Raw genomic sequence first — 141,230 nt, 5'->3', positions numbered from 1 at the left:
ATTTTTTTTGACTTGCTAAGTCATATCGCTTTATCTCTCTTGGACTTTGTGGTAACACTACAGGAAAGGTTCATTTAACTATACTGTATCTGCAAATAAGCATTACTAATACATACAGATAATTTTTTGAGCTCCAGCAGAATTAATATTTCTGCCCTCTACGTGAATCCTGGTTTTATTCTTTTGAAAGATTTTAATGATGATGTTTTTCCAAAGAATGAACAGGAAAAGAACAAAAAAGCATTGAGAAACTACATATTGATAAGAACGACCAGAAGCTTAATGCTTCAAGCCAAGGATCTTTAGCTACTAATGGGTCTTGCCCTTCTGGGTATTTTAATATTATTTATGCACCTTCTTGAGTGCACTCCACAGACTGCTTCTTAGTATCATGAGAGAGAATTATGGTAAAGACTATTGCCAAGATCTCCTACAAGAACAAGAAGAACATTATCAAACCCAAAGGCATTTAGCCTGAATCATCAGATGGCCCAACTCAAACAAGAATTACAAGAGATGAGTGAGAAAAGAAGATTATTGCTTGAAAAAAATTATACAAGTGCAAATTATATGGATTATCAGGACACCAAAGAACAAATATCTAGTGATCTTTTGGAATTTCTTCATTCTTAAACTGACAACACTGAGGTAGACATAAAAATCAAACTATCTCATGAATATAGTGCCCTCTCTCATAAAGTTTTACCTTAATGAAAGTCTTCTGATTGATACCCAGAGGAAAAGTCTTTTAGAAAAGACAAGAGAGAGAAGTTGATGAAAGTGTTTGAGGCTGACCTGGAGGTTATTAATAATCCTAATGAAGAAGATGAAGATGGACTGGTTGGGGAAAAACAACTATTTATTAAAAATGATTTTGTAGATCATGTGATGATCAACTCTGATAAATTTGGCTTTTTGCAACAATGAGGTGATTCAAGCCGATTCCAATAGATTGTGATGGAAAGAGCCATCTGTATCCAGAAAGAAAATTGTGGAGACTGAATGTAGATCACAACATAGTATTTTACCTTTTTTGTTATTGTTTGCTTTTTTTCTTTCTTGTTTTTATCCCTTTTTGATCTAATTTTTCTTATGCAGCATGATAAATGTGGAAATGCGTATAAAAGAATTGCACATGTTTAACATATATTGGATTACTTGCTGTCTAGAGGAGGGAGTGGGTGGAAGGGAGAGAAAAATATGGAACATAAGGTTTTCCAAGTGTGAATGTTGAAAACTATCTTTGCATATATTTTGAAAATAAAAAGCTATTGTTTAAAAAGAGAAAATGATTTTGTAGAAGACGAAAAAACAGAGGTTCAGAGAAGTTAAATGACTTGCCCATGATCGCCCAGATAGTAATTATCAGTGGAATTTGAATCCAGATTTTCTCCTCACATCAGCCCTATGAGATTATTATCATACTGAGAGAGAAGGGACACACAATGAACTCTTTGTTAAGAAGGCAGATCTCAGTGGATAGAGCACGGGTCCTGAAGTCAGGAGGGCCTGAGTTCAAATTCAGCCTCAGACACTTAATACTTCCTACCTGTGTGACCCTGGGCAAATCATTTAACCCCGATTGCCTCAGCAAAAAAACAAACAAACAAAGCAGATCTTCAATTCTGATAGATGTGGCTTCTTTCAACAATGAAATGATTGAGGCTTATTCCAATGATCTTGTGGCAAAGAAAGCCCTCTACACCCAGAGAGAGGACTGTGGGAACTGAGTGAGGATCACAAATAGCATTTTCACTTTTTTTGTTGTTCTTGTTTGCTTGCATTTTACTTTCTTTCTCATTTGTTCCTTTTTGATCTGATTTTTCTACTACAACACAATAATTGTAGAAATATGTATAGAAGAATTGCACGTTTAAACATATATTGGATTACTTGCCATTTAGGGGAGGGGGTAGGGGAAGAGGAAAAATGTGGAACACAAGGTTTTGCAAGGGTCAATGTTGAAAAATTATCCATACATATGTTTTGAAAATAAAAAGCTTTAATAAAAAAAGGCCGATCTTATAGAATATAGACATTTCACTTTGTTCCAACTCTTTGAACCTTGTATGAAAGAGTGAAACCACTGAAATCATCACATAAGTTATTACCCAGTGGTATTCAGTCTTTATAATCCTACTATTATTTTTGTCAATCAAGACATGCCATCAACAGTTGATCAGCAATTAGTTGATTAGTGATGAGCTGACAATACAGAATGTGCATCCAGCAAAAAGCCATAAACAAGCCTTCTCACTCACACCTTGGAATGCTTGTCTTCTGGGAAAAAATAGACTTGTCCCATAAACAAGCATATGGGATAAATAGTGAACCTGTTGGATAAATTACATCATCATTTTAATGCATTATAATATGAACAACAACCAACTCTTCCCTTAAACAGTTTACAAAAATGTCATGTCTCTCTCAAAGAAGAACTCTTCTATCTTCCAGATTTTTCTGTGCTCAACACAATTCACTCATCTGAAAATGAGAAGAAAAAAAAAAAACACTTGTTTAATCAAAATCATCAATTTTATGAGAATATAGAAACAAAGAACAACTGCCCAATTTGTTCAATGAAAATCTAATATTTTCCTCCCAAAGTTGCTATGCTTTCTATTTTAGTTGTAGTATTGTGCTTTTTAGACATGATTTGATTATGTGTTTGCATTTGATCAGTTTAATTTATCCTGCTGATAATATTAGTATCAAATTTATATTTAGAAGAAAATATGTTGTTTTCTGCTAAATAGTAATGAGAGGACATGCTTTTTGTCTGAATAACATCTGTGGTCATTTGGGTACTTGATTGGTCTTCATAAGCGAATAAATGGGAAGCCATAGTAGTTAGCAGAGGTTAATTGGTTCACCCATGGTAACTCTGCCACGTAAAACAGTAGTAGAGATTGGAACTTAATACCTTTGAATTGATGTATTGTTTTGCCCCTGAGTCTCTGAGAAAATGTGCAGCAATAGGAAAGCTACTGAAAAACTTGATTTTAGGCGAGAGATTTTAGGTGGATTAGATACGTAACATGAATGTTCCATTACATTCTTAGTCATCACATTACAAGATTAGTAATCATATAGGAAAAAAAGTTACACTATATTAATATTTGAAGAATAAACTATATCAAAAAATTTTGAATAATAATGATATGGCATAGATTCTAGGGAAATATAGTGGTGGTTTGGGGAGGGGGGTCTCCTGACCTTGGAGGGCTTCTGTTCTGGTAATCTATCTGATTCCAAAATACTCTGGATTTGCCCCCTCCCATACACCCAGCCTAGGAATGCTATTGTTTTGACAATCTGTCTGATTCTGAATAGACCACTCCTCAATTCAGTGCTGACTGATAATCTTGTCAGGGAGAAACAAATTCCAGAGACTATTCCTCAGTTCATTGCCGACTGTCAGATGGAAACTCTGTTGGTCAGTGATGACCAAATTTCGGAGACCACTCCTGGGCCACAGAATTAGCATGTCAATGATAGAAAGCTGGATAAATGTCTCCCCTTGCTTCTGTTTCTCTGCTAATTTCTTTTGGAAATTCAGCCTGCTTTGTAATGGCAGCATAATTACAATAAACTTTGCCTCTTGAATAGGAAATGGGTTCAAACCTGCACATTATTTGAGATACCTCGTAACGTCCATCTATGATCCCAAACTTTTGGGGTCCTCTTCCCAACCTCAATAATAACATTATGGAACATTTGTTGAAGGGGTTATAGAAATCATGTAGTTCAATATCCTTGTTATACAAATGAGGAAACAAGTAATTTACTTGAGGACAAACAACTAGATAAATGGGAGACAAAACCAGGAATTAACCTCTCTGCATCCTCAGTCTGGTGCTTTTACCCCCCCACATGCTGCCTCCACAGAAGACCCTTTCACTATATTGATAAGAAATTATGTATGTATGTATGAAGTGGCAGTTAGTATATACACAAATAACATTTTCTTATGTAAGCTAAGCAAATAGTTCTGTTGGATAAATTTCAGAATGTTATAAAGACTGAATAGGCTTTTTAAAAAAAATATTTGCATTGTTATACATACAAGGGAAAAGAACATTTAATAATGTCCGTTTTCTGACATATTGTTAAAAAGTACTCTTTCTTTGGGGGAAAAAAAAAACTTACTTATAGTCTTTTTGGGTTGATAGGTAAAACTTCACAGGAAGTGACTCAGTTTACATGCAATAAGACTACATTGATTTGGAATAATAAAAAATGAACAATATAACATGTTGAAGTGTCTTAAATAAATATTTAAAAGAATCCATTTTATTAAAATGTAAACTATATATGGAGACATACATATTACTAAGTATTACTAATGAGATGTAATCATTTTAAAATTGCATTTATGGTAAACTTGTGATGTCCCACAAACAAATAATTACTATAACAAACATAATGGGATTGTTTTATTTGGAAGATGGAATTATGTCAAAGAAATGCTTAATTTTAAAAACTTCTTGTTTGAAAAAGGTGCTGCTTTTAGATTTGATTCCTCATATTTTCACTAAGACTGAAAATTTAAAGGAAGAAATATTTTGAACATTTTATCAAATAAGAATCACACTATGTTTGAACTGTTTCAAATTAGTGGAGTCTGTTAGAGTTTACTGTAGTCTTGATAAATGTTTAATTCATCTCTACTTGAATAAAGTTGGATTTAAGCATTTAAGGTAAGAAAAATACACTGTTAAAAATTATTCTGTACATCCTCGTAAATAATTGCCTGTTATTTATTGTGAAGACCAATGTATTATGGTATTTAAAATGACAGAATCATTTACAAAGCTAAGCTTCAATTGTTTCTTTTTGTATGTCAAAATTAGCTGTATTTTCTGCATTTTTATTTTTATTTAAATATGAAAATTAGGAAATGGAAACATTACCATGTTTTCACCATTATATGGTACTAGTAACATATTTTTATTACCAAAAATAATAAAAAGGGGTAATTATTTTTTTTAAATCTAGTACTAGCTAAGAAATAAAGTAGTTGATCAGTGGTACATGTTACATACAGTAAATGAACATAGTAATGTAGTATACAATGAACTCCAAAATGCAAACTTTTGGAATAAAAATTCATTATTTGACAAAAGCTAATGGAAAAAAAATTGGAAAAAAGCATGGCAGAAATTAGGTATAATCCAACATCTCACACTATTCCAAGATTAGATCAAAGTGGGTATATCTTTTGGACATAGAGATAGCATAAGGAAATTAGTAAATGGAATAATTTATTTGTCAGATCTGTGGATAAAGAAAAAATTTGGGATTAAAGAAAATATAGAAAGTATTACAAAATGTAAAAGATAATCTTAATTATATAAAATTAAAAAGATTTTGCAGAAATAAAACCAATACAACCAAAACTAAAAGGAAATAGAAAACTGGGGGAATTTTTTACAACAAATGTCTCTGATAAAGATCTCATTTCTCAATTAGAAAATTAACTCAAATTTATAATAATACAAGTCATTCTCCAATTGATAAATCATCAAAGGAAATGAACAGGTAGCTTTCAGATAAAAAAAAAAAAACAAAGTTATTATAGTCATATGATAAAATACTCTATAACTATTGATTTAAAAAAATAAAAATTAAAACAACTCTGAGGTACCACCTCATATCTATCAGATTGGTTACTATGACAAAAAAGGAAAATGATAAATATTGGTGGGGATGTGGAAAAACAGGGACACTATTGCATTGTTAGTGATGCTATGGATTGAGCCAACCATTCTGGAGATCAATTTGAAACTATTCCCAAAAGACTATAAAATTGCATACCCCTTGATTCAGCAATACCATTATTAGGTTTATATCTCAAAGATATTCAAAAAAAGGGGGGAGAAATACCTATTTGTACAAAAATATTTATAGCAGTATTTTTTATGGTGACTAAGAATTGGAAATCAAGAGAATGCCCATCATTTGGGAAATGACTAACCAAACTATGGCTTGTCTTGTGATGACATATTATGAAATGACAAGTCTGATGACTTCAGAAAAAAATTTTTACATGACTTGATGCAAAGTGAAACAAGCAGAACATTGTACACAATAACAGTAATGTTGTATGATGAAGAATGTGAATGATTTAACTAATCTCACCAAAACAATGATCCAAGATAATCCCAGATTAATGATGAAGCACACTATCTACTTCCAGAGAAAGAACTGATACTGTCTGGATACAGAATGAAGTATGCTATTTTCTTTCTTTCTTTCTGTTTCTTTTTTCTTTTCTTTCTTTTCCTTTCCTTTTTTCTTTTTTCATTTCTTTGTCTTTTTCTTTCTGAGTCTTCTTGTACAAAATGATTAATATGGAAATGTTTAACATGATGGTACATATATAAATTATATCAGATTGCTTGCTGTCTTACTGACAGGAGGCAAGGGAGGAAGGGAAGAATCAAATGTGGAACTCAAAACTTTTTTTTTAAAATGTTCAAAAATTGTTTTAACATATAATTGGAGGGGATAAATTGTAAAATAAAAAAAAGAAAGAAAATACGGGTTGATTTTTTCCCCTTGCATAGAAATTAGTTTGTTTCACAAATTATACTCTCTCACATGGACATTTGACTCCTTCAGTTAGTGATATAGACAATGTAGACACTAGATGATGATAAGTACCAAAAGTTGGGGCTCGATCACGTGAAGAATTCAAAATGGTCCATTCTTTTTATTTTTATTTTTATTTCTTTTTAGCAAAAGGCAGGTTTATTTAGGGAAGAGGTTACAACCAAAATGAAGGGACATAATAGACACCAGGAATGTAAATATGAAATAGAGTGGGAGAACATGTGAAAGACAAGTTTCTCAGTGGAATTTATGATTACCCAGGAGAAAGGGGACCCCCCATGAGATTGGGGCACGCCCTTAGCTGGCAGGCTAAATCCTGAAAGGGGCTTAGCACCCTAAAGGTGTAAATTAAGCTAGAAGGAGAAGCAGGATTAAGAGGCATAGTGGATGGAGTTAGAAGAGATTCTAAGGGGCATGTGGGAAGGGTAGGAGAAAGACGCCTCGGGCAGTGTTGGGAAGGATTGAGCCAAAGGAAAATCAGCAACTATGGTAGATTTTGTAGGGGATAATTTAACTTCGGGGACATGATTAGGATTTCTGACAGGACATGGCAAGGTGAGACTGCTTGAGACTGCGAGGGTAGATGTCGAGTTTGACATCACTTGTATTTCTGACTGGATGACCTCCCCAGAGCATCATGGAGCTAAACGATCTCTATCTGTGCCTTCTCCCTAATTGTCTCAGGGGTCGAGCCTTGAGTCTCTCGGCCCCATACATCATTCAGGACCTCATAGTGATTATGGCGAGGTAAGCTAGGAAATCCAGAGGTAGGACCCCCCTGCGCCTGATGTCCAAGCTCAAGACCCCATGCACCGGCCGGGCTACTTCTTGGCTTTCTCACAGCGGGATTGCGCTTTTGCACTCTGTCACACAGAAATCTTGGGTCCTACGAGAGGAAGCCCACTTGCCAAAGGCTACACGACCAATCAGCTTGTAGGAGTGAAGATGCGGAGAAAGAGAGCTTTCCTCCTAATCCCTGGGTGAAGAGGGGTACGCAAGGGGGCGCCAGGGGTTCTTTTGTTGTTCGTTTTCATCCCACACGGGAAAAGGAGTGTTTCTCGGGAGTCGTAGGAGAGCCGATTGTCCCTGCAGAGCTTCAAACGAGAAAGTAACCCGCTTTTCCTCGTCCCCTCCTCCCCTAAATCAGCGCCTGGGGACCGCGCGGCCGGGCGGGCGCCTCCTTCCGAGCCGCCCCCGGGGCAAGTTTCCAATGACCGCGCCATTGACCCAGCTCTCGGAGGGGTGATCTCGCCCCCGCCCCGCAGACCCGTAGCAGGGAGAGATGGGCTCCTGAACCCGCCAAAGAAAAAGCGCTTTCCGCTGCCCCAAGCTCCTGGCTCTCCTGCTGGCGCCTGAGCCTGGGGGAGCTTTTGGAAGTGTGGGGAACATTCGAATCCAGCCTTTCTCAACCAAGCCTGAAGTTCCTAGCTCAGCGTTCCCAGAAGAGAGCCCACGGGCTCCACACTGAACGTTCCAAATCAACCGCGAAGCGGCGCAAACGCTGCTGGTTTTTCAGTTTGCCGGAAAGGGATTCAACGTGGGCGCCCGCCCAGGGTCAGGCTTCAGATTCAAATCTCAGGCACTCCCGGGCTTCTTCTAGAGACAGAAGAGAGAAAATTCTCCAGCTGGAGTGGGGGTGGGGGTGGGGAGAGGGGTTCCCACGGCCCTGCCCCCTTAATCCAAATTGGATCTGGAGGAAATGTTTTTCTTCTTCACCAGACCATGTTCCCAGTTCTAGGGTCAGGAGTTAGGCTTGTTTGGTTAATGCAGCCCCTATGTCTATTATTTTTATTATTATGCCAATTCCTTCTGAGAGTAATTTTTTTAGTTGAATTGAAGGAAATACTCGGTTTCGAATAGAGACTGGTAAAAATAAAACTGTAATTCTTTTCCCAAAGAAGTTCAGAGATCCACTGAAATCTATCCCCAGATTAAGAAGCCCCGCCCTCTGCTCTGACTACCTTCTCCACACTACAAAGCCCAACTTTCTCCATCCAGTTCCACTGCCCAAGTCTTCTAGCACGGATGCTATGAACGTTGAGCAAACTCATTCTCTATCTATTCAATCGTCTGCCAAATCTTGTCAATTCTACTCTCTATTTCTCTCATCCACCCACTCACACGGCCGCTGCTATAATCTCCTAGGATTGAAGGTCTTCTCTTTCTAATCCATCTCCACAAATAGACACCAAATGGGTATTCTTCCAGCACACTTCAGACCTTGTCAGTTCCTCACAGCGGCACCCTACCCCCTAGGATCAAAGAGAAATTCCTCTCGATGTTGGTGGCTTTTAAAATATGTTTCCGAAGTATGGGAAATGAGTGTGAACCACAACATAGCATTTCTTCTCCTATTTTTGTCCGCTTGCATTTTTGATTTCCTTCTCAGGTTATTTTTTACCTTATTTCTAAGTCCGATTTTTCTTGTGCAGCAAAATAACCGTATACATATATTGTGTTCAACATATACTTTAATATACAGGTCTACCTGCCATCGGGGGAGGGGGTGGGAGGAAGGAGGGGAAAAATTGGAACAAAGGGTTTTCCAATTGTCAATGCTGAAAAATTACCCATGCATATATCTTGTAAATAAAAAGGTATAATAAAAAATTTGAAAAAATAAAACATATATTTCCCGGCATTTTCCTATCTGAATTCACATCCCCCTCTCTCATGGAATTAGAGGATATTGGTCTGGAATCAAGAATTGAATTCATATCTGGTCTTAGGAACTTACTGACTGTGCGACTCTGGGCAAGTCATTTAACCTCTACCTCAGTTTACTCAACTGTAAAATAAAAATTGTACTACACCTACTTCCCAGAATTCTTGTGGTAATCAAATGAGATATCTCTAAAGCATTTAGCACAAAGCCTGAAACAGTAGATATCAAATAAGTGCTTCCTCTCTCCCTCTCCCTTCCCCCAGTCCATGTTCCATCCAAACTGGTCTTCTTACTGTTCTCCTTAATATTGCCTTTCTACCCTTTGCCTAAAATGCTTTCCTTCTTCTTCCTCGCTGGTATTCCTAGTTCTTAGGGATAAATTAATGAACTGTTTCCTATATAGGGCCTTTTCTGTTCCCTACAATTGTTAGTGCTCTTTCTTTTCCCCACTGGTGCTGAAATTACTTGGTATTTAGTTTGCCTATGGTGCAACTGTCTCATCTCTTTCAAAAGTAGGGGTATGGTTAGGGCAGAAATACCAGTAGGAGCAAGGATTCTTACTGTAGGGTCCATGAATTTGGATAGGGGAAAAATGTTTTTCTTTTCATCAACTTCTAACTAAAATTTTAGCACTTCCTTCCATTATGAATATAAACAATAATATGTCGGGGTCAATAGGCTTTATCATACTACCAAAACAGTCCATAACACACAAAAATAGGTTAAGAATTCCTGCAATGGGGGAAATAAGATTGTTTGAAACATTGAGAGGTACTCAGATTGGCTAGATGACAGAAAAAGATAGTGACGAACGTTGAAGGAGATGTGGGAAAAGTGGGACACTGATACATTGTTAGTGGAATTGTGAATGGATCCAGCCATTCTGGAGAACAGTTTGGAACTATGCTCAAAAAGTTAAACAGGATATTAGCTAAAGCTAAACAAACTGTCATCAATTTCTCAGACTTACGGATTCCTCAGGCTAGAGAAACTTCCTATTGTTTATTTTTCAGGATATTAGAGGTAAAGGGATTTGTGGCAGGAAAGCCATAGGAGACCAGATTTGAAAAGAGATCCTAAGTGCCTAAGTGGTGTTTCTATTGGGCCTATATACCAAAGGAGGGAAAGGGACCCATATGTGCAAAAATGTTTGTGGCAGCCCTTTTTGTAGTGGCTAGAAAATGGAAACTGAGTGGATACCCCTGAATTGGAGAATGTATATTAATGTTATAGAATATTGTTCTGTAAGAAATGATCAGCAGGATGATTTTAGGGGGCTCTGGAGAAACTTATATGAATTGATGCTGAGTGAAGTGAGCAGAACCAGGAGGAGGTCATTGTACATGGCAACATCAATATTTTATGATAATCAATTCTGATGAACCTGGCTCTTTCCAAAAATGAGATAACTGATGCCAGTTTCAATGATCTCTTGATGAAGAGAGTTATCTACACCCAGAGAAAGGACTGTGGGACCTGAATATGGAAAACAACATAACATTCTTTTTGTTGTTGTTCATTTGCATTTTGTTTTCTATTAATTTTCTTTCCTTTTTGATCTCATCTTGTGCAGCAAGATAATTGTTCAAATATGTTTACATATATTGGATTTGACATATATTTTAACAGTATAATACATATTGGATTACTTGCTATCTAGAGGAGGGAGTGGGAGGAAGGAGGGGAAAATTTGGAACACAAGGCTATGCAAGAGTCAATGTTGAAAAATTATCTGTGCATATGTTTTGAAAATAAAAAGCTATAATAATTAAAAAAAACATCGAGAGGTAGCAAGGCTGATGAGTGCACACAAATTTCTGGAGGTCCCCTATTTCTCTTTCACTGCCTTTGAGAAGGACTTCCTGCCAACTGTGCCAAGGATAGAGTATAGTTCACCCACTGCTATGGGTGAACTAGGTTTTTCTACCCTCCATGGAGCTAAACAAACTGTCATCAACTTCTCAGACTTACTGATTCCTCAGGCTAGAGAAACATCCTATTGTTTATTTTTCAGGATATTAGAGGTAAAGGGATTTGTGGCAGGAAAGCCATGGGAGACCAGATTTGAAAAGAGATCCTAAGTGCCAGAGACTGTCAGCTATTGCAGAACCTGAAGTAATTGGGAGCCAGGTAACATTCCCTCTCCACAATATCCTTCCTCTTAAATTACCAGGTCTAGAGAAGAAAATATTGGACATATGTCTACACTTTCCTCCCTTATCCATACAATATGAATAAATGGAACTTTCCTTAAAATGGTATCCAATATCAAATTAAAACCATCAGCAAGCATTATCTGTAATGGGGATAAACTAGAAATATTCGCAATAAGATCAGGGATGAATCAAGGATGCCTATTATCACTTCTATTATTCACTATTATACTAAAAATGCTTGCTATAACAATAATAGAAGAAATTGATGGAATTCAAATAGGTAGTGAGAAAACAAAACTATCACTCTATGTAGATGATATAGTGATATACTTAGAAAATCCTATAGAATCCACTAAAAAAAAACTATTTGAAATAATAACAACTTTAGCAAATTTGCAGGATACAAAATAAACCCAGATACATCATCAGCATCTATATATGTATTTTAGCAAGGTAATTGAGGTTAAATAGTAACTTGCCTAGAGTCATATTATTTTCTTTGTCTTCTATTTGAAACTAGGTATAGAACATCTTACATAGTATACACAGATCAAAATGGGTACACGATTTAGACATAAATTATGATACCATAAACAAATTAGTAGAACACAGAATAATTTATTTGTCAGATCTATGAGAAAGGAATATTTTTTGACCAAAAAAGATAGGAAGCATTATGAAAGTAAACTGGATAATTTTGATTATATTAAATTAAAAAGGGTTTGCACAAAGAAAACCAATACAACCAAGATTAGAAGAAAAACAAAAAGCTAGGAAATAATTTTTACATCGTAAGTCTACAATAAAGATCTAATTTCTTAAATAAATAAAGAACTGAGCCAAATTTATAAGAATACAAGTCAATTGATAAATGGTCAAAAAATATGGACAAACAGTTTTCAAATGAAAAAAATCAAAGTTATATATAGTCATATGAAAAAATGCTCTCTTCATAGGGCAAAAAAAAAAAAATGGAAACTGAGGGATGCCCATTAACTGGGGAAAGGCTGAATAAATTGTAGTATGGGATAATAATGGAGTATTATTGTTCTATGGGAAATAATGAGCAAAATGCTCTCAGGAAAACCTGGAAAGTTCTCCATGAACTCAAGCAAAGTAAAGTGTACTGTATACAAAGTAATAACAATGATCTGGAATGATCAGCTGGGAATGACTTTGCTATTCTCAGCAATACAATGATCCATGACTATTCTGAAGGACATGATAAAAAATCCTATCCATACCTAGAGATAGAACTGATTATGTTTGAATATAGATTGAAGTATACTCTTTCTCTTTTTTTTCTTGAGTTTTTTTTTAATGGGGAGAAATCTGTTTGTTTGTTTGTTTGTTTGTTTTTAACAGAATAGCTTTTATGGAAATGTTTTACATCACTTCACATGTGCTTTCTTTATGGGGACTGGGAATAGGGATACGACAGAGAATCTGGAACTCAAAAGTTTTAAAAAGATGTAAAAATTGTTTTAAATGTAACTGGGGGAAGAAAATACAAAAAGAAAAAAGAAAAATGCTCCAAATCACTATTGATTAGAGAAATGAAAATTAAAACAATTCTGAGGTGCCTCTTCACACCTATCAGATTGACTACAATGACAGAAAAGGAAAATGATAAATGTAAAAGTGGAAAAATCAGGATGCTAATATACTATTTGTGGAGTTGTGAACTGATTCAATCATTCTGGAGAACGATTTGGAACAATATCCAATGGGCAACCAAATTGTGCATACCCTTTGATCTAGCAATACCACTACTAGGTCTTTATATCAAAGAGATCAAAGGAAAAGGAAATTCATACAAAAATGTTTATAGCAGCTCTTTTGGTAGTAGCAAGGTTTTGGAAATTGAGGGGATGGCCATTAAATTAGGAAATGGCTGAACAACATGAATGTAAAGACCCTAATATTAGGAAAGACTGAAGGCAAAAGCAGACGAGGATGATAGAGGATAAGATGGATAGATGGTGTCATGGAAGCAACAAAAATGAGCTTGGAAAGGCTTTGGCAGGTGCTGGAGGATATAAAGGTCTGTGGTATGTTTATGGTCCATAGAATCATAGAGAGTTGAACAACTGAACAACTTTTGTGGTTTTGAATTCTTCCTCTATCATCCTCATTTCCTCACTCTCTCATTTTCCCATCCCTGGAAAACTCAAAACTCTCCCTTCATATCTCTATCTCCTGTCTTCCTTCAAGGCTTAGCTAAAATCCCACCTTTTGCAAGTCTTTCCCAATCTTCCTTAACCTATCTGCCTTCCCTTGTTCAGTTGCTTTTTTTTCAGTTGAGTCAACTCTTTTGTGACCCCACTTGGGGTTTTCTTGGCAAAAATACTGGAGTGGTTACCATTTCCTTCTCCAGATCATTTTGTAGATGAAGAAACTAAGGCAAACATTATTTTAAAGTTAAGAGTCTGAAACAAGATCTGAATTCAGGACAAAGAGTCTTTCTGACTCCAGACCTGGCATTCTAACTACTGTAGCATACCTAAGATAAGTACTTATCCTTAATTTATATGCCTTGTTTGTACATAGTTGCTTACATTTTGTTTCTACCATCAGACTGTGAGTTCCTTGGGGAAAAGGACTTTAAAAAAAAAAAAACAACTTTGTGCATGGAAATAGGAATTTTTGTTGTTTAGTTGTTTTTCAGTTGCATCTGACTGTGACACTAGGGTTTTCTTGGCAAAAATACTTCAAGTGTTTTGCCATTTCCTTTTCCAGTTTATTTTACAAATGAGAAAATTGAGGAAAACAGGGTTGAGTGACTTGCTCAGCATCACATGGCTACCTAATTCTGAGACCATATTTGAACTGAGGAAGATGACTCTTTCTGAATTCAGGTCTGATATTCTATCCATTGCACCATATCTTAGACAATTAAGCTGAGAAACCCTGGGCAAGTCACCATCTATAAATGTGGAAATAATAATGGCACACATTCTCATAGAGTTGCTGTAAGAATCAAATGGGAAGACATATATGCATAGTGCTTTGCAAACTTAACTACTATACAAATACTAGTTATTATTATTAGATACTGGACGTAAAAAGACAAAAATATGATATTCTCTTACCACAAAGAACTAATATTACTATTGTTCTATAAAAAATAATGAGCAAGTTTATTTTTTGAAAAGTCTGGAAAGACTTAAATGAATTGATGTTGAGTAAAGTGAATAGAATCAGGAGAATATTGTATACAGTAACAGCAAGATTATGCAATGACCAACTGATAGAGTTGGCTCTTCTCAGCAATGTGGTGATTCAAGACAATTCTAATAGACTTAGGATGGAAAATACCATCCACATCTAGAGAGAGAACCATGGAAACAGAATATAGATTTAAGCATAATATTTTCACCCTAGTTTGTTTGCTTTTTTGTTTCATGTTTTTTTTCTTTTTGTCTAATTTTTCTTGCACAACATGACAAATATGAAAATTTTAAAAAGGATTGTACATGTATCAGATTGTTTGCTGTCTTGGGGAAGGGGGAAGGTAAGGAAGGGATGCAGAAAAAATTGGAACACAAAGTCTTACAAAAATTAATGTTGAAACATATATTTACATGTAATTTGGAAAATTAAGTAATATTGAGAATACCCTCTAACTGTTTCACATATAGCAGAGACTTAATAAATGCTTGTTGATTGGCCCATTGAATGACAGTGGGAGCTTTTGATGTGAGAAGCTGGGAACAAGAACCTGGAACAGTGGTTTGGGAAGTTGTCTGGAATTATATCAGTCCTAGACCAGGAATTGGTAGATAATCTACCAAAAAAGAGATCCATTTCCAAAAGAAACAGAGACAAATAAATAAACAAACAAATAAATAGATAGACAAACAAATAAATAAATGGATGAATAAATGAAGCAGAAAGGAGAAACAAAAAAAGATAGAGAAGCAGACACACAAAGAGAATCAGAGAGACAGAGAGAGAGAAGAGATAAAGAGACAGAGACAGACAGAGACAGAGACAGAGACAGACAGAGAGAGAGAGAGAAAGGGAAGGAGGGAGGGAAGAAAAGACGAGGGAGGGAGGAAAAAAGGAGGGGAAAAGATAAGGAAAGGAGGAGAGAGGGAGGAAGGAAGGGAAGGAAGGAAGAAGGGAGTGAGAGGAAGAGAGGGAAGGAGGAAGGGAAGGAGAGAGAGAGAGAGAGAGAGAGAGAGAGAGAGAGAGAGAGAGAGAGAGAGAGAGCGAGCACTTTGGCTAGTTACTACTAGTACAAGAAAACTATGGGACTAAGGAGCTCATGATCAACCAATCTAAGGCTGAAAAGAGTCTCATCTTGCCTTTCCACAAAGAGATAATCATGAGACTTGACTCTAATACAACCCTTAAGCTCTTTCCCTAAGGTCTAATATTCCTTCACTTTGCCTTTTCCCTCTGCTTTGCAAACTCCCAACCTCTGGTGTCCACCATTGGCCCTTCCTGGCAGTTATAACTACTACTTGAGCACCCAGACTAATACCTATGCAGGTACCACGGGGAAACTTTCCTCCTGCTCCCAAAGCAAATCCACCCTCTGCTCACTAAATCACCTACTGACAACAGTAGGTGACCCTCAGAAGGTAGTCTTTGAGCTCTTGGAAGTCATGAGTCCAGTGTCCTTTTTTCCACTTTGGGTGGAACAAGTATGGATAGGTTGTATCTTATCATATTATTTTTCCTTCTAAAGCCATTCCTCTTCCAGACTTACCTACCACTGATGAAGAAGACACCCCCATTTTGACAACTGCACAAGTTCACAGTTTCATCGTTACTTGGTAGTCTTCACTTTCCCTCACCCCACATATCCAATCAGTTGCCAAATCTCTCATTCCTACGTCCACATCTCCATGTCTGTCCCCTTCTCTTCTCACACAGTAAAACTCAGGGCCTCACACAGGAGCCTAACCCAGGTCCTCATAGTCCACTCAGCTGGGTTATTACCATAATTGGTCTCCCTGCTTCAAGCCTCTCCCTCTCCAATCTATTTTCCACACAGCTGCCAAAGGGTTTTTCCTGGAGTACAAATAGAAGCATGTTTTTTTCTTACTCAATAAACTCTATTCACTCCCTACTGGAATCAAATATAATTTCATCTTTATCTCATCACTGGGGTGTTCGCCCTGGAGCTTTCTTGCCTCCTCCCTTTACCTGGTAAGAAATTCAAAGCATTCCATGAGATGACTGGGATGGAAGGAGAGAGCAGTCACACTCAGATAAGAGAAGGACCTTGCTCTGTGATGTTTAATATTAAAAATGACTTAAGGAGTTGTACTTGTGCCAGCTGAGCCTGAATGTGATGCCAAGGGATGTTGGCTTGAGGAGATTCAGAAGCTGGACAGGATTCAGGATTGAAGCACATATGTGGGGACAATTCCCAGATAAGGAAGGTCCAGAGCATTTTGGAGAAATGTAAATTATTTATTCTTTTTTTTTTTGGAGAGGTAGGAGGAGAGAGGAAGACTGAAAATCTCAGCTTAAATCAATAAACAAAACAAGGGGAAAATGCGTGTGTATAATATATAAAATAATAAATTCCAAGCCACTTTATTTTCTAAAGGAGGAGACTCATATATTAATATGCAACATAGGGATATGTCTGTTGATGCAAAATAATATAATCTCACTTACTATGTCTCCTGACCTCTTTTCTGTTTGTAATGACCAGTTTATATGACTTCTCAGTTTTTTACATATTTAAATCTAATTATTTTGGCTGTGGGGAAGCCAAGTAGAGCAGTAAATAAAGCACCCAGCCTAAAGTAAGGAAGATCTGAGTTCAATGCAACTTCAGGCACTAGCTGTGTGACAAGTCACTTAATTCCTATTTGCCTCAGTTCCTCAACCATAAAATGAGTAAACACTGGAGAAGGAAATGGCAAACCACTCCAGTATCTTTGTTAAAAAAAAAACCCCATGGACTTGTCACAAAAAGTTGGATACACCAGAACGATACCAACAGATTATGGATTCAATCATCCAGTGCTCAATAAATAAAATTTTTCTCCTTTATCAATTGAGATATAATTATTTCATTTCTAGTTTTTTTTTCCATTTTTTCTTCAGATTCACTGATGGTTCATTGATCCATTTGAAATGTTACAATATCCTGTTTTAGTGCCTCAAAGTCAAATTGATCTGGTTAAGCTTTGGTTTCAAATCAGATTGGAGCAATCAGTCTAGCAACATTTATTAAGTACCTACCATAAGTCCTACCTACCACTGTGTTAAGTGCTAGGGATACAAATACAAATAAAAACAAAGATAATCCCCATCATCAAGATCCTTACAATCTGTTACCCATTGCCCCAGAAGGGTGATGTGGTTGAGATGATCAGAGGTTTCACTAGTCTGCCATTTTCAACTTTCAGAACCTACTGACAGTATTCTTGTTGCTTATATGTACTTGTCTATATATCCGATCCTTGGCTCCTAGCCTTTTGGACAAAACTGGCCTGTGGATATTTTTTAAAAGGGTACCAGAATCAGTGAATAAAAGATTCTATGTAGCAGTATGATGTGTAGTACTGGTTTTCAGCATCTTGTTCATCCAGTAGTTGGAAAATGTCAGAATTTAATTGGTGTCAGATTTCTATAAATAAAGGATTTGCCTACAAGAAACAATATGAAACTTGATTATTGACCCTTGCAGCTATGTACCTTGATAGAAAGACTCTGGCTGCTGTTCTCAATTACATGTATTAATGGACCAAGCTTGTTCTCTATAAATAAGATGCAATTGTTAATATCAAATACATTGATATCTACATAATGATTTACCTTATTTATAGTTCTGTCACTACAATGGCGTTCTGTAAATGTCATTCTGTTATGTCACCTTTTGATCTACAGAAGGTTTTTCTATTGCATACAGTAGAAAGCAAATTTAGTAAATGATTATTCAAGTTCCTTTCTATATAATTTGAGAATGGATAGGATAGGGAAATATAACCTTATATAAAAACATTTCTATAATGAACATTTTTGTTATTTAAGAAAAATGTTTGGATATTATATGTGTTCATAAAAATTGTACTTGTATCTAATAATGTTTTAAACCTGTTTTCCCTGACCAATTCGATTTGTACTGAGTTTTATCTGTAGCTTACAATTTTTTCCAACTTTATAATGTCAGTCTATGTAGTACATATACAGAAAAATGGCTAAGATTAAATGTAAGAGTGTTACACAAAAAAAGTATTGTTTTCTCGATCAGCAGGCTGATTTTAAACTTACATGTACTGATGCTAAATGAAATGAGTAGAACCAAGAGAACATTGTACACAGCAACAAGATTATGTGATGACTCTGATGGACTTGATTCTTATGTGATGAATCAGACCAATTCCAATAGACTTGTGATGGAGAGAGCCATTTGTATCCAGAGAGAACTATGGGGACTGGATGTGGATCATAACATAGTATTTTCATCTTTTTTTGTTGTTGTTGTTTGTGTACTTGTTTTTTTTTTCTTTCTCATTTTTTCCCCTTTTGATCTGATTTTTCTTGTGCAGCATGATAAATGTGGAAATATGTTTGGAAGAATTGCACATGTTTAACCTGTATTGGTTTATTTATTGTCTAGGAGAGGGACTAAAAGGGGAGGGAGAAAATTTGGAACACAAGGTTTTGCAAGGATGAATATTGAAAACTATTTTACATGTATTTTGAAAAATAAAAATTATTAGTATAAAAAATAAGAAAAGTATTGTTTTCATATACCATTATGAAAAATTATCCTATGCAGCAAGATAATGGTATAAATATGAATTCAATTTAATTCAGTTAAAGCAAAGAATTAATAGGAAAGTTTACTAGATTATTTCCCCTTGAAATCTTAACCTACATATGTCTTAAGCTTTTATTCAAATATTCAATATTCAATATATTCAAATATTCAAATATGTTCAAATAACATTTGAAAAATGAAGTGAACTAATCAGAACAATTGTGAAATGATGGTTCTTATGTTTCATTGATTTGGATCTCAAATCTTTAGTAATGAAAAAACTATTGTTATTGCCAGAAATTCAAAATGTTAAAAAAAAAAAAATTCCCTGAAAATAGATCAGTTGGTCCATACTAATGATTTCTTTTTGACAGCTTGATCTAGTATTTTTTTAAGATGTCTCAAGGTATATAACTGGTATATGTAGACATTGAGCTATATTAAATCCACTAATTTAGTATTCTCTATTCTGAAAAATATTTGAAACATGTTTAATTTATATTGGATTGCTTGCTGTTTGGGGGAGACTGAGGGAGAAAATTTTAGAACACATAGTTTTTGATAGATGAATGTTGAAAACTATCTTTGCATGTATCTGGAAAAATAGAAAACTATTATTTAAAAATATTTGATACAAATTGCTCTCAGATTAAACAAAAGAATAACATCAGTAACTTTTAAAACAACAAATTATACAAGTGCAATTTATGTACTCTGTAATATAGAGTTCAGTTATTTTTATGAATCTTCAAAAACAAAAAGGGAAATTTTCATGATCAAATACAGTTAAAATTTCTGTTTCAATTGAAATTCATACAGTTTCAAAGTAGAGTTAAAACTTGCAAAACATTTAATTATATTAAGTGGGTTTCTTGTGTTAGCAGGTTGTAGACCAATTTAATAAAACTCTTGCTCAAATATTAGTGTGAACATAAAAATAACTAGATTTCTTAGTCACTAATTTAGCTTACACTGAGATTTTTGTTGCCTAGTTATTTAGTCTAGATCTGTACTGTACTGTGTACTTTTGAAAGAAATAATAAATTTCAATTCCTTTCTTGTTCATGATTTTAAAATTGTTGAGAATTGTATATAATATTTGTACTAAATTTAAAATTATTCTCTATAGAATTTCAATCACTCTTTTCAGCTATACTACTCAACAAAAAGTGACAAACTATGTGTGGATTTCCTCATCAAAGAGTTCCCTATATCAGTGAAATCATAGGTCTAGTCTCTATTCCTATATAGTATATAGACTAGCCCTACCCCTACTCAGTACCTATACTATAAAGTATGAATTTCTCATCTCCTTAGAGTAACAGGTGACAGATTCAGAATGTAGAATGAGACATCCATTTTTGGACATGGTCAATGTTTGAAATTATTTTACTTTGAACCAGGAGATCAATGTACACAGCAACAAGATTATACAATAATCAATTCTGATAGACGAGGGTGACTTCAACAATGAGATGATTCAGACCAATTCCAATGATATTGTGATAAAGAGAGCCATTTACACCCAGAGAGAGGAGTGTAGAAATTGAGTGTGGTTCACAACATAGCATTTTCACTCTTTTTGCTGTTGTTTGCTTGCATTTTTTCCCTTTGATTTGATTTTTCTTGTGCAGCAAAATAATTATATAAATATGTAGGCATATATTGGATTGAGCATATATTTCTACCATGTTTAACATATACTGGATTATTTGCCATCTGGAGTGGGGGAAAAGGGAGGGAGAATTGGAACAAAGATTTTGTAAGGGTTAATGTTGAAAAGTTATCCATGCATATGTTTTGAAAATAAAAAGTTTTAATAAGAAACAATTTTGCATTAACTTTGTTATTTGTTATTGTTATTTATGCTATTATTTTTATATAATCATATATAATAATTATTATATTATTTATATAATTAAATATTATTATTTGTTATAAGATTTTGATTTTTCTTTCTTTTCATCGGGGAATGAAAAACAAACAAATGCTTTTTAATTTTAAAAAAGTTTGGTTCTAATAACTTCTTTATCAGTTATTCAATTTTCACAAGTTTTTTTAAATTGACTATTTCCTTGGAGTATTGAAATCTTGCATTTTTTTCCAAATATAAATTCACTATATAGCTTTGCTTTTAATTCTGTTTTATCTTTTTTGAATTTTTTAATCCCATGCAACATAGCTTTGATAATTACTACTTTGTAGCAAACATATTTTGAGTTCTGATATGGCTACGTCAAGGATGATTGATGACTGATAAGGAAAGATATCCACTGAGTAGTGTAAAAGAAATGTTGAATAGTTCCAACTATCTCTCTTTTGAGCATATGCCCTGGGACTCTGCCAACTCTCCCTGTTCTTCCAGTAAGGGGTTATATAAATGAAAAGGTCCCTCCCCAGGAATCTGGGTGCATTGTGTGTGCAGGCACATACACACCACCCCATTCCTTTTTCACTTTTCTGTTTCCCTTTTTTTCTTTCCAGCTCTTTGCTTTAACAACTAGGGGTGTAGTTCAAGTGTAACAACCAGGAATTAAGCTGCCAGAACAAAGTCTCTGCAGTGAGGACAATGAGGGCTTTAAACCTATCTAGGAACTTCACACCTTTTTCTAGGAAACTAGAGGGAGGAGAAACTCCCAGGCAGGACTGAGCATGCCCTTTAAGCATCCAACTGTTGGAAAACGGCTGAATAAAACAGGGTGTATCAATAGGATTACATCACTAAAAACAATATGAAAAACAGAAACATGGAAATACCCACCATAAATAATGCAAAGCAAAGAAATTCTACTAAAGAAAAGGCTACTAATTATCTATCATATAAAAAGCTTTATATGTTTGTGTGTGTATATACAGCAAAAGACAAGCAGAAATTAAAGGGGGGGGGGGAGGGTGACTACATCTTTATTGTTGTCAAAGTGTTTGTTCCGGGATTATTGCTAGAACAGGAAAACGAGTAAAAGGCAGCTGGAGGACAATGAATGCTCACCAGAATAATTATGGGTCTTGCCTGTTTTAGAACTCTCAGAATGGAATCTGGAAGCAGTAAACAGATATAGCGGGAAGTACACTAAGGAGTTTCCAAGGAAACGAAAATTCCTTATAGAGCCTTTAAAGTGAAAGAAGCACGGATTTAGAGACAGGAGTCTCGGTTGGTAGCTGAGCTCTGCAGCCTCACTGCGTATTAACACTCTTTCCCTCTCTAGCTTGGGTTTCCCAAGGTGGAAAAAGTATCCTTTGAAGTCTAGACTCCATCTCTCTTACCATACTGGATCCCTTCTTTTGTTCTCATGAAAGATAGTGTTTCTAAGTGACCTAAGGTCCTAAGGGACCTTTGGGACTTTGAGAAGTGATGTCCACTAGGAATCACTTCCCTGATGAGGGAGAAAGCTAAGGCTCAGTAGGATTAAATGACCTGCTCAGAATCCCACAGGTAATGGCGCAGGATTTGAAACTGAGTTCTCTGTCTCCAGATGTGACATGATCCACTGGATCCCTTCAGTCATCATTCTTTGCTTATTTTGTTCAGGATCAGGCATTCCTCATACCTTTCCTAGTGTGGGAGCCAAGTTGATCCTTCCTCTTCTGTACTGAAAAGGTACCTCTAGAATTATTCTCATTTCAGCTTCTCTTCTTGGATAAGATTTGAGGCATTTTTCCTTCTGAAATCTCCATGTACCGGTGGGAGCAGGAAGGGAGTTGGAGAAGGGACAGAGGAAAAAGTCGTTTTAGGAGCTGGGTGGTCATTATGGAAAGGATGTCCTAGATCTCACAGTTACTACTTCATCCCCATTCTTGGAATCTCCCTCTCTCTACTGGGATAATCCTGCCCTAGTCCCAATCTCTTCATCCAACTGAACTCTCAAGGAGTGTTTTCTTCCCACATTCAGGGGGTGAATGTTTCATTCATTTTTCTTGAGTACCACTTACAACTGTTTCCCAAAGAATATGAATATAAAAATGTGAAGTAGCCAGGGAGCATATCTGAAGATGTCCACGTTGAGAAAGATTAGGTGGCAAAAATTTTTAAAAAGGTAGAATTTGAACCCTTTCAAAAGAGAAATATCTGGAATTGCTCATACAGGCTGTGTCCCATGGGGTCAGGTTTTTGCTTCCGATAAGGTCAGACTAGACCTGTCTACATTGTCCAGGATGTGCCCTAAAGGGACTGAAGCCCCCACGTGATAGGGTACCTGGTAGATCTTGCCCTTCCTCATTCCTGTTTTGTGAGTGTTTCCTTCTCCACTACATCTCAATAAAAGGAGCTAGGAAAGAATAAAGAAAAACAACTATCCTGCAGATGTTTTGTATGTATCTAATTGTTTCCCCTAAGAGAAGGCAAGTTCCTCGACTTCAGGAACTGTATTTGCTTTAATAGGAATCTTTAGCACTTAGCAGTTTGTGGCACATAAGAGGAATTTAAGAAATGCATGGTGACTTGACTTCACTTGTCCTATTCTACAGTGAAGGAGGAATATCGGAAAACCCATTTAGAATTATTTGTGGATGAAGATGGCTTGATTTAAGGTGCTTATACAAAGGGCTTGCAGATCATAGTCAATTTATCAGTCACCATCACAGATTGGTGCTCGTGTGGGAAGAGTTCTAAGCTGGGCATCCAGAGAGACTGAAGGTGAGGAGCCAGTCTTGCCTCAAGGAGCCCCCAGCTTCAGTATGGAACAGGAATGGTAAAGGCAGAAGAGAGAGCTGATTCATAAGCTTATGGATTTAGAACTAAAAGGGACATTTACTGGTGGTGATGATTGTTGTTAGTTGTTGCTATTGTTTAGTTGTGATCTCAGTTGTGATCAGCAAAGATACTGAAGTGGTTTGCCATTTCCTCCTTCAGCTCATTTTACAGATGAGGAAACTGAGGTAAGCTAGGTTACAGGACTTGCCTAGGGTCACACAGCTAGGAGGTATCTGAGGCCAGATTTATATACAGGAAGAGACGGCTTTCTGATTCTGGGACTGGCATTTATCCACTATATCAGAAAGAGGAACTGATAGTCCAAGAATTTTGGGACTGGGATAAGTGGAAATCTTATCAGTCAGATTGTAATCTCCCAAATGATTCCCTGCACTTCCTTACTGTAGTCAACAAAACTGACATCAGTTTGTAAAGCTATCTCACAAGGGAGAACCAAATGAGATAGTATATGTGAAGAATTTGTAAATCTTAAGGCACTCTATGTCACCTACTTATTCTATCCTAAACCTAAAAGAATCAAATTAATCAGTGAGGAAGTGAGATCTCCTTTAAGAAAAATCAAGATGCAAAATTCCAGAATTTATCAACTAGATACTTATTGGAATGGGAAAAGAGGAGAGAGCTCTTCCAAACCTGGAGATTCCTAATGAAGTTTCAATGATCAGTTTATGTGGAGATAGAGAGGTGCAGAAAAATATTACTAAACAAGGGTCATTATTTTAATGTTGGGATTGTAATAACCAATTTTGATCCCTAGAAGAGATGAAGACACAATTGGTTTTGATCAACTGGATTGTTGTTATAAGGGAAGACTCACAAGAGGAGGGGAAGGATTTGGAAATGACTAAATTAAACCAAAAAAGGAATAGATAAAACAATCTTAAAAAAAAAAAAGAATCACTCTGCTGTCTTTTAGGGTCACACAATTAACTGTTTCACATAGAACTCTTTAGGAACTGAAACACTGTGTGTGGAAGAAGTTCAGTTTTGGATTATTTTATCCTTGGTTTTATTTGGTTTGGTTATTCATTTATCTGTCCCTTCACCTATAAAAGAGGTGCCTGCAGTTCCAATGATCTTGTGATGGTCAGAGCCACCTACACCCAGAGAGAGGACTATGGGAACCGAGTGTGGATCACAATATAGCATTCTCATTTCTTTCATTATTGTTTGCTTGAATTTTATTTTCTTTCTCATTTTTTTCCTCGTTGCTATGATTTTTCTCATGCAGCAAGATAATTGTATAATTGTGTATGCCTACATTGGATTTACAGATATTTTTTTTACCGTGTTTAACATATATTGGGATTACTTACCATCTAGAGGAGGGGATGGGGGAAAGGGAGGGAAATTGGAACACAAGGTTTTGCAAGGGTCAATGTTGAAAAAAATCATCCTTGTATATGTTTTGAAAATAAAAAGCTTCAATTAAAAAAAAAAAAAAGAGGTGCCTGAATCTGGATAATTAAAAAACTAATGAACATCTGGGATTCTGACCATCAAATGATGAGACTGACCCTCCTTTCTCCTTTCACCTGATACCAGTAACCAACAGAATGCTAAATACACAGTGGTTTGTCAGTATAAGTTTCTTTTTATTTTAAAATGGAAACAGTGGAGTAAAGCGGTTTGTGGCTAAAACAACCTTCACTGGAAAGAAAACTGGAGCCCACATAAATCAAAAGAACAAACTCCAAAAGTCTGAACCAGCTGCCCCGCCTCCCCAGAGGACAGAGTAAAGGACAGGGTTAAAGCAGAGGGTATAGGGAGGGTACAATCAGAAAGAAAGGTCATTTACAGTCAAGTACAACTTCCCAAGGCAATACAATCACATAGAAAGAGGGTAGCACTTAAGTTGAGACACATTCAAAACTACAAGCCCCACTCCACCCCCAACCCCTTTCTTAAAAATTCTTTTCTCCAATGAGGAGGGAGCAATGACATGGAGCATTCATGAGGGTAGGGGTGGGAAGGGATGGTTCATGGCCTGTGATATTCTGCCAAGGCCAGGATGTTATCAGTGGTGGTTGTAGGAATTGTGTATTTTTTTTTTAATAAATGAAGTGGAAGAATCCAGTGGGGATTCAGGTATTTCTTTTAGGTATTACCTGCCAGAGTTAGTTTACATTGCTATACATGAAGTTGCGAAGAAAAGTTTTACTACACAAAAAATATTACATTAAAAAAAGTTCCTCCCCCCTTACAGGCGCAATGGTGGGTAAGGCGTGGAGCCCTCCAAAGCAATGGCTTTTGTGGGGTGACCTGATTCTCAGGTGTGTTGGGGAGAGAGAAGTGAAAAGGGCCCAAGCGAGGCCCGCCAACAGGATAGGGGTGGGATCCACTGTAGATAGTTGGGGAATGCTGTACCCAGAAATCGAATATCTTCAGAGTGGGGGCTGGGAGGGGAAAGTTGCAGAAGATTGCAATGTATTTAAGGGAGGGAAAAAATTACTGGGGGAATGTAGACAGTCTATTGAATATTGGAAAATGTCTTTTTTTTTTTTTTTTTTTTTTGGTTTTTATATTTTTGGAAAGTATTTTTAAGGTAATATTTTTTTTTCTCTTTGGAAAAAAGAAATCTTTCCCCCATCCCTCCCCCCACCCCAACCTACAGTCTGTGGAATTGCCACTATCTAATTTTTCTATTGTTTTGCTAAGAGGTAGATTTTTTTTAAATCAAAATGGGTTTTCTAGGAGGGCCACTGGAGGGTGTGGGGGGAGGGGGATTTGTCCAAAGGGAGTTCCCTCAGGACGAGGAGAGCCTGATAGGGGGAGGGGTTCCCTTCAGCTCCCAGGTGGGGGTTCCTGCACCACCTCCTCTCCCCACAGAGCAAAATGATCCCTTAAGAAAGGGGTTATTTGAGGGCAGGGGGATCGAGGGAATTTCAAAGAAATCTCTCTTCCCCTCTTTCCACCTTTTGGGCCGAGTGAATGGTAGGTGAGAGGTCAAGCCCCAATCTCAGCCCCACCAAAGCTTCTCCTCCCTCTGCCGATCCCTCTTTTAAAGCAAGACGGGAGACAGGTTGAAGAACTGGAGGTGAGAGTAAGGTGGGGCTCCAGAGCAAGGAAGGTGGTGGTAGTGGTGGTAGTGATGGTGGTGCCCTTGGTCCAGCCTCCAGATCTCCTGGGGGTGAGGAGGGGCTCCTGTGGCCCTGCCAATCCCACTCCCACCCTACCAAGTTATCACGTGGAGCTGGGGCCTCATCTGGTGTTCTCTAGGCAGCTGGGAGGGTGGATCCGTTCACCCGTTCATCCGTAGTCCCTGCTCTTCCTTCCAATCTTATTGTAAGGATTGAGGTAGTTAGTCCATTTTTACTCCTAGTCTCACCTGTGGTTACGTGCTCATAAGGAGCTTCCTGCTTATTCCTTAAGAAAAACATTCTGTCTTGTTTCTTTTCTTTGTCTCATCCTTCTGGGAACAATACTCTCATGGCAGCCCTACAGGACGGCACTGCCAATAAATCCTGCCCCAGGGATGGTGCTAAATAAAAGCCAGCGGAGAGGTGGGGAGGAATGGGATAAGGATCTGGTTTCTTGCCATCATCCCTTCCAAAACTCCCCTCACTCTTCCAAATCCATCTTCAGTCTTGAGGCGTCCTTCCTGTTCCTGGGCACCCAAATGAGAAGCCTTATGTATCTGAAGGAAAGAAACTGAAGTCTTCAACTGGTGTCATTCCTAGTCTGTGTTCAGGATAATTATTCTGCATCTAAAGGATGGATGTATCTGGGAGGAAAATGGCTTGTGTCTATCCCCTACGAACAGAGGGATGGTTCTTCTACCTTTTTGTTATTTACTAGTGCCTTGCTGGGTAAAAAGGCTTCCTGTCCCCTGAGTTCATACTTAGAAATACACTAAATTGTTATCCATTTGAATATTTACCCCAGAGTGAACTGAGCAAGAGGGAAAGGGAATCAGAAAGCTCAGAAAAACACTGGAGATGGAGGGGGAGAAAGTGAGGGCTCCTCCTGCTTCCACCTGAGTAGAAAGTCAGGTAGAAGTCTGAGAAGCTGTTGCTAATCCCCAGAGACATCAGGGGAGAGCTCTGGGCTCTTCTCTCACATCCTCCCCACCAACTCTTCCATCAGGCTCGGTGAGGTAGTTAAGTAGCATTTCTGTTCCCCCATTTGGCAGAGGGCTATGTTGGCTGGGAAGGAGGGGGGATGAGGAGAAAGAAGTTGATGGGAGAGTAGGGAATGGTGCTCAAGCTTTTTTTTTTTTAATCTCCCCTACAAACCTCAGCTTCTTCCCTTAACCAACACTGCCTCCACTTTGCTTTCCAGTGAAGCAAGAAGCAAAGTGGTTGGGCAGGAATGCTCAGATCTTCAGAGCCCTCAACTCCCTGTCATTCCCAAAAGTGCAACCAGGAGCCAAATGACCATAAGGAGGGGGGCAGCCATTAAGGTAGGCCCCCTTTTGAACTCTCTATCTGTGGCAAAAGCTCCTCCAGCATGTCCCCCACAGAACTTTTGCCTCATCTTTCAGCAATCTACAATCCCAGACCCGACTTCTTCCAGAGCCCTTCTCCAACAGGCACACCAAGGGATCTGAGAATAGGTCTGGAGAATAGTTATTGCCTTCTTCCAGAAATGGTCACTCTCTCTGTCAGTCTTTGGCACAGAGGAAAATGGCCACACAGAACCAGTTCTGCTTGGTAGTGGAGCAAAGGAAAAGCTCCTGTTTCCCTGATATGTGGAGAGTTCAGGGAAGGGGAAATAATAAGATTAATTTTTCTTTCTTTCTTTTTTTTTTTTTTTTTGATGGGGTAAGGAAGTTGTGAGGTGGTAGGATGAGCATCTCACAGGGGTTGAATACACAAGCCAAAAAAGGACCCAGCCTTAGACCTTTGGGTTGAACCCTTGGAAATCGGTCTATGGGTGGGATTTGTGAGAGATGGGAAAGGATGGGATTGGCAGATGCAGCTTCAAAGTAAGTCAGTGGATCAAACCATTCTGTTTTTCAATGGGATTCAAAGAATTAAAAACAATATCCTAAGAGAAGAGATGGTCCTTTCTTAAAAATATATAGAATACATATGTATCTATCTCAGCACAGAAGTGGCTTTTTAAAAAGTCGCCTTTATCAAGTCATTTCATCCAAGTCTCCCAAGTGCTTTTAGCCAGTTTGTTTTCTCTTCTTCACCAACAGGGAAGTGAAGGCACCATGGGGAGCGGGCGAAAGAAGAGCCCTAATTACAATTAGCCAATGGGAATAAGAAGACCCCACCAAAGCAGAGCCTCTGATCCCTTTGCAAACCTTCTGCTATAACCAAAAGTCCATATTCCCCGGGAGTTTCACCCGCCCCCCATTTCCCTGCTAGGCAAACTAAGGCTACCTATGAATGTATGTCTCACTCAGTTCAAGTGAGTCGTGTATTACAGTCAAAGTCCCCACTCTGCTCTCCCCAAGTCACCAAGATTGGCAAAAAAGGGAGAAGGGGGTGAGGAGGTGAGGGGAATAGGATCCCAAGGAAAATGAACGCTGCAACAATAAGATGTCAGATATACTGTGGGGTATTTTTTTCTCTGATAAAACAGTCTGAACCAGGTATCAAAACATGCTTGCTGCTGGAAATTGGCTTTAAATTATCAACTGCCGATGTCTGAATAAACTGTTTTCTGCTTCAATTAGGAGGAAGTATGTAGAGCCAGAGGTTGAAAGAAATTGGGAGACCCTTTTTGCTATTGGGATAGGCAAGGAGCTAAATTACACTGGCCTTATCTGTCTCAAAAGGCTGTTTGCGTCATCTCTTAGGAAGAGATGGATGTGGAAGCTTGGGAAGAGGCCGGAGAAGGTGGGGCAAATCTGTGACAGCCAATGGAAAAACTGTCCTGCAGTAAGGGCTCCGTCTCAAAAATTGCCACTTGAGCCCCACGATCACCAACCTAAAGACCAAAAATGCTCCAAGCCAGGTTCCATGTTTAAAATCTGACCATTCCAATGAAAAGGAGGCGAGGGACTCTGGGAACAGGCAATGGTTTCTGTTTGTCCCTACAGGTCGAAAGTGAGAGGAGCAGCAAAGATGGAATTGGGTCAAAAAGAACAAAGACAATGCAACTATAGTGAAAAACCAGGTAGGCCTCTCTTTGGGGCAGATGGGTCAACCCTATGTTTTGTTTTTCTTCTGTGCATAAAGTCTTGGCTCCCAAATTTTAGACACAGATAGACTGGGGGAATTTTTAGAGGGTTGGTTTGTTCCGCTTTTGATTTTTTTTTTTTCTCCTCGATAAAACAGAGGCAATATTTGCAAAATATTTCAACAGTGCCACAAGTGGGGGAAAACCAGCTGGAAGGGTCTTTGACCAAGGAAAATGAAGAGTGGGGGGAGGGGGGCAAAAGGGGTGGGCTACTAGACGTGCTGCTCTTGATGAGGGTCATTGTGAGACCTTCCATAGCACATTGCATTTTATTTCCCAGAATTTGGGCAAAGAGCCAGATAGGCAAAGTTTCTTTAGCTGGGGCAAACAGTTTTTGGACTCTGAAAGTCAAAATAGAGGTGGAGCAGTTTAATCCCACACCACTTTCAGTATTTTCCCTAGCTCTGCCCCAGGAAAATTCCAGCAGTTTTTCTCCCACTAGGCCTGTTCTCCATTCAGAGTTCCTATCTGGTGACTGGCTCATGTATAAGAAATTTATGAAACGTAACTTTCTTCTTTTTTTTTTCATTAAAAAAATAAAATATTCAAGACTATCAGCTTCTTTTGCTTTTTTGTTTTTCTCTCTTATATAAAATATCAGCAAGCCAAAATAAGAAAAAAAAAAAAAAGGGAAAAAGGGAACAAAAAGAAAAAAAGAAAAAAAAAAGGGTGGGGGGGGATTGGGGACAATTGCTGAGGTAATTTCATACCTTGAGGTAGTTTTACTATCACACACAGCATCACCTGACTCCACCCACATCTTGGGTTTTGTTGCAAGGTGGGAAGGAAGGTAACTTCATGCATGTGGCTTTCCCACAGGTGCACAGACCTTCCTCTCTTCCCAACACACGCGACAGCATTTTCCAGGGTGTCATAAAGTTCATCACCCAGCTTGGTGTCCAGCAACAATCAGCTAATTAGGTGGTACCCAAGTTGGTCATTTCCTCCACCACATAATGATGGGTCTAAATGAAACTGATAGCTGCTGCCTTCCTTTGGCCTTGTCAGTGTTTCCAAACCCATGTCTGTTAAACCTGGGAAGGTGAATTTATTTCTGATTCACCCTTTCGTTCCCAAGGTATTAGACTATTATTAATTTTTTTTTAGCACCTTTTCTTTGGGCCAACAGCAGCCAGGGAGGGCATAAGCTTACAGTCACACAAATAATCCATCAGGAGAAAGTAGGAACAGCAGCTTCCCTTTCTGATGGGCTGATTGTTGAGGAACACTTGCCAGTTAATGGACTTAACATTTCTATGGAGCTCAGGGTAAATAGAAGTCAAAGTCCCATCCTCAGAGAGGGAAGAAGAGGGACTATTCATCTCCTCATTTTCCATGAGCTTTCCCAAGACCAGTCAGTGCTCCCCAAAGCTTTGTCTGCTCCCCTGATACCAGAGGAGAGACTTGATATCATCTCATCCCAACCACAAGGGCTAGGAGTGGGAAGCACCACAGGATTACCCAGGTCCTCAATGGAGCTGAGGCTTTGCCAAGGGGAACTATCATTTCCCCTTCTTGATTCTCACATCCAATTATTAAAACAGACTTTTAAAAATATAAAATCAGCCTAAGAGTGATGGGAATCAGGGATGGCAGCTTGACCCCTATCATGGACCCAGCACAACATACGTGGATCCATGTAGTAAAGAAGGAGTTTCATGAGGGAAAACCCTAATAAGGGTTGGAAAAAATTTCTCCCCAGAATTACGTGCTTAAGATCAAGCCCAAATGACTCTCTTAAATGTGGATCATTGTAATTCAAAGTGTTTTTTTTTTTTTTTTCCATTCTATTGAGTTTAAAGGGTAAGAATGATTATATTCTACTCCCTGGGATAATGGACTCTCCCTTTAGAGCAATATTGAGATACCTAGGGCTATGGACAACATATATCAACAGTTCCCTTTTTTCCATTATAAGGAAGATGAAACCAACATGACTAAATATAGTCCACTGAGGAATGAGGGTCAGAATACTTTTATCAAATGAGAGGTAAGATTTGGGGGTATTGTTTTCAAAAGCAAATGACGTTTCCAAGAGGTTCCCCCTCCTCAATATGGGGCATTCATATTTGGGATGCTCACACAGGATATTCAATAAGGGATATTTCTATTTCTTTCATGATGTAGGAGAACAAGAGCTTGAATATAACAATCCACATTTAAAAGCAATTGTCACTGAGCTATAAATTTGGAAGAGGAATGCCCAGGGGAAGGGCAAACAATAAGTTTGAGCCAATTGGTTTGATCTTTTAGAATAATCAGCCTTCCTTATTGAAACATGTTTTAAAGGGTGGAAAATTCTGATTCAATCCTTGATGGTACCTCCCTGATTCCCACTCATTCTTAAGCTTGCTGCTCTCTTTTGATTTCTACTTTTTCTGTCCTGGGCCAATAGGGTAGGAGGCAGATCATTTCCTCCTTGGCTGGGTCTGGTTGTTCTGTCCCTTCTGGTGCTGTTGCTTCACCTGAGCAAGGATGTCTCGGATCTTGCGCTGGGCCATCTGTCCAGGGGAGAAAATGAATAAAAATGAGACAATGTTCGAGGGGTGTCGGGAGCTCAGACTCAGACACACAGGGTTCTGAAGACAACCACAATTGATGGGGCAGTGGATCAAGCACCAGCTTTAGGGTCAGGAGGACTTGAATTAAAATCTGGCCTTATAACACTCAACACTTACTAGCTGTGGGACCCTCAAGAAGTCATTTAACCCTAATTGCCTGGGGGAGTGGAGAAGGGGGAAACAAAGAAAATCACAGCTGGAAGAAGGCAATAGACACCGGGTACCATCCCCAGTCTCCAAGTCTGTCAGCTCATTCACTAGCATTTCAAGCCTCTTAATTCAAGAGGAGGTACAAACTCATCTTACAGAACCAAATACTTAAGGAACTTATAGGCAGAGATGACATTATATATTGTTAGATGGTGCCATCAGTTTATTTACTGACACTCAAATCACCCTCTTCTCTCTAGGATCCATCAATACTCCCCCCTTCTGGTTCTCCTCCTACTGGTCCTACTTATCTTGTTCAGTCCTTTGCTGGATACCTTCCTCCCTGTCAGGCCCTAAAAGCAGGTGATTCCAAGGGCTCTGACCTGGGCCTTCTTCTCCCACTTGGTGATCTCCTTAGCAATCAACGATTCAGTCAATTATCTCTATGATGATTATTCTCAGATCAGTTTATCTCACATCTATCTCCTATCCTCTAGATTTTCATCTCTAATTTCACAATAGACACTTCAAACTGGATGTCTCATAGACATTTTAAACTCAACAAATCCCAAACTGAACTCACTATCTTTCCATACCTACCTCTCCCCTTTCTCACTTCTGAATTTCTCCATTATTGCCCAGAATGCCATTAGCCTCCAAATCATCCAGGATTACAAGCAAGGGCTCTCCTTCACACATAGCCTCCATACAATGTCACCAAGGTATTTTACCTTTGTCACCATATCTCGTATACTAGAGCCCCTTCTCTCCAAAAGCTGCTACCACTTGTGCCAGCCCTTCCCTCTCCACACTTAGGGTATTTCTTTTTTGGAGGATTGAGGGAGGTAATTAGGGTTAAGTGACTTGTCCAAGGTCATGCAGCTAGCTCACACAATTAGTAAAAGTCTGAACTAGTAAATAACAAATGTACATTTTCCTCAAAAACTATTTTTCAGAGAACTCATGCAGACGGCAGAAAAAGCAATACAAGGACACTCTCAAGGCCTCTCTGAAGAACTCTGGAATTGAATGGGAGACATGGGAGACATTGGCACAGAACTACCCAGCATGGCGTGCCCACATCAAAGGTGGCACCTTGATTTAAGAGCAAAGCTGAATTCGAGCAGCTCAAAGGCATCTGAGGCCAGATTTGAAAGCAGGTCTTCCTGGCTCAAGAACCAATACATGTCCCCTGTGCTGCCCACCGAGCTGCCCTCATACCCAGACTACTCAGTAATTATTTGACTGGCTTCTCAATCTTAAGTTTCCCCCACTTCACTGTCGAATTAACCTGACATCTTAACTGACATGTTTTAACTTGATCAAAACTCTCCATCTCCAAAGCCCACTGTTTTCCTCGACTTCCCCATGCCTAGAATATTTCGCCTTTATTTCCTGCCTTCCTTCAAGTGCTAGCTAAACTCTCATCCTCTACAAGTCTTTCTGATCCTCCTAAATGCTAGTGGTGGGCAGGTAGGTAGCCCAGTGAGCCCAGTGATAGAACACTGAATGCCCCTGGAATCAGGAAGATGAGTTCAAATTCAGCCTCAGACTTTTTTTTGTTTTTTAACCAATAACACTCAGGGTCACTATGGGATTCAAATGAACAAACATATGAAACATTTTTCAAACTTGAAAGGGTTATTAAATCCAAGGCAATGCCAATAAACTTTGGATAGAAAATGCCATCTGTATCCAGGAAAAGAACTATGGAGATTGAATGTAAATCAACACATGCTATGTTCATTTTTCTGTTTTTTAATTTCTCTTCCATGGTTTTTCCCTTTTTTCTGATTTTTCTTTCCCAACATGATTCATAAAGAAATGCGTATTTAAAAAGTTAATATACATGTACAACCAGAAAAAAAATAAAACAATAAAAGGGAAAAAAAAAGAAAATGAAAAAGAAAGGATTATTAAAATTAAATTTGTTGTTTCTGTTGTTGAAACATTTCAATTGTGCTCAACTCTTCACAATCCCCTTTTGAGGATTTTCTTAGAAAAGATGCAGGAGGGATTTGCCATTTCCTTCTCCAACTCATTTTACAGATAAGGAAACTGAGGCTCAGGGTCACACAACTAGTAAGTGTTTGAGGCCATATTTGAACTCATATATTCCTGACTCCAGGCCTAGCATTCTATCCACTGTACTATCTATAGGACCTTAGGCATTTACTCCTGGTCTTGGACAAGTTACTTGGACAACTGTTTGCCTCAGTTTTCTCACCTGTCAAATGGGAATAATAACAGCAACAATTTCATAGGCTTATTGTCAAGATCAAAGCAGTGAGTATGGATGAATGCATATGGGTGCTTGTAGTAAGGTGAGAAGATTTGGGTTCTTGCTTAGGGCCTGAAAAGCTTTGGATAGATCAGTATACCTGTCTCTAGACCTTATTTTCTGATTTGTTAAATGAAAACCAGATGACCTCCGAGGTTCCTTCTATTTTTACATCTATGATCTATTACTCTTAAGAAGACATGAATAGGAAAAATTACTAGAAAAACTATATCATCTTATAAACTGGTATTGACTCAAATTTTGATTGGTGAATTTTGGAAAAATCAGTAGCACATTTGTGATTTATAGAATCATAGGGAATTCTTTCCAACTTCTAGGATGCTATGATTTAACAGATATTGCTTGGGCATAGAGACTGGTTGAGTTTCTCAGGAGGATTTGAACTTGTCTTCCCAATTACAACCAGGATTTTAGTCTATCCATTCTACCACCCTGACATCAAAGAATTTTATTTGAGAGATTAAAGATGAGGGGAAGAGACAGTAAGAATAGAATCCAAGAATTCCCAATAGCATAGACACAATTGATGAAAGGGGCTCAAGTTGTGTCTTTCCTCAAAAGTTTTCATTAATCAGCAGACACTTTCTTTGGGCCAAAAAAAAAGATGCAATCCAACCAAGAGGCCCAGGAATGGACTTAATCAGATTCCTGAGTCTTTGATGATTCTTACGAACCAAGAAGAGCTTCTCTTCTTGGGAAATCCTAGGACTCCCTCCCAAACTTCTTACCTGGCTAGCATAGAAGTGTCCAATGATCTTGACAATGACTTGCTCATTTTCATCAGGAGTCTGATCTCTGGGCACCACAACTTCAGCTGCTGTCAAGTTCTGCAGCTCATTGACCTAGATTTAAAAAAAGGGGGATGGGGTGGGGAGGCAAGGGCAGATTATTTAGTGGAATAAGAGTGCTACAAGTTAGAGGCAAGGATGAAGCCCTATCAGGATTAAAGAATAAAGAGAGAGCAGAGTCAAAAGGTAAGAAGCAGAAGGAGAGGGGAGATCAAATGGGGCCGAGACATATATTCATCGAAGAGTCAGATGGCTGAGCAATGAAGTCAAAATTGCAAAATAAGGAGAACCATGATGTTTGTTCAGTGAAACTTAGGATCTGAATTGTGGAGTGTGAGAAACAGAGATTAAGTCCATATAGTTATCACTTAGTTCTCTCCACTCCCCATTTTATAGGTAAAGAAACTGAGAGACAGTTAAGTGGCTCATAGTAGTCTATATTTTAATTCAAGTACTCTGACTCCAAGTCCAGTCCCCTGTTCTTCCCGCAATTGGGTGATGAGGTTAAAAACTTCCCATAACCCCTGACTCCCCCCCACCTCCACTTTCTATGACTCACAGTTTTGCCACCTTTGCCAATGACTCTGCCAGCTGCTGATGCAGGCACCCTGATGTGGGTTTCCAGTTTTACCTCTTCCTTAGGACCAAAAAAGTTCTCCTCCTTGAGCTTTCCATAGATTCTTCCTTGAGCCTAGGAAAACAAGTAAAGGTTCAAGCTAAAGTCTTCCTTGGGCAAAAACGATGGCTCTAAAGTGCTGAATTTCTTATCCCCAAAGAAAAAAGTGGGAGAGGGAACAACTAAATGGACAAGTTAGCTGTAGCTGTCTCTATACCTCTCTAGCCTCTTCCTAGACCAGGGTAACCACCTACCCAACTATAATGGGTTTGGTAGAAATGATTTAGGTTGAGTGAGACAGAGTGAGGAAGGTGAACTGGGAAATCTGTTCCTCTTTATTCTCACTCTGTTGGCTAGAGAGCTTGGTAGGATGCCCTACAATTTTCCCATGATCTATACTACCACAGAAGAACAGGAAGGAAGATAGGATAATTGAAGAATGAGTTCTATTACTTTTGGGAATGAATCAAGTATATAAACTGTAACCCCCTTAAACCAAATAACAAGCAATTTGATGAAGACTTGATTCAGGAGGACCTGGAAAGCTGCTCAATTCTCAATTCAGACTGTTCTGCTCTAATGCTTAAGGGTTGGCTAATTCCTACTTTCCCTGGAAGCCAAAGAGAGAAGTGAGAGGTGGGGCTTTTCTCTGAGAACAAAACCCAATGATAAGGAGGAAGAGATTCCTATTCTGGTTGTAAGTGATTAGAGAAAGGGAGATTGGAATATAATGATTTTGAAGATGACAATAAAAAATAAAGCAGCAAACCCTGTTACCCTATGGCCTAGTAAATAAAGCTTGACAATTTGGCAAGTATTTGACAGATAAATTAAGAACTAAAAACAATACATACTCCCTTCCTGAACAACCCCAAACTCATTTCTCCCTCAAAAACTGAAGTGAAAATACCTTAAATTGAGCCTCCGGGGGTCCAGTGATGATGACCATCCGAACTTTGGAATCCGGGGTTTCTGGGGGAGCAATCTGAAAACCCAAACAGACAAGTCAAAGAAACAACTAAAAATACCTTTATCCTCCTTAAAGGGAAAGGGCAAACTTAAAAGACTAACTTTATCCATCACCAAATTATTATTTCCATTGACAAATCTATAGTACAAAGAGCCAAACTAGGCTTCCTGGTATAACTACTGAAAAGCTTGTATCAATGTGATTTCAAATCTTGATAGGAGATTACTCCAATAGAGAAGCTATCCATTCTCACCCTAAAGCTTCCAAGAGCTAATCAGATAGGATTTTAGCTACAAGCAAAAGTATGAATGCGGTAAACACTGATTTCTCTTCCTCCATTAAGCAATGAGAAGTCTTCAACAGAGATGGGCTGTATCATAGTGATTCCTATTAGGATACTAATTGGGACTTGATGACCCTAAGTCCTTTCAAACTACTTTGATTCTTCTATAATGTATTAAATGTTTCTGACCATATTGTTTCTCCTTTTAAAAGGAATCCATTTCTCCAATATGGCCTTCAAAACACAGATGAAAACTTTTTCAAGGCAGGTCTTTGAGTACAAGCAAAAGTCACTATTTGCCTCAAGAAGGAACTGAGTATAAATGAACAGAAATTCCCCAAATTGGAAGTACCTAAAGGAGGGTTAAAGTGAAATGGGATGAACTCCTGCCCCCAAAATAGAAAAAAATGAGCAAATCACCTTGATGGAGGCGCTGGCAAACCTTGAGAGCTGTTTGATGTGCTGCCCCTTCTTGCCAATGATGGCACCCACTGCCTGGGCAGGGATGAATACCTGTACCATCTCCTGCTCTGGGGCCTGCTGTCAAGACAAGAGACATAACCTAGAGGACCTGCTAATGCTCTAAAGTCATTCCCTCACCAAACCAGGCTGGGAAATGATATATATAACCCCCCACCCTACCCCCGCCTCCGCCCCAACTCCTCTTCTTCCTCCAGCATCCCCATTCCTAGTAACTAACTGGACTGGCCAGGAGGCAAGAGTTTCTTTATGTTTTCAACATGGCCAGTGATGATAGGCAATTCCAGACATTAGACTGACATTAGAAAGGTATAGATAAAGATTATGGAGAATGCTGCCATATAAAAGGGTTCCCGCTACAGCAGAGTGCTGGCCCACTCCCCCCAAACACTACTTGGAAGAATTCCCAGGCTAAAGATTTAGCCCTTTAAGAGAAAGAAGCAATAATGAACATCTCAGAAAGTCCCTTGAAAATAATTCTTCTACCTACCATGAAAGAGCTATAAGGGGCAGCCCCTGAGACACTGCTTGGAGGTGGAGGAACAGCACTGGATGAGGCTGGGAAGAGGCCCACAGCAGCCAAGTTGAGGCCGGGGATCAAATGAGATTGTAGCTGAAGAAGAAATGTTGTATGTCAGATAGCAGTTTAGCTGGTCCTTCTCACCCTCATACCCCCATAAACCTGGCCATTTCCTGGCAGATTTCCAAAAGGGACCTTAGTTAGATTACTAAAGGATGTCCACACTTTCATAAATTTGCCTAGATATTTTTTCTTACACATATGAAATTACAAAAACATTCATCCTTTTTATAAATACCCACAGTCTAATTAGACCACATGGACAAATATAAACACACAGCCACTGAGTCAGGAGTGAATTTGAATCTCAGTTCTGCTGCTTACATCTTTTGCAACTTCCCTAGGTTTCTATTTCCTCTCTGTAAAATGAGGTTCCTTTGACCTCCACTACCCATTTATAGCACTCTGTAAAATACTTAAAGACACTGAAAAAATTTTCTCCTAATAAAATATAAATGCAACATAATTCCAACAATGACTATGGGCAATACAAGGCCAGGAACATTCACTTACTCCTTTGTAACTAACTGCTGCCTGTCTGGGAGATGGCTCTGACTAGGCAATAGAATTTTCCCATTTCTGAGACCAACTGACCCTTAGGACAATTACATATGTTTTCATAGGTGCTGCACTTTGACCATAAGCAAACTCATCAGAAAGAACATAAATGAGAAAGGAAAAGTGGGGACCGGGTTATTTCATTAACATCTAAAACTTCCAGCAGAGGAACGGATCAGGAGATCCTGCAAATCATAACTAGTCTGTGCTAGAGGGTATTTTTTGCCCAGGTCTACTTGATTTCAAGGTCAGTATTCCCCACTATATCATACTACCTCTTTAAACCTCATATAATTAACTCTCCAAGCACTTCAAATTCAGAATCCAAGGTTCTAAGGAATATGTTATATACTTGCATATATACATACATACACATATGTAGATTTGTGTCTGTAAATATATACACGTGTTCACACATGTGTATATGTATAGTGTCTGATTTTGTTGCCCTTTTTTTTTTCTTCTTTTGTAGAGAGAAAGGTTTCCCTTTGAAGACTTCTAAGGATCACCCATGGAACATACCCTGGATCTTCTGATTCTAAGACTAACCCTTTACCCACTATAGTATAGTGCCTTTCAAGGAGGTTCATTACCAGAATTTACAGGATACCTCTCTCCTAAGCTCCAAAACTTCATTTAACCCATCACACAACATGCAAGCTCATTCCCCAGCTTCCAATGACTTAAAAAGTTGGAAAAGATTGTTTTTTACCAGAGAACTGATTTCTCTCTATCCCTCCCACAAGAGTTATAGATGGGCAGAAAACTGAAAGGGGAATAGGGAAGGAGGTGGATTTACAACATATTCATTTTATTCCTCTAAATACTCACACTCATGGCTGCAACATCATTCTCATAGGCCTCCCGAACTTTCTTCATAATCTCCTGCTCAGCTTTACAGCAGTTCTCAATAGAGCCCTTAACTGTAATGGTCCTTTCAGGATTGTAAAGGGTCAAGTCCTGCAACCTGAGGAGAGAAGTCAAGAAAAGAAGACTTTAACAACTACTTCTCACAGATAAGCTCCAAAAAAAAAAATTTTTTTTAAGTAGTACTATACATTATAACTCCTAAGGCAAACAGCTTGTCCTATTTCTCAGGGTCAGCTTCCTTTTACTAAAATAATGGGAGAATAACCAGCCCAGACTCCCTGCAGCTCCAAGCTGCAAGTCAGAAGGACAAGAGCTTAACCAAAACCAAGTATTAAAATACTTGAGAGGGGTTTCTTGAAACCTAAGGGACTGCGAAAGGTCATCAACCCCCCTTACCCCCCAAGATTAGTATTAATCCTAACTGAAGTTAAGTTGCACTGGAATAGAAGTAAAAACAGATTATGGGTGGATAGTTTCACCCAAATAATCTACTGGGCTCCAGGCCTCTTTGGAAAAACAGGAAAAGCAAACTACTTTACCTATAGTTAAGGGTCTAGTGGTAGAAGAGACAAAGGAGAAAAGAGAGCATGATACTTTCAAAGAGAAAAATTAAGGTCCAATGCTCTCCCCTGAAAACCCCTCTCATCTTAGCAGAGTATATATTAGGAGACTTTATTATAATGCATGGTAGCAGAATACAAACAAGAATCCTTTATTCCTGCATCCTAAGTCTGGAGTTTTCCTAAGTCAAATGGTAGGGGATACAAAGGCCAATGCTGTGAAAGAAGACTCAATAAAGATAGAAGTTAGAGGGCATTAGAAAAATAGTTTACTCTCCTTCTATAAATGTTTTTCCTTGACAATAGAACATTCACAAATTTCAGCATTAGTAGGGGCCTCTGAGGCCTTCTGACCCAAATAATATCAGACAAAAATTCCCTCCTACAACATCAAAAAAAAAAAAAAAAATATTCAATCTCTAGTTGAAAAAATCCATTGATGTGGTCTCCTTACTACCTTCTGAAGCATTTCATTACATTTCTGGAAATCTCTATTAGGAACCTTTTTCTAAAATTAAACTTAAATCAAAATGTCTGACATTTCCACACATTGTCTTAATTTAACTTCCTGGGACCAAGGGGAACAAACAATCCTTCTTCCACATGAAACTTCACATGGAATTAGCCTGAAATGAGCCCTACAATCAAAGGAATGTATTGCATGGGGCAGGGGAGTAGGGGTGGGGGGAAGCTCGTTGGTCTGAATCCTAAGTCTACCACTATTAACATCATTTAACTTTAGAGCCTATTTCTCCATTTCTATAGACTGGTCTAGAAAATCACAATTTCCATTCAGGCTTCCCTTTCTGCTCTCTTTTAAAACATCTAAATATCCCTTGTTCTTTTAACTTTTTTTTTTTTTAATAAAAAAACCTGAATAAGTAAAAAAGAAAAACAGAAAAGGAATACAAAACAAAAATGAAACAGAAGAAAACATTGTCATGTGCGGAACATCAGGGAAGATTCGAAATATTTAACAATAAATTACCAGATCAAGAAAGCATATGTATTAAAAGAAGAAATTATATTCATGAGCATTTTTCTTTTCCTTTACTTCCTTGCAAATTGTTCTTTTGTTTTCTGCTGCTCAACTTTTTTACTTTATTCTTTTTTTCCTCTTCCCCCCCCCCCCCCCCGCCCAAGCATATTCAAATTGTTTTTTTCTTGCTTCTTGCAAAATATTCTCTTTGATCTAAGGGTTTTGAAATTTGGCAATAATGTTCCTATGTGTTTTCTACAAAGGATCTCTTTGACGTAGTGATAGATGGATTTTTTCTATTTCTAGCTTTCCTATCTTATTCTATCACTTCAGGACAATTTTCTTAGATTACTTATTGCATTACTGTGTCAGGGTACTTTTTTTGCTCATGACTTTCAGGTAGACCAAGTATTTTTATATTTTCTTTTCTTGATTTGTTCTCCAGATCTGTCATTCTTCTTATGTTTCACATCTCTTCTAATTTTTCATTCTTTATAATCTGTTTTGTTATTTCTTAGTGTCTCATAGCTTCACTGGCTTCCCCTTGCCCAATTCTAATTTTGAAAGTGTTATTTTCATCTTTAAGACTCTATTTTCTTTTCTAATTGGTGAGCTTTTTTTTCATAATTTTGTTTTTCTTGGATTAAAAAAAAATTTTCCCTCAATGTCTCTCATTTGATTTTTTACATTCTTTGAGTTCTTCTATAAATTCTGTCTGGACAAGGAGCCATTTCACATTATTCTTTCAGGTAGGAACTTTTTTTTTATTTTAGTGTCCTCTGCTGAAGATGCACCCCTATCTTTCCTATTCTTATAATATATTTCTATGGAGGGGAGAGGAGGATGTGTCTTTCTTCTTTGTCAGTTCATTTTTTAAATAAGAGTAAGCATCATTAATCCTAGGTTTGGAGAGATGGTGCCTCTGGCTTCACACCTCAGCTCTCCCCTCTGACCAGAAACCCCAAACTAAGAGCTTCCTCCATCAAGTGCCATCAGCTAGCAGCATCCCTGCCACTCTACTTCTACACTCAGGGATATGATGGTTCCTTCTTCCTCAGGGCCATGTCCCTGCAGCACAGCTAAACTGGGCATTCCTAATTAGCCCATGTTCACTCAGTCTTCCTGGACTCAGACTCTGACTCCACAAACAATCCAGGAGATGAAAGTTTCTGTGGATCTTGGAGGCTCCAGCCACACCCAGCTAGTTGTATCTGGAGGACCCCACTTCTGCCCCTAGTATTCTTGATTTTTTACCAGTCTATGTTTTCCCTGAGGAGCAAATTTATTCTATTTATGGGGGAAATCTATAGAGCTTGAAATTTACCAATCTACTTCCCCCCTTTTAACTAAAACTGCTTAGTTTTTCATTTCTTCAATATCCTGATAGTCTTTTACATCCCAGCTTCTTAAATTATAGTTCAAAACCTCACATGGGATCTCCTAATTGAATATGGGGGTTGTGAAATTATGACTTATTATCAACAAATGTTTGATTTGAATACATGTTTTATACACCTTATATGCATCTGGTCATATAAAAATTTCTCAGGTAAAAAGGGGTGGCAAATGGAAAAAGTTTAAGAAGCCTTGCTTTAGGTCTGCTGGACAAATGACAATGTTCTGTTTTGTTTTGTTTGATTTTTATTTTTCTTTTCTTTCTTTTTTCTATTCTTTTTTTTCTTATTTCATATTTAGTGCAATAAACTTTTAAAAAAAGAAGCTCTGCTTTAAAGAATGTGTTCCTAAGTCCCACCACTAACCCTTAACACAGTAGTTACATTGGAAAAAACTTCAGCTATTTTGTACACAAATACAAGCTCTTCCCCTAAAATGAACAAATACTATCTATTAATCAGAAAACCGTGTACAAAGAACTGAGAGAGATACATCCTCAAGGATGACACAACTCTTTTATTTCTCTATTTATGTTAAGAGCAATGAAAAAATCTTACGAAGAAATGGTGATTTTGGTCTCTGTATCCTGTTCCACTTTTTTCAGGTTTCGTCCTTCTTTGCCAATTAGACGTCCCACAAAATTATTGTGGGCCAGGATCTTCAGGGGAACCTCATCAGCTCTTGAGAGAAAAAAAGAATGAATAATAAATGAAAAGGCATTAACATTTACTATACGCTGTTAGGTGGTATAGTAGATGGAGTGTCCACCTTGGAGTAAATAAAGACATATTCCTGAGTTCAAATCTGGCCTCAGACACTGATTGTGTGACCCCAAATGACCCAAGGCACTTAACCCCAATTTCCTTATCTATCTATCTATATATGTACATATATATGTAAATGAATAAAAATTGGAAGAAAGGCGCGAAGGAAGAAGTAAATGGCAAACCATTGTAGCATCTTTACCAAGAAAACCCCAAATATTTTTCCATTTACTTTACAATTTACTAAAATAGGGTTATGGAGAATCAGACAAAATCAAAATGACTAAACAACAAAATGTGCAAAATTCTGGAGATACAAATTGAAAAATAAAGCAATACTTGCTCATATTCTAATAGGGGATGAAGGAACAGCACATAGGTGATTTTAACTACTAGTTCAATGATAAAAGAGTCCCTCATAATCCAACAGTGAGACTAGGTCATGATCTCCAAACTATTTATTTGCTCGCATCTTCAAGGCTCAATTCACAAACCACCTTCCCCATAGACTCTCTCCTAATGATGAGATTAGTAGCAGTCAGAGAGTTGTTAAAATCACCTTATGGTTGGCTCAAATGTTCTTCATGAAAGAATTCATGAAACCTCTGGATTATTAATTGGCAAAATGAAAGCTTATTGTTGGACAGGAAGCCAGTTTTGCTAAGAGAATGACTTCTATAGCAGCAAAGTCCTATTAGGGAAATGGAATCTGGCACTAAGAAGAGAATGTCTTCTCAGTGGGCAGAGTTCTAGCAGCTGAGCAAGCTGCTTGGGCATTCTGCAAAAACCGAGTTTAAAAACTATCCTTTAAAAGGAGTCTCGAGGTTTCAGGAAGCCAAGGTTCCAGGCCTAGATGCTTATCAGTATCCGGCCCAGATCTCCTATTGGAATTAACAACATTTCAAAAGGATGCTTTTTGACCAGGATTTCTAATTAAATCAAAGTGTCTGGCATCCCCAAAAGATAATTTATCGGGGGGGAGGGGGGGAGGGAGAGGAGGAGACTCCAAAAGGGATCACAGATCAAAAGGGAACACAGTTTCAGAGTAATAATCTTAAAGGGAATCATTTCCCTCCCCCTTCACTAATATCTTCCAAGTGAAAGTATTTTTTTCCTCCTCAAATCTTTCTAGAGCTCTATGTTTCAATCTCTTTTTATCTTCAATTAGAATATTAACAACTCACATTTATATTATAATTGACCATTGGCAAAATGCTTTATATATGTTACATCATTTGATTCAGCAAACTTGTTATCTAGCTGCTTACAACTCTCATTTTATAAAAGAAGAAAATGAGGCTCAGAAAAGTTACATGACTTTTCCAGAGTCACACATTTAGCAAGAGTATATTTCTTGAGTTCAATACTGTTTCATTTATGACTTGGTATGCACAGCATTTTGCATAAAGGATACACTTACATACATCTTAAACACAATTCCAAAGCTGAACTCATCCTTTCCCCCCCACAAATTCTCTCCCTTTCCAAATTTCACTATTAGCTCAAAGACAAATATAAAATCCTGTTTGGCATGTTCAAAGTCCTTTATGACCTGGCCACTCCTACATTTCCAATCTTCTTACACTTTATTCCTTTACATATATTCTGTAATTATACTAGACTTATGTTCTTTGCACAAGGCTAAATCTCTTTGCTCTATACTTTTCCACTAACTTTCCACCATGCCTGGCTTCCTCCTGGTCTCAACTAAAATCCCACTTTCCTCAAGAAGTCTTTCCTACTCCTTTTTGATGCTGATGTTTTTGTTCTCCTGATTATCTCCAACTTACCCTATATTTGTCTTTCTTTGTATATAATTGCGTTCATGCTGTGTGCACTATTAGATTATATATTCCTTTTTCTTTGTATCTTCAGGGATTAGAAAAGTGCCTGACAGCTTCATAATATTTGCTGACCAACTGACTCGAGCTATGGAATTACCCAAGAAAAGTGATTCTGTTGAACATCCCCTCAGACCCAGTGATTCAATTGGTCAACAACAGAAACAAAGGTCCAACATATACTAAAATAGTCATAGCATTTGCATTACTCTTCATAACACAGAAACAAAGGGAGTATCTTTCAATTAACTGCATGTTGACAATTGGGTGGGGGGCGGAGGGGGAAAGGAAAGCCTATGGTACCTGAAAAAGAGAATATTAAACAACTAGAAATGACATCCTAGAGGTACACATCGATGATAAGCATCATAGATCAGGATTAATGGACAATGATTTGGGAAATGAAAAGCAAGAGTAAGACTTACGTCTTGGTATCTTTTGCTTCTTTCTGCATGATTTCCAGAATCATCTTGCAAGCAGAAGAGCACCCTTCTGGAGTAGAATGAATGCTGATAGCCTTCTCGGCTGCTCCAGCATTCTCCTTTCGGTGAACATCAATTCTGAGGTAAAGTAAGAAATTATTATATTCTCCCAGGTGAGAGCTAGTTCTTATACTTGATCCAGAAAATGAAGTCCCTAAATGGGTACAAAGCCAAATTTAAAGCTGACCAGCACAGGGAGAAAGGCAAAGCATCAAGAACTTCATGATACTATGGAGACTCAAGTTAGAGTCATAGTATGCAAATTAAATTGGAAGACTGCTTATCAATAAAAATATGATCCAGCCTCTCTTCCCGTGAAGGAATGCCCAACCACTCTTATGTAATATGGGTCTTGGTTAGTGATGTCTTAGGAGATGGTGCCATACTTGATATTATTTACAATCATATAACTGCACATCTTCACCCAGTCATTGCCTGTCACCAGCCCCAACAAATTCCTTCCTCTTCATCTGATATTTATATAATGAGAGGAATAGGATTGGAAAACCCTAGCCCTCCAAAGAGGAAGACACAATATATCAGTGTAACTGAACTCACTTCTTGGAAATGAGGAATCAGATCTGTAATACCCATCCCTTTTACTTTCTTCCCTAAACCCAATATATGTATACCCTTATCCAAATGTCCAATCATATATATACTCACTTAGACTGGGTCTGTTTAGTAATGTTACGGATGGTGGCTCCTTCCTTGCCAATGATGGCACCCACATACTGAGTGGGTACTAGGAGCCTCAGGGGAATGTCAACTGGCTGTTGTTTGGAGGGAGCACCTGCCACCACAGGTGAGCCCTGGCGGGGCTGACCCCTGGAATTAAAGCCACCCCGGCGACCATTCTCAGGACCCTGAGCCATCTGCTCATCTGGGATGTAGGAGACCTTTAGTGAGTGGTTCTCCAGCTGGTGACCATTCAACTTCATGATGGCTCTGTGGGTATAGGAAAAAGACAGTTACCCATGTACCCGTCTACCTCAAAATAAAATTGAGAGTGTGTGCTCAATCTGTTTACTGTACTTGGTACTAATGAAATGCCATAATTGGAGAGCTCCTAGTCCAAAATTAATAATAAAGAAATATGATTCAGAATCTTAGGAGTTACCTAGTCTAAGTAGAGACCTGAAGAGAGTTCTAATTTCCCTTAAAGAAACAATATTTATCTTGATGCAGGGGGAAACACGACAGACATGTTAGTAACAAAGAAGGCATATTTAATTTTGAGAATTATATATGTAATGTTATGATTTGGCAGGGGAAAGAAAGCAAAGAGAATTAAATTAAAAAAAAAACTTCAGTACCAACAGTAATCACTAATCTGTCTAGAGTTCAGCTATGCTCAGAGAACACCAATAGAGAATTTTATACTTGAAAAAGATTGAGGAGATCATCTCCAATCATTCACTCAAACAACAAAAAATTGTTAAATTATTACAATGTGCAGCAAAAGCTGAGATAACTAGGGCTCAGAGTTCTAATTAATAGCATATTAATTACTGGAAAGTAAACACAAGCCACAAGTAAACACAATTCCCACATCCCTCCCTAGCAAAGTCCAAAAAGAGACAAGATACTAAAAATAGGGAACATAAAAGAGAAAGGCCATTTGGTAAACCTGAGATGGACCACTAATTAAGCAATCTTAACAATCAGTATAAACTAACAGTTTGGCATTATTTTGGACTAAGTATTACATATACTGAAGGGGGACAGGGAGCAAAGGGGTGATCAGTCAAAATTTTCCAAGGAAGATTTCTTAGGAACCACGAGTTCTGAAGGGCAGAGTCAACCAGGAGAAAGGACTCTCAAGACAAGTAGAATGAAAATATTTAAGAATAGCTTGTAACATTTGGTAGATCTGTAGGATAAGGCAAAGATACTATAGACTGGCTTAGCTATGTTAGTTACATGGTAGGGAGACTTTTGTACAATGTATCTCTTAGCAAGAACATGAAGAGAGAGGGAAAAGAATACCTTTGTCTTGCTCTTGTGTGAGCAAGAAAGCCATCAAGACATAAAAAGGAAATGGTAAAGAGAGAGCAAAACTTTGGAAGATGAGGAATTGAACTGAGCCACTGCTAGAGATTCTAAATGTCAGAGATTTAAAGTTTTTTAAAAGACAAACCTCTCCCTCTCCCTCCATCCCCCTAAATTTAAGAACTGGAAGAGACACCTTTAGTGAAAGCAATGATTCTACTACAGAGATATGATAATGTTGTGCTTCCTAAAAGAAAAGATATTGTTTTATAAAGAAAAGTCAACCCTACTTATGTAAAATGCTTATGACCTCTGGGAATGCCAGCTTTTCCCAAGGAGAGGAAATAAGTCCTCCTTTCAACCAACAGATGGAGCCATTGACCCAGCAAAGAACCCTTGGGGTGGACTATTTAGCAGCCAGGCTGAACTCCAGAGACCAGTTCGTTTTCTCTCAGTAGGCACCAATGCATCCTTGGAAACACCATCACTCTGGTCTTTAAAGCAGATTCCTATCAATAACCATGAGAGGTTTCAATTCCTTGCTTTACCTCTACTTCAGCTGGAAAACTGAAATCAATCTCCCACCCATCAGACTGGCTAATGACAAAAAAAAGAAAAAGGATAAATATTAGAGAGGATGTGGGAAAACTGGGGCACTAATGCATTGTTGACGTAGTTGTGAACTGATCCAACCATTCTGGAGAGTAATTTGAAACTATGTTAAAAGGCATAAGCTGTGTATGTAACCCTTTGATTCAGCTGTAACTCTACTAGGTCTATATCCCAAAGAGATTTAAAGGAGGGAGGGGAAAAGGGTTGAAGTAGAGAAAAAGCTATTTGTATGAAATATTTATAGTAGCTCTTATTATGGTAGGTAGGAATTGGAAATTGTGGTATATGATTAAAATAATATATTATTATGCTAAAAGAAATAACAAGCAGGATGATTTCAGAAAAAAAAAAACTGCAGAGATTTACATGAACTGATGCAGAGTGAAATGAGAAGAACCAAGAAAAATCTGTACACAGTAACAATATTGTATGAAGAACTGTGAATGACTTAGCTATTCTCAATAATACAATGATTCAAGACAATTCCAATGGATTCATGATGAAAAATCCTATCTGCCTCCCCAGAAAGAACTGATGATTTCTGCAAATGGACTAGTGCATCCTATTTTTCACTCTGAGTTTTCTTGCACAAAATTACTAATAAGTCTTACATGATTGCACATGTATAATCTATATCAGATTATTTAAGCTCAGGGAAAGGGCAGGGGAGGGAAGAACAGATAGAATTTGGAACTCAATGTTAAAAAATGTTTTTACATATAATTGAGGGAAAATATTACTTAAAACTAAAAAAAGGAAAGAAAACTGGGGTCACTCTCAAGAGAGGTTAGTGATTTATATATTACCATTATTACACATATTTTTGTACAATCCTTTTAAGATTTTCAAACTGTATGAACTCTCCTCACACCAATCCAGAGACACAAAATACACAAGTTAATATGGTTCTCTTTAATGTACCCCCAACCTCCAAGCCTCCCTCAGTACTGTGCATCTCCCAGCTAACTCACTGCCTGGTCTGCTCCCGGTTGGAATAGGTAACATTCACCACTGCAGTCTCGCTCTCGGTGTTCACTAGAGGAGAAAATATAAGCCAGATTCAGAGCTAGGGAGTCACCTTTTCCCCACCTCCACTCCCTTCCCAAGGCTTAAAAAATCCCATAATTCTTTTTAAGAGAGACAGAACTATATCACAAAAGCTTCCCAAAGTGAAAGCTAACTGGCCAAAGTCACAATTGTTAATGCCACCAAACCCATCTTTTCCAAGAGATATGTGTACAAATTTACACTCTGCCCAGTTTTTTTTTTTTTCAGTTTTCTTTCTAATTTCATCATTGTAGGCAAATTAAGTGATATATCCGTCAGGTATGGAAATATTAAGGAAAAATCTAATCCTCTCGAACCAAATCTTCAAAACTTATTCTATCTCATATCCTGAAATACTGAATGACCCCACCTATGTAGATAGAAACATGAAACTCATTTGATTAAAAAAAGAGACCTGAGTTCCTGGGAGGCATCCAAATAGAGGGCGGGCAAACTATAGCCCTTGGCCAGCCTACTCCCTGTTTTTGTACAGCCCAGAATGCTAAAAATGTTTTTTTAACTTAAAACCCTTTTATTCTATTTTTAAATGTAAATAATCCATTTTTACCTACAAAAACAGGCGGACCAACTCCAGTGCCAACTACAGCTAGAAATCTCCAACTCTCCTAGTGAAACTCATTGCAGGCTCTTCAAGTCACCTGCTTAACCCTGCTTGTCTAGTCAAGCCCAAAGTGATTTGTTAGTACAGGCTGTGAACAATGTTGGGCAGCATGATTATTCTATGATGTGAGTTTCATCCTGGTATTTATGATAAAGGCTTAGTTGCAGGAAGAGAGTTCCAGACAGCATCTGGTCCACCCCCCTGCTTTCAAGCAAGTGGAATGTATGACCTATGCTGGGCAGGTCTCTTAGGTCTAATAGGACTGCCTATTCTCTTCAATTAGATCTCTGAGGAACTTACTTATAAAGAAGGTATCCATTCTAGTGTCTTCTTTCTTTGACAATATCTAACTTAGGGTCACAGAATTGAAAAAAAAATTTCAGACATCCCAAGACCAATCTTTTCTGATAAAGAGGAGAAAACTGAAGTTCTAAAACCTTGCAAGTTCCTCTTTGCAGAATCTTTGGGCAGAGGCTAGAAAACCATCTGTCAGGCACATTATAGAGGAGAGACTTTTCACATGTAGGTGGAACTAGATGACCACCAAGATAATTTCCAACTTTCAAATTCTGTGATTCTATGACACCCCTCCCCACATAAATACACAATTCCATAAAGATTAATGGGTTTGGGTGGATATAAGTAAATAAGATACCTTCCTTGTTCTCAAGGAGTTTACAATCTGGTAATCTCTCACATATGTGAAGATGTTTTAATATAATAAACTAGCTCATATTTTAATTAAATCACCTGATGGCAGTTCCAACTTTCAGGCAGTTTCCAGTTATAAATTATGCCAGGGACACTGAAATAGGATGCATATTCCAGAAACATATATGTTGTTCTTTTCTCCCATCAACTTTCATTACATTTATTTCTGATATTTAGGTCATCAGTCTCTGGTAAGCTCCCCAGGTTTTGTATTCCCTCTTTGTTTGTTTGTTTGTTTTTTAATGGAAGTATAGTGACCCAAACTGGCCACAGCCTATGGCTGCATGTTTAACATCAAAGAGCAAATGAACACCCCATACTTCTTTGCTTTACATGTCTGAAATTCACATAATATTAATTAGAACACTTCATAAGAATTGCACATGTTTAACATATATTGGACTACTTGCTTTTAGGAGAGGGAAGAGGAGGAAGGTGAAAGGGAGGGGAAAAATTGGAACAAGATTTTGCAAGGATGAATATTGAAAATTACCTTTGCATAGGTTTTGAAAATAAAAATCTCTTTAATAAAAAAAACTTTGAAAAATAAATCATTTTTGACTCTTATAAATACTCAAATTAACTACAAAGTACTTATGAAGGAAGAAGCTATTTTATCTGAAGAAAGTACTGATAAATAAAAGCATGTATACTATGATTTTGCATATATGTACATATATATCTGTATATAAACATATGCATATATACACATATATGTCTAATGGTAGCCATCTCTAGAGTGGACAAGGGAAAAAGGAAAAAGAAATTTCCATGATAATTGTTTATGTTTTATTTCATGAATTAAAAATAAAATAAAGGAAAAAAAAGAACACTCTTCATAGAAACCAAAGAGAGGAAAATAATTTCAAAGATCATCCAATCTAGGGTTAACTTTATCTGGGCTTGGTGGATTTGTTAAAAAATATTTCGTTCTACTTCAGAATAATTGGTTGCCTTTGCAATTCTATTCATATTTTATTTTATGCGTTTAAAAGCCTTACTCTGTGAGAAGACTCATAAACCAGATTGCCAAAGGAGTTCTGTTCTAATCTAATTCTCTCATTTTATACTAGAAAATGAAGATCAGAAAGAAATGACTTTCCCAAGGTCTCCTAGTAAGTTTCATGGCAGGACCAAAACTTGTTTCCAAGTCACCTCTCAACCTGAGTCTCTTGTTCCTATTTTCATCAACTTTCAAAATGATCTTTTTAGTGAAATGTATAAATATTCTTGTGGGTACTGAAGAGCCAGTTGATTTCTCAGCCCCTCTAAGGCCCACAGTAATTTTTTTGGTCTCAGTCTCTTACCTTGTTCGCAACTCTCCACTGTGCCATACTGAGCCAGCAGGCTGTCCAACACCTGTAAAAGCACAGAAAAGCTCCATGGTTCTTACCGTCCCAGTCTTCTACATGCTTCATTTCAATTAACTGAACAAATATTTGAGACCCTACTTTGTGCTAAGCACTGTGCCAGGCACTGGTAAGAGATTCAAAAACAAAAACTAAACAGTCATTATCCTCACGATGCTTGCATTCTCCATGGGGCTCTACATTTCTGAAAGTTCCTGCTCTTACTTAAGAGTAGGACCTCTCCCAGAGGGCACTGAAAAATATTCAGAGAGTCTTGAAGAACTACACTGGGCATGGGAGGAGGATTTGGAATAATAATAATGATGATGATGATGATAATTTTATATAGTGGCTACTATGTGTCAGACACTATTTTAGCACTTTGCAATTATTATCTTATTGCTCTTCACAACAACTCTGCTGCAAGGTGCTGTTTTTATGCTTATTTTACATAGGAGGATACTGAGTCAGAAGTAAATAACTCACTCAGGATCACAAAACTAATAAGTGTTTGAGGCTAAATTTGATTTCCTATTCCAGTGCTCTACCCACAGCTGCCTTAGAGTCTATAACCTTTTGACAGTGAGGGCAAAAAGAAGCAGGAAGGGAGGGAAAAAAAAAAAGAACATCTGGATATTATAGTCTACCCACTGGCCTAGGTGACAGGCCTAACCAGTTGGAGAGAAGTCATCCCATTCTTGTTTTAGTCCCTAGAGAGCAAAGCTGTGATGAAAACTGGTGGTTTTCCGACCTGTATCGCCTCCAAAAATGTGGAGACACATGATTTGACAAAGCTTGCTGGCCATATTTGTATGTATGACTCATCCCAGCTGGAAATACTTTTGCAAAAAAGCAACACATATATCTCTGGTATATGAATCCTATTTCATGGTTGCTGGCAAAATCTACAACTGGAAACTGCGTGAAGGTAGGAAAAGGCATCTTTCTTTCATCTGAATTTGCACCACAAGCTAGTACAGGACTCTCTTTCCCAATAACAATGGAGATTCAGATTACAGGAATACACTCATTAGGTACTGGTTGAACCAGATGACTTTTAAAGTCACTTTCAATTCTAAATCTATGATTTAATGCCAAGAAGGAGCTTCAGGGCATATGAGGAAGAAATGAGCAAACCTACTTGTGTACACTGCCACAGAGAAAGCTACTGACTTTACAATCAAGGGAACACAGAGTGATGGTTATGAAAAGATAAGTTCTGGTGGTGGTGATCAGGTCTGGAGAGTTTACTCCCTAGGCCAATTTTCTGCCACTTTCAATGCTCCCAGGTGTGATGTTCACTTCATAAGCTCACTAGGTCATTTGCAACCCTCTCACCACTAGGAGAGTCAGAAGACGATTAATGAGGAGTTAGGTGGTACAATGGATAGAGTGCTGAGCCTAGAGTCAGGAAAAGCTGAGATTTAATCGAGCCTCAGGCACTTAGTAGTTTGTATAACCTGTTTTTGCCTTAATTTCCTAATTGTAAAGTAGATCCCTACTTTACAACAACAGTGCCTATTTCCCAAGGTTGTTGTGAAGATAAAGTGTATATAGTACTTAGCACAGTACCTGGCACATAGTAAGTACTATTTAAATGCCAGTAACCAAGATGATGACATTGATGATGAAAACTGAACCCTATTGTGGGAAAGAGGCTCAGAATCTGCTTCAGGTTCTATAATGAAAAACCTTTCCCCCCCCCCCCAACCCCCTTAACTATCATTCTTTTCCCTACCTATGAAGTAGCAGCTGGGAATACCGCCCGTATTCAAATCTACAGCCTTTGAATGGCATGTGCTTTCTTTCTATATATTTCCCAGAAATCTGTCTTCTCAATAAAGCAGCTGCTCTTCCTCCTCCTCATTTTGAGGATCCCCTGAAGGGCACTTACCTCCCATCGAAGCTGGGGTGGGATATTTCGGATCTGAATTTTACGGCTCCTGAAATGGAAAGAAAAAGTGGTCATTCATTCATGCCAGACCATTATCTAGATGCCAGGATAACCAATGGCATTGCCATTAAAATTCTTCTTGACTTCAACATCAACTTCATTTTTAAAATATCTCCTCCTTTTCTCCTTACTTAGTAGGGAATCACTGAGCCAAATTATAAAAAGCACACAAAAAATAAAAGTGAATCAAACCAACTAATATCAAAAATATCCAACAGTGTATTTAATATTGTTCATCCCCTAGTTTCCCACCTCTGGAAGTCAGAGACGGGTGTTGCCTTTTTCCAACTTTTTTTTTTTTTTTGTGGGCCAGCCAAGCTTGGTCTTGATAATTATATCTTTCAGTTCCATCTTTTTGTTCTTTCCAATTACTGCTATGGCATTGCCATTTCTAATAACCACAATAACCACAGACATACACATGGATACCTTAATCCCCATCTCTCAAGCCTAACCTACTCACAGTTACTTCTCAAAGGCTAACAAAGTCACTACCCCAAACTTTTTATAGTGACAACACAGTGTGGTGGTAGAAAGTACCCAGTTGGGAATCTGAAAGTCTTGAGTTCAAATCCAGAATCATTACTGTACAACTCTAGCCAAATCACAAACTCTATCTGTAAATTGTTGTGGTTGGATTAAATCCAAAAGGTCCCTTTCAATTCTAAATTGATCAGATCTCAGTGCTGAGATTAAAAGGTTTGAGTAATTGAGGAAAAGAAAGGGGTCCCGTGTAGAATCTCTCTACTTTTCTATGACCAGATTATCAATAGTAGTTTTACAGATTTAGGGAATCAAACAAAACATAAGAATGGAGCTTATGTTCCCCACCCACCCAGCCACCCACTTACCCTTCTGCTGCTTGGAAATTTACTACTTTCCACCATTCCCACCCTACTCTTTTCTCTATCAACATTCAAAATGTCAAGAGAATGCAAACTTTTGTTTTGTTTTTCACCACACTTCTTCTCCCCATTGAGCTCATAGTATGTGCTTAATATGATATAATGTCTTCATTTTAGAAACAAGGAAACGGAGTCCCAGAGAGCTTAACTTTCTTGATGACATGAGTAGGTAAAGTCGACACTAATCAGTGCAATGAATGCATAGGTTGCCAGCCTTATATATTGGATAAATTACTTCAGCTGATCAAATGTTTGCATAACTAACTTTTTAGATTCTTTATGTCCTTTCATTTTGAACGCCTTAAACTCAGGAACCATGCTTGTTCCTACAATATCTAAAGGCTCAAGAACCAAAAGATCCCCGCCTTGTTGAAGTCATTTACCATCTCTCTCAATTTCCAAACATGGCAATCTTCTCTAGCTTCTGTTAGAAGTGAAAGTAAAGGTCAGAATCACTTTGGACTGGGGCAGTTAGGTGGTGCAGTGCGCAGTAAATAGAGCATCAGCCCTGAAGTCAGGAGGACCTGAGTTCAAACCTGGCCTCAGACACTTAACACTTCCTGGCTGTGTGACCCTGGGCAAGTCACTTAACCCCAACTGCCTCAAGGGGAAAAAAAAAGAATCAATTTGGCCTTTCATCAAAGGAAGTTAGTAATGAAGCCCACTTTGAGAGGGAACAACAGAACTCAGTGATTTGGGGAAGAGAAGCAGAAGATAGCAATGCTTGTCTTGTGGCTAGATCTTGTTAATTTTGTTAATGTACAAAGAGGCCAAGATCACAGACTTTGAATATCTAGCAGAAAATGTGCTGAATTTATAGTTAAAAAAATTTGGAGCCACTATTACCTTATTATGCCTCAGTTTTCTCATGTGTAAAATGGAGAAGCTATTCTAGAATGGCCTCTTAAATCCCTCCAAGCTCTAATATATGATGCCATAAGCTTGAAGAAACCTCTCAACATCACAGAGAAAGTCCTTTCAGAGCTATAGAGTGCACTCAGTGAACTCAGCTCCTGCCCAAGTCCCATGCCTTTGGTATTAAAAAGAAGAGAAAGGGAAAAGATTCTGAAAGACTCACTGCTGAAAAATGATGGAGAAATTACATTATTATCATAGGGGGAAGAAAGCAAAAGAAATCATTTGGTCATCAAATCAACCCCACATTCCCTGACTAGAAAGTGTCCATCAGTTTGCCCTATGAAGTCCAAAGCATTCTTCTCTGTGTGTTGTCTTTCCTCAGAAAATGTAACTTGTGGAGGGTAAGGAGGACCTAGCTGGCTTACAAGTATACCTCCAGGACTCAGCAACAGAACCCACCACAACTAGAATGCTGGCCCCAAGGCAATTTGCTTTTTATGTCCAGAAGAGCCCCAAAGCCTGGGAAATTCACAGCAGCTAAGAGAAAATGGGGCCGTAACCACCACCCAAATCTTCTGGAGTTTCCTTATCTGGAAAAAGACAATCTTTCATCCAGCTTTAACATGGCTAGGTCAATACTCCATATAATCAAAGATCAGAGAAATAGGAGAAAGACTCTTATGCACAAATATATTCATAACAGTTCTTTCTATAGTGGCAAAGACCTAGAAAGGGAAAATACTCAATAAAGTACGATATATAAATGTAATCAAATATTATTGTGAAAGGATTACTTCTGAGAATCCTGGGTAAGAATCATGTGAAATGATGCATAATATAGTAAACAGAATCAAGAGAACAAATGGTAGCATTATATGGTAACAAAACAAAACATTGAAAGACTCAAATCTAACCAATGGAATAAATCACAATTCCAGAGGACCTTACCCCATTTCTTGATAGATAGATTCAAGAAGAAAAAATTATATATACAAGGGGAAAATGAAAACTTTACTAAATATAAGAGCCAAAATACCTGAGGTCTTTTCCATCATTTAATTTATGATCCTGTAACTCAAACACAGTATTCTGCACAAAACAGTACTTAAATATTAAGTAAATGGAACCGAGTTGTTCCTGAGGTAAATTGTGCCTGCAGTGGAAGGTGCCTTTGATTACATACATCCAATCACTTCATTTTGCAAGACTGAGGGCCAGAGAAAGAAAGCCACTCATCCAATAATCACATGAAAGAGTTAGAGATAGGGTCAAGACTGGAACCTAGAAATTGTGATTCTCCAAGCATTCCTGTAAGTCTACCCTAGCTTACCTAGGTGCCTAAATAGCAATGACTCTCTCCAAATTCTTTAAATTGTTTCTCCCAGGACCCGGCCCCATTACGAGGTCTCACTTGGGTCTCAGAAATATCCCCAGCCAGGACCCAGAGTTCTTCACCTTCCCTAGAAATTTAAATAGGGACAAAATCACACAAACTGTTATCCTTTGTCTAAACATGTCAAAGGTCACACAGGGATCCATTTGTTCCCTCCTCACTCCCTCTAGGGATTTTCTCTTGTGGTAGGTTAGTAAAGAGGGTGGGGGAGGGGGAAACAGGGTGGGTAGAGACATGGAAAGGTGTGGATACGAGGAGGTAAGGCTGTGGTGAAATCAAATCTCTTCTTGGGATGTTAATTCACATCCTGAAAGCAATGGCATAGAGATTGTCTGGAATGTCAGGAATGTCCCAGTTCCCTGGAAGGGGGGGGGTGGGAGAACAGAACAACCCAACCAATGAAAGAACCCAAACCCTCCCCTCACCCATTCTGATAGGCAGGGCCCCTCCCACCCCTCCTGGATACACACGGAGCCCTGATAACACATTCTCAGTATCTCCACTATGAATTTTCAGTTCTCCCCTCCAACATCAGCAAACAGGAAAGTCCAGACCCAAACCCTTTCCCTCCAAAATAAAAACCTTAAATCACAAAAAGTGGAAAGGGAAGGCCAGCAAACCTCACAGGCCCACAGGGCTTGTGGGAGTCAGTAAATTAGTGAAGGTTAGGTAAGAGACAACCTCCATCTCTAAAGAGTGAAGGTTACAAAAGCAATAAAACACTGTAGTAATATTATGAGGGAAAAGCAAGTCAACATTACAACCCTAAGCTCTCTCAGCTTTCTCTTATTTCAATTACAATATATTAGGGATGCTCTAAGAACCAATCAGTGTGAATTGACAAACATTCAGGGGCTAGGGTCAGATTTTGATTTTTTTCAGGTTCTTCCCAAGCTGGATACCTCAGGCTATGAGCAAGTAAATCAGTGCCTGGAATTTGGCAGTCAAGAGAATCCAGGAGGAAGCTTCAAGATGGACTCCAGGTGTGGGTAATGAGAGAGGTAAAGAGCTCTGGAGTGGGAGGAATCAAGCAGGAGAGCTGGGTTCCACTTTATGGAGCTACCATCACTACCCTTTTAATTCTTTTGCTCTGTTTCATCACTTATAAGAATGAGTGGGTTGGAGAGTCAATATGCTAGAAGAGTCCTTCTAGCATGACAATGAATTCTATAAGTGTGTGCTACTTTTGGTGTTTTTTTTTTTTTTGGCTACAATCAATGAACAAATAAACCAAAAGAAACAACAAAATGTGAAAAACCAAAATGCATATTTGAAGGAGCTTGTAGAATTCTACAATTCTACACCTCAGAGGTTTTTTGTTTTGTTTTGTTTTGTTTTTTTGGCTTTTACTCATGTCTAATTGCTAGAAGAGGACACCACTGGGGTAATCTAATTCAACCTCAAGATTTAGATATATCCCCTATCACACTGTCTGGTAGATAGTGGATGCTTAATAAATGGATTTTCATTTCCCCTTCCTCTCCTTTATTTTGTTTGGTGTTTTGTTGCTGTTGTCTACTTTGTTTGTTTGCTGCTGTTGTTGGGGAGGGAAGGGAGTCAGGATTAAATTACTGGTCCAGTGTCACATAATTAGTGAGTGTCTAAGGCTGAATTTGAATTTAGGTCCTCCTGACTCCAGGGCTGGGTCTATTCATTGCACCACCTCACTGCCCCTTCCTCCCCTTTACTTTAGAAAAGAGAGGCTCAGATATTTTAAATGATTGGGAGCCCCCGAACACAGTGATAGTCAGTAATGGGGCAGATTCTTTTGAGTCCAGATTCTGCTGCCTTTCTCTGTGTATAGCGGTCACATATACGGCTCTGGAATGTTCCCCAGAGTGGAAGGGGACTGAACTACATCCATTCTACATATTCATTGTGCCCCTCCAATCGCAGGCTGAGAGAAGTTAGGGTGAGAGATGCATGATGACAGTTCTTTGGGGGAAAATATGGTGGGGAGGAGTAGGTAGAGAAGCTTCCCTTTTCCTTTGGAAGGTAAGAACTAGGAAACCCAAGCACAGCTTTTAACCAGTGAAACAGATTTTTCTAAAGCAGGATGGCTTAAAAGACATGAGGCTTACAGAATTGAGAACAGAGAAGGAGAAAGTCTCAAGAGCTGGCAACCAGGGGAAAGTGCACCAGGTAACACTGACTTCATTTTTTTGCTCCTTGCACATTTCTAGCACAGTGACAAATCATCAATTTGGAAAGAAAGGTTATTCTGAAATTGTGTAAAGCCTGAGATGCAATTGTGTTCCTTTCAAGTATGGAAGAGCCCTGTGTTAGATTACGTGAGGTTTAATCTATTAAGTAATGTGACTCTCCAAGGAAGGAAGGTGACTTCTAGCTCTGATATTCTATGTGCTCTTATCCTGAATAAATATAGTGACTCAAACTAGACTAATGAACTAGACTCAGTGTTGCCATGGGAGAGGTCCTCATTCCCTGTATAAAATAAGTAACTCCCATGTAAAACAATGTATAACTCCCATGTACAACAAATGAGTATGGCTCAAAGTGCTTAAAAATGTTGCTTTCCTATAGGTTAAACATTCCCCCAAAATCTCCTTTACATTAACTTGCTTTGCAAGCTACACATTTTTCCACAGTTCGTTCAAAGGTATCTCTCAAGGTTGGAATGATCACATACTCGACTTAGTGGGTCTTAAGCAATTGGCCTTTACTGAAATAATCTTGTTTTATCATCAAAGGCTCTGGTTGCAGTTGGCTGGTAAGAAAATGGGGGGCGGGGGTGAGGAGGGGAAGAGTAGAATGGTGTTTAGAATGCATGGAGGGGGAGGGGCAGCTGCTCAGGACACCTGTCCTTTCTTACTAGGCTGGGGCCTCCTGAAAGGGCAGAGTGCACACCTGACAGCTAGCTAGTATTTCTGGAGAAGTTAGAAACTCCCTCCCCCTCCATGCTTAAAAAAGAATGTCACTTTTCTAAGCTCCTCTTGCTCGTACTTTTCACTCATCCCCTAAAAGGGGTCATTGTAAATTAAGAATCACTCCATCCTTCTCCTTAGGGAAAAATGAAGTCCCCAATCAGGTCAGGACCAATCAAATACCAAGAATCAGACCATCAAATCTCAGTTTTTTCCAAACACAGAATCATCAAAGTATATGCTCGTCCAGTTGAGCAGTACTAGTTCAGCCACTTATGGTGTGACCTTGGATAAAGCATGATGTTACCACTCAATTTCAGTTTCTTCAACTGTAAAATAATGCTCCTGATCTATAAGACTTCATCATATTTTAGGCAGAAACTCTAATGATCTGGGTACAAATCCAGGTTACTCCAAAATAGCACCCAACTGATCCTTCCCATGGTGCTTAGGACACTTTGGGATCTTTTGACATTCCCCCATCTTCTGTCTCTCCTTCCTTACTGACTAAGCATTCCTTATCTGTCATCTAATAACTTCCAGATCTTCATAGTCCTCTTTATTTCTTCCTTTCAAGCATCAATCATCTAAGCCACACATCCACCAGGTAATTTACACCATAGCATTTCAATGTCAGTACAAGCAGTTGTCTAAGAAAAATGGACTATTCCACAGATTTTTCCATAAAGTGATTTTTACATAACACAAATGTGTCCCACTCATTTCACTTAGCTAATATAACAAAAGTATAGGCAAAATACTTTTTTGTTCAAATTCTAAAATGTACTAAAATACAGACATATTCAATATTGTACATGATAATAAGCAGAATTAGGAAATCAAAGGTAAATTTTATGATAAAGTATGCACTGTACTGTAAAGTTAATTTAAGTGTGCACTATGTTGCCCCTTCCCCACCCCCTGCACCTAGTTTTATCACTAAGTAGTTGACTGCACAACGTTTTTGTATGAAGCTATCTAGAGATGTTTGGATAGTGGCTCTCTTTTGTTCCTCATATCTGATAGCAAGCAATATTATCTTCAACTAGTCTTTGAACTTTTAAAATTTTTAATGCATTTGGACCCATCTTTTCAATGCTAGAAAAAAAGCATTTTCACTCAAATGGTATAAAATGCTTCTGCCAAATGTTTCACTGTTTCAAACCTTTTTACTTCAAGCCTTTCTAGTTCAACCTCGAGTTCAGAAGCTGCTCTTTCTTCTGCAATCTTTGCAGCTAGCAGCTCAATCAGATCCTCCTTAGCTAATTCTTCTCCAAGAAACTCAATCAACTCCTCCATTTCTAGCTCCAATTCTTGTGCTAATTTTACAATCTTGTAACTCACTTTCACCTTTGTCAAATCCACAACGGCTATTACATCTTCCCAATATTCTGGATTGCATGGGAATTATTGTAGGACTTCCAGAAATCTCTCAATTTCAAATCCTTATATGCATTCAAAGCTGAAATTGCCAGGGCAAATATAGTGCATAAATAATAGTGACTCCGCAATCCATAGGTTGTAATAATGAAGTAGTATTAGTTGGAAGTAAACTACTTTTACATTTTCATTAAAATCATTCAAATGGGAAACCAGGGGCATTATCCAAAATAAATAAAATTTTAAAAGGAATTAATTATCATTACAAAATTTCTAATATAGGGAAAGAAACAATGCATAAATCATTATTCGAAGCTGATGATGATTATCCAAGTTTGTTGTTTTGTTTTATTTTGGTGGTGTTTAGTCATTTTTTCATTAAAATTTCATGACCCCTTTGGCACGGTTTTCTTGCCAAAGATATTGGAGTGGTTTACCATTTTCTACTCCAGCTCATTTTACAGATGAGGAAACTGAGGCAAATAGCATCCCACAGGCAAAAAGTGAATGAAGCCAGATTTGAATTCAAGTCCTCCTAACTCCAGTCCTAGCACCCAATTCACTGTGCTGCCAGCTGTCCCATCCATTTCTTAGGATTCTCAAAATAATACACAAGTACCACGGCTTTGATGATTCCTTTCAATGCTCTGCGATTTTCTGATTGGTGTATAAGAACAGATTTCAATTTGCAAGTCCCAAATGCACTCCCTCCAAACAGAAGCTTTTTGAAGCTTTTCCCCTGTTTTTAGATTCAAGATGGCATTCTTAGATAAAATAGACCAGTTTCATCTACATTAAAAATTTACTCTGGCAAGTAGGGGAACTTCATCTAATTTTTTTTTTTTTCCAGGAACCCTGGTTACTACTTCTTTGCTGCTTCAGTAATTTCACTGGCAACCTCTGACATTTGCACATTATGAAATCCTGCATGATTTTTAAATCATGCAAACCAACTATTGCTTACTGTAAATACCCTTGTTCCTTCAGGGCACTTTTCCTTCAAATCTTCAAAGAGGCTTCAGGCCTTGGCTTGAATTGTCATCAAACTTGAAGAAATATTCTTCTGAGTCTGGTCTCCTATCCACATAATTAATTATTTCTCCATCTCAAGAATGGCACCTTCTCTTTGCTTCAATAGATAAGTTGACTTCATGCAAATTCTATGTTTTACATGCTTCTTTGTCCAGGAAGCATTCTTTATTATGGTGTTCACAGTCAACTCTACAAGTCTAAGTTCATGTGCTCTAAATGATGATTTTTCTCTTTCTTCATATTTTCTAATTATTTTCATTTTCATTTCCAAATCTAGTGGCTTATGCTTATGTTTCGCTTTCCACCTCAAGAGCATGTGTGCCATCACCCTTGAATCACTACTGAACACGGAGAGGTACAGCACCATTCGCTGTTGGTAGACATATGGGAACTGACCTACAACTGCTTCTCAACTTTCCATTACCATTTTCACAAGTCATACAGTGTCTTATCATACAATATCTACTTTGCATAAGGAATTTTCATAATTTTTTTTGGAATGCAAACTTCTTTTAGAATTTTTTATTGAAACTTTTTTATTTTCAAAACATATGCAAGGATAATTTTTCACCACTGACCCTTGCAAAACCTTGTGTTCCAATTTTTCCCAGTTCCTCCCACTCCCTCTCTCCTAGATGGCAAGTAATCCAATACATGTTAAACATGGTAAAAAGTATATGTAAATCCAATATAGGCATACATATTTACACAATTATCTTGCTGCACAAGCTAAATCAGAAAAAGGGGAAAAATGAGAAAGAAAATAAAATTCAAGCAAACAACAACAAAAGAAGTGAAAATGCTATGTTGTGATCCACAATCAGTTCCCATAGTCATCTCTCTAGGTGCAGATGATTCTCATGATCACAAAATTATTGAATTGGCCTGAATTGTCTCATTTTCGAGATATCAGAATTGATCATCATATAATCTTGCCATTGTCATGTACAATGAAATCCTGGTTCTGCTCATTTCACTTAGCATCAGTTCATGTAACTCTCTCCAGCCTCTCAGAAATCATCCTGCTGATCGTTTCTTAAAGAACAATAATACAGAATTTTTTAAGTTAAATTTGTGCAATGTGAATTTATGTAAAGTAAGAACTGTTTATATGTCCAAAATTCAAATCTTCCACACCTTCTTCAGGTTTCCTATTTGTTCTAAGGACACCACTTCCCAATTTACTTAATCATCTAAGGCTTGCCTGCTCAGGGTCATTCCCCTCTTCCTCAGCACCTTCCATTCAACCAATTACCAAATCTTAGTCAGTTGACCTCCCCACTTCAAGCATAACCCTCCTCCCTTTGTCTTCACTCTTACTCAGCCAAAGCCTACATGATCAGGTCCTCCTTGGCTCAGAAATGTTTAGAGGCTCCCCTTTGGCTCTAAGACAATAATAGCCAGCTCAGTTCCAACTTGCTTTTCCAGACTCAATTTATATTTCATTCCCCCTTACATACTATGCTACAAAATGGACTAGTAATTATTCCAGTTGGTATTTTAGCTCTTCCAAATAACTAATCTGCATATCTGTGGCAGTGCTCAAGAGGACTATAAGCATCTCAAGCTTATAAGAACTACTATGGAATATACAGACAATTCTCACTTTACACAAATTCACATTACACATATCTGACTTTAAATTTTAAAAGACATTTGTATTCTAAAAATAAAAGATGAAAATTTCTTGTGCAATATAGATATTATAACATACTGTACAACATGCATAAATGGTGGTAAGAAATTGAGAAACTACTGAAATTCAGTTCCTACATGTCTGTCAACAGTCAGTGATACTATGCTTCTCCACATTCAATAGCATCCTTATATTTTCACCATGGATGGTCAGAAACTCTTGCGGGGGGGAGGGGGAGATTCTTTTTTATTTTTTGGTTTTTGCATCTCTAGGATCAGAAGCCAATGCAATACCTAAAAGGCATTCAATAAATGACTATTGGATTTGTTTCCCTGATTTAATTAATCCAACCATACAAATTAATATTAGCTCAAGAACAGAAAGAAATTGGAGTATTCCTACCTGGTGCCCACATATTATGGGAAAGTCTTTCAGAGGGAGTCACCATCAGGATATGAGTAAAAAGGAGTCTTAATATTTCACCCACACAAACTATAGAAACAAACTCTCCAAACCTCCTACCTACTGTAATCTATTAAAAGAGATAGAAAGTGTGTAAGTATAATTTTGTTGTTCTGGATCCTCCAGGAAAACTCCTAAAAGCATAGATTTAAACTTGGAAAGATTATCTACTACAACCTCCTTGTTAGTTACAGATGGGGCCAATAAAAAGGTGACACAGAAAGTACTCAGCAGAGTTGGGATCCAAACCCAGATTGTCTGCCTTCAAATCCAGTATTCTGTAATACAGCTGAACACCAGATGACTGGTTCAAAATTTGAAACTGAGGTGGCCATCTGAAGAATTTACCCACTGGGTTATGTCTTATAATCCTCTGGAAAGTTCTACTAACTCCTCCACCTTTAGGAATATCATCCAACCTATTCTGTTATATAAACAATGAAATAGACATTTTTAGAGGCAGCAAGGAATTTTAGAATCATGGGTTTCAGGTAAGGAAACAGAAAAAGTGACTTTCCCTAAGTCACAAGAGAACTAATTAGTAAACAGACTATAGAAAGGAACTCAAGTGTCCCTGCAAGCTAGTGCTCTTTCCACTAAAACTCATTCTCTCTCTTATCAAGCAGTGATAAAGAAAAGGAGCAAATGATTTCCAATCTTAGTTTCTTTTCTTTTTTGGGGGGGGGAGGGGGCAATTGTGTCATTGTTTTATTTTGCTTTTCCCCTTTATGGTACAAAAGTATAGGGGGGAATCTCTGGACCTTGGCCCAGGGCAGAGAGTGATAGCCAGAGTCAGATCATCTGGGAAAACCCTCTCTGAAGGGGGTGGAACTGGCACACTCCGGGGATGGCAGCAACTCAGACAGGGGGTGGGGCCTGGTGGAAGGAGGGGAGAAAAGGAAAAGGGAGGTGGAGCTGGCTTGATGCCCAGGGCTCCCTGCCCAAATTGTATCAAGAAGCAGAAAGGCAGGGCATGCAAGCTCAGGGACTGAAGATACTACAGGAGGCTGGATGCCAGGCAGCAGGGAAGGGGCATAGATAGGGCAGAGAAGAAGCTGCCCTATGGAGGATGCTGCAAGTTGGGAAAGAAGATTAGGAAGTATCTGAGGGACAGCTTGTACACATAGTTATAAGCATCTACATGCAAAGTCATTATGTGTATAACGATACCCGTTACAGAGATGGGGAGCCAAGAGTTGCCTGCAGAACTATAAGCTACCTGGGACTCTGGACCTTTTTTATGTAATTCCTAAACTCTTCTTGTTCCAGATCTCCTAAGTATATATTCCCTTGGGCCAAACTCCTCATGTCTCTGGACTGTGATTTCTTTATTTGTAAATTCCAAGGACTAGACTAAGTGACTTCTAATGTTCCCTTCAGCAAAAGCAATGATCCTGAGTCAATGGTCCATTCAAAGCTAGAGTTGACAAGGGACCAGACAAGAAGGAGAATAGAAAAGAAACAGACATAGATAGCACTTTAATACTTGCACAGTGTTTTCTATATACACAAGTCTCATTCAAACAGCCATGGAAGGTTACTAATTTGATCATATGCTAAGCAAGGCTAAGCGACTTGCCTGTGGTCAGTCTTAGAGACAGTACTGGAACCTGGGTCTAGCATTCTATTGACAATACATACCACTCTGTTCCTCAGTCTTAATGGTCACTCATAACTCTAAAATTCCTTGATTAGGTCTGCTACATAGATTAGCTTAGAAGAAGCATGGCAACATGGAAAGAACACTTAACTGTGAGTCAAAAAAATTATCAAACCTGGGTTCAGGTTTGGTGCCACTTAGACTTTTAAGATCATGGCCACATAACTTTGCCTCTCAGACTGGTTCCTCATCCCTCCCACGGAAGACTTAGACTAATGGTAAAATCACTTCTAGTTCCAAGATTATGATCCTACCAGCACTTATACACATACCACTTGATACCACACCTCTATTAATCTTTCATCCATCTTTCATCCAACAGGTTTCAGTTGGAAATCGATTTGTTTAAATTAAGGAACACGTGACCAGCAGGATGATTTCAGAAAGGCCTGGAGAGACTTATATGAACTGATGCTGAGTGAAATGAGCCGGACCAGAAGATCATTATATACTTCAACAACAATACTATATTATGATCAATTCTGATGCACAATTCTTCAACAATGAGATGAACTAAAATCAGTTCCATTTGTTCAATAATGAAGAGAACTAGCTACACCCAGCGAAAGAACTCTGGGAGATGAATGTGAACCACTACATAGCATTTCCAATCCCTCTGTTTTTGTCCACTTGCGTTTTTTCTGAACTTCAGTTTTCTCCTGTACTAGAGGACTTATTTTGAAAATGATGTCTAAGACCTCTTGTATGTCCCTAGGTTCTGGGAAGAAGAATGAAAACTTCCATTCCAATTAAGGCACTTTCCAGAATGCCTGGTAAATAACCAAATGGCATCTCATCTTCCCTCAGGTTATTTCTACCTTATTTTTAAGTCTGATTTTTCTTGTGCAGCAAAATAACTGTACGGATATGTAAATATACATTGTATTAAACATATACTTTAACATATTTAACAGGTATTGGTCTACCTGCCACTTAGGGAGGAGATGGGGGGAAGGAGGGGAAAAGTTGAAACAGAAGGTTTTGCAAGGGTCAATGCTGAAAAATTACTCATGCATATGTTTTGTAAATAAAAAGCTATAATAAAAAATAATTAAATTAAGGGACATGAATATATGTCAAAAGTATATATTTATTTCCAGTAGCACTTTTTTTTATAATAGCAGAAGTGGAAACAAAATCAAGACCCCCCTATCTATTACTAAATGACTATCCATTGCGATTAGCATATTAGCCTAGCAATTAGACATGTGATAGACTATAAAGTAACAATTGAATATTACATGTTTTAAGAAATAATGACTATGATGAATACAGAGACTTATATGAACTTGCAAAGTCAAGAAATCCTAAGCAGAAAAAATGATAGTATGATCAATATAAAAGAAGAGATATGACTTCCCACTCACCACTCCTCATTCTTTGCAGAGAGAGGGAAGAATTTAAGTGTGATACACTGTATATCATGTCAGGCTTTTTCAACAGGTCGTTTAGTTTTACACGGCTACATTTCCCCTTTTTTATTCTTTGTCATAAGGGACAGCTCTAGATAGCTCTCTGGGAGGAGGAGAGAGGAATATATTGGGAAAGTGTATGTGATATAAAAAAAAAGATATCAATAAAAAAATTTTAAAATAAATTAAGGCATAAATAGTGCCCAAGAGTAGGGAAGATGAGATGCCATTTGGTTATTTACCAGGCATTCTGGAAAGTGCCTTAATTGGAATGGAAGTTTTCATTCTTCTTCCCAGAACCTAGGGACGTACAAGAGGTCTTAGACATCATTTTCAAAATAAGTCCTCTGGTACAGGAGAAGACTGAAATTTAGAAAGCAACCTATTCAAAGCCATACAGTTAGAAACAGAAGCCAGGCTAATTCCCAGACCAAGTATTCTCTCTACTAAAATATCTTCCTTTTGAAAAGCAAAATAAATGAACACAGGAAATCTCTTAGAATACAATAATGTCAGATGAGACTAATCTCCCTGATTTACAGATTAATCATAGGATTTAGAACTATAAGAGAGATCATCTATTCCATCCCATTCCGCCTCATTGTACAGATTTGGAAATGGGAGCTCAGAAAAATTAATACATTTGTCCCAAATCACACAGTAGGACCATTCAATGCCAACAAGTCCTTTGACTCTAGTAAAGTACCTGGCTTTCGTTATATATATTTTAGAAGGCAAAAGATAATGTATTACCAATATTTTAACATTACCTCAAGACTTTCTCCCTTTCCCATTCATCTTTCACATAGTCACTAAAGTGATTTTCCTAAGCATAGGCCTAATCATGATAATAGGACTTGGAGCTAGGAAGACTCAGATTCAAATTCTGTCTCCAAAAATTATTACTAGTTATAGAACCCTGCTTAAGTCACTTAAATTGCTGGGCCTTGGGTTCAATATCAAAATCATTCAATATCCATAATAATAGCACTTACTTCCCAAGGTTATTTTGAGGATAAAATGTGCTAATTTTGTAAACTGCTTTGCAAACTATAAAGTATCACTAGCTATGTCGATGATGATGACGATTATGCTATTACTGGAATGCTAGCCTCCTTGCTGCTTCCCACATAAGCCATTCCATCTATTTCCATAAATTTGCATTAAATACTCAGCTCAAACACTACCTTTTACATGAAGCCTTTCCTGATCATGCTAGCCTTTCCTCTCTGAAATACCTTATATTCACTTTGTCCATATCACATAAATATGTACATAAATATATATATATATATGTGTGTCTCTCCAATTAAAACATAAGCTCCTGCAAGGCAGCAATTGTTTGGTTTTTGTGCCCGTTTCCCCAGGGCTTACTACAAGGTCTAGGATATAGCAGGCACTAAATAAATGCTTGTTGACCATGGAGATGAGGGTGTACGGTCCAGGTTGAAGCTTTTTCAAAGGCATCAATTTTTGAAAGACTTTTCTAAATTAGGGAAGAAACCAAAGAGTTAATGATGTGAAACTGAGAACTCTTGGAAGTAGCAAGGTGCTAAGTGGTCATATACAGAGTAACAAAACTTTTGTGGTAAATTGAAAACAGTCAAGGCTTTGTTCCCCAAGCCATTCATCTGAAAAAGAAACAGACTGACAGATGGGCTCCCAAGAAATTACACTTCTTGGCTAACTGATAACAAAAGATTTGAAGGATAGATAATCTGGTATCTCCTAAGGAGTCCTTGAGAAGCCCAGGGTCTCCACTGATTCCAGTCCTGTCCCCTTGCCCAGTGCGCCATCACATCCCTTTCCCTTCTGCTCTGAATTAAAGCAGCAGCAAAGCAGTGCTTCCTAACCACAGCTGTCTCTTCAAAATATAGGGCAAATTTAGACCTAGAAAGAACTTCAAGAACATTTAGTCCAACCCTTTCATTTTACAGAAGAGGAAACTGAAGCTCAAAGAGGTTGTAATTTGCCGAGTGGCAAAGATAGGATTCAAACTTAGGTCTTCTTGGCTACAAATCCATCTCTTTCCACTAAGCCATACTGCATCAAAGACAATCCAACTTAAAAAAGAGCCAGAAGAGTATCAGATACATGTGTTGACTGGTCAAGGGAGAGCATCATTAAGAAGTGATAACTATGCCAAAATAAATACATAAATAAAAATTTTAAACGCTCAGTTCAACTTGATGTTTTTTTTTTTTTTAAAGAAATGGAAAATGGGAAGGGAAAGGAAATGGAGGAAGAGAGGTATTAAAGAAAAACAATCGGAACAAACTTGGTCAGGGTTACGGAAGATGATATTTGAGCAGTGCAGCCCATCTGAGATAACTCACATATGGGTCGTTGGGGATGCATCTTCCAGGGTATTCTGGAAAACACTGAGCAGGGTACTCTTACCTGAGGAGGCAATAAAACCTTAAATAAAGTAATGCTGCTCTCTATTTTATTAAAAAAAAATCTAATCTTTCCAATAAGGCAATTAACAAGTAGAAACAGAAATTTGGAAGAAAGAGAAATATTAAAGCAAAGTATGATGTACAAATGGATGAATAGAGGGGCCAGGTTTATCCTCTACAGGTGAATGTATACTCAGAGTGAGGACTTTGTGATCCTCATCTTGAAGCATGTAGGAGAAACTGATATCAAAAGAAATTTCTTTGATAACTCAATACCACAGAGAAAATTCTTTGAGTCATGAAACAATTCTTATCCTGATGGGGGGGAAGGGGAGAAGAAGGGAGCCACATCATTGCTATCGTCAAAAATAACTTACTATTGGTCTAAAAAATATTCCCTACAAATCTGACACCCAAAAAGATGCTCTTAAGTTTCCTTCAAAAATCACTAGTCCCAAAAGACTTAAAACAAAAAGTAATTACAAATGAGGGAATTAAGGCAGAGAGAGTTTAAGTGATCTGCACAGACTATATAGATTATATAACTATTCAGTTATCTCAGTTAGGCATTGAACCTGAGTTCTAGTCTATCCACTAGGTTATACTTCACCTGAAGACACTGGGATATGACACTAGTGTTTCTCTTTAGGTGGAAATTGTAAGTTAGGAAACAGGAGAAATGATTCTAATCTATCTAAAATTAGTCGGATGGGATCAAGCCTGGAGCCAAGGAAATGGGTGAAATGACCCCCTCAAGTCCTGGATTCTGTTGGGGTGTATAGAAGGGTGGGGAATAAATAACAGCTGGTCTGATTGTCTCCTCACTCCACCCTTTACAGGAAAGGAAGGCTGTAGCAGGTGTGTGCATGAAGAGGGGAAGCATGGATAAAAAGCTTTCCAAGCAGGGGCACAGAGCAGTGGGGTCCCAGAAACTTGTGGGGGCAGAAGGTGCCAAGCAGACTGACTAGGAGGGGCTATGATAGCAGCTGAAGAGGGAAGGGCACAGCAGCTGAGGGGGAGAAGGAGGAGAGGGGTCACACCCTCGGGGGGAATTGAGAAGGTCTGAGCAGCTGGGATAGATTGGGGGTTGGGGGAGGCAGGCGTCAGCCCGTCTTATACTCTCCATGCTCAACAACGCCTCCCCCCACCCCAACACACACAGGTCTAGCCTTTCTCACTTAGTCCAGGAAGATATGAGTATGTCATCTCTTGATGTCCCGTTCACTACATCTCCCTTTTATTGTGAAGCATGAGCTCAGGAGAGGGAAGGGGGAAAAAAAAGAAGGGACTCTGAGATACCAGGAAAAGAAGGATGCTGAGTAAGATGCTCCCCCTCCTCATTACTGTTGGGGCATTTGTTCAGCCTTTCTCTGATAAGCTAGCCCCAGAGCAAAAAGCCATGCTCCTAAATGGGAAGGAGGAGGAAGGGGGAAGGGAGGGGAGTCAAGACCCTGTTCTTTGTCTCTCTCTTGAACCACCCACCGGAAACCTGACCCCAGCCCCACTGGGTTCCATCCCCCTTGGAGGTCTTCAGTGAAGCCAGATCCAATCCAGTCCGCTCTTCTGCTGCTTTCAGGGCCATTGCTGAGACAAGTCCTGGGGTGGGGGTTGGCTTCTTCCATTGCAAACACTGAAATAGGGATGAAGGGGGGGAGGGGAAATACACAGGACAGAGAAAATGGCAGCCCGGAGACAGGCAGCATTCCTCTGTGACAACAGCAGCTCTGCCTCTGCTGAAGAGCTGAGAGTTTGGGCCTAGGTCTATGCCCAGACCTGAGAAGAACAAGCAACTAAAAGGTCTTCATTTCCCTAAAAGATGTCTTGATATATTCAACTTCCTCCCCTCCTTCCCCCTCCCACACTTTTCTTTCTATCCCTTCCTTCCCTGATAAAGTGGAAGTCTGTCAACAGAGAGGTAGCGCTGCCAGTTATTAGCCTGACCCCCCCTGTCACCCACCTCCCAGACTGAGAGGGTCTAAGGGAATCCCAGCCCTATTCGTCCTTAGGCTGGAAGAGTAGGGGTGGGAGTCTGAGCCATGAGGTCGTACTCCAGGATATCATCCTTGCTTCTGCCCAGCTGACACAGTCACCTCACCTCCTCTCCTGATCTGAGCCAGATTGCTCCCGGATAAACAAAATACATAAAACGGCCTCAGAGCTGTCTCAAACAAGGCTAACTCCACTCAGAGGTGAGCACCATGAGTGTAGTACGTCGAGATGTAGGCGTGGGATGGTCAGAAGAAATCTAATTTCAAATCCTACCCATGTGTACTAGTTATTTGTCATTTACTCTCCTTTTCAGACCCTCACATTTTCTTTAAAAATAGGGAGAACACGTGTTGTGCCTCAAGAGTTCGTTGCAAACACAATTTATTCTGCCCATTTCACAGATACATCAACATTCTTAATTCTTACAACTCAATGAGGTTGTGACCACTTCCAGACATAGGCATCCCAAGAACTCAAGAATAATAAAAACAAATAATAATTATAGCTTGCACCCATATAGAGCTTTAAGGTATGCAAGTATTCCTTTTATCCTCACAGCATCCTAGGAAAGTAGGTGCTATTATTATTCCATTTTATAGATGAAGAAACTGAGGCAGACAGTGACTAAGTGATTTGCCCAGCAGACCTAGTGAAGCTGGATTTAAATGTAAGTCTTCTTGACTTCAAGTCCAGAGTTTTGTCCACTTCACAGCCTAGCAGGGCAGGTCCACAACTCCAGGTTCACTCTTGCTTTCCAACCATCTTGAGATTTCCTTACATTTTCAGGAGGTGGGAGGGAAGAAATGCACAACAAGCATATGTGTGTTGTTTTCCATCTCTAAGCACTGGTATTATTTTATGTATATATGTCACACGTGTCACAACACTCTGAGATCCAGAAAGTTGCATCTAAACTTATCTAAATACCAGACCCAGGAGTTTTCTCTATACTGCCCTAAATTTCCCAGCTTTAAGTTTGGCTGCCACTGAAGTTCGTGGAATTCAATTAGGAGTTGGGTACAAAGAGGTATAAAGTGAGAATACTTTCTAAATAATCTCTTAAAGCAGGGGTGGGGAACCTTTTTTTCTGCCAAAGGCTATTCCATCATTCTTGAGCCGTACAAAATGATCAACTAATAGAATTCAACCAATGGGAGGTTGCTGTACTTAACTTTCAGCTCATCATTACTTGCTATTGTTTTAATAAATTATTTCAGAGGCCTTATATGGCCCATCATGGGCTGGACTTTCTATACCCAGTTGTAAAGCTTCAACCTCCTTGTCTGTAAAGTGGAAATAATATCTACAGTTTTTATTTCAGAGAGCTGGTGTGAGGATCAAGAGATTTTTACACACATAATGAATATATGCACATATACATACATATATAATATATATACAAATATATCCACATATATAGTATTTTGCATATCTCAAAAGAACTATACACAAATCAGCAGCTACTATTATCCTAAGTAATACCACCATTCATTGAGATGGTAAGCTAATTATATATCAAAATCTCAAATACACTCAGATTATAGAATTAATTATTCTTTGTCTTAAATGGACTTTCCCTAATAAACCTTCAGATAGTCTTATCTAAACTTTGTATCTCTCCCATAACTTAGCATACCATCTGTAGATACATAATGAATGTGTGTGATAAGAATAAAAATAAACAGGGACAGCTAGATAAGCACAGCAGATAGAGCACTGGCTCTGCCATCAGGAGGACCTGAGTTCAAATCTGTCCTCAGACTCTTAATAATTTTCTCGCTGGATGATCTGGGCAAGCCATTTAATCCCAACTACTTCACCAAAAGAAGAAGAAAAAGAAAAAGAGATGGCAAGCAAAAATCAGGAAAGCAAAAAAAATTATCAGAAATTGCCTCTCAAAGGAGCTCAAAGTCAGGGGGGAAAAGTAGTATAACATAGAAAAAAATTTTCTTGGAAACAAAAATTGGAGGAGGGAAAAAAATCAAATATTGACTCAATAATTCTGACATATGAATGTAGTAGAATATATTCCATAAGAAATATCTGGAATCTAGAGAAACATGGGAGTGGATAGTATAAAGTATTAGTGAAATATTAAGTTTTATTGGCTTAAATATTTCATTCTCAGTAGAGAATTCCTAGAACTCTGAACTTAGATTCAGTTTTGATCTGTATGACCCTGAGCACATCATCTCTCTAGGATTTACTACCTAAAAGTAGTATAAGACTTTCAGGGATATTTTGTATACAGAATTAAACAGATTCAGGAGAAATAATCACATAACAAATACAATAAAACAAAGCCAAAGAACATTACAAGTTATCAGTGCTCTGAGCAATGCAGTGAAGAATCGTGACTTCAGAAGATTACAGGAAAGAGGTGGTACAATCACAGATGTGCAGTGAGGCATACATTATGAGATATACAACCATATGTTTTGGTTTAACTATACTTTCCTCCCCCTGAAGCAATTGAGGTTAAGTGACTTGTCCAGGGTCACACAGCTAGGAAGCATTGAGTCTATGAGAGCAAATTTTGAACCTAGGTCCTCCTGACTTCAGGGCTGGTGCTCTATCCACAGTGCCACCTAACTGCCCCTTTATATATATATTTTTTGCACCACTGAGTTCTGCTGGGGAGAAGGGGAATAATCCATAAGTGATAATGTAAAAAATAATGATAAATTTATAAGCATTTGAAAATATATGCAGTAATGAATATGGAAATGTTTAGAAGAATTACACATGTTTAATCTATAATGAGTTGCTTGCTATCTATGAGAAGGGGTAGAGGAAGGGAGAAAAAGTTGGAACACAAGGTTTTGTAAAGGTGAATGTTGAAAACTATTTTTGTAAAATGAAAAGCTATTAAAAATGAAAACACAAAAAATCTAATTGGAAAATATTTAACAAAATCAATCAAAACAATAAAACATAGAAAATAGTTTAAAAAGAAAAAAAAGAGTATATGGAAAAGGAAAATATGGTTCTTGATAAATGTTGAAGAAGGACTTCAAGAGTTTAGCTTCACTCCTCTCTGGACCTCAGTTTTCTAATAAGAAAAATTTTTTAAATGGAAATTTAAGGAAAATATTCCTCAATAATTAAATGTCAATGAATATTAGCAAGAGAAAGGCCTTTAGAAATCTTATAATCTAATTCCCTATTTTGATGAGGAAAGTGAGACCCAAAAAAGCAATGGCAATTTCCCTGAGATTGCACAAGGAATTAGAAATAGAGTAATAACTAGAACCCAAGGCTTTGGACTCCCAATTGCAGAGTCCTTTTGAGTCACATTAAATTTTAGCAAGACATTTTCTGAAAAGCCCCTCTAGTCTATTTCCCAATAAAACATACATTTATTACTAGATTGGTTGATTGATAGTTATCCTTAGCTCCCAAAGAGCTAAGAACAAAAAGACATCACTATTACCAGATAATATGCTAGGGGGAAAAATTACAAAAAACGAAACTTTTCCTGTTGAAGTTGCTTACCAACTTTCAAAGAAATTGCATGGCTTTTCAATCATCATGTACCAATAGATTTGTGATGGAAATGCAGAGACCGAGAACTATGGAAACTGAATAGATAGCATAGCATTTTCATCTTTTTGTTGTTGTTTGTTTGCTTGGTTTTTTTCTCATATTGTTTTTTCCCTTTTAATCAGATTTTTCTTGTGCAGCGTGACGAATATGGAAATATTTAGAATTGCACACGTTTAACCTACATCTATTGGACAGCTTGTTGATTTGGGGAGAGAGAAAGGAGGAAGGGAAAAATATTTGGAACATAAGGTTTAAGAAAGGTGAATGTTGAAAATTATCTTTGCATGTATTTGGGGAAAATAAAATATTTTTATTAAGAATATTTAAAAAAGAATTGTGTGCTCCAATAAGACAATAAACACTGTTTCCAGCTACTTAAAAAAAAATTGCCTTCCAGCCTTTGCTCAAATTTCTCCCTACTTCAAACAAATGAAAGTCCTTCTTTCCTCCTGTCCCATTCCCCTTCCCCCCAATATCCTACCTATCCTCCTTGCTAGTCCAGTTTGCAATAATGCCAACTCTGCCCATTATCATTTCATCACACTGGACCTTGTACAGTGTTTTAAATGTCTTTGTCATGACTACCACCTAGATGGCAAACACCTTGATTGTAAAGACCTTCCCATATTTCTTTCTTTGTCTCTCCCCATCGGGGGCCCAACACAGGATACAGCACTCAATAAAAGACCTGTTGAACTGAATTCTTTCATGGGATAGGTAGTACAGTTGGAGTCCTCAGAGAAAAAAAGTTAAGATGACAGACAAGCTTGCCACCATAGCAAAACCATCTATATTATATGACATGGTTTCAGCTAGAACAAGAGCCTTCAGGGATTGGTTAAAATTAACCACATGATCCATGAGTTGGCTTCTTATTGGTTTACAATCATTAAATACATGCAACAATTGCTAGCTGATGTCTGTTTAAAATAAGCAGTATCCATTATATTTCCAATGCAATGGGAGGGTTTGGGAGTAAAGGGGATCATCTCATTTTTTTAATTGTATTTTTTCTATCACTGTCCTTTCTGGATCACTGGGTATAATCAGATAGTTGGAAGACTAGAAAACAAATGTTAATAAATAAAACCAAAGATCATCCTGTTTTAGATATTCTATCTCACTGACAGAAAAGAACAAATATGACCACACCAGTCTCCCAATTCCAGATAGATTCTGGCAGCCTTAATGCATCCTATGTGCTGTCTGGGGAAATTTTCAAAAAATAATTCCATGATTCAAGCAAAATTACAATGAGGTGTTTATGGAAAACACAACATTGAGAAACAAAGATCAAGTGGTGGTCATTTTGTTGTTGTTGTTGTTGTTTTAGCTAAGAAATATGTTTAAATTTCTCCAAGTATATGTTTCTGCCTGGTGGTGGTAATGAAAATTTTGTTAAAATCCCTCTTAGGTGAGTGATCACAATCAATATTATACTTCAAATATATAAATTATTGATAGCAGATTTAACAATTATTTGAAATATCATTAGATTTGAAAATGAGACATAAAAAAGCAGCCTTTTGTTATTTGGCACCATTTAATAAGCAGTTGCCTTTTTTTTTTTTAAGTTAGAAGATTTTACTGCAAAGATTATACCAGAATTTTGTTTTTAATGCAAAAGGCTCTGCCACTGAAAAGAGTCTGAGAGCAACAGGAGCAGATAGTGAAGAAAGAGAGAACCAAATTGCTGAGGATACCGGGAGCATTAATTAGAAAATGGAAGGTACCTTAGAGATCATTAGTTCAACCTGGTCATCCAAAATAAGAGGAGCTAGTGGGTTAAGACCCAATTCTTTTCAAATTATCATCAATGAGCATTATTAGTCACATTATTTATTAAATGTGCAGAACATTGTCCTAAATGCCAAGTTTAAAAATCATGGTCCCTGCCTCTTTGGAGTTTACAATCCAGTGGATTGCTACTGGGTAATTGAGCAATTCTGTTAAATGCTTCTAATCTCAATGAAACTAAGGTTAGTCTTTTTAAGACCAGTATTTCTTTGGCATTGCTGTCTGGCTTTGAGTCACACTTCAAAAAGTTGAAAATAAAATGACAGATCACCCAAAGTGAAATGAAGAGACCAGGTGGGCTGTAAGATATTATAAATGACACAACTTTTAGGAAAAGCAGAGTAAAGAACACTGTCAGAGAAATGCATGACAGGAAGAAAATAATTATGCAGGACTTCCCAGGCCACATGCCCCACTGGAAGTTATGCAAAGTCAAGAGAACTATCAGGAAACCTTCTTCCTCCTCTTTCCCCTGCCTCCCCCATATTCAGTGGACCCCAGTAATGAATGACAACTTTATAGTAAGACATGGACAAGAGTTGCACAGGATGCTCAGAAAGAAACAGTTGGCAGTCTTCATCACTAAAGGAATGCCCAAAACCATGAGATCACAGATTCATTGAAGTATCTAAATCCAATGGAAATAAAATACACAAAAACTCTTACCACACAATACCATGTGACAATATACTATATTATGAGCATATTAGAGAAGTACAAAATAGATTGACAAGTTTGGTCAGACAAAGATGATCAATGAGTTTGGAAGAAAAGGGGGACAGTTAACCTAGAAGACAGAGAAGACTGATGGAATGTCTTAAAGAATTTTAAATGAAAGGCTGCCAGATAGAAGTTATGGCATGTTTTCCCCCTTAGGCCAGAGGATAGAGATAAAAACAATGGATAGAAACCAGAGAAGCTTTAGACTCAATGTAAAAAAATAAAATAAAATAAAATCCTAACAATTAGTGATGTTCTAAAGTGGAATAGTTTCTCTTGAAACAAGTTCCCTCACAGGATGTGTACAAGTGGAGGTTACGTAACTTATTTTTGCCAGGGATATCATAAAAATATGCTGCCCATCTATAGGCTGAACTAAATGGTCTTTGGGTTCTTTCCAACTCAAGAATCTGTCTGAGGGAGAAAACTGCTACCAACAGGAAGGATCAGGTGATTCTTCAAGATGGCAAGAATTGGATTTTAAAGGATTGGCAGGAATTCAGCAAGGGAAGAGTGTAATATGTGTAGCATGGAAGTTTGAGAACAGAAGGCATGTTTGAGGGATAGAGGGCAATCTAGTCTGGCTAGAGCAAAGATTGAATGGAGCAGAATTAAGGCAGGAAAGGTAGATTAGTGCCAGATTAGTTTTGAATGTCAAAGAAATTTGACCTTTATTCCTTGAATAATAAGAGCCACCAAAGGGTTTGTGAGCATGAATCATAGCCAAATCAGAAAATATTATCTCAGAAGCATAGTATATAATACACAACAGAATACAGAATAAATAGAAGCAAAAAAAAAAAAAACCTTTAGGTTAGGAAGCTATTACAATAGTTCAGGCAGTTGGAAATGCCGACAGGAGTGCCTGGACTGAGACGTAGCAGGAGGAAAAAAGATGCATTGTGTGATCAAATAGGACTGAGTAAACAAACACCATGACTATTTCACACAGGAGGTGTGTGGTTTGGGGAGGAGGGAAAGAGTTAAGACCAAAGAGTAAAAATCACATGCAGAAGTCAAATTCCTGGGAATAGAATCCTGAGAAATCATCACGGGTATTGATTTGTGGAAGAAGTAAAGAATGCCAAAGCTGGCTACCTGCTAGTGGACAATATAGAGGGAGCAGAATCATATAAACAGACAGAAAGTTGTGAACAGCCCTCAAGTAGCAGCTCAGACAAAAAACACACATAATGAGGTCCAACACTGGTTAGAAAACAATGCAGAGGGGTATAAATGATCAAAGATCTGTCAGGATGGGAAACACTATGGGCCTTTCTGGGAAACCCAGAAAAAGTGGCCTGGGATCTGAAGTCTAAGAAATGATCTTTGGAAATTGTAGTCCTTGAGACCATGGTTCTGAATGAGAAGCAGGTTGAGGAGAACTCCCATAGCATTCTTTATCAGGATGCACATGTTATTTGCTGTCTAGGCACTAAGGTGGCATGGATTGGAAGTCTTTTTTCTCCCATTCTTTCTCTTACCCAATTTCCTCTGTCTTCATCCATAATACTTTGAAGACACGATAGAAATAGCATTTCACCAATCTTCTGGAGAAAAGAAATGGTGAAGGGGATGGGCAAAATTTGTGGCACTCACAAAACCCCACAAGATTTCATGTATTCATTTAGAGTTTTTCCTCCTGTCTCCTGCTACAATTGCAGAATGTCATAGCCCTACTTTCCTATCTCCTGATTGTATCTGTTTGCTACATATATTGGGAAAGGGGTATAAAATCAATGTCCCTGGGGAATCTGCACCCTGATCCATAGCTATAAAATGAGGAGACTTGATATTGCCATCTGTAATGTTCAAGGATAAAAGAAATGGCAACCTATGCTTTGAGTTCAGGTTAAATGTATTGTGAAAGCATAAAGTATTTAATCCCAAGCAAATATCCATAGCAAAGCTCGGAACCCCTTGCTCCAAGCCTTGAACCCTTTCGTGCTTACTATGTTTCTTGTCTTCTCCCCTCAATTTCCCAGGGGCACAACTTGGAGAAGAGAATTCAACAGTTGCACTCCTCTACTTTAGGCATAGTAGAAAAGGGACTAGATTAGAAGAAGACCCAGGGAGAGTTCCAGCTCTATTATTTACTATTATAGCTAGGTATCACAATGGATACATCTCAAGCTCAAACTCAGATTCTCCAAGAGCAAATTGTCCTGGAACAAGTCCCCCTCAGATACCAGCTAGTTGTATGTCCTAGAGCAAGTCATTTGATAGTTTTAGCCTCAGTTTTGGTAAAATTGGTGGTTGATTGTTGTCTTCCCTTCTGGAAGAGGACCAAAATGACATCACTATGTTAGAGTTGAGTCACAATGTGTCCAAATGTGGATGATCAGACCAATAATAGCTCGGAATGCTCAGCAACAGTTTAGATACAACATAGTCTCTATGAATATTTGGGATGGACTCTCTAACTTTGCACATCTTGAGTTTTTTTCTGAGCTAATGCAATTCTGCTTTGTTGTACTTGCTCCCATGTTTTTTAAGCATGATGTTTTTTTTTGCCATGTTGTCAAATGCCTTCAATGAGACAAACATGGAATCAAGGTCAGCAGCTATCACACTGATGGTAAATTCTTTGATTTAAAAAGACTACAAGTTGGGCAGATAGGTGGCTCAGTGGATAGAGCACCAGCCCTATGTCAGGAGGAGCCAAGTTCAAATCTGGTCTCAGACACTTAACACTTTCTAGCTATATGACCCTGGGCAAGTCACTTAACCCCAATTGCCTCAGCAAAAAAAAAAAAGACTACAAGTCAAAACTAAAGTGGAGGGAGTGCATGATTTTTTGTTTGCAGATGACTGTGCACTCAATGGAGCAAGAAGGTAGAAGACTAATGATAAGATAACTACACAAGGCTAGATTTCCCAACCTTCCTAATGAATAGCAAATTGCTATATTATACTGAGAAAAGACAAGTATTTCTAAGTCACAAGACTTCACACAACAGATTATGGGTAGGTGAAGAGTGGGGGTGGAGATCAGCTCAAATAAATAACAGGTTATTTCCAGAAAGGATCTATCTCAAAAATAAGGTAACAAGATTCACTTCCAGCTCCACTGTCAAGTCTTACCACCAGAGCTATGAGTTGCTAGTACAAATAGACTTTTCTCATAGAGAAGCTGAAACACTGGCAGATGGTTAAATAATCCACTTAGAGCTTTCCTTTGTGTCCCAAAGAAGAACCAGTAAAAATGCTTCCATTCTGAGTGACTTCTTCCCCCATCCCCACCAACAATATCCAGGGTCTTGTCTCCCCTTCTTCCTTCCAATTGGAATATCCTAATAGAAAGAAGACAGATCTCAAGTGAGCCCAAATGCTACTAAGACTCCAGAACCCCCAAATAGATATCACTCTATAAAACTATAAAAATGCTTTATAGTAACTGATTAAAATCTCAGGCTTGTTACGTGGCCAAAAAAACATATCAAAGATTTGAAAACCCTTTCTTCTTGTAGTAAGCTATAAAGAAAGCAGAGATCCTGATTTGCCTGGAATACCCCTAAAAGATCAGGAGGAAAGATCAAGAAGTTGTAAAAAACATAGAAAGTATATTGAGACTCTTCTTTTTATAAAGAGAATGATTAGATGGTTCACAATATAGTGTTTATCATAGTATTACCTTTAAGGAGGTGATATTGGAGAAAAGATAAAGCTCAACAAAACATTTTTTAAAAGCCACTACGAATGAACAGCATACTAGAAACACCAACTTTTGAATTCATGTTGCCTCATTTTGCTGATTGATAGCAAAGAATTTAGACCACGTAAGTTAGTTATCCACACTTGGAGAAAGTCCTATCCCTAATGTGGTAAAGGACAACTTCTATGACCCTCTTTCCCCACAATCAACAAGCCTCTCATCCTTTATTATCCAATCCAAGATTCCTGAAACACCTGCTGCTCAAGACTCACCCTCCTCCAGATCACATGTGCTTAATTTAGGGTGATTCCCCCACCATACATGCCAAGCAAAGCCTATTCTGCTTATATACCCTTTTCTGGCCAAAGTACAATAACCCTAAAGTGTGAAATTTCAACTAGTGCCTGACATAGCTTCTCTGCCACTAAAATAACAAAATAAACAGCCAATTTCCTGAAGGATTATGACTACTCTCTGTGAGGACATAACAAATTCATTCTCTCTCTCTCTTCCTCTCTTTCACTTTCCTTCTCTCTCTCTCATTTTCCCTCTCCCTCCCTCTCACTTTCCTTGTCTGTCTCTCTCACTTTCCTCCTTCCCTCTCTTCCTCTCTCTCACTTTCCTTCTCCCTCTCTCCTCCCTTTCTCTCTTCCCCATCCCTCTCTGTGTTCTTGATCTCTCCTTCTTGATCTCTCTGTCTCTCTGTATGTGTGTGTGTGTGTGTGTGTGTGTGTGTGTGTGTGTCTTTCTCTGCCCTCTCCTCACATGCATACCCAACTTTTCTGTATGAGAAGATAGCGAAAGGGTATGGCAAGACAAATTTGGGGACCTGTTTGGCAGTTGCCAGACCCATTAAAGCATGGCTCTAAATAGAAAATGGCAATTCCCTCCAATGTTCTCTAAAAATATAATTGCCTAGCCTTTCAGTATGGAGGAAGAAGTTAATCTGTGAAGATCTATATCATGTTCATCCTGTCTCCTATTCCTACCTTATCATGCAAAATTTACTTTGTATATGAGTGTTTTTTGTTTTGAGTGTGTATGAGTTGTTTCTCTCTCTCTTCCCTCCCTAAAATATTCTATGAGGATAAACTGCTTTGGGTTTTTTAGTCTCTATACCTAGCCCAGAATCTCTTCCTATATAATAGGAGGCTTTAAAAATGCTTGTTGGAGTAAATTAGATTACATACTTACCCTGTTAAGATATCAAATGTATCGACAAAAAAGAATTCACTTATCAACACCCCTTTCCAACCAACCAACACACACACATACACACACAAACACACACACTCACTCTCTCTCTCTCTCTCACTCACTCTCTCTCTCTCTCTCTCTCTCTCTCTCTCTCTCTCTCTCGCTCTCTCTCTCTCTCTCTCAAATCTACTTCTAACATGGATTCACTCTATTTTATTTGTTGCCAATTTAGGTCACTGGCAAATGTGAACAGGACTGTGTGGAAGAGGAGAAGGCTAAAATTAAAGCATAATGCCCAAAGAAATGGTTAAGGCAAGACAGAGACATCTCAGAGGAAGTCATCCCTCCAGAAACTGGCTGAGAACTTCAAGGACCAGTGTTTTCGGATGCTGCTCACAGCCTCCAGTGCCTGAATAGCTCAGACTGAAGGGAAAAAAATTCATAATGTAGCAGCCAGCTGTCTGGTAATGAGCCTCTCCACACTAAGCTAGGCCGATGCTGGGTATCCCAATGAAAGATTTGCAATCTGTCACCTGCCAGTACTGGAAGGCTTTACTACTGATAAGACCTGCCAAGGCTTGTGTTCCACATGCTAAGTCTTCCAGCAACCTGGGTCACCTCTCCTCCATCAAGAAACATCAAAATAAATAACTTAAAAGTAAAAAAAGAGAATTGGTTTTGTATTTTCATTTGGGATTATTCCCCCTTGAATCATTCAAAACATTTCAAGTGACACACCCAAAGCTCCCCACTCAAAATTCTGTTCAAAAAAACATTACGACCCTAAGCTGAATCCTGAAGAACAGGGTAGAAAACAAAATATCCCATCCTCAAAGATCTTACATACAAAACCCCACCCAAAAAAAAAAAAAAAACTTCTAAGAATGAAAAGCATAGTCTTAATTGTTTATCACTTGGGCTTCTTAATTTTGATCTAAATTCTTCCCTAAAAGTTTAGGACTTTTAAAATGAAATCTGTCATTGAATTTACGTATTGTCAACATTTCCTTTAAAAACAAAACAAAACTCATTCAGACCCACAAGTTTAAGGCCATTTTAATAAAACATCCAAAAGTTTCACTCAAATTTTGAATAAAACAACCTGACAACATATAATTCCTATTTAAATTTCCTTTCCAAAGAGGTACAATATAGAGAAAAGGTCAGGTCAGAAATCCTCCAAAAATTGAGAAGATTGGGAAAAATTCAAGGAGATACATTCATCTCCCACCTCAATTTTTCTCTTCATATTGAGAATTTTCCCAAGCCACACTTTCCAGACTTTAAGATAACTCTCTCTCCCTCCATACTGCTACCTCAAGGAGGCCTTCTCAAGATATCTCTTTAAACACCCAAAACATGGACTTTTAAAGGATTTTAACAGGTCCTTGGGACCAAAAGATTTTGAATACACCTCGTTAGTCAAAATTTCTGTCAATGACCTGACTACTTAGTTTAAAGACAATCAATTCAACAAACTTAGCACTGATAAATGCTAAAACTACAAAGATAAATATGATACTAACACAAAAACTGAGAGGACACCCAGATTTGGAGCTGACTCAGCTGTATTTTGACACTGCTAGATATATGAATTGGTCTTTGCCTAATCTATTCTTTTGCTGCAACATTTATTTATTCAGTAAGCATTAAGTATCCACTTTTCACGGGAATACTCTGCTAGGTCCTAGGAATTCCAAGACAAGAACAAGAGTTCCTCCCTCTTTAAAGATTTCACTTTCTACTAAATCCTACTTTAATAGAATTGTTTCAATTTGATTTTTGTGAAGTCCTGATGTGCATTTATGATTTACAACTAAACTGCAAAAATTTCCAGAGGTTTTAGATGAAGAAAAAATCCAACCTTGTTAGTACCATCTTAAATGAAATTCTAATAGGCAACATCTTTGGCGATAGTGATTTTGCTATTGGGGCAAAATTTAAAAGGGGGTCTCATTTTTTTAAAGGAGATTTTTTTTTTAATTCAAAAGAGGAAATGTCAGAAGATATAAAAATGACATGTAACATCAGAAATAGTCCTAAAGGATTTTTGTACCTTCAATAACTTGGCTTTGGTGAAGCTCATGAATCTGTGGGGTTAGTAAGTCATCAGGGAACTCATTATCTTGTTATATTGAACTAGAATATTTTTGTCTCTTTCTCCTTTCCCTTTACTTTAAAATAGCCAAGATGCCCTCTGATTTTTTTTTTAATCTTTCCTAGCATTTTATAGCATCAATCATTAATATGTACATAGTGCCAACCCTGTGAAGTACAGATAGTTTCTCTGGGGTTAGAGGAAACCATAGGTTCAGAGCAGGTAAATGATTTCCTCTTGGTCACACAACAGTTAAAAAGTATCAAAAACAGGATTCAAACCCAGGGCCAGGGATCTTCCTATTACACTGCTAGCCCAGAGAAGTGTCTAACAGTGCCTTGTACATCATAGGTATTTAATGTAACTCTTGTCCAATAAATGAATGAAACTCCAAGAGACTAATGAAAATGTTTTTATTGTTCCAAAATGGTATCCATTGAACTTGTTTAAACTAAGAGACCAGTAAGCTGAGACTTGGAGGCCTTTTTGTTATACTGATTTATCCTTGGGGTAGTTCTTGTTAAAATGGGATCTGATCCTTTTTTCTAACTTATTATCAATAAAAGAGATTAACTAAATCAATCCCCTCTCTATCTAGAGTAACAGGAACTTGAGGTGCCTCATGTTTGTTATATGTTTCTTTTTCAAAAATTAACAAATGCCAAACATTTCTTTAGAACTTAAAGGAAGAAAAGTAAGGGAAGGAAGCTGAGCTGGAGACCACAAAGGATCCCTTGGCTACCATACAAAAAATCCATGGTACTGGCAGAATCTCTGAAAGGTCAAAGACCTGCCTCTGGCTCTAGGACATAAGTGACTAATTCTAACTAACACCTCCTCAGATATATCTTTTGCATCCAAAATATGGTGTGCAGGCAAAACCTAGAGCTCACTTATTTTTGTTTGCTTAAATCGTCCTTTGGGACATAAAGGGCAGGGCCTCTCTGTTTGCAAAGGGCTTCAAGACCATTCATAAACTGACCCTGTTAACTATTAATGGTGCCATATGTAGGTCATATTAATGTGTTCCAGTGGTAGTGTGATAGGATGAGCTGGAAAAATCTGGTCCCTAAATAATTTTCTTGTTTTCTTCTTCAAAGTTTACTAGCTGCCCCTTTCCCACAAATGATCTCCACATAGCTAGAGTGCACTCAGAAAGCAACCTAACAGTGGGTCTTTCCTCAAAACCCTTCCAGTTCAATCCTTGCCATGATGAGTCATTCTGGAAACATAAGAGGATTTTTTTTTCTGGCCTCAACTTCTGATTTCATTCATATAGGAACTCTTGTCCTTTCATTATTTCTGATAAATACTTCTATAACTTAAAATCTTTAAGAAAACTGTCTAGACCCAGAGCACTGAAAGATTTAATGACTTTCTCATAATCACAAAGCTAGTATGGATAAGGGCAAGGTTTGAATCTGTGTCTTCTGAAGTCCAAAATCAAGAACCACAGTGCCAATCTGCCTCAAGAGAACACAAAGGATCAGAAAAGAAAGTGGGTTTGTCATGTAAGAAGAGGAGAAACAGAGAAATTTTAAAAATCAGAATAAGGCCTCTAGCATATGATACAATTTCTTCTAGAAGATTTATGGGAAGAGATGGACAAGAATAGCACAAGATGAAAAATTCTAGAAAGATTTCAATCTACATAGAAGAGAATACTTCCAATAACAATGAAATATTAATTTCATTCTATCCTTTCCCCATTCCATGTACCTCTTTTCTCTCTTCCTACATCCCATCTTCTCTCCTTCACCTTCAACTCTTCCTCTTCCTTTCCTTCTTCTCTCCCCTCTTTTTTTTATTTCCATTTTTCCTTCTCCCTTGCTAACCTTACACATGGCCATAGTCCCAAAAAAAGCACTTTATAGCAATTTTGTGGAACACAAGGGTTAAAGAGGTTCTATGACAGCTCAATAGGAAACCAGTACCAAGATCTCCATTCACATTATTAAAGAAACATGGGTGGGAAGAGAATGGATTTGGTTTGGAGCAGCAAAGACACTATCTTTCCTTAGCACCCCATAATATATTCCTATGGCATTCTTTCAGGAATGAGAATTTTGCTAATTAGGGGCTTATAGAAGCTTAATAACCAATGACCAGAGAGAACACAGAACCAGAAAGATTTCAAGACCTGAGGCTTGGGGGAGGTGGGGAAGGGGAGGGAAGAGAATGTGGAAAGGGGAAGGGTTAGTTCCTGCAGGGCAAGCAGTTAGCTAGCTCTCCAGGAAGCTCTCTCAGCCACCACTGTCGACTTGGAAAAAAAAGAAAAGACCCTGAAAGACAGAAATAAACTTTTCTTCTCAGACTCTTATCACTAACTATTCTAAGCCTGAGGTGTCTCTTTGCCCCCTTCTCCTTTACCAGAGGCTAGGAACATTCTGCCACTCCTCCAAAAGGGGAGCGGGAAATTGACCCCACCCCCATCTCTGAGTTTTTTTCCCCCTCGTCTGGAATTTCCAGCACTGGACTGACTTGTCTGATTTTTCAACAGTCTCCCCTGCTGCTTTTTTTTTTCCTTCTCTATTCTCTCCCAATTCCCAAAAATTTTAGTCACACTTTCTGAAAGACATTAGCCAGATTTTAAAACTTTTTAAGGAGAAAGAGGAGAAAAACCAGTTGGAAGGCCAACAGACATACAAACAGGCAATCACCTCCCTTCCCTCCCCCTCAAAAATGGTAAAATGCTTCTCCACCAAAGTTGTTCCAAAAAAAATTCTCACTTTTAATCCACCAACCTGAGAGATTTTTTTTAAAATAGAGACAATATCAATGTTGAAATTTCTTCCAAATACTACTCTTTTTAATTGGTTGGCTCACATTAAAAACAGTGGAAATAGACTTAATATCTCCTAAAACCCTTCCTAAATAAATTCTATTAGTACATGCTGGGGAAAATTTGAAAGAGTAAGCATTTAAAAGTTTAAGACATTCCCTACACTTCAACTTTAAAACACCCATTGTTCTACAAGATACAATGCCTTTAAAACTTTAGATTGAGGATAATTAATAGCTCTTTAAATGTATCAGAAGGTAAGAATTACAATTTATCCTCTTTGACCAAAGTTCCCCTTCCAAAAAACTAACAGAGTAACATTTCATTTTTTCTTCTTTGTAAGGACAATAATTGAAAAAAAAGCAACAATCCTTAAATTCTTTCCATGAGTAGTCCTAAATAATAATAATATTATACCCTAGAAAAAGCTAATAATGAAAACCAGGGTTATAATCTATTTATTACAGTTAAAGATTTAAGAGGCCAAGTTGATTAATTCAAAATAGCATGGCAAATTTTTTTCTTTTTATTTTTTTTTTTGCTGCAAATTTCTAAGTGGAAATTAAAATAAGGGGGGAGGGGGGAAAATGAAGTCTGACTTACTAGCTATATTTCCAAACATGGGAGAAAACAATTATAATTTTCTGAGCTTCAACTCATCATACCACCTGCCCCCACCCCAAGTATAATGAAATATGATTTTATTTTTTTAACTGAAAATGTCTTGTTAGACTTTTTAAAAGCATTTTAATGCATATGAAACTTTTATCTTCACCAAGAGAAATTGTTAATTCTCCCTGGTTAGGATACTAATTCTCTAAAGTAATCACTAGGGTAAAATTTGCCTTAAAAGCTCCTCCCTCCATTTTTTTTTTTTTTTTTTGGTCTTTTTCATCCCTCTGGCTAGTTTGTGTTATTTTTCATTCATTCATTTTCACCCCTAACTACAAGTCTTTTTCATTAAAGACAGACCCATTTTAAAAGGTGAACATTCCTGAGTCTGTTTTCAAACCTTTCCTTAACCTAATTATTTCTTCTAGATCCTTCCACAAATCTTTTCAAAAATAAACTTCACACACGCGTGCGCGCATGCACATACACATACACACACACACACACACACACACACACACACACCATTTTCAACACTTCCAATACAAAAATACTTTTGTCAAGCATAAGACACTAAGTGAGGCTTTTAAGAGAAAAAAAATCTAACCAATCTAAGATCCAATTGTAAAATATTTTCTCAAGTTAAAATTAATTTCTTTTTTAAACACTCACACGATGAATGACAAAAAAATTTAAACAGCCAGGATTCTCAAAAAATCAGTAGCTCAGCTAATTTTAGTTTTACTTTGAAAATAACCAACAGTTAACCTGAATAAATAATTCCTCAATTTTCTAAGTTGCACACACCCACAAAATATGACATATATTCTTTTTACATTTTTCCCACAATACATTTAGTTTATCAGTAGATAACCTTTTTTAAAGTCACATTCCTCCAGAAGACATTCTTTTAAAGATAACGATTGTTCAGTTCTCTTTAAAAAGCCAGCCATTTCTTCAAATAAGTAGCAACTTTCCCAAGAATTTAAATATTCTAAATTTAACAATTTTAATTTTTCAAGCCCTTCAAATTTAAATCCTTTCCTCAATTCTTTGAAAAGCTTAATTTTTTGCAAGTATTTTTCCCTATTCTTCTCTTTGACAGTGACTACCATAATACATAATCAAATCTATTTGGTAAATAGATTTCTAACCTAAAATGTGAAAAAAAAAAAAAAAGCTGAGGAGGAAACCAAAACATAAAAAAATAAACATTTAAATTTATCCAATTCAAATTTCTTTATACTCAAGAAAATAAATGCAAACAATTACTTTTATATATTTTGATTTGTAGCACTCAATTCCCACATTTGAAACTGGTATATATTACAGTCATCAAATGGATATAAATTTAAAAACCAAAATATACATCAGAAATAGTTCTATTCAGACAAAACTGAAGCAGTGATACAAATCTTTGTTGTTTTGAGATTTTGCCCTCAGTAAATAGTGAGGGCAGTCATAAAAAGTTTGGAGGGTTTTTTAATTCAGCCATAAAAATAAAAAATAGAAGTTGATTCAGAATCCAGTGTATCAGCAAGGAATGTAATAAGAATGGTTTTTGCCTTTCTTGTTTCTCTCTCATTCTCATTGCAAGTTTCTTTTTCAAAGGAATTCGGAAATATCTGGACATACACATGGTCATATGTGTGTTATCTAGAACATGTTATAGTAACTAGCTCTGGTTCTATAAATCTGAATTACTATAAAATTCAGTAACTGAAGAAATGTTTTTCAGATGCAAACTGAGAATGTACATCTTAACCAAATTTTTTTTTTAAAGCAAAGTGCCCCCCCCCCAAAAAAAAAAAACAAGCCCTCATTTTTCAATAGAAAAAGTCTGATTTTAGAGAAAAATTAATTGTGCCCCAAAAAGAAAAAAAAAAGACAAAATCTCATGATATGAGTTTGAAATTACATGGGGAGAGGGAAGTATACAAAAGAAGTAATCTGATCAGTTTTGGAAGGAAAGGAATAATTGTGACTCCAGTCCTCACTCACCCCATGACCTCCCCCCAACTCAAAATATTTCACTACACGTTTTAGATGAGAGCAAGAGAGCAGGGTGTTAGAAATGACTTGGAAAAAAGCAAATGGCTTAGAGAAAAACAGATGCATACTCCTACAGTGGGAATAAAAATATAAATGTAATTAATTTATTTCCTTACATCTTGGTATTCCTTTGAATCTCTGGAAGAAAAAAATGGAAGGAGAAATTCAGGGTTGCATTCCATCTCCATTTTTCGATATTCCAATTACCTAATGTTTCAAGCCTCAATCTAAATCTCAGATTATGGAGTATACTCCATAATCTTTTGAGATTTCTCCATGTATATTATGTCTCTGGCTTTTTTTCTTCCTCAATCTCAAAGACTTTTAAATACAAGATTTTTTTTTAACCTTCCAATTTTATTGCCTCTTTTCACTTAACTCTAATTGTCCTTCCCGATAGCAGAGTATTGAAGCCAATAGAGATTAAATCACAGACTCCATAAACATGTAACAAGCCACATTGATCAGCCCTGGCTACGATGTTACTTAAATAGCTGAAGTGAAATCACCCAGCAGATTTTTGGCCTCAGTGTTAAACCTTTTAGCTTCTCTTAACCCAGAAAGTGCAGAGCCATTCACCCCCATCTTCCCACCCAGAAAAAGCCAAGAACCACACAACAGGAATCCTGCAAATGGTAGACACAAATTAATCAGACAATCCAGTCAGCCAGGGGAATGAGGGTAACTTCCCTCCATCATCAAGAATCAGAAGGGGGTGGGGAGGAAGGGAAGTCCATTTTGAGACACACACATACACACACACACACACACACACACACACACACAGAAAGGACTTTGCTCCCATCCTTTCCCACCTACAGTTTAAGTGGAAGGAGATTCTGAATCAAACATGGAGAGGATTTGGGGGAGTTTGTGGGGAGTTATTTCTTCTTCACGGAGAGGAAAGGAAGGAGGGTTAAAGAACACACGATTCCCTCCTCTCCATTCATCCAAGCAGTTCTTGGCCCTCCAAGAGCCCTTGCTCGCTGCCTGAACACAAAGCTCTCACCCCAGATGGTCCCCTTGCAACAATAGACTGATGGGGGTTGGGGGTTCCAAAAGGATAGTAAAGCAGTAGCATATCTTTCAAAAATCCAAAGGGATAGGAGTGTGAGGAAGAGACTAGAGATCAGGGCCTGTGTAAACTGGTCTTAGCCTAATGAAGGATAAGAGAGAACCATCTTAAAAGGCATTCTCTGGGTGAAGGAATGGAGGTCTCATCCAATTTCCTTCTGAAACCATGAGAGTATTTTCTCCCCTTCTCCCCCCCCCCAAAAAAAAAAAAAACAACCAAGTAGAAATATAGTCTAAGTAGAGAGGAAGGAGGGGGGAAGTCCTGTGGGAAGTTGTAAGTTCATAGGACTTAGAAATCAGGAACTCTTGCAAACTTAGAGACCTTAGATCTCCTTGAAGTATGGGCCACATTCTCTAAGCAAACTCCTCAGGCTTCCTTCATTTTGCCATAGTAATTCCCTTTTATTTTCCAAATTACTTCCTGTATTCCACCCATGCTCCCAACTTATCTTTTTTCCAAAACAAACTAGAAAACACCTCCAAATAAGGTGGGAATATCTCTTTATCAGCTCCTAACATCCCAATAGAATAGTAAGCAAGAGGATGTCCTTCCATTTAGCACATTTTATATTATATGTGTGTATACACACACACATATATACATACACAAATATATTAATCATACACACACATATTAATTAAAAGGCTCCTGAGTCTGAAGGATTTCCCTAAGGATAAGGATTTTCCCTACCTTTGTTTTTTGGGAACAGAGTGTTCAATTTCCAGTCTTTTGCCCTGCAGTTCCACTTTCCCTGAAAAAAATAAGAAAACAGCAGAATCTTATTAGTGGAGGCCTAAATTGGGGGGGAGGGAGGGATTGGAAGACAAGGAGATAAAGGGACTGCAGGAGTCATTAAACAGATTCCTCCATGAGATGGCAAAAGAAAAAGGAATATTTGGAGAATAATGGTGTCTTGAGTTTGTTGTTATTGTTGTTTTTTAAATACTATTAAAGCATGGCTATAAGCCCCTTCCTAGGAGCTTGACTACGATTAATAGGGTACATTTACCGCACCCCCTCATCCCAGAGGATAAAGAAATAGATCTAGAAATAGATCTAGGAGAATTCGCTCTCCTTCCCCCATTTCTCTGCAAAGCTGGGGTTGGTTAGAAAGGTGGAGGGGGGGAGCAAACTTTATTATTCTGTTGGGCACAGGACTTTAGGGGCCTCATAGCGGGTGATAATCTTTGCACTGTTCTGTTGGAGGGGGCAGGCAATTACCCAGGAAAGGCTTCGAGGGCTGGAGGAGCCCAGGGCCTCCAGCAGCCTCGCCGCCTTCCCTTTCCCTAGTTTCTTGTCTCTAAAGGCAGCATGGCGACTACGGCGCTGCTTCCTAGCTCCATCACACGCCCCACTTCAGAATCAAAATGGCCAAAGCCCCTTCCCCCGAGGCCAGGACACTCTCCTCATCCCATCTCACCCCAAGTCCGACACCCGCCTAAGCTCATCAAGAAAAATGGGGTGAAGGGAGTTGGCGAGGGGGGTAAGCGGGAAGGCTAGGGCCCCCTCCCTGCCTCGAAGGGCCTAGAAATGGAGGGGGTGGGGGCAGGGAGTGTTTAAACAGAGAATCCTTCTACCCAGGGACAGGGAAGGCTTGGCGGCGAAACACTGCCAGTTAATGGGTACCCGGAACCCCTGAAAGAGGAGGGACCCCTTCTTTCAAATGAGGGGGTGCCCGTCCCGTCGGGCAGCGGAGTAGGGGGTGGGGCAAGGAGATGCTATGCCAGCGCCTCCAAAGTGACTGTTGCCTTTGTGAGAAATCTCACGACTGAAAGGGGAGACCCGATTTTTCCCCAAGAGGAGACGTCGAAAGAGGTGGCCGTAGGCTGAAATCAGGGCCCTAGCTGTAACCTAGAAGACTGAGGTTGGGCCGAGTAAGAGGAGTGGGCAGAGTGGGGAAAGAACAGCAGGTATCTGGGTGGGCCTGGTGAGGGGAGAACTGCGAGGAGCTCGGGGATGTCCTCTCTTACCGGAGAAAGTTTCGATGGCTTTCATCGCCCAGTGTTCGTCGGGGCAGTCCACGAAGGCGTAGCCGGATTTGACCAAGAACTGGCCGCTATAGGAGATCTTATGCTCCGCAAACACTTTCTCCAAGTCTGCTGGGGTGACGTTCTCGTTCAAATTGCCGATGTAGAGTTTATTCATGGTGGCGGTTTTGGGGGGCTGGAGGAACTCCCCCGGATCGCCAAGCCAAGCAGGAGACCGCGACAATCCTAGGCCGAGAGGTGGGGGGGGAAGAGCGCTAAACTTTCTTTCCACCCCACCCCTAAAGTTGTCCGGAGCCGGAGAGGGGCGGGGGAGAGGGCGGGGAGGGAGGCCGGAGGGAGAGGAAAGGGGAGGGGATGCAGCGAGGCGTGGGGGGTGTGGGTGTGGGGGAGGTTGGCTCTTTTCGGGGGTGGGGGTGCGAGTAGGGGCCCGGCGGCTAAAAGGGAGGCGCTGATAGCGGTAGCTGCAGCGGCAGTGGCGGCTTCCCTTTCGGCCCGAAACCCCAGTGAGCAGAGCTCCTGTGTCACGTTTCTCCCCGGCCGCCCTGGCGCCGCCTCTAAATAAAATCTACTTGGGGAAAAAAAAATGGAGCGGAAAAAAAAAAAGCGAAGCCACGTGGTGGAAGCCCCCACCCACCCGGGCGGGGGAGGATTCGACGCCGTCCGCCCCCTCCTCCACTCTACACCCGGCCTAGCCCACCCACCTCCCCAGTCTAGGGGCTCGGCGCGCCCCCCGGGCCAGACTAGAGGGGGGTGGGAGGCGGGAGACAGGCTTCCGTGGATTTCCGCGCCCTCTCCCCGAGGAGAGAGGAACTTGGGCCCCTCGGAGAGTGCCCCGCCCTCAGTCACCCACCCGTGATGATCGGAGCTGGCGGAGAGGAGGGGATCCCCGCGATCTCTTGGGATCGGGTGCTGGGTTGTTTTTAATTCGTTTGTTTTCTGTAGGTTTCGTTAGGGTTTTCGTTCGGTTTGGGTTTTTTTGTTTTGTTTTGTTTTTTTGGGGGGGGTGCCTTTTTTCTTTTAAAAACACCCACTGCCTGCTTGTGTTTGCAGCTCCCAATGGGGGATAGGGGAAAGGAGGGCGAGCACGGCAAGAGACAAAGGGAAGCCACGGACTCCAGGGTCCACTGTAAGGGGCTGCGGGGCGGTTCTGAGAGAGGAAAAGAGCATTTCCCCCAAGACCCTCAAGCTGGGTTCTCCGCTTCTCTCGCCGAGCCAGGTCGCTCCCCAGAATGCTAGAAAGGTGACCGGTGTTTGCTGGGTTTCCTCAGAGCTAGGAAGCTAGCCAAGCTGGGGCCCCTGCGAAGTGCTGCGGGGATCCGAAAGGAAACCATAGAGGAATTCGAGGATTCTGCGGAGAGGAAGGACAAAATTGGGGATCCCGCTGACAAGTTCTTTCCAGGAACCCAGAGGGGAAGAGAGAATAGGCTCGGTGCATCCACTTAAAGGGCAGAATGGGCAAGCGAGGTAGATTATTGCGGGTGAAATGAACAGAACCGGAGAGGACGAGGTTAGGCGGCGGCTGGAATTTACCCTCTTTTCCTTCGTACCTGATGGGGGGCTGGGAGGTGAGACAAGTGGAGTTATTTTCTCCCCGCCCCTCCCGGACCCCCAGCGTTCTCCAGGAGGAGATCTCTCCAAACATGGATTTCTGCTTCCTGGGTCCCCTACTCAGCTTGGGGTGTGGGGCTGGGGTCAAGGGGCAGGAAGGTGGGTAAGGAAGCAAGAGATCCTAGGGCCCAAACCAGACGGGGTGGGTGGGGGAGGGAGGGAGAGTTTCCGCTCAGCGCTTGGGGAAGCGAGGGGCGGGGGCTTTGGGGAGGGGCGACAGAGGCCTCCCCTCCCCCCTCGGATTTCGCTAGGGTGTGGGTGAGGGGAGCGGATCCGCCTGGGTCCTTCCCCACCCCCAACTCTTCTCTCCAACCGATTAGTCCCGCTTCCTCCGACCGGAGAGGCGGAGTGGGGAAGGGGCAGCACGTGGGAGGTCCGCACCTCCTCTCCAGTGGGGGAAGAGGTGAATCTTGTCCTCCGCGCCTTTCGAAATCTGCCGGGAACAGGAAAGAAGGAATCTTTGGTAGCGAGCGGGACCCTCTCCGAAGTTGAGAAACGAAGGAGTTCCCGGTTGCTCTCCGGGGCCGGGATACCGGCAGGGGAAAGGAGGAAGGAGCAGCCCCGGAGCTCTCTGGGCCAGGGAGCTAGGAAGGAGAGAGGCAAGGAGCCCCTAAGCCTTCTGTTCCCCAAGCTGGGCGGTGGGTAGAATAGGACTCCGTGAGCTTTGAGGACGGAAGACTAGGTAGAGGGGGGCACAACTATCTGAAGAACAGTTGGACGAAGGAGATCACTGCCCCCCACTTCCCCATTGTCTGAGCTTCCATCGGGGCAGCACCCCAACACGTGTTGGCTCTATCAATAAGACTTCATTTTAGAGCCATCCTCTTAAGGTCAGTGGGTTGTCCCCCACGATTCTCACCTCAGTCCTATCAGCTTTTTGTCAGCATTTTGAAGCCATCTTTTCTGACATGCCCTTCCACTTTTCTTCCTTTGAAGCTCAAGGAAAGGGTGGGCTTCATTTCTCCCCCTTCCCAACCTACCAAAAAATTGAATAAAATAAGAATAAGATCAGTATGTTATGCCCTAGCAAGACTTGAATTCATCGTTTTCTCCCCTGCTTGGGACAGCTGCAGTTAAAATTTGTACAACTTTTCAACTGAGAGAGAATTGGGGGAGGGGGGAGACTTTCTGTTTAAAGAGCTGTTAGACTTTTAAGTCTTCCTCTCACCCCAGATAACAACCTTTTCACCACCACCCCCATTCGAACTAAAAAGATCGAATCAGCCAGGCCAGTCCAGTCAAAAAAGAAAACAAAACTTGAAACTGATTAATGTCCATTGCAGAACAAATGGAAAATTTTGAGAAAAATAGAAAGGAAAAATGACTGATTCTTTTGGCCACCAATCTTGGGGGGGGGGGGGAACGAGATAATCATCTGTTCCCCGGGAATATTTCTTGGTTACTAGGGATGGTCTCTAAATAAACAAAAGGCAGACAGTCAGAAACAACTTGCATCTTTAAGGCTGTTTCTTAGTCTTTTCCTCTCTCTTGTTGGACAGAATGGATGATAGAGCAGCTCTATTCTACCTAAATCCTTTCTAAGTTGGAATAAAAGAAAGGCTAAGGACATGATCCCAAAGAAGGGAGTCTCCTATTTCTCACTTATTTTATTGCTCAGACTGAAAATTGAATGATGGACTCTCCCCCCACATTGTAAACTTTGTACTTATACATATGGGGCACCCTCATTATTCTCCCCCTAGATTTTTCCCATAAGGAAAATTCCACAGTAGATTCTTATCCTGAAATAAAGCCTAATTCTACCCTCTACCCAAGCCCCCTTATTAAGAAATGCTTCCTTCCCTGTCCACCATTTCTTAAACCTAACTCAGGTTGCTTCTCCAGGCACAAACAGATTTGGGGTAGAATTTGAATTTAATTTAAACTAACTGTTTTCAAAACACAATTACTAGCCAGTTTAATTCAATTTCAAATTTGCTAAATCAGCTTTTGCATTTGGAAAATAAATTGGTTAAAATATGTGATTATAAATTTGGTTGGGGCTTTTAATGGTTGTTGCCAGTATTTGTCTGACAAAATTCACCATCTATTTTTCAATCACCAGTTTCACTGAATTCTTCAAAAAGAAGAATTGTTGTATGTATCCCCTCCCCCAAGAGAGTATCTATACTGCAGAAAAGAACTGGGCAGCTGGAGTGAGATGCAGACCCTTCAGTCTATCAAATCACTTTTGCCTCAATGATCTGGATATTCCAGGCAGAAAGTTGTTTTGTTTTGTTTTGTTTTTACCAGAATGTTTCTGATCAGGACTTCATTTCCCAGTCCTTGTATTAGCTGGAGTCAGTAAAGACAGTATGTAGAAGAGTGGCATTTCTTGGTAAGACTGGAATACCAAATGACAAGACAAAATTTTCAGCATTTGGCATTTGGTATACTCACATTTAAAGAAAAAAAATCAAAAGTTCAATTTTACTTGTTCCTAAAGATATCTTAACTTCCTTTAGAAGACAACTTTTCAGCCTCCTCAGTTGAGTCCTTGACACAAAATTTGATTTATGTTTGGAAAAATTTGCAAATATGCCTCCTGGATAAAAGAATTCCTTTTTTTTTTCAAACAAGTATTTGGTCTAGTTAAAGAATTCAAAAGTACTTCTGAATTAAGAAATACTAGAAATTGCCTGAATGTTAAAGTTTCTATAAAGAAATTCCTATGTCTGAATAATGTCTCTAACCCACTCACATTCCCAGTTATACAACACTTAGTATTTGTTTCCTATTGTCAAAACTCAGAAATGTTTTTTTTTGGAGGGAAAAAAACCAAAAAATCAGAGGTATGGGAAGAAATTGAGTTAATATAAAAATGAAATCTTTTTTTGACATTTGGAAATAATAGTTTCTTAGATAATATTCTGTTCCTTATAGAATACATCAAGAAAATGTTTTTAAAAATCAAATTTCTTGGCATGTAGCTGCTTTAATTTATTCTCTCCCTTCCCCCCTCCCCTCAAAGTAACTGCTGTAGGGTATTTTGTTTCTTCTTACTACATGAAATCTCAGTGGGTTTGTTTGTGTGTTTTGGTTTTATTGTTGTTGTTTTAAAAAATATAAAAGTTTGAGAAATGTAAATGAATACCAGTTTAAAAGGGGTACTACATTTCCTCCTGTCAAAGAAATAAGGTAATTATATGATTAGAACAGCATAAAATATAAAAGAAGAAAGAGAAGAGGAGATATCCCCCCCAATTAAATTATAATTCAACCATTTCTAGTATGTAAAAGCTCAAAAGAAAAATGTATGTTTATCCTAGAAACTTAGTAGTTGGAAGGAATAAGGGAGGGGAACCCTTTAATAACATAGTTGCTTGTTGCTCTGTTTGTGTGGCATAATTACTCAAAAATTATTTTTGCTCAAAATAAGATATATTATACAGATGGTTCCTGGGGGAGGGGGGAGGGGATAGAGAGTGAGGTGGGAAAGGAAGAAGGAGGTTTTAAGAGGGAAAGGGAGTCATTCATTGGATTAACAGACTTTCCAAGAGAGGATTTCAAACTCAATTTATCAATGAATGTTTTTCCCCTCAGTCCTTTGCAAAACTATGTCCTTCAAATATCAGTCCTGCCTTTTGAAAATTTCAGATCACAATTCTGATTCCCATTTGGTGGAAACTGGGACCAATAATAAAATCCTTTTTGATTCCCATATAAAGTGGAGGAAATTTTTAGTTCATGGAAAAAGGGGATTATGATTTTCTGGTGTGCATGTGTATGTATATTTTTAAATTAAATACCTGGCTCAAAAAAAGAATTGCTTTTTTTGTATATGTGAAGAAATTAAGTGTAGAAAGTTAGGGAAAAAATAGAATCATTGTTCCAAAAGAAAATAGTTATAAATACTGCCATTTGGATCTACACCCTCTCTTAAATGTTTAGGTCATTTGGGTCCAATATAAGTTAATATCAGCAAACTCTTTCATTAAGGAGTACTGGTCCCATCTTTCTTCCCAACACTATTAATTATTAAAACTAGGAGAATTTTTAAAGAAGAAAACAAGATTTTTTTTTTGTTTACTTTTTGTCTTTATTTCACTATAGTATGTGGGCTGATTGGTTCCTTGTCTGTTTCTAGTTAAAGTATTTTTTCTGAGGGGCAGCCCCAAATATTTAGGGCTCTAAAGGGAAATGGTGGTTGTGTTTTTTGGATTTTCTTTTAGTGGTATAAACAGTTTTTCAGGGCATTTCACCCCCAGGAAGTCACTTAAACATATTTAAATCTGTCTTCACAAAAAAACCCAGTTGTTTTAAAGTTGGATCCAAACAACTAGTTAAATCAATCAAACAACCAGAGTTACTAATTAGATGTTTTTCAAATAACTGGCTATTTAATTGGATTTAAATCTAATTTTTAAACTGGTTTACATTGTATAAGCAGTCTAAAATGAATTTTTATATACTTATTCTTTGTCAACAACCTCTTCCTCAATTCCTATTGAAAAAAAGCAGCACACTCGTAGAATCTAAAGATACCCCCCCCCAAATGTGGTTAGCATTTGTCCTAATAGATATTTAAAAATAAATATTTTGTGTGCCCCATTTTCATTTCTCAAATGTGAGTATAGGAATATGATGTTTCATTTCTTTCTGAACTGCAAATTGTCTGGTATGATTTGAAGAGAGTTGTCCATAATCCTATCTCCTTTCTCCTCTTTCCTCTTCCTCCCTGCCCCTCCCCCTCTCTTTCTGTTCCTCTATTTTTCTCCCACCCCCTCTCTATTTCTTTCCTACTCTCTCATCTTTACCTCTTTCCTTTTAATTATCTTTTTTCTTTCCTGTTTCAATACTTCCTACTTTTCTTATCCCTCCTCTTCTTTGTTCCTCTCTCCTTTTCTGTTCCTTCCTTTCTCTCTTTCCCCTTTTCTCCATCTGTTTCTCTTTCAAATTACCTCTCTGTGTTAATGTGTGTCTCTCTCCTCCCCCCTCTCCTCTCTCTCTCTCTCTCTCTCTCTCTCTCTCTCTCTCTCTCTCTCTCTCTCTCTCTCTCTCTCTCTCTCTCTCACACACACACACACACACACACACACACACACACACACACACACATTCCCTCTTCATGTTTTCACTTTTTCCCTCTTCCTATTTTTAAAATTGTTCTCTCTACCCTCCTCCCCCAATCATTGATCTTAAGCTAAAATACCACCGGTACATAACAATGTAATAAAGTGTGTTTACTCTGAATAAGAGAAATGTATCAGCTTCCAGAAACTGGATGCACAGTGATTCAACTGCCCCACAAACAGCCAAAGGGTCATCTCTTGAATGTCTCTAACTCCAGGCAGAATTGTTCCAAAGTCATCTATTTGGGGGATGGGGAAAGTTGTATATTTTGTTCTTTCATTCACAGCAGAAGAGGAAATCCTACCATCACTCCACTTATCACAATTTAAAGCTTCATTACAACTGGTAGGTAGTTATTCCTCACACACACCAGTAATCTGTTTGCTATGATATCCTGACCTGGCTGTCCTTGGTGGAAAATCATACCATATGTCCTAGAAATAAATGACTTAATGAACTATATTATATCAGTGTAAAAGAAAATTATGGTTCCATGAAAAATGACAACTATGAAGAACACCAAGAAATGTGGAAAGACATGAAATGATGAAAAGTAAAAATTTAGAAATGGAACAGCAATATGCACAATCCAATCCAATGAGTACTTATTATGCACCTACCACATACAAGACACTATACTAGGCACTGAGACTACCTAGACAAAACGAAAACCAGTCTTTACCTGACCTTAAAGACCTTCTATTCTTCTATAAAAAGCTGAGTATGATCAGATAAAAATAATCACAGCAAAAGAATTCTGTAATTACATAGGATAAAATAAATCAAAAAGAGATGCAGAAACATTGAAATTTGCCTATTAATATTTGATTAAGGTTCATTTACATATTTTTAAAATTAAATAATTTAGAGTTTATGGTTAAATTTATTTTTTAACATTTTATTTGTTTCCTTGAATTTTTTTGGTGATACTCATAAACTTTACAATTAAAAAAAAAAGAATAGTGGATCTCTGGAAAGGACTGGAGAGAGAAAGTTGGAAACTTAGACAATGTGAAAACAAAACAGATTTTTACCATTTTCATAATTAAACAAATAAAAGAAAAATGAATTTCCGTTTTATCTAATTATTCTCATGTAATTTGTCTTCTTCAATGTGAAAATGTACTAAAATTAGGGCTACATCAAGCCAAGCAAGTAGTTGAGAAATGAAAAATTCAGCCATCTACTTATTTTATTACTCAAAAGGATCAACTGGTAAGATTGATTTTTTTTTACTGTAATAATCATTTAAAAAAAAAGTCATGAAGAGAATAAAGAAAGTAAATATTGACTATTAACCAAATCTCAGAATATAATCCAAAACAATCTAACAAGAATTTATTTATTAAGCACTCACCATGTGCAAGACACTCTGTTTGATACTGAGCATTCAAGGACAAAACGAAAGCCAGTCCCTGCCCTCTGGGAGCTTACTCTTCTCTGGGTATATACAACATTTACAGAGGTAAGCAAATAATGGAAGACCCCTGGTATGCACTCTCCTTCTTGAAATGGCTATATGTTACTTTATTTATATATGTACATACTTATCTCATATTTGTTGTTTTCCTCTCTTTCCTCCTTTCCCCCATCCCCAGCAGAAATTGAGTCTTGCAAATCAGGGAAATTATATAATTTTTTTAAAAAATATTGTCATTCCCAATGTCTAACAGTGCTTTGCACACAGCAGGGCTTTAGTGCTCTTTAAAATTGATTTGAATTGTTGAAGTAGGGAACAATCCTCCAAGTTTAAAAGAGGTAGTTTAAAGTAAAAGGAAGTACACAATGTGAAGTTTGAATTTATGGCACAGGCTGATGATATAAATAGGTTTGAGACCCAGCAGTGTGGTGTGGGGAGAGACTAATAGTGTCAGGAAATCAGGATTCTAATGCTAGTTATGCCAATAACTCCTTGTTGTGACCTTGGACAAGTCACTTCTTTCTCAGCTTTAATTTTCCCTTCAGTAAAATGAAATGTTGCATGTAAGAAAGATTTGAATTCACTTTTAATAATAGATAATTGGAGATTGTTCCTAATCTTTTGATATGGAGGTGATGATGAAGAAGAAAAGAGAAGGAGGAATAGAAAGGAGGAGGAGGAAAGAGGAAGACTACCACCTTTCTTAGTACCAATGTAATTGACAAAACTGTAATCTGGATCAAGCATGAATCTGATTCAGGCTGTTCATTCTTATGTACTTGACCAGATGTCTAGTCATCTGAGAGATGTGACATATGACCTACCTTCAACTTTCTACATTAATGGAAATGAGAAAAAGTAAATTTTGTTCTTTGCATCCAAATGACTTTAAGTGTCTCGGTCCAAAGTAAGTCAGTGTCAACATTATGTTTCCCTAAAAAGTGCTTGTCCCACATTAGGCTAATAACCTTTGAATAAGAGAACTTTGAATATTACTTTGAATAAGAGAACTGCTCAAACAGAAAGTGGTTGGCTGTTGTTGTTTTTAATTTGTATACTTCAGAAAATTACTCCAGAAAATAAGATTGATTTCAAATTAATTTTACATATATATATATTTAAGCCTTTCTATGTGCATATGCCAAATAATGTACTATGAGAGGTGATAGGGTTGCAAAGAGAAAAACCTATACAGTCCCCATTCTTCCTCCAGGAGTTTACATTCTACTTGAGGAAATATAACATGCCCACAAATGTGGAATATATATCCAAAACAATGAGAAAGGCAGCAGAATGTAGTGGAAAGACTACCTAGAAATAAAAAAAAAAATTGGATTCAAGTACTGCTTCTGTTGTATACTGACTGCAGGACCTTAGACAAATTATTTAACTCCTCAGTGCCTTGCAAAACAATCCAAAATTATAATTTGCAAAGAGGCTGGAAACCAGCATCAGTAGTGGGATTTTCCTCTTCTAGGAGTTCCCAAAACTGATGAAACTCCAATCATTTGTTTAGTAATAATCATTCATTCTCTTGCAACATTCTTATGTTCTGGCTTAGCTTTTTATGAGTGTTTTATATATATATAAAACACTCATAAAATATGTATATATATATAACTTGTCCTCTAGACTATAAATTCTTTGAGGAGTAATTTTCATAAAGGATGATTGCCCATATTATTCTCCTATTCAAAATCCAGTGGTTCCCTATTGCCAACGATTAAATTCCTCAACCTGATATAATTTTGGAGAGCCCACTATAATCTGGATTTAGTCTAATTTCATATTAGACCATTGATCAATTCCCTGAAATTGACATTCTATCTGTGACACCACTGCCAATTTTTATTATCTAACCTATCCTCCATGCCTGTAGCACATGTAGAACACCAGAGTTAAAAGGGATCAAAGGCTATCAGTATAACTTGTATCTGGTTCAGAATATCCTCTACAACATATTTAACAGATGATCATTTACTATTTGTTTGAAAATCTCTAATGAAAGGGAACTCACACCCTGCAAAACAATTCATTCTATTATGGAACCCTAATTGGCAAGTTTTTCCTTATGTCAAGTTTAAATTTGGTTCACTTCAAATTTTAGTCATGGTTCCAAGTTCTACCCTCTATATGCCAAAAGAACCAGACTGTTTTCTCTATTTGAAAGCTCCTCAAATGTTAGAAAACACTTATCAGATCCTGTCCACCAAATATTTTCTTCTCCACAATAAATATTCCCAGTTCCTCCAAACAGTTCTCATATAAGTTGAACTCAAGTCCCTTCTACATAGGTTGTTCATCTATGGATGCTCTTCCAGTTCATCAATCAATGTCTTTTTTAAAATGTGTGTTATCAGGCATGGTCAAAATACTCTGTGTTCTGTTGTACAAGGCACAATGGGACTATCAGCTGCATATTCCAAAATGCTTTCTGTTAACTAGAAACAGCCTAACATTGCCTAACATGCTTTTGCCTGCTGTCTTGCACTGTTGACTCTCAGAAAGCCTGTAATTTCCCCAAATTCTCCAAATTTCTGCATCTCTACCTGTCAGAATCTTTATCTACCTTTCTGGCTTGGCTCATGTGCCACTTCCTCCCTGAAACCTTTCTTGATAGGTCCCCCAACTCACCACCCCTTAGTTTTATCTTCTATCTCATTACTTTATATTTAATTACCTGCTTAGATGTTTGCGTGTAGAATAATGTTCTTCATTTAAGAACTAAGTTCCTGCTTATTTCTAAGTACTGCTTCAATGTATTTGTCTTGTTATATCTGGTGCCTCTCACAGTGCCTGGCAATTACCAGGTATTAAACAAATTTTGACTGGGTTGAATTGCCTATTGATGAAGGGAAAGACTTTAACTTTGTATTCCCCTCAGTACTGACTACAGCATCATATACAGAGTGTACTCTTAATACCGTTGACCTAGAGAATCCACTTTACAATAACTATCTCTTAGCAGCTCTTAGTCATCAATCCCTAGACTGGAAATCTCAGAAAGTGATGAAGTGTTACAAATATGGTGTTTAGGTAACACTAGGCTTGGGACAGTGAAGGGTTGTTAGCCTAAGACTTGGTAATATTTATATAAAGCTCCATATTCTACAAAATGTGGGGGAGGGAGTAGGGGGTGAAGATGGAGGGAGAAACTACCTCATTTGATTTAAATATGTAAACATTAACTGGACAATAGAATCAGGTTATGTGTTTGGATAAAAAATTCCCTCCCCCAAAAAATTCTTGTCTTCAAGCAACTTCCATTTCTGTGGAAGGATATAACAGTCGTACATATCAATCCATTTAGTCCAGTGAAGTCAGCAAGCATTTATCTATTGCCTACTGTGCTAAGTGCTGGTATCAAGTAAATTAGAGGAAAGAGCACTATTGAAAAGAAGAATAGTGGTGAGGAATTGAAAAGAATTAGAATGTAAGTTTCTAAAATTTAATTGAATTTTAACACTACCTTATTCTTAGCACTATCAGTACTTGATACATTGAACATAATTTAATAAATGTGTGTTCAATTGAATTACATTGAGGTGACAATTGAAAATTATGAAAGGATCCTGTCCTTTTGCCCATTGGAGGAAATAGCACAGGCAGAACAAATAAGTATGATACACAAAAGAACCTGATACAGGCAAAGGTGAGGTTTAGACAAAGTGTTCTAGGACAAAGCCTGTTTCAAAACTGAATATGGGAGTCATGAAAAAATTTGGCAAAAGTAAAAGTATCAAATATTCTGCCAAGATATCATTCTGTATGTAAAAATAAACAAGCACATTCATCTCATTAATATGCAAATTTGCTTTCATCTTTAATAAATGGTAAAATTATATTTATACCAAAGAATTGTTTTAAAATAAATTGGGGGGAGAGTTGTGAAAAGATGCTGGAATAGTTCAGAAAATTCCAAGCTCTCCAGATTTCTGCAACAAAGGAAACAAAATTGGTCCTCAGGGCAAGCATACATTGGTGAAAAACAAGTAAGACTTGGGGCAGAACCCAGTTCTTCCTAGGATAACTAGAAAAGTAGGGAAGAAAGATTTCAGGATTTAGGATTAACCAAAGTTAAATGTAAACACCTCCAGGCTAGCTCTGTTGAGACTGCTGGCAGGCAAGTTAGCTTCAGTCCCAACTTGAGGAATTTTCATTTCTTGATTGGCTGGGGAGTCAGGGTATGAGCCTGGGAAGATTGAGGGAATTTCTACTGACAAGAGAGTGGTCCAGCTGAGCTGCTGAGATATGGCCTTGGTTGAGAAGAAACCAGAATACTGGATGAATGCAGAAACAGTGAGGTAGGGAATCTGATGGCTGCTGGCACTTACAGGAGGATGGAATTCCTGGTTTGGGATTTCAGGTCAGAGGAAGAACTGAAGAAAGACTTGAAGCCAGATCCCCCTTATCCAAGGACTAGAGGTGATTATACTATTGTTATTTTTTTTTTTAATGAGGGGCAGCCAGATGGCAAAGTAGATAGAACACCAGCCCTGCAGTCAGGAGAATCTGAGTTCAAATTTGACTTTAAATTTTTAATACTTCCTAGCTGTGTGACATTGAGCAAGTCACCTAACCCCAATTTCAGAGAAAGAAAGACAGACACACAGATAAAGAAAAAAAATAGAGCAGGCAAAGAAGGAAAGAATCCAATGAAAGAAAATTACTATGGAAATAGGGATGATTGGTGTGTATCTTCAGAGGAGAATACAGAAATTTTTAAAAAGCTCCCCCTTGCCCCAAAGATTAAATGGCTGCCAGTCCCAAAAGAATTTATAGAATTCAAAAAAGACTTTAAAAATCAAATGAGAGAGACCGAAAAAAAATTTTTTTTAAAAGAACAATTCAAGAAAAACAAGAAAATTATGAAGTTTAAAATCAGCCAATTAGAAAAGGAGATCCAGTCTTTTTTTAATGTTATACATGTTTAAAAAAATGTTAAATCCAATATGTGTAAACACATTTATACAATTCTCTTGTTGCACAAGAAAAGTCAGATCTAAAAAGAAAAGAAAATGAGTAAGAAATGGAAATGCAAGAGAACAACATCAAAAAGAATGAGAATGTTATGTTGTGAGAGATCCACAGTCTTAAAGCAGAAAATTCTTTGAAAATTAGAATAGGCAAAGGAAAGTCAGTGACAAAAGACCAAGAAATAACAAAACAAAATATAAAGAATGGAAATAAAAGAAAAGAAAGTCAAAAGATTTGGAGAACAGATCAAAAGGAAAAAAATAAGACTAATTGGACTACCTGAAAGCTATGACCCCAAAAAGAGCCTTGACACAATGATACAAGAAATAAAGAAAATACAAGAAGGAAAAGTAGCATTAAAAAAAAAAATCTACCAATATCTATCTCAAAGAGATCCTATAAAGAAAACATATAGAAATGTCATTGCTAAATTTCAAAATCCTCAGATCAAAGAGAAAATTTTACAAGCAAAAAACAACAAAAATCAATTTAATAATCTCAGAACTATAAAAAGAATTATAAAGGATTTATCAGTGACTACAATAAAAGACCATAGATCCTGGAATATTATTTATTAACACTCAAAAGAACTAGGGTTGTAGCCAAAAATATTATATCCAGCAAAAGTAAGTATAACATTGAATGGGGAAAAATGGACATTTAATGAACTGTTAGATTTTCAGAATTTTGTCTCAAACCAACCCCTACTCAATAGAAAATTTAACATATAAGAGCCAACATCAAAGACTAATTTCAAGGAATTCAATAAGGACAAATTGTTTGTTTTTAAAATGGAAATGCAAACCACATGTCTAAGACTGATATTAGTAATTGGGCAGTTTAAAAAAAATTGGAGTAGAACTGAGTATGATGTGACTCTAAAAAGGAAAATCATCTAAGAATAGGTAAAAATAATAATTATGCTATATGAATGAAGTGCAATAGCAAGAACTAACACAGGAATTAGATGGAGGAGGAGAGCTGGTAGTTCTGAAAACCTACTTGCATCAGGAATAGATTAAAGAGAGAACAACACATATATGTATGTGTGTATGTGTGTGTGTATATACTCATATCAATAAAGGTATAGTACCCTCCAAAATCTATAAAGAAATAAAGTTGGGGGGAGGAATAGGATAAGGTAGAGTAAAAAAGGATATTAGATTAACATGAATGGGATAAAGTAAATAGGTGAATGGAAATGGAATAAAGAAAGAGGGAATGAGGGGGAGATAAGGGAGAGGTGGATGAGGAGGTTAAGTGATAGCAAAGCAAATCAACAGGTAGAAGTAGAAGAGGTAGCAGGGATGAAATAAGATATACACAAACATATTAACAAATAATCAGAAGTAGAATTTATTAGGAGAAAAAAAGTAGAGGTAATTAGTAATCACTGATCTCAAAGTCAAACTTAAAAAAGATTTTTATCAAGAGAGAAATCTACATTATATGTACATCATACATAGAGTGTATGATATTCCTGGAGGACAGCTCTATTTTAAATGCACAAATATGGCAGCAACTAAATGGCACAGTGGATAGAGCACCAGCTCTGAGTCAGCAGGACCTGAGTTCAAATCACTTATTAGACACTAGCTGTGTAACCGTGGGCAAGTCACTTGCCCAGATTTCCTCAAAAAAAACAAACCCAAAAAACCCACAAATGCAGGAAAAATTAAGCAAGACTGAGGCATAGCTAATAGTCTCAATCTGCTGGAACATGAATACATGAAAGAAAGAAATTTGAAATGTGACTAGAAAGGTAAGTTGGAAACAATTATCATAGGTATTTAAATGCCAGGAAAGAGAGTTTATACTGTATTCTATATGTAGTAAGCAATGGTTCACAGTTTTTAATTGGGAAATGACATGGTCAGCTCTTTGTCTTAGAAGATTATTTTGACAGAGGCTTAAAGGTTAGACAGGGAAAAGGTGATACATGTCAAGGGGAGCAGCTAGCAAGGAATCATAATGTGATAGACAGAAGGTGGTGAGAGCCTGAAATAGGTTGTTAACTATGGGAATGGAAAGGATCTAAAAAGTATCCTAGAACCAGAAGCGGTTTTAGAGGCAGTCTAGTCCAAACTCTTCATTTTAGAGAGAAGAAAATTGAGATCTAGAGAGCTAAGTTGGTCCAAAATCAGTTCTAGTAAGTATCAGAGATAAGATTTGAAGTAGAGCCTTTGAATCCAAAGAGAAAGGATATATTGTAAAGTAGAATCCACAAAACTGCATCACTGGTTGTAGGTATAACCCACTGGTTGTAAAGTGGAACTTGAAATAGAGGAAAGAATTCAAAATAGAACAGGGAAGCTAAGTGGCATAGCCTACAATGTAGGCTGTAAAGCCCTGAGTCAAGAGTCAGGAAGATCTGAGCTTCAGACCTTGCTAGTTGTGTTACCTTGAGCAACTAATAATCCTGATTGCTTTAGTTTCCTCATATATAAAATGAACTAGAGAAGGAAATAGGAAATCATTCCAGTATCTTTGTCAAGAAAACCCCAAATGGGGTCAGGAAGAATCAGATGCAATTCAACAACAGCAACATAGGATTTTAAGCCTCTATAATGGCTGGGAGAACTGGCTGGGAGAACAGGCTGGGAGGGTGGGGGGAGTATCCTCAACTGAATAATCCAGCTAAAAGAGCACACTTCAGGAGAAAGAGGGGAAAGATCTGGAAGAAAGAAAGAGACAGGTACATATATTTTCATCCTCACTTTATTACAGATGAGACTGAAGACCAGAAAGATTCATTGACTTGCCACTAGTATCACCATAGTTTATTCATTTCAGAGAAAAAGTGTAAGCTCAAATCTTCCAGTATACTTTCCAAATATAGCATATTGCCTGTGATGTCTTTTTTAAATATTAATCACTTTTATTTAAATGATAATTTTAAGGTTTGCTAAGGTTATTATCTAAATAATAACTTTAAGGTTTGCTAAGCACTTTATGTACAATTTACCCATGGAGCATAATAGCAACCTTTTAAAGCAAGTACTAAAGGTTTTATTACACCCATTTTACAGACAAAGAAATTGAAGTTGAAAGAGATTAAGTGAGTTGCTTGGTTGGAATCACAGAGCTAGTAAGTGTCAAAGACAGAATATAAACTCAATTTTTTTGAACATCTATTATGCCCTTACAAGAGAATTTCTTCCTTAACTAACTGTACTTGTCTCTACATGAAAACCAAGGCATCCAGTTAAGAAGTGGGAAAATTTTGTCAGTCAGAAGATGTTATTGTTTAGTCAATTCTGGGTTTAGATTAAGAAGATTGGGGTTAGAATCCTAGCTGCCAGTTATTCCTTCATTCCTCTAGAGGACTTCTTTCTTCATTGTGTGTCAGTAGCTTTCTCACCCTGGAATATCCCCCTGCAGCCCCTTCCTCTATTTGGTCAGTCCCTCCCAGAACTTCCATTTTAAGAAGGGCTCAGGCCAGCTATATTCATTCCTCCATTCCTCTTCAGACTTCTGACTCAACTGTTTTTTCATCATTTTTTCATTCTCACCCCTTTGCTTTTTGACTTCCTTTTATGTATTGTCTTCCTCCATTAGACAGTAGAATTTTGCTTCTATTTGTTTCCCCAGCACTTAGCACAGTGTCAGGAACACAGTAAGTACTTAATAAATGCTTGTTGACTTGAACTGACATTTATTAGCTGTGTGACCACAAAAAAGTCACTTAAATTCGAAGTTTGCAAATGGAGATAATAATGCTTGTATTTCTCATCTCACCTCACAGGGCTGGATGGGGTGGGGCAAGATTGCTTATAAAACAAAGTATTCCATAAATGTCAGCTATGATTATTAAGGACTTAGCCTGTGGCCAGGTCTTTTTTTTTTTTTTTTTAAACTTGGATGGGAAGCAGTTACAGTATATTGGAAGTCCTAAACTCACTCAGAATACTTTTGGAAATTGCCTCTCAGTTGTAGAATGAAGGAATTGGACTAGATGGCCTCCACAGTCCCTTCTAGCTCCTAAACTAAAACAATCCTGCAATCCCATTATTTTTCTTTATTTTTAAGATTTTTATCAGTGCCTTTGTTATTGGTTTGTTTGTTTGTTTGTTTGTTTGTTTGTTTGTTTTGGTTCATTTGTTTTTGCCAGTTCCCCATTCATTTTGATCCTTCTCTGCCCCATGAAGTCTCCCTTGTAACAAATAGCATTTTCAATCGTTTTTTAAATTATGCTTGATTTTTCCTGACTTCATTTGGGATTTCTTTCTTTTCTTCTTCTTCTTCTTCTTTTTATCAGAGATACTGGTATGGTTTGCTATTTCCTTTTCCAGATCATTTTATAGATGAGGGAACTGAGGCAAATGGAGTTAAGTGACTTACCCAAGATCACACAACTTGTAAGCTTGTGAAGCCAAATTTGAACTCAAGATTAGTCTTCCTGACTCCAGTCTTGCTGCCTTGACAAATAGCATTAAATAACATTAACTGGTTCAATGTCCATGATATGCCCATACATCATATTTGGAGCTGCAAGAGGAGGGAAATATGGTTCATCTGAGATTCTGCATTTAGTAGACTGTCTTTAAGAATTGCTACCACCCCACGTCATACAACTTCAAAGGAACATCTTCAAACTCAGTTGCATTGGTTTTCCAACCAAAAGAATGGTATGAGTGGTCACATCGTCAGTCATATCCCAAGCCTTGCCAGCTTGGGAGGACCTATCAAAGCTTTGGCTCCAATAGTAGAATCTTCCAAACTACCGCCAGGCAACGGAGCTGGGGTTATCAGAGATAAACCTCAATTTCCCTCTAACTGAGCTGTAATTGCAATGAGGCAAAACAGCAGGACATACTCACAGGTGCAGTCCCCAGACACCTCTTGCCAATAGTTATCCTTCTGGAAATGCAGCCAACTCTCTATTACCCACGTGCAGCTTATCCACTCAGTAGATCATTCAAAAGGAGTTTTCAAAGCCTACAGCTGACTTCTCTTCTCTCTTGCCAGACTCACTGTCAGGCCACCTGCCCTAGCTGTTGGTACAGCCAGAGGAGGGTTCACAGGATGCAAGCTCATTTGAATCCCAGCCAGAGCCCAACAGAAAATAGACAAACTGCTGAACACACAGTCAAACAATGCATTCCAATGCCACTGCACTGCTCCAGGGCTATCTGCTGTTGGGGGCATCCTCTAGCTGCTGTTTCGGTTGCCACAGCTCTTCTTCATTAATGACCAGAGCACAAAATTGGTGGCTTCCCTCCCACAGCCCACATCAATCATTGGAGCTGTTGGGCTCTTGCTGAACAGCCAAGAGACTGGGGTGATTTTTGTAACGAGCAGATTTGTAAAAGGGAGCTTGAGACAGGCACAGGCAAACATCACGGAGATGACCAAACTGTTCAAGAATGGTCATCCTTTTCGTAGATCATTCAGACTCACCTCACTTCCTTCATCTCTTTACCACAGGTCTAAGGAGTTTCCTTCTTCATCATGTGGTGAACTCTTTGAGGTCATGGACTTTGTCTTATCCAAAACTCTAGACTTCTCTTAAGAGAGGACTGAATCTCCTCCACCTCGCTCCCAACACAATGAGTTCTCCCTAGAGGTAGGAACTGTGTCTATCCCCAATACACTAGGAAATCCTTGAGGGAAGAGATTGAATCTTCCCCTATGTCATAGAGATTCCTTGATGCCCCAGATTTTTATTTCCTTCCTCCAATTCTTCCCTTGCCCCCTAATCTTGCCATTGCAACATATACATATCTCTAATTCTCAGGTCAAGGATGGGGAAGTTCTGGTGCCAGGAACCAGCTCCTTCTTACATTCTAGATTTGATTCATGAATTAAACATCTTTATCTATACTGTGAATACTTATAGCCTCTCTTAATACTCTGTTCCCTTTCCTCAACTTGTATTTATTTCTGATCCAGTATTCTACATCTCTGACCTGGCTTCTATTTCCTTACTTCTCAATCTTGACCAAATAGTCAACCGATTCAAATTGACCTGGTCTCTATTCTGGATTCATCTTCCCAATTTGTCCTATCAATATTCTTGCCTTCCAAATGGGATCTCTAGATTTTTTCTACTATCTACCTTTGTGGCTACTAATGTGGCACATAATCGTGATAATGACTCTACTAAAATTTTTGCCTTCGAACCTCAATTTTGTCAGGCATCATGGCCTAGTGACTAGAGAACTGATCTGAGAATAAGAAGACCTGGTTTCAAGTTCTTTCTCTTATACATATTGGCTGTATAAACCTGGGCAAGTTATTTTAATTCATAGCACTTCAAGCAACCATCTAAGCTGTATTGGTAGAGGGAGTTTTCTCATTAGGGATTCCCTATACCAATTAAATCATAGGTTCAGTTAAAAAAAAAAATTCAACTGGATCCTCATTGCTGCAAGGCAATCCTTTTTCTCTTTCTAGTTTCATTCTATTTTACATTCTCCCCAGTGATCATTCCAAACCTTTTTTCTTCCAAAGATCCCTCTCAGGAGAGAATTTTGCCTGCCTAATTCACAGACAAAACAGAGGTTATTTTCTATGAGCTGTTTCTTCTCCTTTATGGTATCTCAAGATCTTTTGACATCATCCTTTAGTTTCTTCAATATCTGATGAAGAGTTGACCCTTGTTTTCACTTAGGCAGATCCCTCTACTTGTACACTTGATCCTCTTCCCTCCATTGTGTTCTGGCAGATTGTCCCTATGATCATCCCTTCTCTTTTCATTCCTCAATCTCTCTCTAACTATTGGCTCCTTCCCTACTGCCTATAAACATGCCCATGGTTCTACCTTCTTTAAAGAATCCTCATTTAACTCTGTCAACCCCTCAAACTATCTTTCTCCCTCCTCCCTTCCAAGTTAAAAGGCTTAGGGACTAAATTTGTGATTTTTATTACCCACCTTCTGTGATCCAGTCAAGCCAATATAACTGCAGTCACATCAATTAGCCATCTCATCTTTTGTTTTCCCATCTGAATGCCTTTACATGGATTCAGATATCTGAAACACATCTCACCTCCACTTCTTAGAAACTCAGCACAGACTCCTCCTCCTACATGATACCTTTCCAGATTTCCTCCCATAAGCTAGTGTGCTTGCTTTCATCAAAATTACTTCATTTATTTTCTACAAATTTTGTATTTACTTATACATAAGGACTATTTTTCTTTTTTTCATTATATCACTATAGCCTAGCACAATATCTGACAAATACTATGTATTTAAAATAACTAGCATTTATATAGCACTTTTAGATTTGCAAAGTGCTAAACAAATATAATCTCATTTTTTCTTCACAACAATCCTGAAAAATAGGTGCTATTATTATCCCCACTTTAGAGTCGAGGAAACTGAGGCAGTTAAAGCTGAAGTCTCATAATTCATCAGAATTGAAGGCAGAATTTGAATTTTGGGCTTCCTGATTTCAGGTCAAGAGTTCTAACCACTTTACCACTTAGTCTCCTCTCCATTGGTTTGGTTGGTTAGTTGATCAGATTAGCTAACAGCCCATCAGAAAATAGTTCAAGTCCCAGAAAATCACCCAAGATGAGAATTCATTCCAATTCTACTCACCTTCCTGGGGGATTTGAAGGAAGTGATTTATTTGTATTCTCTGATCTTCGGTGTTCAAAACCATTCCAACCCCCTCCCTGATGGCAAGGAAAGGGAAAAACTAAATTGTTTCTGAGGAGACTCTCAGAAGACAGAGTTTATACTGATGACAGATGCTGATGCTTAGTTGATGATGGTATAAACAAAGATCATATCATTCTAGGTAATTAATGAGGTCTTGAGAATGAAGGTCATGGGTTCCTGGGTTTCCTGAAATCACAACTCCTTCCTCTCCTCCAAACCCTGTACCTGTCCCCCAACCCCCAAAAAAGGGCATGAGTATGTATGGAACCTGGAAGATGTTGCATGCAGCATAGCCCTGTCATGGAAAGGGACAGATGGAAGATTTCCCAGAGCTAGGCTGGTGTCCTGGGAGACCAGAATACTCAGGAATGTGTTATTCTCTCTGGGAGGTCTCAACCTCTTTGGAGCCTCTTATTCTAAACCTGTCAGGGAAGTAAATTCCCCTCTTCCCAGAGGAATACTTCAGGAAGTGAGATTCACACACCCTTAGTCAATCCTCTCTCTACTCCTGAATTGGGGTTGGTCCTCAGTATGGGATCACTTTGACTATGAAATTAGAATCGAGCTGAAAAGAAACATCTCCTGTAATAAATTCAGTCCCACTTGAGACAGACTAAGCCCTAGGGGTACAAGGACAAAAAGAAACCACTCCTGTCCTCAGGGAAATTATATTCTTTCATAAGTGCATGTGAAATCTGCAAGAAGATCAAAGAGTATTCGTATCTATGGGGATCAAGATATATTTCCTATAAGAGATGACACTTTAGTTGAACCCTGAAGGAAGCTAGGAATTCTAAAAAGCAGAGCTGAGGAGGGAGTGCATTCCACATGTCATTCTCTGTACCCAAAGATAGGAGATGGAATGTTGTGGATAGGGGACAGTAAGAAGGTCAGTTGGACTGCAACAGAATGTATGAACTGAAGAAATGAACAACAAGCTTGAAATGTTAGGTTGGGGTCAGATTGTGAAGGGTTTTAAATAGCAAACAAAGGAATTTGGTTTTGTTTTGTTTTGTCTTTATTCCGGAGGTAACAGGGAGGCACCAAAGCTCCTTGATGGCAGCTACAGCTAGGTGGGTTTGGTGGATAAAGTGCCAAGCCTGGATTAAAAAACTCCTCTTCCTGAGTTCAAATCTGGCCTCATACTAATTGCATGATCCTGGGCAAGCCACTTATCTCTGTTTGCCTCAATTTTTTCATTTGCAAAATGAGCTGGAGAAGGAAATGGCCAACCACTCCTGCATCTTTGCCAAGAAAACCCCAAATGGGGTCACCAATAACACAACAGCAATGCCTGAAGCTTTTCGAACAAAGCAGTGATTTGTCACACCAGTGCTTTAGGAGTAACAGTTCGGGAGCTGTGCATAGAAAAGATTCCCTGCTAGGGTGTAAGCTCCTTGAAGGCAGAAATTATTTCATTTTTGTCTTTATAGTCTGAGCTTCTGGTAAGATTCCAGACACTCGTAAGGTATTTAATAATACTTGCTGATTTGTTGATGATTTAAATTGGACAAAGTATTTTATACTGAGGTAAATTATAATAGTATTTATCGAAAATATAATAGTATAATATTTAAGGGATAAAAAGGGAAAAGGGGTAAATGCTAGTGATGATTTGGAAGTAGAACCAACAACATGGCAACTCTTTGGATATGGGAAGAAGAATAAGGAATTAAGGAAAGGAAAGCATCGAAGATGACTTCAAGTTTGGAAACCTGGATGACCAGAAGAACAATGGTACTCCCAGGAAGCTAGGAGAAAAAGATAAGATATGACAGTGGGAAGTTGGGGAAGCTCATCTCTTGAAAAATCTTTCTTTCTTTCTTTCTTTTTTTTAAGACATCTTCATATGGAATACTATAATTTTTGGTTTTGGGGTTAGTTTACAAAGATAGGAAGTGGAGGAGGACTTGATGAGGTCCTTTCTAAAGACAGGATTCACATCCTGAGCCCCAAACTAGGAGTCTGCCCTTCATCTCACTTAGTCTAGTTCTTTGCTTTGCTTTTCTAGGGAAAAAAAATGACTGAGGTCAAATGAGGAAAGAGAAAGCAGAAAATAGGCAATGTCAAGAGTGAGTAAGGTATCTGTATGGGCCATCTGACATGGGTATTCCCATTCACTAGTTTCTAGTCCCAGCATTCAAGATATGCCTGGTTTTTGAAAGAAGTCATTCCTCCAACCTTGAATGACTTCCCCTTTCTCCTCTTACCAACTCTTGTCTTCTCTCCTCCACCTTCCAAATCTTGTTTCAAATGCTCCTCTTCCAGGAAGCCTTCCATGACTTACCCAATACAACTCTCCTTCCCTCCCTTCCTTCTCCCCCCTCTCCCCCGCCCCCAGTTTCAATGTCCAGAACTCTAATTTGGGAGTCTGTCTTTCCGTCCTGGCTTTTCCCTCAGAGCAGGGGTTCCCAGCAGGTCAGGGGTATTGCCTCCTTTTTCCCCTTGCTCTTCCCAAGAACCCAGGGAAGAGGTTTGCCTATATGAACCACCTTCCATCTAGGTGTTGACAGACAGGCTGACTCAGCTGCAAATTGGATACGGTTTACTACTTTCACAGAGACTCTAGGACTCCTCCAATTGCTGGTAGGCTCATAGGAGTGATTCTGCCCATGTCAACTCCACTTTGCTGCCTGAATTCGTCTCGAGGGGCCTGAAAAGACAATCCATTCTAGGTGCCCTGGATCCAGGATTCAGAACAGAGGTGGGACCTTCCCCTCGCTGCTCCAGGAGAGCTAGAGGCCTGCCAAGACGTGAACAAGAGCCCTCCGGGTTAGCTCTCCACCCCATCCCCCACTTCTGCCCGGCCCCTCCCCCCAGCCTGGGCTACATTCTTTCCTTGTCTGGAGGAAGCAAGGCTGGGAGGGCTTGAGATCAAAGGGAAACTGGATCCTGAGGCTGCTGGGAGGTCACCTAGGAAGAGGCCGGGACTAGCTACCACCCTAAGGTGGTGGGGGTGGAGGTGAGGATCAGGGTTTATTTTTAAAGTGTCCTCCTCCCTGACAACCTGGTGTGTAAAGCCAGACTGGAAGGCAATGCTAAATGGCACTTCAGATCTTTCCCCTCCTTGCCATTCAGGGTAAGGGCAGGGCTTTAGGGAGGGGGGGGTCTAAGTGACTTGGGACACAGGACTACACTTCACGAAAGCCTTCATTTTCTGGGCCAGAAGCTCTGGGATACAGGATCTCTCTGCCTTGACTCTTAATCCCTTCTAAGTCCAAAGGGCCACAGTCCCCCAGTTTAGGGTTATCTCTAAAAGAGCATTTGATCTCCAGAGGCTGATTGCAGGAGCATGCTAAGAGAGCTTGCCAAGTGGGGAAAGGTTGTCCGGACTCTAGGAAACTGGGGTTTCTAGGAGGCAGCTGCGATATTGGATTCCATATGCTACCTCCCATCCCACACATACATTTAAACTAATGCAGGCACTTTGCCTGGGGTGAACAGGTTTATCTCAATGGCTGCCTAATAAGTAGTTAAGGGAGGAAGCACTATGGTGCACTGAACTTAACTAGTTGTCCCACAATTTACTGGAGGAAAGGGAAGCTGAAGAAGATGCTGCTGAATCTTTCAATAAACTTGGCATTTTTACCTGATGAATTGTAAACCCCTTGAAAAGAGGGCTTTGTACTAGGCATTTAGAATATCCAGGAGGAATCTGGAAGAAAGAAAAAAATAACAGTTCTTACTCTCAGCAAGCACTCAGTCTGGTGGGGAAACAGGACTCATTCGACTTCTCTCATAGAGAAGGACTAATTCTTGGGAATGATCTCAAATATAAAGGTCCATCCCTCTTTGGGCCCAGTTTCTCAAGTACATAATGCCCTATGTTCCCTTCTGTTCATGTGATAAAAGTGAGTATATAATCACTTAGCTCAAACTTTACTCCCCACTAAAATAGTTGCCTCTACCTCGTTCTATTCCCATAAGATACTCCTTCCTTCCTCACCCTTTCCCAGGTCTTTGTCCAAAGAACCCTTAGTTCTTAAATGTTTGCAAACCCCATAAAAGTAGGATACTGTTTTCAAACACAGACCAATGGTCAGTGTTATTCATTGATATTTACATCCAAAATTGTGTGACCTAAGACCCTAGTTCTGTGTTTATACAGACTGAGTACAATCTTGGACTATCTTTTAAAATGGCTTCATTAGGATCATGTACACACCTAGAGTCTTCCCTGGAAATATCCCAATATAGTTTGAAACTAGTACTCCAGAAAAAAAATTTTTTTCCCCAGAGGCTGTTAGCTCCCTTGCAAGCATTCAAGCTAACAATATGTACAGAAAATAAAATAGTCTATTCATCATACAGAAAATGTAAAACATAATGACTTCTACCCAAAACCCAAACAGTCAAAACAATGCTTCTACCTCATTTAATATACCTTCTCTCCTTCAGGTAACTCCAAACTTGTTCTCTTGTGTTGAAAATCCTCTGAAGAAAAAGAGAAAGTACTTATAGTTTAAAAAAAAAAAGGGAGAGAGAGAAGAAAAAGATGGTTTAACTCCTCTTCTGGTTAATCCTCCCCATCTTCATCTTTTTCAAGAACCTCTGTACTTATAGCACTTTCCTATAATTTAATAAGGCTTTCCTGACAGGGAAAGCAATGAGTTTGTGAGACAGATAGCCTTCTGCTTCAGATGAATATAGTTCATTTATTGGTAGTGGGGAGCAAGGTTTAGACTTGATTCTTGATTCTCTATATTGTAGTTCTGTCTGTTGCTGCTCTTCAGGAACTCTACATACTAATTAGTTTTAGAATTCTTTTTCTTTTGGAAGTTTGGGTCCAGGGATTCAGTGATATCTAAGAACTCTTCTCTCTAGGAATCTTGGTCCAGAAATATTCCATGCTATAAACATTACTATCACCTGCTATTCCTATTTGTTGTACTATTTAGTTCTTTCTTCTGGGAATATGAAATTACTCTCCAAGAACTCCTTCAGATCTCCACCACTGTCTCTCCATTTCTTCTGTCTTTGGATTGAGAGGTTTCATGGGGAGGATAGCTTAGATAAATAGGCTTCCACACCATGGTCCTCAAGTTGTTAACATTCTTCTATTTATGTTTCTTAACTAGTTTGTCCAACTCGTGATTTATAGTTTCAATTCATCTCAACCACATATCCTGACATTCATACCCTTAATTTCACCATCACCCAAATGATTTACCTCCATGATTCTGTCCTCTAAAATTCCTCTCTCTGATCACAACCTCCATCTTTTCCTTTGTTTCATCCCTTCTAGTTAGTTGGTTAATTGTTGTCCTTCATTTCCAAAGAGGATCAAAATAATCTACAATTGTGTCTGACTATGGCTGATCAGATCAATACAAGTTTGGAAGGTTCTACCATAGATCAGGTACTTGTAGTGCATATGAAGATTTGGAGTGCAGATTCAATCCCTATTTGAGGGTTAATCTCAGCATCTGCTTTCTCTGCTCTTCCAAACAGTTTGCTGAATGACACTGGAGGAAATCATAAAACTCTGGCTACTGAGTCCTCCATAAATGTATGCTATCTAATCCCAACTAGACTCTCATTACTATTGCCCCTATGAGAATTCTGTCATTCTTACCTGAATGACTTTTTTTCTTCCACTCTCTACAATGGCTTTTTCAAATCTTCTAGTCTCTCCTAAAGCCTCAATTCTATCCTCCCTCTCAAAAAAACAAAACAAAACAAAACAAAACAAAACAAAACAAAAAACTCATTTTCTATTTCACCTAGGGATTTTATGGCATTTATCATAAGAATGTATCCTGTTCTCCTTTCTCATATTTCAAAACCTCTCAACATCCTTTATTCCAGTTTATTCCATCCCCTTTATTCCAGTTTCTGATAATGAGATGGCCTTTTTCTTCATCAAGATCAATCCAAGTCTGCAAGAGAATATTAACATCTCATAGGAGCTGGTATCTATAAATGCATTCATTTAATCATTCATCAAGCATTTATTTAATACCTATAACTCTACTAAGCACCTTACTAGGTGGTTGAGATACAAAAGCACAAATGATATAGCCCTTGACCTCAAGGAGTTCACATTCTATTAGGGGAAACAATATCTACAACAAACAAAATACAAAATATATTCAAGGTAGACAGAAAGTAATTCCCAGAGGGAGGGTGTTAGCAACTAGGGAGATCAGAGAAGATTCTATCAAGGAGGAGCTAAGCTGTGCTTTTAATTTAATCAGCATTTATTAAGTATCTACTATGTGCAAGATACTCTGCTAGGCACTGGGAATACAAATACAAAAAATATATAATTCCTGATCTCAAGAGGCTTATATCTTTTTAAGGGATACACTATGGATAAATAGTAATAAAAATTGTAATAGTAATAGTAATCATCATAATAATAATAACAGTTACCCTTTATAGAGTGCTTACTATGGGCCAGGCATTGTACTAATTTATAAATGATAATATTATCTCATTTTAGTCCGCCTCACAACCCTGGGAGGTAGGTGCTATTGTGATCTCTATTTACAGATGAGGAAACTGAGGCAGAAAATAAGTAGCTTGCCCAGAGTCACATAGTAAATGTAGTGAGGTGGGACGTGAACTCGGGTCTTCTTGACTCAAGACCAGGCACCCTATCCTCCTAGCGCCACCTAGTTGTCTAGTTATTAAGTATAAAGTAATTGCAAGAAGGAAGAGTGCTAACAAGTCAAAGAATTTCAGGAAAGGCCTCTTGTCCAAGGGAGTAGCACCCGAACTGCGCTCTCCATGGAGAGATCAGGAAAGGGTGAGACTAAGTTGGGAAACAACTAGTAGTCCAGATTTGTTAAAACCCGGGGTGTATAAATGACAATACATGTGGAAATTAAGTTGGAAGAAAAAAAAGTTGAAACCAGATTGTTGAGGAACTTAAATGCCAGGAAAATAGAGAACCATTGAATGTTTTTGAGCAGGAGAGAGCTGTGCATTAGAAAGATTATTTTAGTAGCTATGTGAAGAATACATTTGTAGAGAACAGGGATCTGAGGGAGTAGAATCTGGGGATTAAATTGTTGCGGTATTCTTTTCTTCTCAACAAAGTAAGAACAATTTCATCCCTACCTGCTCTCTCTTTTTCCCCATTATTCTCCATATCCTCCATAGGCTTTCCTTCACCTCCACACTTAAGGTCTTAACAATCTGTCACTTTATGCTTTCATAAAGCATTTTCAAATGAACCATTTTAGTCAGAGAAAGGTTGAAGCTAGATTAGTCCAAGATTAACTCAAATGTTAATGGCCAATTAGTATAACTCAGGTGGAAAAGAAGGTTTACTAAGTGTTAAATGGCTTGTAGGTAGTGTAAACATTGGACTTGACTTCTTGTGATAAGTAGCTTTTAATCTAATCAGTTCCTTTATATTTAGGAAATATAAAGGGACTGAAGTTCAGTAGTCACCAACAGATTCCCTTGAAGCAGATTCAGAAAAAGCTGAAGGTAAGAGCAACACTGCTTTTCTTCTTCTTGTTGCTCAGTCTTTGCAGTGATGTCCAAATTTTTGTGATTTCACTTGGGTTGGTTTGGGGTTGTTTGTTCGTTTGTTTGACAAAGACACTAGAGTGTTTTGTCTTTTCTTACTTCAGTTCATTTTATAGAGGAGGAAACTGAGGCAAATAAGATTAATTGACTTGCCCAGGGTTACACAGGTAGTAAAGTGTTAGGCTAAATTTGAACATCAGAAAGATGTCTTCCTGATTCCAATCCTTGTGCTCTATCCACTGTATTGACCTAGCTGTCTGTGGTATAACAAAAGAGAAGGCAGGTTTTGAATCCTGAGGATAGGACATGGATAAGAGAGAACAAGATAGAACTTAATAACTGGGGGATGTCTAGAATCCTAAATCTACCTTTCCCTCTCCTCTCTCATCATTAAAGATGGCATACCTGGGTTTCTCTTTTTTTCTGGCCTCAAAGTCACTTAAACTCTCAGTGATCCAGGCTAGTCTCTAAAATTAAAATGAACAGAACTTATCCATTGATGGTTTCTTCATCTACTCCCAGAGCTCCCTATAAAATCATATATCCGTACAGAAAATCCTCCAATGGCAGGCTTAGCATAAGCTAGGCTGCTTTTCCTATCTTAACATCTCTATAAGGCCATAGCTACTACACTGGTCTCATTCTCAGTTCTACTTCTCTAACTCAGAGCCATTCTCTTTCATTTTAGGAAACAGGGTCGGGAAAATGATGAAAGTCAAGACTTTCTCTCTGATGCTGTTGCCTCTGTTCTTGGTAATGGTGAGCAGTGCTATGGAGGAGGCTCACTTCAGGTAAAGGTATCTCTTGCTTGACAAAGTAGAGAGGACTGGAGGAATTACTCCATCTTGGACTTCCTCAGAGACACTTGGCTTAGAGAATGAGGACATGGTAATCATAAACAGCACAAGCCCAAAAGAGTGGCCTATCAAAGATCTCTAATTGAACTATTTTGCTTCCTCAGAGGACAAACCCAGACAGAGGGAGTGTGGTTTAAGCTGCAAATAGGGAGATTGGGAACAGACATTTGAAGAAACTGCCAGGTAGTCACACGATTAAGCAAAACTGGAATATCCCTTCTTGGAGAACTTTAGGTAGCATCTACTTTCTGTTTCTTGCATAGGTTAGGGAGTTGACTTGCCTTTCCAGAGGTAAGAAGATAAACTATATGACTTTTAGAGGTGGACTATGTCATTATGTGCCTCTGGTAGCTGAATAGGGCAAGAGAGGTAATGGAAGTGTGGCAAGTGTAATTAGGAAAACCTCTGACTTATTACTGGAATACCTCCATTGAAATTAAACATATTCTCTGGTTCCTTGCTGAGGGACATTCTTCTTTCTGAGATTACATAGCTCCCAATTAAAAGAAGAAGGAATGAGAGAAGTGACTCAACATGAAGGGAATGAGGAAGCCTATGTGACATAACTCCACTTCTAATTTCTTTTACCTATAGCACAGCTCCCACTGTAATCAAAACTACATATTGAGTGAAGTCCCTGGTTGAGAATGAAGCTCTATCTATAACATTATAATTCTGAGAGGATATCTAGATGATGAAAACATATTTTAATGGATCTTCCTGAGTTGTAAATATTTTTTCTCTTGATCACTACTGACTTCCCTTTCCTTCCTTTGGTACTTTCCCCTATCCTTTTTTCCTCTCTCATCTTTTATTCCCTCTTTTACTCTCCCTTCCTCTGATCTATTTCCTCTTCTTCTCTTCCTGTTCCTCTCTCTGTTCTATTTTCCATCCTGCCTTAGCTCTCTTCCATGTTGAGTGATCTTTTTTTCTTTCTCTTATCACTCTCTAGATCTCATCCCAAAGTTGGTGGCCCTTGGGCTCGAGGACAGCGCTATGCTGAGGGGACCTTCATTAGTGATTACAGCATCACCATGGATAAGATCATGCAACAGGACTTTGTTAACTGGCTGCTGTCCCAGAAGGGAAAGAAGAACAAGTGAATTATTTCTCCTCTCTTTGCCAGGGTCCTTTGCCCCTTCATCTCACAGATTCCCTATGTCCTTTTTTTCCCCTAGCATCTACCAGTTCCTCTCTCACAGTGTTCCCCAGTTTTCTTCCTTTCTTTTTTAGTGTTTGCTAATTTCTTTTTTCCTTTCTTCTTTTTAAAATTTTTGACATTAATTTATTTTTTGCATTCTAAATTCTTTCACTCCAACTCCAGTCTTTCCCCTTTCTTTCCATCATCTTGCCTGTCCAGTTGCTTTCTCCAAGTAAACTCATCATTTTCCCCTAGAGTTATCTCTTTCTCTCACATTTCAGTTCCTAACCTTGTTTCTCTTTTCAGTCCCTTGTGTCATGTCTGGTCTAGTCTGTGTTGGACTAATCTAGCCCTTAAAGCTTAGAGTGTTGTCCTCTAATGGCACTCTATACACTTCCCTTTAATTACAGCTCTGATTCAGTGAAATAGTCTAGTTTCAGGGTTGTATCAGATTGACTTTTCAATACCAAGTCTTTGTCACCAATTTTAAATTGTGTGTTAGACCCTCAGGAGTTTACAGATACATATCACAAAGGAGAGGGATGTTGAGTCAATATGAGGTGCAATACTCTCAAATTTTGTAATGGCAGCAAACTTTGGGAAGAAGATAGATCAATAATTCTTCATTACTCTTTAAGACTGATATTAATGTAATTGAGGATATCCTGAATAGTTAACATAGTGATAATAATTTTAAACTGAATTAAGAATTTGGTGGATGAAGGAAGTCTGTGAATGGGAAACAGAGGTCCTGGGGATTGAAAGCCACTGCACTAAAATCATCACTTCCCTCCTAAACTGCAAAACTCAGTTTCATCTACTCTCTGACCTTTGTCTTGCCAGTTGGAGACATAATATCACTGAGAGAAAAGCTGATGGTACAGGAGTAACAAACCAAGCCAACTGGAACCTAAAGAACATGGAAAACTGGAGGTAAGGCCAATCTCTTATAGAAAAGAAAGAATAAAAGATAAAAGATTCCTGGGTGTGGTGTGGTTGGAAGTAAAAAGAATCATTATGACTAAATTTCTACCCTCAGCATTCCCTAATCTCTGAATTGAAGCAGTTTCTTGAGATCAGGGACAATTTTTGCCTCCTTTTTGCTATATGTAGCACTTAGCACATTCTTTGGCACATTTGCTAATAATAAATGTTTGTTGACTGACTAGTTCTTGACATTAACATTCCAATTGCTGGGAGCTCAAAGAGGATCTTATTTATAAAACCTCCAAGAGCCATGCCAAGTCAGCAGTGTAACACAATAGAGTTGGAGTTATAGATTCAAAATTTGAATCCTGGCTCTGTCACTTACTAGTTTAGGAACCTTGAATAATCTATAATTTCTTGAAGTCACAATTTACTCATCTGTAAAATAACAGTGTTGGTCAGGGGCCCTCAAACTTTTTAAATAGGGGGCCCTCAGACAGCAGGAGGGCCGGACTATAGTAAAAACAAAAACTTTGTTTTGTGGGCCTTTAAATAAAGAAATTTCATAGCCCTGGGTGAGGGGGATAAATGTCCTCAGCTGCTGCATCTGGTCCGTGGGCCATAGTTTGAGGATCCCTGGACATGATCTCTTAAGGATCTGTGATCCTATGATGGAGTAATGATGGCTAGGAAGCTTCTAAGAATAGAGAAACTCATCTTAGAAGTCTTACAGCATCATCTGATTTAGAATTCAGAAAAACTTTAGAGTTCATCAGATCAAAGATTTAGAGCTAGAAGGGATCTCAGAGATTTTTAGTCCATCAGCTTGTTTTAAAAATCTGTCACTCAGACAACAAGCAGGTTTTGTGTGTCTTTCCTTTGGTTTGAGCTCTTGCAGTAGCCATAACTTGGTATTTGGACACAGAGGAAGGACAGGATACAGTCCCATCCAACTAGGAATGAGTAGAAATGCTCTCTGTCCTCAAGAAGTTTCTAGTCTGACAGGAGAATCAGAACACAGCTAACAAACACTTACTACATGCCAGGCATTGTGCCAAGTGCTAGGACTATAAAGAAAGTAAAAAAACAAAAATGGGACAAATCCCTGTCTTTAAAGATCCTACATTCTGATGGTAGAGTAGGTGCCTACAAAATAGATATAAGGTAGATGAGATCAGAAGCCAGATTGTATAGGGGACTGAGAAGAGATTGAGAGGAGAAACACCAATTATAAATAATTGAAGATAAGACCAAGGGGAGATGATAGTAGGAGTGATTTTCTGGAGAAATCAGAAGGGGATTAGAATCACAGGACACAAGTAAAAGCTTTCCCAAGAGAAGAATCTCTTTATTATCTGAGACCAGGAGACATTAGAGGGAATTGAGAACTCTTTGTAAATGGTTTCAATTCGGGCAATCAAAAATTGAGTGAGGTCCTCAGCTGAGAAGATGGGGAGGGAGTGACATGAAAGGATTGAAGAGAGATCAGAAGATTATGAATAACTGCTGCGGAGAGAGGGATGGTAAAACAATTGGGGAGTCACAGAATATTTGCCTTGTAACAGTGAGAGCCCTGCTATGATTAGCTAACATACATATTCAGTAGACTCGAACATAATCAAAAATAAGACAAAGGTACAAGGATTTCAAAAATGGAGAAGAATATAGAGTTGGTTCACCAAATGGTTGAGATAGGGAAGGAAGGATAAAGTAGTCATTGTAGGGGATCTGGAAAAGAACTGAGAATGCTGATTTTAAGATATGTTGATATGTTGAAAGATAAAGAAATGTGGCAAGGACTAAAAGCTTACTTCACCTGGTCATTGTACCCTAGTTGTATGTCAAAGGAACTGAAAGAAAACGGTGAATTGTTGCCTATCCTGAGAGAAGAAATTTAAGGTGCTACAGGGCTGCCAAAGTGCTGCCAAAAGCATTTCATGAGCATTGACCAATTTAGTCAGTCTGGGGAATGGAGGAGAAGCCAAGGGCTTCCTCACCTGTTAATCACCTGTGCCTGTCCTTTCTGCCCAAAGCCATGCTAAATAGTGTTTACATTATTTTCCATTCCAAGATAGGATGCTTTCAATATCTCAAAATTCAATTAAAATTAATGTATTTAAAAAAACAACCTGAGGGGTGAAAGGAGTAGAGGTCATGATGCTGATGAAGAATAAACAAAAGCAGGGGTTGTGAAGCATAAGAAAGATGGAAGGATAATAAAAGTTTATGATCAGATAAAGGATTGAGGCTTAAAGATAGTTTGATTAATATATCACATGTAATACTTGTTTTATCTCATTGTAAGCTTAAGGACCCCATTAATCAATCCATCAATCTATAAGTATCCAGCATCTGGCTAAACACAGGGGATTCCAAATCAAAATAAAACAGTCCCTGCCTTCCCTCTTGTCTCTCACAGAAATAGTAGGTATTCAGCAAATAAATGCCTAAAGAAGGAAGTAAAGGAAGGATGGAAAGAGGAAGGGAAGAGGGAAGAAGGAAAGAAGAAAAGATAGGAAAGAACATTCACTCTAACCTTTGGGTTACTTCCTTTGCAGCAACCTGTTAAAGGACTCCTTCCCATCTGACGATCCGAAGAATAAGAGAATGAAGGAATTGGCACTGGCATGGTTGATTTTATCCTAAGGTGGGAAAGGAATTGGTGTCTAGGGGCTCCCTCAACCAGATATGCCATGGAGTGGTAGATAGAGCACCGGACTTGGAATCAGAAAGATCTGGATTCAAAATTGTAACTTTTTGCCTCAGTTTCCTCATCTATAAAATAAGGCATTTGGACCTTTTTGGTCCTGTTCAGCTCTAAATCACTGATACAGGGATCCCTTGCTCTTTTTCTCCCAAATTGCATCAGAGGCAAACTCAGCAGAAGATTATTGCCCATATACAGAATATTTTGAAAGAACTTTCCTTGGATTAAATACTTCTTTGATTAATCCATACCTTCTAATATTCTTTCAAAAGATCCCCTTTGAAGATTTTATTTATTTTGCATTGGATTATGTCAGGGCCACTTTTTTGTCCTGCCTCAACAATGCCCTACCCTCTGCCTTAATAAAATCCAAAAAATACACCTATCTTTCTATATCCATGCCTGAGTATCTCCTGGAGACCAAATGTTACTGGCCTCTGTTTTCTTAGATTCCTTTCAGCTGTAAATCCATGAACCTACAGGAGCATTCTAGAGAAATGACAAATAATTCCTACACTCCATCTGATAGAGGAGAGAGGATGCGAATATGGAGATGCACTGACTGAGACAAATTAAAACTCTTTAGCTGGACAATGCTAAAAATTTGGGAGGGAATATTAAGAGCTGAACTAAATGGGCTCAACAGATAAGGGAAGAACTCAACTAGAGAAGTGAGGAAAGGATGATCTTGATTGTGGGAAGGACAGCTTGAAGGAGAGTGTGTGATATGAGCAAGGGAAGGGGACACAGGGTGCATTTGCCTTGATGTAATAATCACTGATGACATTTCCTCATTTTCCTCCAGGTTTGAGTGATTCAACCTTAACACACCTCTGGACTTGATTCTACTGGAAGAAAAACTTCCATGTGAAAATTCTGTCTACACTCTTCTTCACATATTCCAAAGAGAATAATAAAGATTGGAGATGAAATGAATCTTGAGTAGTTTTGCACTGGCTTAAGAAAAAAAAAGATTCCAGTATTTATTGAGCCATGAACAGTGGGCAAGAGTGAGAGAAGAGGAGGGGATGAGAGAAACTCTTAGAATATAAGGGAATGAGGTCCTTATTTTGAGAAAGATCTCAATATAATGAAGGCAAAGCAACTAAAGAACTATTATAAAACATATGCAAAATTCAATACATAATCTTAAGCATATAAATATAATTCAGTGGGGGGAAAAACAGGGGAACAGTTTGGAGTAGGTTGGGAAACAAGACAGAGTTTCTTCATTCCTTTTTTTTTTAAATAACTTTTTATTGATAGAACCCATGCCAGGGTAATTTTTTTTACAGCATTATCCCTTGCACTAACTTCTGTTCTGATTTTTCCCTCCCTCCCTCCACTCCCTCCCCTAGATGGCAAGCAGCCCTTTACAAGTTGATAGGTTACAGTATATCCTAGATACAATATATGTGTGCAGAACTGAACAATTTTCTTGTTGCACAGGGAGAATTGAATTCAGAAGGTAGAAATAACCCGGGAAGAAAAACAAAAATGCCAGCAGTTTATATTCATTTCCCAGTGTTCTTTCTTTGGGTGTAGCTGCTTCTGTCCATTTTTGATCTGAATTAACTCTTTTTATCAAAGAGATCCACTTCCATCAGAATATATCCTCAAACAGTATCGTTGTTGAGGTATATAATGATCTCCTGGTTCTGCTCGTTTCACTTAGCATCAGTGCATGTAAGTCTCGCCAGTCCTCTCTATATTCATCCTGCTGGTCATTCCTTACAGAACAATAATATTCCATAACATTCATATACCACAGTTTACTCAACCATTCTCCAATTGATGGGCATCCTTTCATTTTCCAGCTTCTAGCCACTACAAACAGGGCCGCCACAAACATTTTGGCACATACAGGTCCCTTTCCTTTCTTTAGTATCTCTTTGGGAGTTTCTTCATTCCTAATCTGGATAGTACAAGACCCTCTGTCCTCCGGAAAGGTTGGGAAGATGAAAGGTTCATAATACAGAGGTCAGAGCACTGGATTCAGAGCCAGCAAACTTGAGTGAAAAATCCAGCTTTGAGAAGTCATTTAACTTCTAAACTTCAGTTTACTTAGCTAAAAATTAGGAGATGGTATTAAAGGTCCCTTCCAACTCTAAATCCCACTATCCTAAATCACTTGTTTCCCTCTGACCTTTTAGTTTTCTCAACAGTAAAATGAAGGAATTTATGCTAGATAATTTATGAGGTCCTTTAAAGCTCTAAATTCAATGAAACATTTTATCTATTGACTTCCTTTGCTTCTCTTTCTTTGTCCCATAAGATAACTGCATAACTACGAACTTTCCCTAAAACCTGGTCACATACCTTTTAATTCTTTACAATTGTTCTCAGTAGTCAGGGTTTCAACAGTTACCTATATGTAAGTGATTCTCAAATATCTATGTCCAAAGCAGCCCTGACATTGACGCTCCAGTCCTGTGTCTCTTGAGTGCAATGTGCAAAGCAGTCCTATCATTGACCCTCCAGTACTATATCTCTTGAATGCAATGAATTTTTAAAAATATATATTAAATCATATTCTGACAAAATTATATTGTCAGCTTTATATTTTGTTTGTCATCATTTGGAACACCTTCATTTTTTCCTTCTCCCCCCTCCCCCCCCCGAAACAATTGGAGTTAAGTGATTTGTCCAGGGTCACACAGCCAGGAAATGTAAAGTGTCTGAGGCCAAATTTGAACTCTGGTCCTCCTGACTTCAGGGCTGGTGCCCTATCTACTGCACCACCTAGCTGCCCATTCCCATCTTTTTTTTTTAACTTTATTTTTAAAATATATACATAGTTTTCAACATTTGCCCCCACAAAACTCCATGTTCTAAACTTTTCTCTCCCTTCCTTCCTCCAACCTTCTCCCCTAGACAACAAGCAATTCAATACGTGCCAAACATGTGCAATTCTTCCACAATTATTATGCTGGGAGTCCAGTGAATTAATGAAAAGCTAATATTAAACAATACATACAGATACTGCTAAGAGCAGGAAATACTGATACAAAAAGCAAGATTGTTCCTGTCCTTAAGAAGATCACATAAGAATAAGAAGGGAATTTAGGATATTTTTTTCTTAAAAGAATCTGTCACGTTTTTGTTTTATTGGATTGTTTAATCCATTCACATTTGAAATTTTGACAGATTTATACTGTCCTCTACTTGTTTCTATTACCATCTCTTCACCCCTCATCTCCTCTTTTTGTAGACAGTATTTGGTCTCTTCTATTATTTTAGATTAATTCACTTTAAGGCAACCATATTCTCACAGATTTTCATCACACTTTCAACTTCCCATCTCCCTGCCTCCTGTTTAATACCTTTCCCTAGTTTTAGAGTTTTGCTTAAATTCTTTCTTCCTTTTATCTAGTTCTTTAATTCTTTCCCTCTTTTATTCCCCCCAGTTAAGAAGACAAATAAAATCCCCTTCCCTTTCTAGCCTTCAAGTTGTTTTCTTCATTGGTTTTGTAAATTTTTATATGCATTTTTTTCTTTAAAAAAATTGCTTCCCTTATTCTCTTCATTATACACTTTCCCTTTCCATCTATTCCATCAACATTCTTTGATTAATTATCCTTATTTAGACCTTCTTTAGTCTTAGTATTCCTCGTGCTATTAGATACCTAGTTTTGGTTCTAAACAGTTTTTTTTTTCCTTACTGCTTTAAAGTGCTTGTCCCTTTGTCCCCTTTTTCTGTTGACCCCTCATTTAGAATTAGAATTTCTGCAGTTGATAGAAGTGGATGTCCCTTAGTAGGAATTTTCTTGTATCTCTAATTGTATAGTTCAATATCATCCTTTGCCTTCTCCAAGATCATTTTCCCCCACTTCCCATGGAATCTCTCTTGGTTCATGCCCTCCCATTGTTCTAGATGTTTTTTGTCCCCATGACATCTAATTATAAATTAGATAAGAAAACAATTATAATGTAATTTATTACTTATAAGAAACATACAACTAAAAAGCAGACATACCAGAATAATAAAAACGAGAAGCACATACAAAATTTACCATGCATCAGGTCAATCTAAAAAGGCAGAGGTTTTAATCAAAGTCTTGGGGGGGGGGGGGAAGTTCACAATATAGGAAGGAAGCATAGACAATAAACCATTATTAGTATTAAGCTTATATGTTCCAGAAGCCTTAGCATAAATAAAAAAATTTAACTGAATTACAAGAAGATATAGACAGTAATATACTATTGACAAGATATGTCAATGTCTCAGTTTTAGATAAATCTAACAAATAAACAAAAAGAAAAATATAGAGTTGAACCAATTGCTAAAAAAAAAAAAAACTAGAGCTAAAAGACATATCTTATGAACTCTTTTAAAAAATCCATATATTTCTAAGCATCACATGGAACTTTTACAAAAATTGACCACATATGTTAAAAGAAATCATAAACACATCCTTTATAGAACATATCAAATAAAAATAGTAATTCAGAAAGCACAAGCAAAAAATTCATCCAAATGGAGGCTTAACCAAAAAAAAAGTAAATAATAAATGAATCAAAAGACAAATCATAGAAACTGTGATTATAGAAAAATAGTAACAATGAAATAGCATTTCAAATATTTTTGCTAGGTATCAAAAAGAAATATCAAAATTTCTGAGCTATAGCTGAAGTGATCCTCTGAAAAAATTATATCCAAAACCATTCATTAAGAAAATAGAAAAAGAAAGATTAGGGAATTGATGGGCATTTTTAAAAATAAGAGAACAAAAAAAGAAAAATCTAAAATAAGCACAGGAGAGATTTTTTTTTTAATTAGAAGAGAACTAGACAAATTGGTAATCTAAAATACTATATTAATGATAAATAAAACAAAGTTAAATCTTTTAAAAGAACAATAAAATTGATGAATATTTAGCAATATGATCAAAAAGAAGAGGACAGAAAAATCAAGTGAAGAAAAAAACCAAACGAACAATGTGAAATCACAATGAAACCAGAATTTAAAAAATAACCAGAACTTATACACAATTATTTGCTGTCAAAACTGAGGACACAAAGAAATAACGCCTTCAAAATATGAACTATCCAAACAAAGAGAAAATTAACTATTTCATCTTAAATAACACAAAGATTTTAAATAATCCAATTTCAGAAAAAGAATTAGAACTTGCTTTTAAGGAACTATCAAAGAGTTTGGGGTTGGGAAGAGAGAGTTGTATGGGGAGAAACTTTCTGGTCTTGATAGATTGAAGGATAATTCTATCAAACTTTTAAAAAGAATAATTAGCACCAACACTACACAAATTATCTCAAAAATTGGTAAAGAAAGCATTCTACTAGATTCCTGCAATGGGATAGATATAATCCTAGCATCTAAACCAATGAGGAAGGGGGAGGAAGCCATCAAAAAAAAAAAAACCGATAGGTTAATATCATTAATCAATATCAATTCAAAATTATTAAATAAAATCTCATTCAAAAACCTACAAAAATTCATCCAAAATTGTTTATCATTAGAAAATTAAACCCATATCAGGGATGCAAGAATATTTCAACATTAGGAAAATAATAAACATAATCAATCATATTAAAAACAAAAACACCCCTAATTATATGATTATCTCAATAGATACAGAACACTCATTTATGCTCACACATACACATACATCCATGTAAAGTATAGACATAGAGGGACTTTTTCAACATAAAAAAAATTATCTAAAATCAAAAGTAATACCATACCAAACAGAAATATACTAAAACAAAAATGCTTTTCTACCCACTATTATTTATACTTCTGGAAATATTATCAATAGCAATAAAACAGGAAAAAAAATTAAAGGCAAAAATTTTGCTAATATGATGATTTATTTAGAAAATCCTAAGAATTCAGAAAAGATGTTAATGAGGAAATAGAGTTCCATGCTATGAAATAAACTTTAAAATTAACAGTATTTCTATGTAATGATAACAAATCCAAATGTCAATGATAAAAAGGAGAATTTTTTTCCAAATAATCCCAAAGTATCTGGGGATCAAAATGCCAAAACACACAAAAGACTTGTTCAGATTCAATTACAAAGTACTTCATAGCTAAAGGAATATTCATTGCTTATGGAAACACTCCTTATATGATAAAAACTTTTGAGAAAACTGGAAAGCAGTGTGGCAAAAAAAAAAATTATTCTTAGATTAGCAAATTATACTAGATTTCAAATATATTCTAAATGATTATATGACCTTAATATTAGAGGCATAGTATTAAAAAATTAGAGGAGATGCAAATCATATAACTCATAGCTATAGTTAGGAGATGTAGTCTTTTATGTTTTTATGTATTTTTATTCATTTCATTAAACTTATTTCATATTTCCCAATTACATGTACAAAATTAACAAAATTAAACAAAAATTAAGTTTAAAAAAAATTTTGAGTTTCAAATTCTCTCTCCTTCCCAACCCTCCCCTCTCTTTGAAAAGAGAAGCAATTTGATATTGATTATACATGTGAAATCATTAAAAACATAATTCCATATAAGTCATATTGCAAAAACAAACAAAATAAGTGGAGGGGGAGGGTTTTTGTTTTTTTTTAAGTATGCTTTACAGGCAGAAAAACCTGGAAAAACTTTCATAAACTGATACTAAGTGAAGAACCAAGAGAACATTATACATAATAATATTAAGATTTTATGATGATCCACAATGATAGATTTAGCTTTTTTTCAGTAATATAGTGATCCAAGACAATTCTTATAGACTTGAGATAGAAAATATCACCTGTATCAAGAGAAAGAAATATGGAGATTGAATAGAACTGAAAAATACTTTTCACCTTTTTGTTTTTTTCTTTCTCATAGTTATTCCCTTTTTAAAATTTTTTTTCTTTCACAACATCAATAATATAGAAATATATTTAAAATGATTGTACATGTATAATCCATATCAGATTGCTTCCTGTCTTGAGGAGAGTGTAGGTAAGGGAGAGAGGGAGAAAAAATTTTTAGAATTCAAAATTTTACTCAAAAAATGAATGTTGAAAACTTCAACCAAAATAGAATGAGACAATTTCTATCTCTGACTTTGAATTGAGAAATTTCATCCCACATGAAAACTGACTGTGAAAATGAGAAATTCATCAAGAAAGCTTCCAATCAGCTAGAAAGGTAAAAGTCACTAGAAAATTACAAATGTATTTGGGAAGCAACAAATGGAAAAAAAAAAAAACCTGAGGAGGTATTTTAGTGGCTTTTTTTTCAATTTCAAATCAATCAATATTTATTAAATTCTTGCTATGTGCCATATATTGACATCTTTATCTCTACTTTCTTGGTCAGGTATAAATCTAAGTAATGGGAATTGTTCTTGCTGCCCATTGATTGTGAGATATAATCAAACCCTAGGTCATTTGATTCAATGTTGTCCATTTGCACCACAGATTTTGTCTTGTGATGACTGACCTCTAAAGCAGCTTCTTCAAACAAAACAAAAAAAATCAGATGTCATGAAAAACTTTGCAAGATTTGGAAAAGTGCCAAATACATAAGAAAATGGCCCTAACTTTTATCTACTATTTGTGCTTTATATTACATACATACATATACATACAGCTAAGTGGTGCAGTGGATAGAGTACCAGCCTTGAAGTCAGGAGGACCTGAGTTCAAATCTGTTCTCAGGCACTTAACATTTCCTAGCTGGGTGATCCTGGGCAAGTCACTTAACCTCAATTGCCTCAGCTATATATATAATATGTAATTAGAAAAAATAAAATACTATTAAGGAGAAAAAAATAAAGTATGCTTCAATCTGCATTTAGAGTTCATCAGCTCTTGTTCTGGAAGTGAATGGTATGTTTCATCATGGGTCCTTTAAAATTGTTTTGGATCATTGTCTTGATCAGAATAGCCGAGTATTTCACAGTTTGGATATATATTTTTAACCAAATGAGGGCTAGAGGCAATAAAAAAAGATTAAAAACTTTTATCACGTGAAATTTGTTTCTATTACATGACATTTAAAAGCTTCTGCACAACTACAATTCACCTAGGATAAGAAAGAAAATGGTAGAAAGGGGAGGGGATTGTATAAAACTTCTTTAATAAGGGTTTTATATCTAAGATATATTATTTATATATTTAGATACATTTAAAATCAAAGACCCCAAGAGACAAGTGATTAAGGGATATAAATAAGTAAAAAAAAAAAGAACTGAAAATTATTAACAAAGATATGAAAAAATGCTCCAAGTAGCTATTAAAAGAAATGTATGCCAAAATAACTATGAAGTTTCAACTTATATCCTGAAAATTGGTAAAGATGGTCATAGAATATTGCTGTGATGTAAGAAATAATGAATATGATAAATACAGAGAAGCATGAAGAGTTCTATATGAACTGGTGCAGAATGAAGCAAGCAAAATCAAAAAAATATTATATACAATGATTACAATAATATAAATTGAAAGAACAAGCATAAAAAAGTCAAAATTGAATGTTGGAAAATTATAAAGAACAAGCATAGCTGGAAAGAATAAAATGAGAAGACACTGTCATTCCATCTCTTTGCAAAGATAGGACATTTTAAATTTTCCCTTCTTTCTCTTAAAGAATATTATTTATTTTATGGGATGGCTTTCTCAGAGGGAGAGAAAGAGGGATGCTAGAGAAAATTATGGTGATATAGAAAAACAAAAGACATTAATAATTATTTTTAAGAAGATTAGCATTTCAGAAAAGGAGAAAAAATAAGAGTTGGTTGGGGAACAGAGAATTGGACAGAGTTGTCCATGCAGTAAGGAAGCCAGTAGAGAAGGAAAGAACAAAGTTGAGAAGTCTTAAAGAAAAGCAGCCAAAGATATTAGAAAAGGGATTGTCCATATTAGAAAACAGTGATATTTCTTCTTCTATGATATGAGAGAAGAAAAGATTAGGTGATAATGCTAAAAAGTTAAATAGTAGTGTTAAGTTTTGAATAATAGCAGAGAGGTTGCTGGGGGATTTTGTCCCACTATAAATTGCTTATCTTACTGTGAGTGTTGAATGGGGTGTGAAGCATTTATTGAATGTAAGAAGGAAAAAAATTTGAAACAATGTGAGGAATAAGACTGTAAGAGTTGGATGGTTCCAGATCAGCAATAAGGGTTCAGATGAATTTACCACATTTTTTTCAAGTGGGAGAAATCTGCTCAATTGAAGAATGTTCTTCAGTAATATTTAGTAAGTATGAAAAAGGAAAAAAGCAATCATAATATGGGATATTGTATTTGAAGAGGAGGATGCTGATAGTTACCATTCTGTTCTTACCTATATATGAACAAGGGTTCATATATTGTCTGCACCAATTGTGAACTTAACTGCTAATCACCCCTTCCAAAGATCAGTCTCATCACCCATGAGTTTTTTAATCACCCAAGCATGATAAAATCACTGGGGAGAGATAGGTATCATTGATGCAATCACTAACTAAGCATCTATTAAACCTTATATCAATACATAACTTAGGTAGGGGCCTAGATCACTTTTAAAAAGATTTTTTTATTAGATCATTCTTGTTGTCCCTTACCTGATCTTTGCTCTCTTTACATATTTTTTGAGACTGAATCTCTATTTCAATCATGTTGAAAATAGAGTGGAAGCCCAGTACAATGCTGACCAGTTCAGAAATTATAACTTCCATTTTTCCATCCTAGGCATGGCCATTACTCCTTAGGCAGCCTAGTAATGGTCTATTCATGATGTTGATCATATTAGTGCCTGTAAGTCAGACACCTAATCAACCTTGACCCTACTGCACCTCAGAACTTCTAAAGTCAAGTGGTCCATTAATCTCAGCTTTCCCTAGTAGCAAAGATTATAGGCATGTACCACTATCCCTGCCTTTCTTAATTATTCATATTTAAATGCCTTAGAACATTCTGACTTCCCAGTCCATCATTCTCTTCAACTACCATGACCATTATTTTTATTTTACCTTAGCCATCTCAGACTTCATCACTAAAAACTGTAGCAACTCCATCATCTTAAACTGCAATTCCTTCCCTCTCAAATCATAAGTTCTTGTCATTTCCCTCTATCCTACTAAACCTAGTTCTCATTTTCAGTATATTTTCTTATTATTCCATTGACTCAATTTCCTTTTTATCTTTTTTTATATTTACTGTAGATTTATCTGAAATCATGATTGTCACCCTGTTTTGTTTTTTTAGTTTAGCTGAAGATTTTTTTTCTCCATAACCATTTTAATTTGATTTCAAATATATTTCTAGTAAACAACATATTTTAGGATTCTGTTTTCTAATCTAATTGGTTTTACTCTTTTGTTTTGTGAGTAAGTACATCCAATTTTCACCCATTCAGTTCTCCTTGTCTATCATCAGTACTCGGATTTCTTGTCACTGCATTAGTTCATTTTTTAAATTATTTTTTATTAGGAACTTAAAATTGTTAATACATTTTATTTTTCATTTACTAGTATTTTATTTTTCCAATTATATGTAAAGATAGTTTTCAACAATCATTTTTTGTCAAGATTTTGAATTCCAAATTTTTCTCCCTTCCTCTTTTATCTCCCTCCTCCCCAAGACAGAAAACAATCTGATAAAGGTTAAACATGTATAATCATTTTAACTATATTTCTGCATTAATCATGTGAAAGAAAAATCATAAGGGGAAAACCATAAGAAAGGGGAAAAAACCCAAAACATGAAAATAATATGTTTTATTCCTCGAGGATTCAGTCTCTATAATTCTTTCTCTGAATGCAGATGGCATTTTCCATCCCAAGTTTATTTGGAATTGTCTTGGATCACTGCATTGGTGAAAGAACCAACTTTATCATAATTGATCATTATGCAATCTTGCTGTTACTGTATACAGTGTTCTGATTCTGCTGTTTTTACTCAGCATCAGTTCATGTAAGTTTTTCAAGTTTTTTTTTTCTGAAATCAGTTAGCTCATTATTTCTTATAAAATAACAGTATTCTATTACATTCCTATACTGCAACTTATTCAATCATTCCCCAATTGATGGGTATCCACTCAATTTCCAATTTCTTGCCACCATGAAAAGAGCTGATACAAAGCATTTTTGCACATGAAATACATACATTTTAAAGCAAAGAACAAAGATCATTTCAGATGAAACAAACTTCTGTTATATGCATTTTTAAAAGTAAATATTAAATTTAACAAAGTAGTAATGAAGTTTCCTGTTCTGTCTGTGCCCCTTCCAAAAATTTTTTTTTGCTTTCTTCTAATATTATAAAAAATGTTTAAATAATTTTCTTTTCCTTCTTTGTGTATTTTAATCTCTAATTCATCCCCTACATGGTAAATAATCACAACATTAATCAGATCTCTGATGCTTTTAAAAGTAATTTTCCTTACATTATTGTTACTATGGTATAAATTATTCTCTTAGTTCTGATTTTATTCTTAATTAGTTCATTCAATTCTTCTCAAGTTTCTCTGAATTTTTTATATTCATTGTTTGAATATAATAAAGTTTGATTATACTCTTATAATAATATTTGTTCAGTCTTTTCCAATTAGTAACTTTGAGAGGCTGAGTGACTTTCCTAGGATGTCAGAGATAGAGGTTGAATTCATCCTAAGTTTTAGGCTAGTTTTATCCAGTATACTGCTACTTTTCATTATATAGTTGTAATAAATAATGGTATTCTACCCCAACCCCACACCTTATCACTCATTCCTCCTTCTTTCCTTTCCTTCCTTCTTTCTTTTTTTTTCCATTTTTATCACCATCACTACCTCCTAATTTACACCCCATTTCTGCCTAAATGACTTTCTCTTATAAGAAATAAGTATAGTCAAACAAAATTAATAAATACATAGTTTAGACATGATACAGTAGAAATAGAGTTGGCCTTGGGCAAGTTAATTAATCTCTCCAGACCTAAATTTCTCATCTGTAATTCTGTGCTTCTTTGAAAATAACTTATGCAGATTTTTGATATTGAAAGTAACAAGTGGACTTACTTCAGAATTCCCCAAAATGCATTAATTAGGAACATGGTAAAATGTGTGTATGTATAATAAATTGTGTGTGTGTGTGTGTGTGTGTGTTATATAGACATATGGAAGTTTGTGTATATAATCACATGGTCCTAAAATGTTGGAAAAAAGAAAATTGTGGACTTACAGTAAAACCATAAGAATTGTGTACACATAGTATTGAACAAATATTTGTCATGCTTTGGAAATGTAAAGACAAGTTTTCTTAATAGTGCTTGGTAGCAGAAACTTAAATAAAAATAAACTTAAGTATTCAACCCTAATCTTTTCCTTGAGGTTCAGTCCTTAGCCAACTGCCTGCAGTACATCGTCACCTGGATTACCTGTCTGCATCTCAAATGCAATATGTAAGAAAGACAACTAGTTATCTTTTAGGCCTTTTTCCAGTTTTCTCAGTTTTACTGAAGGTATAGCAGCCCTCCAGTCACATAGGCCTGCCATTTCAAGGTCAAGCTTGATTCTTCTCTATCTCTAAATTCCCACAACTGACCCATGTCCTTGGCAATTACTTCCACAATGTCTCTCTTACCCATTCCCTTTTCAATGCTTACATACATTACATGGCCACTATTCTAGTTTAGGCTCTAATCATCTCTCATTTAGATTAATGTAATAGCTTCCCATTGGTCTCCCTGTTTCCATTCTTTTGTTTTCCCAATCCATTTGCCCTTCAGTGATCAAAATAGTCTATATCAATTTTCTACTCCCAAACCTTTATTGTCTCCCTATTGCCTCAAGGCCTCCTCAGCCTGGCATTTAGTGATCTCCATAATCAGATTCCAGGTTACTTTTTCAGACTTATTTATTATTATGTTGCTTCATATTCTCAACATTCTAGCCAAATTGGCCACTAACTATTCTGCAGACTCCACATTCTTTCTCATACTTCTGGGTCTTTGGTTAAGCTTTCCATTTACTTGGAATGCACAACCTCCTGAGTTCTACCTTCTAGAATCTCAGGTCCCTCTATTGATAGGAAGACCTTTTTCTGAGCATCCATTGTTAGTGTTCTTCCTAACTTGCCTTGTATTTAACTACCTGAATGTATACAATGTTGCATGTCCTTATAATGGAATCTTAAAATTTTTTCTTTGTATCTGCAATTGACACATAGTGGATACTTAAGTATTCATTACATTGTATTTTATCAGTTAAATCTTTAATCTCTTCCTATCAGCACCTTTCAAAAACAAGCTCCCATCTTCCCCATTCCTCAAAAAAAAAAAAAAAAAAAAAAGCTTTTCACTTGTCTCTAACTTCCCCTCATACTATCACAGAACATTTTCTCTTCATTTCTTGTATAAACAAGTATAAATTCATGGCTTCCACTTCCTTAGTTACCAATGAGCTCTCAAATGCTAAATCCAATGGTCTTTCTTGCTGGCTTCATTATGCTGTCACTTTACAACCACTGA

At 37.8% G+C, this 141,230-nt stretch overlaps 2 protein-coding genes and 1 pseudogene across 4 annotated transcripts; 2 read left to right on the top strand and 1 right to left on the bottom strand.

Annotated features, from left to right (window-relative positions):
- The window catches only part of LOC127561357 (chondroitin sulfate N-acetylgalactosaminyltransferase 2-like), a 1,759-nt pseudogene extending 276 nt beyond the window's left edge, over positions 1-1,483 (top strand).
- A 23,973-nt stretch (positions 1,484-25,456) lies between these two features.
- On the bottom strand, positions 25,457-94,274 carry IGF2BP1 (insulin like growth factor 2 mRNA binding protein 1). Of its 3 annotated transcripts, none has more exons than XM_051994749.1 (15): positions 93,999-94,274; positions 92,719-92,779; positions 54,424-54,472; positions 52,488-52,539; positions 49,772-49,835; positions 46,863-47,144; positions 46,140-46,274; positions 43,667-43,789; positions 40,137-40,272; positions 38,658-38,780; positions 38,108-38,227; positions 37,345-37,419; positions 36,378-36,509; positions 35,759-35,872; positions 25,457-32,518 (listed from the first exon to the last, which is right to left on the bottom strand). In XM_051994749.1, exons 1-15 carry the CDS (start codon positions 94,171-94,173, stop codon positions 32,426-32,428), a joined length of 1,734 nt encoding a protein of 577 aa, XP_051850709.1. In that variant the 5' UTR covers positions 94,174-94,274; the 3' UTR covers positions 25,457-32,425. The 3 variants fall into 3 exon arrangements, with proteins under 3 accessions (XP_051850709.1, XP_051850710.1, XP_051850711.1); XM_051994750.1 differs by having other exon boundaries at positions 38,108-38,224; XM_051994751.1 differs by lacking the exons at positions 46,140-46,274; positions 46,863-47,144.
- A 27,796-nt stretch (positions 94,275-122,070) lies between these two features.
- Positions 122,071-128,753, top strand: GIP (gastric inhibitory polypeptide). The gene is made up of 6 exons (XM_051992237.1): positions 122,071-122,143; positions 122,874-122,976; positions 123,995-124,141; positions 125,027-125,116; positions 127,669-127,757; positions 128,623-128,753. The coding sequence occupies exons 2-5, from the start codon at positions 122,891-122,893 to the stop codon at positions 127,754-127,756; spliced, it is 411 nt and encodes a 136-aa protein (XP_051848197.1). The 5' UTR covers positions 122,071-122,143; positions 122,874-122,890; the 3' UTR covers position 127,757; positions 128,623-128,753.
- Positions 128,754-141,230: the final 12,477 nt, after the last annotated feature.

Source organism: Antechinus flavipes, chromosome 4, assembly GCF_016432865.1.
Source record: "Antechinus flavipes isolate AdamAnt ecotype Samford, QLD, Australia chromosome 4, AdamAnt_v2, whole genome shotgun sequence".
Classification (NCBI taxonomy): Eukaryota; Metazoa; Chordata; class Mammalia; order Dasyuromorphia; family Dasyuridae; genus Antechinus; species Antechinus flavipes.
Note: the sequence above shows the minus strand (reverse complement) of the source record. Positions and strands in the feature narration are given on the sequence as shown.

Excerpts from the sequence above, each read along its gene's own strand:
- IGF2BP1 (XM_051994749.1), bottom strand. The coding sequence starts at position 94,173 with ATGAATAAACTCTACATCGGCAATTTGAACGAGAACGTCACCCCAGCA. Across the intron at positions 47,145-49,771 it reads AACCGGGAGCAGACCAGGCA|AGCCATCATGAAGTTGAATG; the intron begins GTGAGTTAGCTG and ends CTATACCCACAG. Across the intron at positions 37,420-38,107 it reads TTGCCAGCGCCTCCATCAAG|ATTGCTCCCCCAGAAACCCC; the intron begins GTGATTTGCTCA and ends TTGGGTTTTCAG.
- GIP (XM_051992237.1), top strand. The coding sequence starts at position 122,891 with ATGATGAAAGTCAAGACTTTCTCTCTGATGCTGTTGCCTCTGTTCTTG. Across the intron at positions 122,977-123,994 it reads ATGGAGGAGGCTCACTTCAG|ATCTCATCCCAAAGTTGGTG; the intron begins GTAAAGGTATCT and ends ATCACTCTCTAG. Across the intron at positions 125,117-127,668 it reads AAGAACATGGAAAACTGGAG|CAACCTGTTAAAGGACTCCT; the intron begins GTAAGGCCAATC and ends CTTCCTTTGCAG.